This window comes from Haliotis rufescens, unplaced genomic scaffold, assembly GCF_023055435.1.
Source record: "Haliotis rufescens isolate VD_foot unplaced genomic scaffold, xgHalRufe1.0.p SCAF_72, whole genome shotgun sequence".
NCBI lineage: Eukaryota > Metazoa > Mollusca > Gastropoda > Lepetellida > Haliotidae > Haliotis > Haliotis rufescens.
This window is the reverse complement of record NW_025964364.1, coordinates 916,842-1,048,012: the sequence shown is the minus strand read 5'-3', so window position 1 is coordinate 1,048,012 and position 131,171 is coordinate 916,842. Positions and strand designations below refer to the sequence as shown.

Sequence of the window (131,171 nt, the reverse complement as noted above, 5' to 3'; positions counted from 1 at the left end):
CGGCGAGACGAGCGAAAGCTTTAACCACTAGGCTACCCGACCACCCCGCTTGACACGCAGTGATTAAACATACGGAGGGCAAAGGACACCTTGCATGTTGAAGCATTGTTTAACACATGTTGAATCTGAAAGAGAAACAATGATGTAACTGACACCAGTGAGTGAGTGAGTTTCAGGATGCTAACACCAATATTGGAGTTACATGACGGCATGTCAATTTGATGTGGTGGAAGGTGATACTGGGCTAAGGCGTTTACCACAGTGAGTGAAATTCAAAACGGCAAAGCCAGAGAATAACCTGTATTGAGTATCTCCAGAAACAGATTCCATAGGGCGTAAAAGACAAAACAGTCAAACAAATATCAATATAAAGATTACTGAACATTAGTGATGACACCAGGTGTTCGCAAAAATGGTACAGCAGCCACGACCGTATGGTGGCTGAGAGGGGACATCGCGTTTCTCGCCCTATCGCTTTCTCGCTCTATCGCTTTATCACTCTATTGCTTTCTCGCCCTATCGCTTTATCACTCTATTGCTTTCTCGATTTCTCACTCTTTCGCTTTATCACTTTCTCGCTTTATCGCTTTCTCGCTTAATCGCTTTATCGCCCTATCGCTTTCTCGCTCTCTCGCTTTATAGCTTTATCGCTTTCTTGCGGTTAAGCGATATCCCCTCTTGACCATTAGAGGGGGCGCATGTGATATCTGCTGCAATTGGGAGGGAATGTTGAACTTTTCTCACTATTTACTTAAAACATAATTTAACTGTTCAGACGTATGTGCTTTTAAAACAATCGAGTTTTGCGTAAAATGTACTTGATTGATTTGCGGTCCTATTCAGTTGTATGTGACCATCACGCCGAAAGCGCCTGGCAGATCATGGCAATACGCTCCAAATAAATCCGGTTAAAATCTAAATATATACTTTTCAAAAGAAGTTAAGAAGACTATGGTTTATTAGTCATGGCTGATTGTTTTACAAAAATACAATTTTATAATTGTGGGTGTTCTTTTACTTGTTTTCGGTAGCATATGATGTTACAGTGTGTCATACTGTTGTCCGTAAATATTCTTTTTGACATTTGATGTATGTTTAACTTGAATTGTGTCTCTTGTCTTGTGAAAATATGTGTATGTACTTGCATATAGTAATTTGATAATAATCGCTGTGAGTGACTGAGAATGGTTTCACGTCGCTTTTAACAATAATCCAGTAATATCACGGAGGGAACACCAGAAATGGGCTTCACACAGTGTACCCATGTTGCGAATCGAACTCAGTCTTCGGCTTGACGAGCAAACGCTTTAACCACTAGGCTCCCCACTGCCCCCATCGCTGTGGCGTTATCACAGTTGATATGTGAACTTGTGTAAATCACACATGTGGAGAGACATACTAATTAGTGTGGCCACAAAGTTAACGTTGATAACAATATGAAGTGCATTACTATGATTATCTATAACATATGTTAAATCAACTGTCATTGTTATATTTTATGTGTATCTTAAGTAAAGTTTTGTCAAAATTATGTATATGTGTGTGTGTTCGTGTGTGTGTGTGTGTGTGTGTTCGTGTGTGTGTGTGTGTGTGTGTGTGTGTGTGTGTGTGTGTGTGTGTGTGTGTGTGTGTGTGTGTGTGTGTGTGTGTGTGTGTGTGTGTGTGTGTGTGTGTGTGTGTGTGTGATTATGAACAAAATGAAAATATGAACAGTGACTATTCTGTTAAAGTCTGTGAATCTTGCTTATTTACTACACTACAAGAAAATAAACACGTGTGTAGAAACAAACTAAACGAGATAAAAATATGTATGTATTTGTAACATTTATCTACCACCAAATGTTAAAAAATGTAACTATAAAAGGCAAAATAGCGGCGAGAATTACGGGAATGGATCACTAAATATCAGACAAAAAAACATTTTAATGTACGGCATTATGGGAAATATCACTCTATCACTTTCTCGCTTTCTTGCTTTCTCGCTTTATCACTTTATCGCTTTAATACTTTATCGCTTTCTCGCTCTATCACTTTCTCTAATGACTAACCATATGCATAGTCATATGAAAGAATCGGGTGATTTTTAACTACTTTTGAATAGTATGTACTGTAAATCTTGAAATTAACGTTACAGTTAATTATAAATGCAAAAAAATGAGAGTAGACTCAGCTATCGATTTTCACATTACGGTTACTGAGAACAATATGTCATCCCAAACTAGAAATTACATAATGGACATCCGGTAGTATTTCCACTTGGATGACATCTAATCCGCAAACAGAATTAACATTGATATAACCTATTGTTTTTAGGAAGAAAACTATTGTTTTTTAGGAAGTACCTACTACTCAGCGCTAATGAGCGGTGTTATTTGCTGTTTGATTGATAACTTGGCCTGGGGGCGTTGGATCCATTAAAACTCTTAAAGAGGGCCATAAATCAATTAATTTTTTTTTTTAACGCAGAAATCCGTGGATTGTTATAAAAGCACCTACGTCTGTACTGTTAAATCATGTTTAAGTAGATAGTGCGAAAATTTCAACATTCCATCCATATGTATAATTTGAAATGTGACTGGAAAAATCTCAGCTCTCTTTTATGATTAATACCCACCTCAGCCTCCCCTCACTGAGGTCAGGTTTAACAATTCATTAATGTTGTTTTACGTATATACTTTTTATCGTATAGAAACACATAACACATGCGACCCATATCGTGGCCAAGAGGGAGTATTGCTACACCGCGAGATAGCGATAGAGCAAGAAAGTGACAAAGCGAGAAAGTGATAAAGCAATAAAGCAAGAAAGTGAGAAAGCGAGAAAGCGAGAAAGCGAGAAAGCGAGAAAGCATGTCCCTCCCAGATCAGGGCACAATCAGCCTGGTGGTCAGGCTTAGGCTCTGTGTATACCCTCTTCCACTAGAACAGCTCATTGTACTTTTAACATTTGTGACGTTTCACATGCAAATTGGTTAATAAAATGAAAATGAGTTTTTGCTGCTATTCAACTTCCGCTAGCCACTTCCGGAAACTTCACATGTCACGTGTACTTGAGCAGGACATGTAAACGTATGATCTTTGGACACCAATGGAAAAGATCCTCACTGAGGTTTACGGATTTTGAAAGTGAACATTTTGGTCATAATACGGATCTATAATGCATTGTATATGATTTTGTAATCTTCTAACAGTTTCATTTAGATCGGTGGGTGATACAAATAATCTTGACCTGGTGTTTGGTCCTTGGATTATGGATTGTTTGGTCTGACAGTTGTTTGGTCTGACTGTCTGACTTGAAGACAAATTGTTCGGTCATATAAATATCGCTTGGGGTAGTTTTATTGTCAAGGCGATCGTTACCATCGGCAATATAAAAATCCTTGTCATTCCGATTTAATGGGTTCTTTTCTAAATGTTCAATGTTTAAGGTCGGCGGATCCACAAAGCCATCAACACAAAGTAAAGCGAATGGAATACAAATATCGACCAAAAAGATGAAAAGATTATCAGATGTTCAGATTGGATTTGTTGTTTACTATAGATCACAGCTGTTAATATAGCTTTGGCCTCAGCCGTAAAGATATAAGTATTATCTGAAATTCTTGAGGAGACAGTTCTGGATCCAGTGACGGTGTCACATGCAACTTTGCCACCATCCTTGGACCCGACTATAAAAGTAGATCTGTGATAATTATTTTTTGTTCACAATTGGTTATATGCCCGTTGATAAACAATAGGATTTGTCTTTGAGCTGGGTGAGAAAGAGGTCTTCCTCTGGCTTCACCGTCTGTCAAGGAGGAGAAGACAGAAGTCGATCGGGTGATATAATATTTAGATGCAGTGATGTGTGGTTGAATTCTGATTCCAAGTGGTGGAACCAGATTTGACAAATTTACGAAACAGGTTTTCATTTTAAGGGTTGGAAACACAATTGTATGCTGGGTTTGACTGATTGGAATGCATTGTTCGAGGGAAGGTTCATCAACTTCCACAAACAAACTGTCTATGGTAGAGGTCCTTAAAGATACAAGACCTTGGTGGTGTATTATGTCCAATTTTTCTATATTGTTTTTGCAGGCTCCACCATAGACAATAGAACCATAATCTTGTTTTGGGCATATTAACGATCTGTACAAGTGAAGAAGGGTGGTCTGATCCTCTCCCCACTGGGAATTTGAAACGACTTTTAACAAGTCTCAGGCACTTTGCCTTAAGATATTTAATGTGTGGTAAGAATGAGATGAGGGTCAAATATGTGGCCCAGGAATTTGGCCTCCTCTTTTACTCTAGTACCAGGAGTAAAAATAAATTTGGATCCTTGTGAGGTTTATATTTATGACAAAAGTGAATACAGTTTGTTGTGGAATCTGAAAATTTGAAGCCATTTTCGTTGGTCCATTTTTTTATTTTTTTTAAGACAGAGCTATAGCTGTCTTCCTATTGTATACATATTCTTACTACGATAAGACATGTTGAAACCATCCACAAAAAGTGTACCATCAATACTAGTATTTAATACTTCAGTGAGGCTATTAATTTTGATGCTGAAAAGTGTGAAAAATAGGAAACTGCCTTGACGGACCTTCTTATCTTGATCGAAATGATCAGACAAGGTAGAGCCCACTCGTACTTGAAATTGTCTGTTGTTTCGAAATTGAGATATGAAAGATCGAACTCAGGTAATGTGCCCCTCAATACAGTATGTTTTATGCTGACAATGGAGTTTTTAATAAATAATTCTAAACGCACCAAATGGTCAATGGTACTTCTGTTTTTGCGGATTACAGTGAATGTCACGCAGGAGGTTATTGGTCTCCAAGTACCAGACTAATCAATTGTTGACCATGCACTCCATGGTTTTACAAACACAGTTTGTTAATGATATTGGACAGTAATTGGATGGATCTGCGTGATTCTATCCAGGCTTTGATGTAGGAATGATAATAGCATAGTAGCATAATAACGAAGGAGGGAAATTTCATCAAATATTTTAAGTAGAGTTTCGAAACATTGATCGGGCAAGTTTTTCAGGAGCTGATAATGAATGTTGTCGGCTCCTCTTGCAGTGTCATTAGCTTGCCCTGGGGCAGTATACAATTCAAGGAATGATAATGTTTCGTTGTCGCCCTCACTGTTATCAGAGCTAGAATTGACTTTTTCTTTCCTGATGTGTTTGTAACCTCTGAAATTGAGGGTTTTAGTTGGATGATGAGGAATGGTTTGCCAAATTTTCAGCAACTTTGTTGGCAATTTTAGATTTTGGAGATGGTGAATCCTTTGATTTTAAACCTTTGCCCTTAATCTTTTGAATCATGTTCCACATCTTTAAGACATGGATGTGCGGGAAATGAGTTTTGATATATAGTTTCTCCAGGATTGACCTTGATTTTAACATAACTCAAGTTGTGGACAGTGGGATGTCAGCGGAAATATTTCTCAGCTTTCTTCACATTTTTCCTAGTTTGTTAACAATCATTATCAAACCATGGTTTACGGATATGAGGGTTTGCAGATGACTACGGAATGCTTTCGTCTCCAATAGCATTTTATTGATCTGAAAATAGTTGAATAGGATCAGGAACATTCCTGAAAATGTCCGGAGTTAGTTTTTCTGTATATAATGTTTGCACCGTTGTTGAAGGTGATTCGTCAGGGTGATTGATAGATGTAAGTAGTGTTGGAAAATGGTCACTTCCACAAAGATCATCATGGACCAACCATTCGAATTCGTTTAAACAACATAAGCCTTAGTACCCTACTATTCGGCCCGGAACGGGCTTTCCGTTGACGGGGGTATGAAGCAGGGCGTGGAGTCATCCTTACCTAATCAACGTTGTTTGAGATAAAATCTTTAATGTTTGAAAGACTTTATGTTTTAAGTGTAAATGTTTGATACACTGTATGTTTAAAGTGTAGATGTTTCATGCACTGTTTGTTTAAAGTGTAACTGTTTAATGCATTGTTTGTTCAAAGTGAAAATGTTTCCTACAATGTACATTTACTGTGTAAATGTTTGATACAATGTATGTTTAAAGTGTAAATGTTTGATACCTTGTATGTTTAATGTTTAAATATTTCATGCACAATATGTTAAAAGTGAACATGTTTCCTACAATGTATATTTACTGTATGTGTGTATATAAATGTTTGATAAACCGTTTGTTTATAGTGTAAATGTTTCATGGACTGTATGTTTCAAGTGTAAATGTTTGATACACTGTATGTTTAATGTCTAAATGTGTCATGCACCGTATGTTTAAAGTGAAAAGGTTTCCTACAATGTATATTTACAGTGTAAATGTTTGATACACTGTATGTTTAATGTGAAAATGTTTGATACACTGTGTAAATGTACGGAGTAAACAGTGTCAATTCCTCTTCCAGTTCATTTCAATCAACAACGCTACCACTGCTAAGAACAATCCAACACACATTGAAACGAAAAGTGTCCTAAAGTGACTAATGTGAAATTTTGTTTGTCCTTGAGATTTGGGTGCGAAACAAACTTTTTTCCTTGGTGTCCATCGTTGGATTATTTGCTCCACGAGCCCGCTGTCAAAGAAGTTCAATAATCTGGAACGGAAAAAAACAGCTGATCAGTGACATGTGTTTGTCACATGTATGGTTTTATAATATGAGGTGAGGTCAGAATGTGGATTAACGTCACATCCAAGACGATTGCTTATATAGCGATGTGAATGCATGTGTGTGTGTGTGTGTGTGTGTGTGTGTGTGTGTGTGTGTTTGTGAGTGTGAGTGTGAGAGAGAGAGAGAGAGAGAGAGAGAGAGAGAGAGAGAGAGAGAGCTTTTACTTGTCCGATGTTATGGGGCTAGCTAACTGAGATACCATGCCGCAGTTTAACATGTATACCCTACTCATACACAATATACTGACTCCGGGCCGACCGGTCTTTGTTTTAGTCCCTTGAGGCCGTGCGCCAGACAGGGTAGGAACAAGTACCATCTTTTTAACGTCTTTTGGTATGACGCGGCTGGGGATCGTACCCCGAATCGTCCGATCTCCGCTTTTGATGTCTCTTATTACTGATCATAGTCTAAAAACATAGCGTCGTTGAGAAAGACTGAATGAAGTTCCGACGACAAAAAAATAATTCATACGAGGGAAATGTGCTTCAAAGTGATTTTTATAGTGTTACCTTAATTCTATAATGTCCTAGTTTTGCCTAACGACGGGCCAGCATCAATCGTGTTGCCAAGTGACGTCATATATTATTTGCTAAAGTAAAGAAACATAGTGGCTGGTGTGGCGAAATGACCATTACTCCAGTGTTGGCGGAATCGAAGGCCGGGGTCGAATGACGTCACAATTCTTGTGACGTAAGCAAGTGTTGATGACATATTTCTAGGTCAATGTCACTCTGGCTCTTTGTTCTAAGAGTTAATCAACATAAACTTGTGTGTGTCTTTATTTTGGGTTGTACTGTCCACTCAGTACAAATTCTAATGACCGATTTTTGCTAATCGACAGATGAAGCCATTTTAAGGGCATTATCATTTGTAGAAGCCCGAGGTATGTCATTGACTGCCCTGAAACATAGACTTAACCCGATCGTAATATATCTGTAGCTGACTCACGTTGAGCTTCCAGCCAACCAAATCCGACTGTTCTGAAAAAGTACTGCTAAATCCGTATATACTAACCTGTGGAACGCTAACGTGTTGTTTTCTGAACTTACTGTTCATTGAACACCTCAACCAAAGGAGACTGGCGAGGGAAGATCATTACGGCACTACTTGGCAGGAACTGTTCCTTCATCACAACCAGGTCGCAGAATTCCGCCTGCAGCATGCCCAGCGTCAGATGGTTTGTAATGAACACATAGTTCCCGCTCAGTAACCGGGTCCTGTGATAGGCAATGAAGTCTTTGTCTTCTGACGAGACCTGCTTAACGCTGGCCTCGATCTTACGGTGCAATGAGCGGTAGAGGGTGTTGTTCGAAGTCTATAACAAAGACATGAACTAGATAATAGGCACTGCCACTGGGATGTTGAAAGAGACATATGTTTTCAAACGATTGGGAAGGTCATGTGACAGTGTAAGGACGTGGAGGATCATATGACAGTGTAAAGCCTTGGATGATCATGTGACAGTGTAAAGCCTTGGATGATCATGTGACAGTGTAAAGATTTAGAGAATCATGTGACAGTGAAAGACGTGGAGGATCATGTGACAGTATAAAGACTTGGAGGATCATGTGACAGTGTAAAGATAAAGAGGATCATGTGACAGTGTAACGTGGAGAATCATGTGACAGTGAAAGACGTGGATGATCATGTGACAGGGTGAACACTTGGAGGATCATGTGACAGTATGAAGACTTCGAGGATCATGTGACAGTGTAAAGATAAAGAGGATCATGTGACAGTGTAAGACGTGGAGGATCATGTGACAGTGAAACGACTTGGAGGATCATTTGACAGTGTAAAGATACAGAGGATCATGTGACAGTGTAAAGACGTGGATGATCATGTGACAGTGTAAAGACTTGGATGATCATGTGACAGTGTAAGACGTGGAGGATCATGTGACAGTGTAAGGACGTGGAGGATCATATGACAGTGTAAAGCCTTGGATGATCATGTGACAGTGTAAAGCCTTGGATGATCATGTGACAGTGTAAAGATTTAGAGAATCACGTGACAGTGAAAGACGTGGAGGATCATGTGACAGTAGAAAGACGTGGATGATCATATGACAGTGTTAAGATTTAGAGGAAACGACATGTGACAGCGTAAGGACGTGGAGGATCATGTGACAGTGTAACGTGGAGGATCATGTGACAGTGTTAAGCCTTGGATGATCATGTGACAGTGTAAAGATTTAGAGGATCATGTGGCAGTGTAAAGATTTAGAGGATCATGTGACAGTGTAAGACGTGGAGGATCATGTGACAGTGTAAAGACTTGGAGGATCATGTGACAGTGTAAGACGTGGAGGATCATGTGACAGTGTAAAGACTTGGAGGATCATGTGACAGCGTAAAGACGTGGAGGATCATGTGACAGTGTAAGACGTGGAGGATCATGTGACAGTGAAACGACTTGGAAGATCATGTGACAGTGTAAAGACGTGGAGGATCATGTGACAATGTAAAGACGTGAGGATCATGTGACAGTGTAACGTGGAGGATCATGTGACAGTGTAAAGCCTTGGATGATCATGCGACAGTGTTAAGCCTTGGATGATCATGTGACAGTGTAAAGATTTAGAGGATCATGTGACAGTGTAAAGATTTAGAGGATCATGTGACAGTGTAAGACGTGGAGGATCATGTGACAGTGTAAAGACGTGGAAGATCATGTGACAGTGTAAGACGTGGATGATCATGTGACAGTGTAAAGACTTGGAGGATCATGTGGCAGTGTAAAGATTTAGAGGATCATGTGACAGTGTAAGACGTGGAGGATCATGTGACAGTGTAAGGACTTGGAGGATCATGTGACAGTGTAAGACGTGGATGATCATGTGACAGTGTAAAGCCTTGGATGATCATGTGACAGTGTAAAGATTTAGAGAATCATGTAACAGTGAAAGACGTGGAGGATCATGTGACAGTATAAAGACGTGGATGATCATATGACAGTGTTAAGATTTAGAGGAAACGACATGTGACAGCGTAAGGACGTGGAGGATCATGTGACAGTGTAACGTGGAGGATCATGTGACAGTGTTAAGCCTTGGATGATCATGTGACAGTGTAAAGATTTAGAGGATCATGTGACAGTGTAAAGATTTCGAGGATCATGTGACAGTGTAAGACGTGGAGGATCATGTGACAGTGTAAAGACTTGGAGGATCATGTGACAGTGTAAGACGTGGAGGATCATGTGACAGTGTAAAGACTTGGATGATCATGTGGCAGTGTAAAGATTTAGAGGATGATGTGACAGTGTAAGACGTGGAGGATCATGTGACAGTGTAAAGACTTGGAGGATCATGTGACAGTGTAAGACGTGGATGATCATGTGACAGTGTAAAGCCTTGGATGATCATGTGACAGTGTAAAGATTTAGAGAATCATGTGACAGTGAAAGACGTGGAGGATCATGTGACAGTATAAAGACGTGGATGATCATATGACAGTGTTAAGATTTAGAGGAAACGACATGTGACAGCGTAAGGACGTGGAGGATCATGTGACAGTGTAACGTGGAGGATCATGTGACAGTGTTAAGCCTTGGATGATCATGTGACAGTGTACAGATTTAGAGGATCATGTGGCAGTGTAAACATTTAGAGGATCATGTGACAGTGTAAGACGTGGAGGATCATGTGACAGTGTAAAGACTTGGAGGATCATGTGACAGTGTAAGACGTGGAGGATCATGTGACAGTGTAAAGACTTGGAGGATCATGTGACAGTGTAAAGACGTGGAGGATCATGTGACTGTGTAAGACGTGGAGGATCATGTGACAGTGAAACGACTTGGAAGATCATGTGACAGTGTAAAGACGTGGAGGATCATGTGACAGTGTAAAGACGTGAGGATCATGTGACAGTGTAACGTGGAGGATCATGTGACAGTGTAAAGACGTGGATGATCATGTGACATTGTAAAGATTTAGAGAATCATGTGACAGTGAAAGACGTGGAGGATCATGTGACAGTATAAAGACGTGGATGATCATGTGACAGTGTGAAGACTTTGAGGATCATATGACAGTGTGAAGATTTAGAGGATTATGTGGCAGTGTAAAGATTTAGAGGATCATGTGACAGTGTAAAGATTAAGAAGATCATGTGACAGTGTAAGACGTGGAGGATCATGTGACAGTGTAAAGACTTGGAGGATCCTGTGACAGTGTAAAGATAAAGAGGATCATGTGACAGTGTAAGACGTGGAGAATCATGTGACAGTGAAAGACGTGGAGGATCATGCGACAGGGTGAACACTTGGAGGATCATGTGACAGTATGAAGACGTGGATGATCATGTGACAGGGTGAACACTTGGAGGATCATGTGACAGTATGAAGACTTCGAGGATCATGTGACAGTGTAAAGATTTAGAGGATCATGTGACAGTGTAAAGATTTAGAGGATCATGTGACAGTGTAAAGATTTAGAGGATCATGTGACAGTGTAAGACTTGGAGGATCATGTGACAGTGTAAAGACTTGGAGGATCATATGACAGTGTAATGACTTGGAGGATCATGTGACAATGTAAAGACTTGGGGGATCATAATACTTGGCGTTAACATTTATATATCACAATCCCTTACTTTTTTGAGAGCACATACAATCAATCTGATATACACTTTGATTAATTAATATTATACCATATTGATGTTTTCATATTTTGTATCAGACGTGTTTACCAGGGGCGGTCGGGTAGCCTTGTAGTTAAAGCGTTCGCTCGTCACGCCGAAGACCCGGGTTCGAATACCGACATGGGTATAATGTGTGAAACCCATTTCTGGTGTCCCCGGGATCCGGACCCCCTTGACCCCTCCTCTGGATCCGCCTATGGCCCCTGTATGCAATGCTAGGTAGGGTGGCGTGGAGGGTGATGATGAGATATGAGGAAATGGGACGTGAGGCACGAATTCGCCTGTGTTGCCTTTGAGCACATAACACGCACATAAACATAATGTCCAACACACTCTTGCCTTGAACATGTTGTGGACATATTGACCGGCTTCAGTCCCGACATCATACATCCCCTGGTTCACCAGGTCCTGTAGTGTAGTGAAGGGGACATCTCGCGGCCCCACCGCGACAACGGATACGATGTTACCTGTGTAGAGGGCTGTCACTGTGAGGCAGAACAGGCTCCAGCTGTACAGCACGACCTGACAACTACACGACTCCGGCCGCCTGGGGAGATCTGTAACACGATGGTACTCTACAGGGGAGATCTGTAACACAGTGGTACTCTAAGGGGAGGATCTGTAACACAATGGTGTTCTACAGGGGAGGATCTGTAACACAATGGTGCTCTACAGGGGAGATCTGTAACACAGTGGTACTCTAAGGGGAGGATCTGTAACACAATGGTACTCTACAGGGGAGGATCTGTAACACAATGGTGCTCTACAGGGGAGATCTGTAACACAGTGGTGTTCTACAGGGGAGGATCTGTAACACAATGGTGTTCTACAGGGGAGGATCTGTAACACAGTGGTACTCTACAGGAGAACATATGTAACACAATGATACTCTACAGGGGAGAATCTGTAACATAATGATACTCTACAGGGGAGGATCTGTAACACAATGGTACTCTACAGGGGAGGATCTGTAACACAATGGTACTCTACAGGGGAGGATCTGTAACACAATGGTACTCCACAGGAGAGGATCTGTAACACAATGGTACTCTACAGGGGAGGATCTGTTACCCAATGGAACTCTACAGGGGAGGATCTGTAACACAATGGTACTCTACAGGGGAGGATCTGTAATACAATGGTACTCCACAGGGGAGGATCTGTTACCCAATGGAACTCTACAGGGGAGGATCTGTAACACAATGGTACTCTACAGGGGAGGATCTGTAACACAATGGTACTCTACAGGGGAGGATCTGTAACACAATGGTACCCTACAGGGGAGGATCTGTAACACAATGGTACTCTACAGGGGAGGATCTGTAACACAATGGTACTCTACAGGGGAGATCTGTAGCACAATGGAACTCTACAGGGTAAGATATGTAACACAAGGGAACTCTACAGGGGAGATCTGTAGCACAATGGTACTCTACAGGGTGAGATATGTAACACAATGGTACTCTACAGAGGAAGATCTGTAACACAATGACACTCTACAGGGGAGGATCTGTAACACAATGGTACTCTACAGGTGAACATATGTAACACAATGGTACTCTACAGGGGAACATCTGTAACACAATGGTGCTCTACAGGGGAACATATGTTACACAATGGTACTCCACAGGGGAGGATCTGTAACTCAATGGTACTCCACAGGGGAGGATCTGTAACACAATGGTACTCTACAGGGGAGGATCTGTAACACAATGGTACTCCACAGGGGAGGATCTGTAACACAATGGTACTCTACAGGGGAGGATCTGTTACCCAATGGAGCTCTACAGGGGAGGATCTGTAACACAATGGTCATCTACAGGGGAGGATCTGTAATACAATGGTACTCTACAGGGGAGGATCTGTTACCCAATGGCACTCTACAGTGGAGGATCTGTAACACAATGGTACTCTACAGGGGAGGATCTGTAACACAATGGTACTCCACAGGGGAGGATCTGTAACACAATGGTACCCTACAGGGGAGGATCTGTAACACAATGGTACTCCACAGGGGATGATCTGTAACACAATGGTACCCTACAGGGGAGGATCTGTAACACAATGGTACTCTACAGGGGAGGATCTGTAACACAATGGTACTCTACAGGGGAGATCTGTAGCACAATGGAACTCTACAGGGTAAGATATGTAACACAATGGTACTCTACAGGGGAGATCTGTAGCACAATGGTACTCTACAGGGTAAGATATGTAACACAATGGTACTCTACAGAGGAAGATCTGTAACACAATGGCACTCTACAGGGGAGGATCTGTAACACAATGGTACTCTACAGGGGAACATATGTAACACAATGGTACTCTACAGGGGAAGATCTCTAACACAATGGAACTCTACAGAGGAAGATCTGTAACACAATGGTGCTCTACAGAGGAAGATCTCTAACACAATGGTACTCTACAGGGGAGGATCTGTATCACAATGGCACTCTACATGGCAAGATCTGTAACACAATGGTACTCTACAGGGGATGATCTGTTAGACAATGGTGCTCCACAGAGGAAGATCTGTAACACAATGGAACTCTACAAGGGAGGATCTGTAACACAATGGTACTTTACAGGGCAAGATCTGTAACACAATGGTACTCTACATGGCAAGATCTGTAACACAATGGTACTCTATCGAGGGAGGTCTGTAACACAATGGTCCGTTACAGGCTAGACGAAGATGCGCAGCACAATAGAACTTGACATGCGTCGTTACTGAGGTATGGTGAAAAGAAATGTGAGATGACGGAGAGGGAAGGTGAGATGACGGAGAGGGAAGGTGAGATGACGGAGAGGGAAGGTGACGATGAGGGATGGGAAAGATGGGACAATGTCTACCTTGGCGTAGCGAGACTCGAGCTGTGAGAGCCCCACTGTGAGACCCCGTGGACAAGACGCCCCGCACCAGCTTCGTCCTTGCCAGCGTGAGCAGCAGAGACAGCCAGCAGCAGGCCGCCGTCAGCCCCAGGTACACCCGCCAGTCCCTTGACGGCAGCAATACCAGCCATTGTGCTGCCGTGGGGTGGGGCGAGGAAGGGACCATGTACACTGCCATATTGTACGTCGACAGGACATGCACTGAAAACTCCAGCACACTGGCCCTTTCAGGGGTCATAGAGTAGGGCACAGGGCAGAGATCGGCCTCCTGTAAGGAAGGTCCAATGTGGAAGTGTCCCCCACAATCAAACCATAAAACATTTTGGGCTTAAATGTGGTAAATAGAAGCTATTAAACAACTTTTGAGCAAGAGTCGTTTGACGCTCTTTGAAATCTTCGCAGAAAGTGCAAGTTCGATTGTATCTTAAACGTTGTGAAGTGACACCATAGGTTTGAGCTTTTGGAATACAGAACGGAGACAATCCACAGTGACACATTCCGTACAAGTGCACTGCCATTTATTACTGGGTCCGTTACTTATTCCTGTTGCTACTTCTTGAAACATTCTATTGCCTTGTTCGATTGTAAACCTAACACGTGTATTAATTTAAGTGGAATCTGACGCGATTTTCAATAATATGTGTTAATTATTCATTGATCTTGTCTGGGTTCAGATGTTTAGGTTAACCTCTGCGTTTCAATTCACCTCTTACCAATATCCATAAAGAACCCGCGTCATCTCTTTCCTATTTAGATCTGTACATTAAGATTCATAGTGACAACAACTTTCCGCAGGACTGTATGGCAGAGGGGGTGACTCTCCGCGAAGATTTCAAAGAGCATCATACGACTCTGCTTGAAGAGTTCTATTCACAACAGTCAAGGCCCTAAATGTTTTATGGTAGGGTTGTGGGGACATTTCTAAATTTGACGCATCAGAAACTAAAATGATGTTGTTTTAACATGCATATATGTTTCCGTGTTTATGAACAATCGACTTGCCTTTGCATGTGTGTGTGTGAATGGTACCATAGATGGGACAGGATACGCTCTGGTTTTCCCGAACGCGTGGTATCATCACTTTTTAATGATTATTCATAAACACATACTTATATTAAAGTGGGAATTGTACACAAGACTGTGCTTTCAACAGAGATATCTTCTGATTATCGAAAGGGTTTGTCCCTTCTTTTTTCTCCTCTCAGATTACATTCTCATGATTCATAAAGTCTAAATATCTAAAGTGGAAATTATTATTTATGGACACGTAATGCTGACAAATTTGTTTGATGCACGAAACAAGTAGATATTATTGACGCATAAAGGGCGCCATATATCTCTCAGGGAATACATATTACAAATCACTGTTATGCATATTTGCGTTGTGAGTGTGTCAGTGATTACATTAGGCTGCTTACTACAGAACCATTATCGCCTCGTATTACAGGCGCTTCACTGAACACATTAGCATCTGGCAAACTATTCTGAAACTTATGTGTACTTCACTGTTAGCTACTCGTACATGTAAACTTAGACACTGCCTTAGTGTGACACGCACCTGCCGCTGTAACATGCCTATAATCCCGGTCCAGGTAGAGTTAGATACTGCCCTAGTGTGACACGCACCTGCCTATAATCCCGGTCCAGGTAGAGTTAGATACTGCCCTAGTCTGACACGCACCTGCCGCTGTAACATGCCTATAATCCCGGTTCAGGTAGAGTTAGATACTGCCCTAGTGTGACACGCACCTGCCGCTGTAACATGCTTCTTATCCCGGTCCAGGTAGAGTTAGATACTGCCATAGTCTGACACGCACCTGCCGCTGTAACATGCCTATAATCCCGGTCCAGGTAGAGTTAGATACTGCCCTAGTGTGACACGCACCTGCCTATAATCCCGGTCCAGGTAGAGTTAGATACTGCCCTAGTCTGACACGCACCTGCCGCTGTAACATGCCTATAATCCCGGTCCAGGTAGAGTTAGATACTGCCCTAGTGTGACACGCACCTGCCTATAATCCCGGTCAAGGGGGAGTTAGATACTGCCCTAGTGTGACACGCACCTGCCGCTGTAACATGCTTCTTATCCCGGTCCAGGTAGAGTTAGATACTGCCATAGTCTGACACGCACCTGCCGCTGTAACATGCCTATAATCCCGGTCCAGGTAGAGTTAGATACTGCCCTAGTGTGACACGCACCTGCCTATAATCCCGGTCCAGGTAGAGTTAGATACTGCCCTAGTCTGACACGCACCTGCCGCTGTAACATGCCTATAATCCCGGTCCAGGTAGAGTTAGATACTGCCCTAGTGTGACACGCACCTGCCTATAATCCCGGTCCAGGTAGAGTTAGATACTGCCCTAGTGTGACACGCACCTGCCGCTGTAACATGTCTAAAACCCCGGTCCACGTAGAGTTAGATACTGCCATAGTGTGACACGCACCTGCCTATAATCCCGGTCCAGGTAGAGTTAAATACTGCCCTAGTGTGACACGCACCTGCCGCTGTAACATGCCTATAATCCCGGTCCAGGTAGAGTTAGATACTGCCCTAGTGTGACACGCACCTGCCGCTGTAACATGCCTCTTACCCCGGTCCACGTAGAGTTAGATACTGCCCTAGTGTGACACGCACCTGCCGCTGTAACATGCCTCTTACCCCGGTCCAGGTAGAGTTAGATACTGCCCTAGTGTGACACGCACCTGCCTATAATCCCGGTCCACGTAGAGTTAGATACTGCCCTAGTGTGACACGCACCTGCCGCTGTAACATGCCTCTTACCCCTGTCCAGGTAGAGTTAAATACTGCCCTAGTGTGACACGCACCTACCGCTGTAACATGCTTCTTAACCCGGTCCAAGTAGAGTTAAGAACCTGCCCTAGTGTGACACGCACCTGCCGCTGTAACATGCCTAAAATCCCGGTCCAGGTAGAGTTAGATACTGCCCTAGTGTGACACGCACCTGCCGCTGTAACATGCCTCTTACCCCGGTCCAGGTAGAGTTAGATACTGCCCTAGTGTGACACGCACCTGCCTATAATCCCGGTCCAGGTAGAGTTAGATACTGCCCTAGTGTGACACGCACCTGCCGCTGTAACATGCCTCTTACCCCGGTCCAGGTAGAGTTAGATACTGCCCTAGTGTGACACGCACCTGCCGCTGTAACATGCTTCTTAACCCGGTCCAAGTAGAGTTAAGAACCTGCCCTAGTGTGACACGCACCTGCCGCTGCAACATGCCTATAATCCCCGTCCAGGTAGAGTTGTTCTGCCGACTCCCCCACTCCTTGTCTGCAGGCTCCACACAGGTGTAGCTGGAACAACATTAGCTTTCAGTTTGATCATTATATGAAATGTTTTCGATTGAAACACCATGTTAACAACACATTGTAATAATATACAGTTCAGAAATATTTTATCAACACCAAACAATACCAAAAGCATGCTACTTGACGAGGGAACTTGCTGTGTTTATTTGCTTTTTGTTTGGTTTGGTTTGTTTTTTGGGGGAAGTTTTTGGGGTGTTATTACCTGAAGTTGAACACGGCAGCCAGAAGGTCAACTACATCGATGGCAGCGCCATCATAAGATATATTGTGGCCACTTGACGTCCGCCTTGATATGGGCATCCACTGGAAAAAGATATTCATCAGAATTGTAATCGTAGAGTGAGACTCTGTTTTGAACAGTATATCAGCGTGCCATCCGAAACGTTTTACATTTCCCATGTTGGTGAAATGAAGAAACACATCCCTGGTGCAAACAAACCAAGGATTGAAGAGGATCCATGGTGAGGCATCCTAAAGTACCCCACATTAAAGGGGGTCCATGGTGACACATCCTAAAGTACCCCACATTAAAGGGGGTCCATGGTGAGGCATCCTAAAGTACCCCACATTAAAGGGGGTCCACGGTGAGGCATCCTAAAGTACCCCACATTAAAGGAGGTCCATGGTGAGACATCCTAAAGTACCCCACATTAAAGGGGGTCCATGGTGAGGCATCCTAAAGTACCCCACATAAAGGGGGTCCACGGTGAGGCATCCTAAAGTACCCAACATTGACGGGGGCCCTCACCTGTAGCATCGCCAGTGTCAGCGTCCTGCCGTTGAGGCCCCTGAGACTGTTAGGGAACACCGTCCTCAGCACCTGCTCCTTGACCAGGCTACTCGTGTCCACCGCTGACCACCCCCTTCCCCCGGGAACCCACTGCAGGGTCCACAGCGCCGGACGGGGAAGCACCTGATGTGAAGAAGAGAAGCCTGGTCAGCGAAGAGCTTGAAGTTAGCGCTCGTCTTCATCTTGAATTTAATTTCATAAAAATATCATAAATCTTCATCTAATTCCATGAAAATGAGTGATATTAAGGCAAAAATAATTAATGCACACGAAGAATGAGATTCTCATTGTATTGCTTTCCTACCTGGTCCTTATGGTGACAGGTAATCATTGTCAAATGTCAATTCTAAATTTAAGTTTTGATGTCTTGAGATGTGGTACATTTGTATTTCACACACACACACACACACACACACACACACACACACACACACACACACACACACACACACACACACACACACACACATTCCCGACATTGTATAGTTTTCCTTCGACTAGCACGGTTACATGTTACCGATATTCCACATAGCTGAGACAGATTCCACGGGCTGTTGGTGGTGATGACGGCCACGTTGTCCAGCACGACAGTCGTTGTGTCCAGTCTGAGATCGGCGTCCCCCGTCACGATCAGCCAGCGGGAGAAGTGACGAAGTAAGGAACCCACCCCGAAGAGCTGGTCGGACGTCTCCGCCTGGCGAGGGGAAAATATAAATAAACCCTGTAGTATTTCTTTTGTGGTGAATCAGCTATCAAGCATGTACCCTGCGTTTTCTCGTCGAATTCAAGGAATGACCACATAAGAAATAAATAGATGAATAGACGGACTCTATTTCTTCCATTGCCAGTAAGAGAGTGAGTGAGTGAGATGGGTTTAACATGGCTTTTAACAGTATTCCAGTTATATCACGGCGTGTCAGCCTTCCTGAACTCGATTTCTTTGCGATTTTCACAAGTCCAACATCAATATAGTTTATTAATTATATATGATGTCAAAAAACGTTTTATCAGAAATTGAAGGAAATGTGAATACTACTGTGTGACAATGTACCAGTGTGATCACATTATGTACAGTCTGAGTTCCACCAAGAATGATGAAATTCAGATTATTCCCCAATCTTGACAGCGTCCTCTCGCCCAATGAGCGCGTCATGAGTTGAGGGAGGTGTGCAGGAAGCTCCGTGGCGCTGACCAGAACCAGCTTTGTCCTGCTTGAGACGCATCGGTCAGTTACGTCATAGGCGACGTGTTCTGGGAGAAAAAGTAAAGGAACTCATCGAGAGATACCAAAAGGCTGGAAGACCTGAAGTAACACGTGACCAACAATGACATTCCCTTTCTGCACATGACGCAAGGGTTACAAATACGAGTTTGGACTTTAAAAACCACGTGACGGAAACAGCTTGATGTCACGTGGGATAAGCTCGTGGCTACCTTATCAGTTGCGTTTCAACTGATAACATCAATGCTCTTAAGCGAAACACATACCAACAACCGTTTGTAATTGATATCATTGTGCTATTCACACATACTACTAGAGAGCATTTACTTTATAACATTTTTTAGGTTTTGATTCTTTTTGTCAGTGAGTGAGAGAGATGGGTTATATGACTGAAGTGAGTTAGTGAGTTGGTTTATAGGACTGGGGTGAGTGAGTGAGATGGGTTATATTATATGACTGGTGTGAGTTGAGTTATATGGCTGGAGTGAGTGAGTGAGGTGGGGTATATGACTGGCGTGAGTGAGTATGTGAGTGAGTGAGTGAGTGAGTGAGTGAGTGAGTGAGTGAGTGAGTGAGTGAGTGAGTTGGGTTATATGACTGGAGCGAGTGAGTGAGTCGGGTTATATGACTGGAGTGAGTAAGGGGGTTAGTTGGGTTATATGACTGGAGCGAGCGAGTGAGTGAGTGAGTGGGTTATATGACTGGAGTGGGTGAGTGAGTGAGTGAGTGAATGAATGAGTTGGGTTATATGACTGGCGTGAGTGAGTTGGGTTATATGACTGGAAGACCATAAAGTAAATACATGTCCAGAAGCACGCGAGGAAGTGTCAGGTGACCTCATTCGGTCAGTTACAGGATGTCCAACTGATTTTTAAAAATGAAGATAGGCCTCACCGTGCACGTCATCATACACGACTACCGCCGACGGCATGCTCCACAGCAGGGCTGCGACCACGGACTGGAAGCACGTCTCGTTCCGGCACTCCCCGCCCCTGCAGCCTAGAGAACGTGAACTGTACGTGGAGGGAGTGAGTGGGTGAGTTGGGTTATATGACTGGCGTTAGTGAGCGGGTGAGTTGGGTTATATGACTGGAGGGAGTGAGTGGGTGAGTTGGGTTATATGACTGGCGTTAGTGAGTGGGTGAGTTGGGTTATATGACTGGCGTTAGTGAGTGGGTGAGTTGGGTTATATGACTGGCGTTAGTGAGTGGGTGAGTTGGGTTATATGACTGGAGGGAGTGAGTGGGTGAGTTGGGTTATATGACTGGAGGGAGTGAGTGGGTGAGTTGGGTTATATGACTGGAGGGAGTGAGTGGGTGAGTTGGGTTATATGACTGGCGTTAGTGAGTGGGTGAGTTGGGTTATATGACTGGAGGGAGTGAGTGGGTGAGTTGGGTTATATGACTGGAGGGAGTGAGTGGGTGAGTTGGGTTATATGACTGGAGGGAGTGAGTGGGTGAGTTGGGTTATATGACTGGCGTTAGTGAGTGGGTGAGTTGGGTTATATGACTGGCGTTAGTGAGTGGGTGAGTTGGGTTGTATGACTGGCGTTAGTGGGGGGACATCGCATTACCACGGGCACTGAGAGGGAGAGGACTAAACTAACTACGACAATATACCACACACCTCATAATCCCTATATACATACTGTTTAATGCAATCCCTAAATAAGCAAATCCTAGACAAACTGACGGCTGTCAGTAACTGTACCATCGTTGTAAGTCACTCTAGTGACAAAAGAGAGATGCATGAAGTGAAATATAGTGAAAAGATCAAAATCTCAAAGAAAGCAGCATGTAAAATGACATTCATACAGCATCCTATATTGGCGCGACAGTTGTCCGAAATGAGGTTGGGTAGAAAAACAAGCTTTCCACGTGATGGACAAAGGGCATACAACTCTAAAATTGCTCAATATATCATGGAATACGTCTTCCTTCTGACTCACAGAGGGCCTGGGTCAGTTATTGTTGGTTAGCTGGAGGATGTTGTGGCTGTCGAACAGGATAGTCCAGGACACCCCTGAGGTGTTCTATGGGGGACATGTCTGGGGAGCGTACAGGCGACGGCAACACGTTGACGTTGTTTGCTGCGAGGACGTTCTGTACGAATCGGGCCGTTAGGGGGCTATAAAGGACACCACGTGGCAGCTGTTACAGAAATGGTGGGACAATCGACGAAGAATGTCATCCGTGAAACGCTGAGCTGTCAATATCCGGTAAACCAGTGGTGTTCTCTCCTGGCTACAAATTCCTCCCTTCACCATAACACCCCCTCCACCATACGGCACGACCTCCTGAACGCAACATGCCGCCGTTCGTTCTCCTCGTCGGCGGAAAATGCTATCTTCCATCAGCTCTGAACAGACAGGACCGGCTTTCGTCAGTGAAGACGACCCTCTGCCTGTCACGTACAGTCCGGACCCATCTCAATCTCTGTTACGCTGTCAATAACTGTCTTCTGTAATGGCGGTAAGCCCTAATTCCTTGATCCCTGAGTCGCCTGGTTACTGTCTGTCGACCAACAATATGCCCTAAGGCATACGTCGCTGATGAAATCACTGCCAGGAATCGATTCCAGAGACGCAAAATACACAAGTACCGGTCTCCATTAGGCGCAGTTACCCTGGGTATGCCTGTTCTTGGCCTGTCTGATGTCTTCCCGGTCTGTTTGTTACATTGCATCACGTTAGATACAGCAGCACGGGAGAAACCAAAAGTTCCAGCAATGTGGGCATGGGTGTTCCCATCTATAACATAACCAGGGCCCGCTCGCGTCTTGGTTTTTTTAATCAATGTGAGTGTCTGACATGCCGTCCGTATCATTAATATAGCCTTATTGCAGGTGTAGTTTCGGCTGCCCAAGCGGCACGTGTTTTTCACGTTTTCGCATTTTCTACAACTTAAACGTGCCGTGGACGTGTATCACTTTCTGCTCAGTCTGCATAGAGCATTGTTGTGTTTGAACGACGTGTTTTGCATTGATTTAATTATATTCCCCATCTATACTTTTAAAATGCATTCCTTGTCTATACTTTTAAAATGCATTCCTTGTCTATACTTTTTAAATGTATTCCTTATCTATACTAGTGAAATATTTTCCTTATCTATACCAGTGAAATATATTCCTTGTCTATACTTTTGAAACATGTTCCTTGTCTATACTTTTGAAATGCGTTCCTTGTCTATACTTTTTAAAAGCATTCCTTATCTATACTTTTGAAACATATTCCTTATCTATACTTTTGAAACTTATTCCTTGTCTATACTTTTGAAACATGTTCTTTGTCTATGCTTTTGAAATATATTCCTTGTCTATACTTTTAAAATGCATTCCTTGTCTATACTTTTTAAATGCATTCCTTATCTACACTTTTGAAATATATTCCTTGCCTATACGTTTGAAATATATTTCGTGTCTATGCTTTTGAAATATATTCCTTATCTATACATTTTAAATATATTTCTTGTCTATACTTTTGAAATATATTCCTTACCTATACATTTTAAATATATCCCTTGTCTATACTTTTGAGATATATTCCTTATCTTTACTTTTAAAATGCATTCCTTGTCTATACTTTTAAAATGCATTCCTTGTCTATACTTTTTAAATGTATTCCTTATCTATACCAGTGAAATATATTCCTTGTCTACACTTTTAAAATGAATTCCTGTCTATACTTTTGAAACATGTTCCTTGTCTATACTTTTGAAATGTATTCCTTATCTATACTTTTGAAACATATTCCTTGTCTATACTTTTGAAACATATTCCTTGTCTATACTTTTAAAATGCATTCCTTGTCTATACTTTTAAAATGTATTCCTTATCTATACTAGTGAAATATTTTCCTGATCTATACCAGTGAAATATATTCCTTGTCTATACTTTTGAAATGCATTCCTGTCTATACTTTTGAAACATGTTCCTTGTCTATACTTTTGAAATGTATTCCTTATCTATACTTTTAAAATGCATTCCTTGTCTATACTTTTGAAACATATTCCTTGTCTATACTTTTTAAAAGCATTCCTTATCTATACTTTTGAAACATATTCCTTGTCTATACTTTTGAAATATATTCCTTGTCTATGCTTTTGAAATATATTCCTTGTCTATACTTTTAAAATGCATTCCTTGTCTATACTTTTTACATGCATTCCTTATCTACACTTTTGAAATATATTCCTTGCCTATACGTTTGAAATATATTCCTTGTCTATACTTTTGAAATATATTCCTTACCTATACATTTTAAATATATCCCTTGTCTATACTTTTGAAATATATTCCTTATCTTTACTTTTAAAATGCATTCCTTGTCTATACTTTTAAAATGTATTCCTTGTCTATACTTTTAAAATGCATTCCTTGTCTATACTTTTTAAAAGCATTCCTTATATATACTTTTGAAACAAATTCCTTGTCTATACTTTTTAAAAGCATTCCTTATCTATACTTTTGAAACATATTTCTTGTCTATACTTTTAAAATGCATTCCTTGTCTATACTTTTAAAATGCATTCCTTATCTATACGTTTGAAATATATTCCTTGTCTATGCTTTTGAAATATATTCCTTACCTATACATTTTAAATATATCCCTTGTCTATACTTTTGAAATATATTCCTTATCTTTACTTTTAAAATGCATTCCTTGTCTATAATTTTTAAATGTATTCCTTATCTATACTTTTGAAATATATTCCTTGTCTATACTTTTAAAATGCATTCCGTGTCTATACTTTTTGAATGCATTCCTTGTCTATACTTTTTAAATGCATTCCTTATCTATACGTTTGAAATATATTCCTTGTCTATACTTTTAAAATGCATTCCTTGTCAATACGTTTGAGATATATTCCTTATCTAATATCTATACTTTTGACATATTTCGATACCTAAGAAATACATTCCTTGTCTATACTTTTGAAATATGTCGATGCTTAAATAATGTATTCCTTGTCTGTAGTTTGGTAATTCCCTATCTATGCTTAAGATGTAATCATCTGGGTGTCGACCTACCTGAGACGCTGGGGCTGGCCACGGCCTGTGACAGGTGACAGATAAACAACAGCAGGGCACACATCCTTCTGTCAGGCGAGACACGTGCAGGTGAGGCACACATCCTTCTGTCAGGCGAGACACGTGCAGGTGAGGCGCACATCCTTCTGTCAGGCGAGACACGTGCATGTAAGCCACAGTTCCTTCTGTCAGGCGAGACACGTGCAGGAGGGGCGCACATCCTTCTGTCAGGCGAGACACGTGCATGTGAGGCACACATCCTTCTGTCAGGCGAGACACGTTTATGTGAGGCACACATCCTTCTGTCAGGCGAGACACGTGCAGGTGAGGCGCACATCCTTCTGTCAGGCGAGACACGTGCAGGTGAGGCACACATCCTTCTGTCAGGCGAGACACGTGCAGGAGGGGCGCACATCCTTCTGTCAGGCGAGACACGTGCAGGTGAGGCACACATCCTTCTGTCAGGCGAGACACGTGCATGTAAGCCACAGTTCCTTCTGTCAGGCGAGACACGTGCAGGAGGGGCGCACATCCTTCTGTCAGGCGAGTCACGTGCAGGTGAGGCACACATCCTTCTGTCAGGCGAGACACGTTCATGTGAGGCACACATCCTTCTGTCAGGCGAGACACGTTCATGTGAGCCACACATCCTTCTGTCAGGCGAGACACGTGCACGTGACGCACACATCCTTCTGTCAGGCGAGACACGTGCAGGTGAGGCACACATCCTTCTGTCAGGCGAGACACGTTCATGTGAGGCGCACACCCTTCTGTCAGGCGAGACACGTTTATGTGAGGCACACCGCCTTCTGTCAGGCGAGACACGTGCAGGTGAGGCACACATCCTTCTGTCAGGCGAGACACGTGCAGGAGGGGCGCACATCCTTCTGTCAGGCGAGACACGTGCAGGTGAGGCACACATCCTTCTGTCAGGCGAGACACGTGCATGTAAGCCACAGTTCCTTCTGTCAGGCGAGACACGTGCAGGAGGGGCGCACATCCTTCTGTCAGGCGAGACACGTGCATGTGAGGCACACATCCTTCTGTCAGGCGAGACACGTGCATGTAAGCCACAGTTCCTTCTGTCAGGCGAGACACGTGCAGGAGGGGCGCACATCCTTCTGTCAGGCGAGACACGTGCAGGTGAGGCACACATCCTTCTGTCAGGCGAGACACGTGCATGTAAGCCACGGTTCCTTCTGTCAGGCGAGACACGTGCATGTGAGGCACACATCCTTCTGTCAGGCGAGACACGTGCATGTGAGGCACACATCCTTCTGTCAGGCGAGACACGTGCATGTGAGGCACACATCCTTCTTTCAGGCGAGACACGTTCATGTGAGGCGCACATCCTTCTGTCAGGCGAGACACGTTCATGTGAGGCGCACATCCTTCTGTCAGGCGAGACACGTTCATGTGAGGCGCACATCCTTCTCACTGACACACGTAGGTGGTGGGAGACGAAAAGTCGATCAAAGTTCTATTGTCGTATGACACCAGAACAAACCTCGCTGCTTCTATGGTCGACCCATATCTACAGCGTGTCGATATTGGCGATGGTGACTTGCATTATGTCACGGTAATGTTTCATTGGTGTTGATATTGCTGTCCATAGTTGGGTGATGATGGCGGTGACGGTATTGATAGTGATGGCGGTGGAAACTCTTTTCTCTTTATCACATATCTATAGTGTCTCATAAATCAATCAAACAACATGTTAGCGAGGTAATCCCCACATTAACTGAATCAACACACATCATGCTGTATAATAAATAATCTCATATTTATTTGTCAGCCCCGCAAGTTTGCATTATGCTTCCACTGGTTTCTTGACACATACTGGAAGTCCCCCCTCTGAAGTCCCCCTCCCCTCTGAAGTCCCCCCCCCCCTCTGAAGTCCCCCCCCTCTGAAGTCCCCCCTCTGAAGTCCCCCCTCTGAAAGTCCCCCCTCTGAAGTCCCCTCTGAAGTCCCCCCTCTGAAGTCCCCTCTGAAGTCCCCCCCCTGAAGTCCCCCCTCTGAAAGTCCCCCCTATGAAGTCCCCTCTGAAGTCCCCCGTCTGAAGTCCCCTCTGAAGTCCCCCCCCCGAAGTCCCCCCTCTGAAAGTCCCCCCTCTGAAGTCCCCCCTCTGAAAGTCCCCCCTCTGAAGTCCCCTCTGAAGTCCCCTCCCCCCTGAAGTCCCCCTCTGAAAGTCCCCCCTCTGAAAATCCCCCCTCTGAAGTCTCCCCTCTGAAGTCCCCGCTCTGAAAGTCCCCACTCTGAAGTCTCCCCTCTGAAGTCCCCCCTCTGAAGTCCCCCTCTGAAAGTCTCCCTCTGAAAGTCTCCCCTCTGAAGTCCCCCCTCTGAAAGTCCCCTTCTGAAGTCCCCTCTGAAGTCCCCCCCCCCTGAAGTCCCCCCTCTGAAAGTCTCCCTCTGAAAGTCTCCCCTCTGAAGTCCCCCTCTGAAAGTCTCCCTCTGAAAGTCTCCCCTCTGAAGTCCCCCCTCTGAAAGTCCCCCTCTGAAGTCCCCTCTGAAGTCCCCCCCCCCCCCCCTGAAGTCCCCCTCTGAAAGTCCCCCTCTGAAGTCCCCTCTGAAGTCCCCCCTCTGAAGCCCCCTCTGAAGTCCCCCCCCCTGAAGTCCCCCCTCTGAAAGTCCCCCCTCTGAAGTCCCCCCTCTGAAAGTCCCCCCTGTGAAGTCCCCTCTGACGTCCCCTCCCCCCTGAAGTCCCCCCTCTGAAAGTCCCCCCTCTGAAGTCCCCCCTCTGAAAGTCCCCCCTCTGAAGTCCCCCCTCTGAAAGTCCCCCCTCTGAAGTCCCCTCTGAAAGTCCCCCTCTGAAGTCCCCTCTGAAGTCCCCCCCCCCGAAGTCCCCCCCTGAAGTCCCCCCCCTGAAGTCCCCCCTCTGAAGTCTCCCCTCTGAAGTCCCCCCTCTGAAAGTCCCCCCTCTGAAGTCTTCCCTCTGAAGTCCCCCTCTGAAGTCCCCCTCTGAAAGTCTCCCTCTGAAAGTCTCCCCTCTGAAGTCCCCCCCCCCTGAAGTCCCCCCTCTGAAAGTCTCCCCTCTGAAGTCCCCCCTCTGAAGTCCCCCTCTGAAAGTCTCCCTCTGAAAGTCTCCCCTCTGAAGTCCCCCCTCTGAAAGTCTCCCCTCTGAAGTCCCCCCCCCCCCTGAAGTCCCCCCTCTGAAAGTCTCCCCTCTGAAGTCCCCCCTCTGAAGTCCCCCCTCTGAAGTCCCCTCTGAAAGTCTCCCCTCTGAAGTCCCCCCCCCCCCCCTCCCTGAAGTCCCCTCCTCTCTGAAGTCCCCCTCCTCTATGAAGTCCCCCTCCCCTCTGAAGTTCCCCCTCTGAAAGGTGAACAAGACCTGCCTGACATGTCGCGTGTGTAGCGGCCATACAATTCCACATTCCTGCGATGGGATTCGAACCACGAACCTTTTCGTAAATATCTGCAAACTGCCGACCTACCACATGAAGCGCCTTGTCTGTAAAGAACTGTAAGAGACCCACGTACCAGACCAGGAAAAGCCTTATGGGCGGCATGTGGTTCAGTTCAACTTCGACCCCGGCGGTCTTGGCTCAAGTCCCGACATTACTAGGTGCATCATCAACGGTAACACTGGTCAAGAGCCCCTCTCCACAAAAAAGTTTACATCTTCGCGAGGCAAGGGAGTTAACTGACTGTAAGTGTCCAGTTTCCACCCTTGCCGAACTAGGCTAGAATTCCAGGGCTCGATCGTAGCGCCACCAGTGGCTATTACGAGTTATGTCCCTACTATGTCCCTCCTATTGACCAATCAGATTCCACCTCTCATATGACTTGTATTTGCTTCAAATATAATGGCGTCGCCCAGTGAAGACGATCAAGATCTATATTGTAATACAACGGGTCTTAGTTCGCGGAGTGCAACAGATCACGTCAGCACCTTGTTTAAAAACAGGACAAGATTTGGAAAATATCTGTTGACGCTAAGTTGTCGGAATAGATGTTTTGCAAAACCTGCAATCGACCGAAATCTGCACGTCAGTTTACGAATCGGATGTCAATTTCGTCACTCGATTTTGATTACACTATGTACAGACTCGTTAGTCCAGCCAAAATATAACTTCATAATTCAAGTTCGGCAAAAGTTGAAAGTGGACTTATATACTCAGTTAACTCCCTTGTCTCGTTAAGATATACGTTTGGCGTAAGTCAGTATTAAAAAATGGCAATCACGTGTCTGCATACCAAGCACATGATTGGTCAGTTCGAATCAGTCCTGTATTCAGCTTTACATTACCGTTTAACCATCTCTCGACCACTTCAGCGTTACAGCGAGTCTGGATAACGCGGGTCGGTTGAACGTTAGACATCAGTATCTGCATCACCATTGATGCCAACACCTTAACTTCAGCTCGTCGACGGGGCGGTTTGGTAGCCTAGTGGTTAAAGCGTTCGACCCGGGTTCGATTCGACATGGGTACAATGTGTGAAGCCCATTTCTGGTGTCCCCCGACGTGATATTGATGGAATATGGCTAAAAGCGTCGTAAAACCATACTCACTCACTCATCTCGTCGACATGATGTGCCTACAGTTCTGCGCGATCTATCCGCCGGGCGTCCAGGCTAGCAAATAGACCTAGGTCCGCAACAACTTCTGCTTGTCTTAAGAGACGACGAAATGGATCGGGCGGTCAGGCTCACAGACTTGGTTGAATGCATGTCATCGTTTCCCAATTGCATGGATTGAAGCTCGTGATGTCAGTCACCCGTGAAGACCCGGGTTAGAATTGGTCTTCAGCAAACCATGCTCGTCGTAAGAGGCGACTAACGGGATCGGGTAGTCAGGCTCGCTAACTTTGTCGATGCGCGTCAACGTGTCCAAATTCTCTGTATCGATGCTCGTGATGTCAATCACTGGATTGTCTAGTCCAGACTAGATTATTTACAGACCACCATCATATAGCTGGAATATTGCTGGGTGCGGTCTAAACAACAAACGTGATGTCAGTCACTGGATTGTCTGGTCCAGACTCGATTCTTTAGAACGATAGCTGGAATATTGCCGAGTGTGGCGTTAAACGAGAAGCCAACAAACAAACAGTTCACGGATACATGTTAGCATCAGTCTTATTTGGACCAGTGACGCCAGGAGCACGTGCTGTGTTTATTCCTTGTTTACACTGCCTGGAGTCAGGCGGTAACGGGCCAGCGTTTATTCAGATAATATTGTTTTAGCGTAATGAGTTTATTAGATAGTCATTTACACTGGGTCCTATTACAGTCAGTTTGCGAACTCACATTTTCAAAAACAAGATCGCATGGTGATGGTGATGGTAGTAATTATCTTGTCATAATCAACCGTTTCTGAAAACAACAGCACGTGCGGCATCGTCGTTTGCCATATCATGATTATCGCCAATACCGCCGTCGCAAACAACAATTATCGCCGGCATAGGCATCTTCATCCTCAGCAACCTCATCGTCATCACTTCCTGTGGTTTCACGTGCTTACAGACGGACTCCCTCAACACGCTTGACCTTGGCCCCACAGAATTCTACTTGACGAGTACCAGGCGTTGTGCGTCTACTGAACAGTTTTCTAGAAACAATGTTACTTGGAAGAGCTTCTTTCTACGAAAGCCTTATGTTGCAATAATTTGTATATCGACATTTCTCGGTATTTCAATTACTGGTATTTGTTGATTTTTTCGATATTTAACAGTTTACTTCTGTGACCAGTGACAGTTTACTCCTGTGACCGAATGACAGTTTACTTCTATGGTAAGTAGTGTAGTGGCGCGTTCCATTCATCCATGTAAACCTGACGGTTCGGGGTACATAGGCTCACACAGAGGGTACATCACACCTGACGGCTCGGGGTACATAGACTCACACACAGGGTACATCACACCTGACGGCTCGGGGTACATAGACTCACACACAGGGTACATCACACCTGACGGCTCGGGGTACATAGGCTCACACACAGGGTACATCACAACTGACGGCTCGGGGTACTTAGACTCACACACAGGGTACATCACACCTGACGGCTCGGGGTACATAGGCTCACACACAGGGTACATCACACCTGACGGCTCGGGGTACATAGACTCACACACAGGGTACGTCACACCTGACGGCTCGGGGTACATAGGCTCACACACAGGGTACGTCACACCTGACGGCTCGGGGTACATAGGCTCACACACAGGGTACGTCACACCTGACGGCTCGGGGTTCATAGGCTCACACACAGGGTACGTCACACCTGACGGCTCGGGGTACATAGGCTCACGCACAGGATACATCACACCAGACGGCTCGGGGTACATAGGCCCCCACACAGGGTACATCACACCTGACGGCTCGGGGTACATAGGCTCACACACAGGGTACGTCACAAATGACGGCTCGGGGTTCATAGGCTCACACACAGGGTACGTCACACCTGACGGCTCGGGGTACATAGGCTCACACACAGGGTACGTCACACCTGACGGCTCGGGGTTCATAGGCTCACACACAGGGTACGTCACACCTGACGGCTCGGGGTACATAGGCTCACACACAGGGTACATCACACCACTCGAGATCGGTTGACAACTTATAATGTATGGACTCCTATGCAACCTGCTCTATGGGCACAGGAGACGTACCTGTCGGGAAATATGGTGTGCCGGGTGTCGAACGTTTACTGTCACATCTCTGTTTGAAACCATGCTCAGGTTGGTGATGTAATATCTTTAGAAAATGGTGGTTATGAAAGTTTTCGAATACAATAATATGTATCCTCTATACTTAAGCACCCAACACATTCTCTTCAGTTATCAGATTTAAGGTTATACCTCTTACTTGGAAATCTGTTCCGTGAAGATTCCGGGTTAGAGCAGGTCTCAATACAGCAACCCAACTGATTTACCATCTGAACTAGAAATAAAGGAGACTAGTGAGACCGCCTCATCCGTTTCATATTGTTGTAAGAGGCGACTTACGGGATAGAGTGGTCAGGCTCGCTGACTTGGTTGATGCATATCATCGTATCTAAATTGGTGATCGATGCGCATGATGTCAATCACTGGATTGTCTGGTCCAGACTCGATTATTAACAGCCCGCCGTCATAAAGCAGAAATATTGCTGAGGGGGGTGTTAAACAAACAATGAAAACTTGGAAATCTACTTGAGGTGCCACGTGACTACCAATGTTCTAAACGTCCCAATGGCCAGGATGGCGAGGTACAAAACAACCTACGACTGTCTTCAGCCTGTGTTGAGGTTTGGGGGCTATGTCGCCTGACTGCTTTGTTCAAGGGCGCCCGGCAGTTCATGATCCAAGGATTGACAAAATCTGCAGTACGGAGATGTCCCCGAAACTAAAACTTGTCTCACCACAGGGAGATCCCGGGTCTCAAATATACCCCGTACTTGTGGCCTGAGCCGAGTGGGGTGGTGATCGGGTGTCAGACATACCCCGTACTTGTGGCCTGAGCCGAGTGGGGTGGTGATCGGGTGTCAGACATACCCCATACTTGTGGCCTGAGCCGAGTGGGGGGGTGATCAGGTGTCCGTCATACCCGGTACTTGTGGTTGGAGCCGAGTAGGGTGGTGATCGGGTGTCAGACATACCCCATACTTGTGGCCTGAGCCGAGTGGGGTGGTGATCGGGTGTCAGACATACCCCATACTTGTGGCCTGAGCCGAGTAGGTTGGTGATCGGGTGTCAGACATACCCCATACTTGTGGCCTGAGCCGAGTAGGTTGGTGATCGGGTGTCAGACATATCCCATACTTGTGGCCTGAGCCGAGTAGGTTGGTGATCGGGTGTCAGACATACCCCATACTTGTGGCCTGAGCCGAGTGGGGTGGTGATCGGGTGTCAGACATACCCCATACTTGTGGTTGGAGCCGAGTGGGGTGGTGATCGGGTGTCAGACATACCCCGTACTTGTGGTTGGAGCCGAGTGGGGTGGTGATCGACGCCGGTACATCCCATTCTTGTGGTTCGACCCGACTAGGATGGTGATCGGGTTGCTGTGTGATTGTCTGTCATCCTGTCCCGATGGCGTGGTCATCCTCATGCTTGTAGTCACTGGATCATCTGGTCCAGATTCGACCTGTGCAGGCCGCGGTGATGTAGCCGCGATGTTGTTCACTCACTTACTCACCAAAAACTCTCCTATTTCTGCAAGTTGTCTTCAGGAGTGTGTGGTGTGGGTGGGGTATATTGTGCCACTTTGAACAACATTTCAGTTACATCACGTGATGTCAGGTCAAGGGTATACCGTTTGTTTGACACTTAGTGAAACCCACGAACACGGGTATGGTGGAGACAGTGTTCAACTTAAAACACGGAGGGGGACGATCTGGTGACAGGGCAGAGGCCTTGTCTAGTTCAAATACTGAGTGATTGTGTGAGCTTGAATTAACGCTGCTTTGAACAATAGTGAGGGACATCACCGCGCGCCAGCTCCCTATGAGAGAGTACAATGAAGCTCTGGGTTTGATGCCACCTACCAGCACGGGTATGGTGCAAACAAATCATGAAACCTATTCAGAGCGAATCGGGATTCGAACCCAAATCATAGGTTTCTGACACGCCCAAGTGAGGTCGCCATTATGTACAGCGAATTGCGGTGCCTGCGACGACTGGGCCCTCCATGCCCCACTACCACGACGTGCCAGCAACGAACACTGGGCTAACTTATACCGCGTGCAACTAAAAACAGAGGGGCCTTTGATATCAGGACTTAGAACAAATCTAAATCAAATAATGTCGAGTACTGTGATATCTGACGGCCTGAAATGTTTGTATGTGCAAACACAAGAGTTTGCAACAACCTAACACGGTGTGGCCGTACGATAATATCCTGTAGGATATTTACGACAATAGCTATGTTTAGTCTGGTGTTCAGTCTGGTGTTTGGCCCTCCGTAATGTAGAGTATAGACCCTCAGCACTTGAGCAGCTCTCCACGGTGGCTGTGGAACACGCCCTACTTGGCACCTCAGACTCGAGTGTCGTGTAAAACACGTCTCGTCAGCTCTCAGCACCTGTGGCCATGTTAGCAAAGACGTGTGTCTACATGGGCCATGTGGAGAATATATCAGTATATCGGTATATAGGTATATAGGTATATAGGCATATAGGTATATAGGTATATGAGTATATACGTATATCGGTATATAGGTATATCGTTATATAGGTACATCAGTATATGAGTATAAACGTATATCGGTATACAGGTATATCGGTTTATCGGTAGATACAATATAGGTATATATGTATATCGATATATGAGTATATCGGTATATCGGTATATAGGTATATAGGCATATAGGTATATAGGTATATGAGTATATACGTATATCGGTATATAGGTATATCGATATATAGGTACATCAGTATATGAGTATAAACGTATATCGGTATACAGGTATATCGGTTTATCGGTGGATACAATATAGGTATATATGTATATCGATATATGAGTATATCGGTATATAGGTATATAGGCATATAGGTATATAGGTATATAGGTATATGAGTATATACGTATATCGGTATATAGGTATATCGATATATAGGTACATCAGTATATGAGTATAAACGTATATCGGTATACAGGTATATCGGTTTATCGGTGGATACAATATAGGTATATATGTATATCGATATTTGAGTATATCGATATATAGGTATATGAGTATATCGGTATATAGGTATATGAGTATAAACGTATATCGGTATACAGGTATATCGGTATATTGGTATATAGAATATAGGTATTTAGGTATATAGGTATATAGGTATATCGATATATAGGTATGTGAGTATATCGGTATATAGGTATATAGGTATAGGTATATCGAATTATAGGGATGTGCATATATAGGTATATAGGTATATCGATATATAAGTATATGAGTATATACCTATATCGGTATATCCGTATATCAGGATATCGTTATTTCGGTATATCCGTACGAAAAACAGTTTCCCCATTTAACGCTCGGTCATCGGTATCCAATCGAGGAGACAAACTAGAAATACGTGTCCCTATTTTGTTATCGCCATAAGTCTTGTCTGTTGGGGTCACGTGTTACATCAGGCGGTGTAATTAGAGGTGTCAGGATCAGGTGGTGGTGGGTTCGAATCCCAGTGTCGCCCGGATGATGATACTTGGTTTGTCTGCACCATACCTTTGTCCGTGGGTTTCATCACAGTAAACGTCAGGGCATGTTTCACTGTCGGCTTTCCTACCACATCATGCGGCGTGATTAAGGCTTGTTCAAAGTGGCGATAAATCACCATCTCACTCACTTACTCATTAGAGACTTTGTTTCGTGATTGTTATTTAAGAATATACTTTAATATCTTTTGCGTTTATAACCGGTTGCAGGAGAATACGTTGACCTATTTTCATCGTGAACAGTCTACAATGAACGTTTACACATCACTTCACGTCTCAGAACCATTGAAAGCTCTCATTGCCGATCACTATTGATGGATACACCCAGCTATAAAGAAATTAACGAATGATTTGTGTTGTTTACAATGGAACTGAACAACAAACACAAGTACGCGTCAGTCTCATGAAGCTCATTTGAAAACGTTATAAACTATCAGGTACAATAGCAAAATAGTTGGCCGTCAAGTGTCACTGAGTGCTATATTTATATCGTTCCTGGTTCTTGGACTGATATCAGTTGTGTGCTTGGTGGAGGAGACGATCACTGCCATCGACAGGTAACACTCGCCGCTCCTCTCGGCTGAAGAGCTCTCATAGTAGATAGGTACTCGAAGCTCTCGTAAAAGTACCACTTGTTCGTCCTGTTGAACTGAGTTGGATAATACAGTTATTTGGATAAGCTACAACGGCTCTAAAAGTTCAAATCAAATGTGGTTTCAGTTTTGTTTTTGTTTGTTTGTTGTTTAAAGCCACACTCGGCAATATTCCAGCTATATATCATCAAGTCTGGACCAGGCAATCCAGTGGTTGATATCATGAGCATCGAATCACGCAATTGGGAAACGATGACATGCATCAACCAAGTCAGCGAGCCTGATAAACAAACTTCGTTCTTGTAGAACCCCTTATCAACTTGATAGTCTGATAATATTCCTCGACACAGCCCGACACATGTAGACTTGCTTTAACCATCACTGAGCAGCGTACAAATATAATACTCCCCGACACAGCCCGACACATGTAGACTTGCTTTAACCATCACTGAGCAGCTTACAAATATGATACTCCTCGACACAGCCCGACACATGTAGACTTGCTTTAACCATCACTGAGCAGCTTACAAATATGATACTCCTCGACACAGCCCGACACATGTAGACTTGCTTTAACCATCACTGAGCAGCTTACAAATATGATACTCCTCGACACAGCCCGACACATGTAGACTTGCTTAAACCATCACTGAGCAGCTTACAAATATGATACTCCTCGACACAGCCCGACACATGTAGACTTGCTTTAACCATCACTGAGCAGCTTACAAATATAATACTCCTCGACACAGCCCGACTCATGTAGACTTGCTTTAAACATCACTGAGCAGCTTACAAATATAATACTCCTCGACACAGCCCGACACATGAAGACTTGCTTTAACCATCACTGAGCAGCTTACAAATATAATACTCCTCGACACAGCCCGACATATTGTTTTACATAAGTTACATAACGTATGTGTTCTACATGGCGTATATGTTTACATGACATATGTGTTCTACATGACGTATATGTCTACATGACGTATGTGTTCTACATGACGTGTATGTCTACATGACGTATGTGTTCTACATGACGTATATGTCTACATGACGTATGTGTTCTACATGACGTGTGTGTTCTACATGACGTGTATGTCTACATGACGTATGTGTTCTACATGACGTATATGTCTACATGACGTATGTGTTCTACATGACGTATATGTCTACATGACGTATGTGTTCTACATGACGTACATTTACATGACGTCTTGCAGGCTTATACACCCTTATCATGCAGGCTTACACACCCTTATCATACAGGCTTATACACACTTATCATGTAGACTTATACACCCTTATCATGCAGGCTTATACACATCATCATGCAGGCTTATACACACTTATGTAGGCTTATACACCCTTATCGTGCAGGCTTATACAGCCTTATCAAGCAGGCTTATACACCCTTATCATGTAGGCTTATACACCCTTACCATGTAGGCTTATACACCCTTATCATGCAGGCTTATACAGCCTTATCAAGCAGGCTTTATACACCCTTATCATGTAGGCTTATACAGCCTTATCTTGCATGCTCGGCGCTGGGAGAATGGAGTGAGCAGGGAGCCTGGTGCACATACTTCTGTTATAGACTCCCTGGTCTGATGTTTGCACCCTTTATCACAGAAGGAACAAAGAAACAAAATGTACATAGAACTTTGCTCTTCAGAGTAACACTGCACTCTCCCTCGTCAATGTGCTGCAGGGAGGAGTCTGGAACAGCTTATAGATGACAAACCAGTCCGGGGGTGGGTATGGCTACATGTATACATGCTGCAGGGAGGAGTCTGGAACAGCTTATAGATGACAAACCAGTCCGGGGGAGGGTATGGCTACAGATCTGGAACATCTGGCGATAATCGCTAAAAACTCACAGATAGATACGTAAACGTGTGTATAAACGAGCGAGATATCAAAACTACGGGTGAAATTGAGAGCGTCGGGGCAAATCTTCATTTACATCTTACAGTTAATTTCCGCCTTTTCAGTCAACATTGTAATTGAGTTGGTTTCGGTGGCCATGCTTGAGGCGCCGCAATTCATCTATTGCTTTTCTTGTGTTAAATAATTTGAAATTTATTTAATATGGAAATAAATGAAAACTGATTATTCACTTATTATCAAATAATTGCTCTCTTAATATTAAGGGCAGGTGTTGGAAGTTTACAACGGCCCCACACAATAACATGAAATGGTGTCCTCCCATTAGTTAGACGTCCCAATAGTTAGACAGCTTATAACAACACTTTAAACGGTTGAGTGCACACTAATCCTTATGCTTGTTACCTCAGACTTTAAAATGGAATAGTCCAGATAAGATCTGACAAACAAAGCAAAGCAGCTTTAAATAGATACTTTAATAATATACTTAACATTTAACGACACTTTACATTTGATAAATTTAATACAGTTTGTAACAACACTTTGTGCAAGTTTTTGGTAATGTACACTTTACAATTAATAACTTTTACAGTTTATTTATCCCAGACGAAATATTGATAATGATTTCATTAACTTGAAATGTTTAAGAGCAAAACAAGTTATGTGGGACCTAAAAAAAAAGTAAATTCTAACCAAGTCAAAAATACGGGATGATATTTGATGGCATCGCTGGCATGTTGGCTTCATCTACTTGAGTGACTTGCTCCTCGTACAATGCCTGCATCTGTGTGGTTACTTCTCGCGCTCTTTTACGAAGATTGCTGACAAAGTTCACTCTGGTTTCATCTTCAGGCGGATGGTTATGTTCCGACTGATTGCAAAGAAAGTCACCGACAGTTGTACATTTCCCATTGCACGTCTTGACGACACATCTCCAATGTGTGTAGGTTTGCCTCTCGCGGTTTCTGTTGTAAATATATCCATCTAATATCAACTGCTCACTTCCACGCCGAGAGGTGAGGTACTCCACTTTCCTTAAACCAGCCAAATCGATACTGATAATGATACGTACCCCAAGATCATTTTTATTTGTTGGATGAGTAGATAATCTAAACTCAACTCCTTCAACTGATCATACAGTAAGACAATTAAGCTACTCCATAGTTTACATAGTTAATCTCATGCCTATTGAACCTGTGCTGAGAGTAAGGTAATTTAGGTTAATTAAACGAAATTATAACACATATACTCCCTAAACTGTGAGTCCCCTATCCCTACTCAGTACTTTAATCTAATTAGGACTGATCCATTACACCTGTAGGTATATTCCCTCTTTGCCTTATTACAAATGTCTAACAATTGGGACGTCTAACTAATGGGATATAACCCATGAAATATACACGCTCCGACTATATCTAGTTTCTGCCACAGATGATATGCGCTCATTTTGTATAATAAGCATTAATAATTATATAATGTAAGTGAGCCTTTGAATGCTTTGAATAAAGTCAGGCAAGACATTCTGAATATTCCTTCAGGATTTATACTTTTAACATAGCTAATATATTCTTCTACCTTACGAAACGTTCAAAACATAACTTTCTTGTATGTATATTTTTATGTTCTTTCGAATCAGATATAGGGAAAGGGGGTGGTCGGGTAGCCTAGTGCATGGTTAAAGCGTTCGCTCGTCACGCCGAAGACCCGGGTTCGAAACCCGACATGGGTACAATGTGTGAAGCCCATTTCTGGTGTCCCCCGCCGTGATATTGCTGGAATTTTGCTAAAAGCGGCTTAAAATCAAACTCACTCACTCACTATTATGGAAAGACAGTAGGGCTATGTGCGTGTTCTTTTTACAAGAGATTCTCATTTTTAATTTACGCATTTTTGTCCAGCCAAATAAAATAATTTATATAAAAATCAACTGATAAAAATAAGTTAAGGGCGCGTTATCAATTTATTCTTAATGTGCAAAAATCTCAACCCTCACACGACGAGAGAATGTATCATCTCGTTCAAATCTCGCGAGAACAGGCCAGCTGTTACCCGCTTCGATACAAAAACGAATGACAGCGAGGCATGACAGTCATTTGTCAAGCATTCGCGTTGTGTGGAGTACATGGAAAGCTGGCTGTCATTTATGCGGAGGAGCTAAACGGATAATTTACTGTTCAAAGGTTTGTTGTGTTTTCTTCGTTTTTTATTCAGTGGGCATTGACATATTCAGAGGTCTAGCAACTTGTCCTATCTCATGACTCAGACTGCCTCGGTGATTGAACAAGCAGAGCCACTTTGTCGTCTGTTCATTGCGACCCTAAGGGGCCGTTGATATCCCTGAAGACAGTTATAAGAGATCGGATCATTTATTAATCATTACTGGCGGCTACCGTACCTTCATAATTAATGGCCTATATCCAGAGTTTTAGCTATAGTGAACTGTCTCAATCACATAATTGGTTGTCACAGCTATCATTGTTCGATGTCGATCGCAGTGAACTGTGGAGTGATTTCAGAAATCTGTCAAGCCTAGGGCAATACTGCCTGCTTGGTCGTGTCGTGTTTGGAAATATTTCCTGCACAAACATTTTGTTTATCTAGATGTCATAGTGGATATGATAGTGTGGTGATAGACCTGACACAGTGCTTGTCCCGGCTTCTTCGACGGCCACACAGGTATGGCAATCGTTTGCCCAATTTCTTGTTACAGCCAAGACCTCCAGAGCTATGACAGATAATCAATCAGCTATTACTATATTTGATAAGCCATAAACTATTGTATTTGAAAGGCCCGCATTATGCTTTAGGGGCATTAGGACATTAAACATTGTTATCCTACAAAGTTCCACATATGGAAAAGATCTCTGAGACTTTATAACATGTCATGAATTAGGCCTACTGCTGTATAACTACTCGCTAGCGACCAGTTATCGCCGAGGACCAATTAACGCCAACTCCCCGTTATAGCACTCACGTGATCGCATCTCATTTTTCTTTTGCTCGTATTCATAAGAAGAAGGAAATATTTATTTGAAAAGATGACAATAATCATAATCACCTTGCTCAAATTCAACTTTAGAAAAGATGCATTGGCAGTGTCACATGACTAATTCACGCAAAACTATTAATCAAACAACACGATGATGCACTTTCAGTTGTGTCATTGCTTTCTATCTGTCTGTCATTTCTTCCCCAAAACATAATTCTGAAAGCTATTTGAGCTATATTTCCGAAAGTGCATAATCTGTATGTATTGCGAAATCCATAGTACATAGTGTTAAGGATAAGCATGTGTAGATCGAATTGGGGGAATATTGTCTTTTGTCAGTTTGCAGACAACAAATTGATAATAGCATTTCTTATTCATTTTGCTGAATTAAAAAAAATGAGTGCAATACCAGAGTTACTTAAAAATGTAATTTGTAAAGCGGTGCGCGTGGTCACATGGCTTGTGCTGTTAGGGCAATGGCGATAACTGGTACTGTAAGTAGACGAGAAAATTCTATTTTCGCTGTTTTATTCCCTACATAGCGTTATTGTAACAGAAATCAACTGAATCTTATTCCACGGACAGACATTTATAAGCGCATTTGCTCATAGTTTCACCAAAATAAAAGTTATTGGTACAGTCAAATTTGAACCGATAAACAAATGACATGAAAAAAAATGGCGATAACAGGTCTGTGACTGGTACATAACACAAACAAGGGCTGGGACAAGTCCAAATCTACTACCCGGGTACCCAACCCCCAATACCAAACCCTACCCGGGTATCCGTTGCAGGTCTCAAGAGATTGGTACAAAATGTCCTGTAGGGAATTGTTTCATCAGAGCCCTGGAGAAAGTATTCAGGTACACTATAAAATGATCTGGTCATGCATAACTGAAGTTGGCTGACGCTTTATCTTTTAAGTCAGAAGGAATGCGTGAATAGTCCGAAAGAAATGTGAACATTGGTGACCTGTACTAGCTGCAGTGTATTTACAGAGTTCTTGATAATTTTTGTCTTTAAACAATAGATCAAGTGAGCAACCACGGGTCCGGGTAGTCCCGTGGGAACCAAGGGCCTACTCAGTACCGATTCGAGTACCCAAGTTACCTGTCCCAGCCCTATCTCAAACACATGAGGCCTGTTACGGTGCAATTATTTTCTTAGCCAAATGATAAGGTAAGAATTGCCATGGCTTCGTAGGGAGTGTGACGGCTAGGTGGTAAGATGTTTTAAGTCAGAACCTAGGGTTTTTATAATTCCCGACTATTGGATCCACATTTGTGAATATCATTGTTTGTATACATCCTGCACTGCAATATTTCTAAAGCAGTTTAAAAGTTAGTAGTTGTCTACTCTATTATCTTTCTCTGATTCTTAAAAGTTTGTTTAATGAAATTTAGATTTATTCATTATTTAATTTGTACTCATTAGCACTGATTTAGAATACACCACAAAATCCATAGTTGTATTTCTGTAAGACGAACATATACTATACATCACGTTAATGCAAATATGACAAGTGTAATACGTGTAGACAAGAGTGCCATCATGGCCATTGTGCATTCTCTGAAGTATCAGTTCACACTTCACTGCACTCAGATTTTACGAGTCAATTATCACCTGGACTGATGAAAGCTGTGTGAGTCTGTGTGTTGCTGACAGCCCCAGGCACTCTGTACACTGATTGTCCTTTAATTGACCAGCTTTCACACCCTGAGTGATGACATAATGATGAAGTCTTGTAATTCCCTCAAATTTTGATCTCTTGATGTGTGTGGGAATGTAAAAGATTTCTTCCCAACTTATGTTACTCATATTCCAAGGTGGTGTTACAGAAGGACTACTTAACTCAGCTGATAGGTTCTCATAAAGTCCTTTTCAAGACTGTGTACTCCATTGTCCTTGACTTTGCTGTATAAAGTTGGTAAGGTTAAATATGATTAGTCTTTAGGATTTGCAGGGATTTATCTCAACGTGCTCAGAAGCCGATATTCGACCTCAAGTCTGCAGCAAATTAGATAAGAATTGTAACTAAAATTTCCCAATTTATGATAATAACAGATGCTGTGACTTAGAACAGGTGAATGGTATTTCACTGACCAATTTGAGCAAAATAATGATGTTTTCCCAAATTGACTGTCAAGAACACTTGGTTTGGAATCGTGAATAAATCACTGGATTTGCTGATTTTGTGATCTGTTTGTGAAGCCATGCTAACAAGTTCTGACTGAGTGGATCACAAAAGATTATTAACATGAGGGTGAGGTGTGATTAATTCCTTGTTGTGAATGCTGTGTGATCTTTAAAACTTTGTGATATTTGTAAGAATCGTAGTATAATGAGTATATGTATGATTTAAGGTTTATGCATGGATAGAATAGGGTCAAGGTCAGGGTAATGGGGGTTTGGTTATTATTCAATAATAATCATTACCATAATCGTCTAATGGACATGATTATGACCAACTTACGAGTGTAACTGTGAGTTACTGTTGTGATTCCAATTACATTCAGTTTTTAAGAGGGGAGCGGGTGGCCCAGCCATCTGTCAGAGTTGCGCCCCTTGGGCACGCCAGAATCCCCTGATCCTGGGTTCATATCACGGTTCTCCGGATTATGTTTCTAGGTTTGTCAGCACCATAGCCGTGCTCATGGGTTTTGTGAAAGTGGTAAACGTCTGAGACCTCCATCACATGGGGCTTTCCTCCCACATTAATATGACACGCCATGATACAACTGGAATAATGTGCAAGCAGCATTAAACCCACTCTATTTTTAAGTAGTGTAGGTGTGTAACAGTTAGACTTACATTTAGTCTCTGAAATGAACATATTTTACAGATAAAAACAGTTGTTAAATTATTGTTATGAAATACAATAAAAAGGAGCCCAGAGACTCTCTTGATACTGCAGTAATCTAGACTTGCCAAATATGCTAGACTTGCATGGGCTGTAGTGGAAATATTTGTTTCTAGGTCTGTATGACAGACTAAGTAACGGTTGGTTGGTTGGTTTGTTGTTTAACGCCGCACTCAGCAATATTCCAGCTATATGACAGCGGTCTGTAAATAATCGAGTCTGGACCAGACAATCCAGTGATTGATATCATGAGCATCAATCCACGCAATTGGGATCGATGACATGCAACAACCAAGTCAGCGAGCCTGACCACCCAGTCCCGTTAGTCGCCTTTTACGACAAGCATAGTCACCTTTTACGGCAAGCAACTGAGTGACTTTAGTCACTGGTCTGAAGCCCATGTCTACTAAAATTTGGGGAGCACGGGTGGCCCAGTCGTCTAAGGCGCTGCGATTCGCACGCCAGAAACCTTCGTTTGTAGGTTCGAATCCCGGTTTGCCGAGATAATGTTTCTGGGTTTGTCAGCACCATACCCGTGCTCGTGGGTTTCACCGAAGTGGTAAACTTTCCTCCCACATTAAGCTGACACGCCACGCGTTAAACCCAACTCACTCACTCACCCACTATTAAAATTTGTTTTGGCCTATAAACTTGAACTAATACTAGTCCAGATGATAGCACTATAGCCACCAACAGAAAATAATGTCGAGAGCCAGGTTCAGGCAAGTAGAATCAAATGTTTTTGGCACAGATTGAGTTAATGTTACATTATGCAGTGTTGGTAGTTTAACGATGAAACCAGTGGAGGTATATCGCATGGGTGTAAAGTTACCAGAGTCAAAAGCCTTCAGTTGCACCGTCATCCCCGTTACTTTTTAGCCTTTTAACAGCCCTTACTGGAAGTTTGATGCACTTTCAATTATCAGCGTTAGGAATTGGCACTAGTCCTTTAGTCCTTGCCAAACTGCCCAATAGTTTAGGTACCGGTATCATGACTAGTGGAAACTTGCCTTTTTTAAGGGTTTTGCTATTTGTTATCATTATAAGGACTAATGGACTAAAAATGTTATATATGTTTTTATACAAATATTACATAGATTACGGAACTGATAATTTGTTTCCTTTCCTGAAATATTACTTATTCTCACGAGTCTTCACAGTTCACTCGTCACTTTCACCAGTTATGTGCCAAGGGGCGGTCGGGCGTTCACTCGTCACGCCGAAGACCCGGGTACAATGTGTGAAGCCCATTTCTGGTGTCCCCCGCCGTGATATTGCTGGAATATTGCTAAAAGCAGCGTAAAACCATCCTCACTCACTTACTACTTAATGTCTCTATATGTGACTAACAGGATCAGGTGGTCAGACTCACTGACTTGGTTTATGCATGTCATCTTATCCCAGCTGCTGTATCACTGGATTGTCTGGTCCAGGCTGTGTTATTTGTACAGACTGCTGTCATTGAGCTGGAATATTGCTGAATGCGGCGTTACACAACAAACAACGTATGTCACAATTACGTTTTGAAGTGATCACTCCAAGCGTTAAGCCACATCTGCAGAGTATACCAGACAACCTCGGGCAAGTCATATCTGTAGGGTAATGTTAAACACAGCTGGAACTTTATCAGAGCATAAAACTGACTAAACTGCCAACTCAACATTACAAGTTGCAGTGTACCAGTAACTCTGATCCAGTGCTTGAATCCCTTATCGATGATGATAATGTGTAGGCCAGGTCCTGTCAAGTGCTTTTACCTACACTCTGTTTCGTTCATGTTGACATTCCATACAAAAGTAAATATTGGGGTTTGATTACACATCTCTCCATGGCAGTGTATTGAATCTCAGTAATAATCTGAACAAGTGATCGTGTCTCCCTTCTGCTACTCTCCAATAGTCAATGGGTGTTCTCTCTGGGTCTCCTTTGTGCTCACGCGTGCCTTGGAGTATTGCCGAACTCAACTTGACATGGTTCAGTAGTTAATCCAATATCACAACAGGACTGTGTGTGTTGGGCTCTGTAACCATTAGCTGACTCGTGACACGGTTATGTTCTCAACCTAACATAATTGATCATGTTTTAAGGCTTCGGCCTGTAGGATACTGTTGCCAGTAAAATGTCAATCCTTGTAAGTTATGAAATACTTCTTGAAATATTCATCACACAAATTGATGAAATGTTTACATATACATGACTTGGTGCTGCTTCACATCGAGTAGGTTGTATTCTGGGGGAACAAATATTGGTCTGATTCATATTTTGTAATTGATAATTTTCATTACTTTCCCTTTGTTGAAATATTAATTTGTAACAGCAGTTGTATACATGGCCTGCACGACTGACCCAGAGGCCTAGATCTGGTGACAGGTCTGTGGAGATGACAACATCAGGACCTGGTGGTCTGGCCCGTCTAATTAATCAGTAACAATGCATTCCCTTCAATTACCATGATTACAGGAAGAATGGACTTCCACCATGCAGGCTTCCACTTTGGCCACAGGTCTAGCCTGGGTGTTGTCAAATGTATTTTGTCTGGTGTGCTCAGCTGATAAAGTTCATATAACATTACAATCTTTTGGAAAGTGACAGGTTCTGGTTCAATAGAACAATAGAATGTCTGGGGCACAGGCTGCTCATGGTATTCATACGGACGTCTTAATCCAAATACATGGCGAGACACTGAACTGTCTGTCGACCAACAAATATTGTTATTGGAAGGACAACATTAATAATGCAAGAGTCTAGTGTGGACTAATGAGTTATGTACTCTGACCAACCAGGTGGTTTAGCAGGTTTAGTGAAATACAGCATTTTGGCTCACACCAGCTTTTGTACCGTGTGGCATTTGAAGAAATGACATCCTCCTATACACAATCTCAGAAGTTAAGTTGTTCTTTGTGGTTTAGCATTGTTTTTGACTTGTGTATTTTAATCAAAATATTTCATTTGAAATCAAGATGATGAAAGAATTCTTGACTATTGTCCCTAATGATTTCCAGCACTATATAGCAGCAGTCAGGATACACTGCATACTCGTCTTTTCTGTGCCATGTATCTTATCCTTGTCCTTGTCCAGACGTCTTGGAAAATGTCAAGGAATATGTTTGGTTTGCACATATACATGCATAAACTCCCATTGAATCTCACAATGCACCACTTATCTGATATATAGACGCCACATGAATGCTTTCAGATGGCCCCTACCCCCCCCCCCCCCCCCCTCCACCTCCCCTCCCCTCTAGGAGGTTGTGTATACCCACAGGCCTGACCCCTGTATAATACATTGCTTGTGGTATTTCCACTGGAGTGATGGAGAAGAAACATGCCTTCACAGATACAGGAGCCACTTAGATACCGTTCTGTTTTTAGGCAGGGCTACACGGAGGAATCATGGGTAAGAATCGGTAAGATATTGGCTGCGTATAGTTTTTGCATCCCTGGCAGTGTGTAGCTATAATGTGTGATTCACTCCATGTTGAGGTGTGGCGCTACGAGCACACGTCTCCACATCCACAGACGTTTATTATTGTATGCAGAGTTCCTGGAAGGAACTGCCAGGTTTTTCACATGTATCATAGTGCTTGAAGTTATTGATGTTTTTGAAGATATCACCTACTTATGGAAGAGTCAGACTGAACCTTTGTTTGTTAGTTGTGAAGACAGAGATCTTGTCCTTCAGTGTGTGTTCTTATGACCAGACTGTGTGTTGTCAGCAGGATGGGTGTGTCTAAGGTGACAGAAACTGGGGAGAAAACTATGGAAGTTTGGTACTTTTGCAGGTTTTCTCCACCCAAAGTGACATCTGAAAATTGTCCATCTTCATCTAATGGCGAGATGGATCCTCACGTTTCTACCGTAGAGGACGACGTAGAGGACGACGGAGGGGGAGAGGACCACAGCCTGGATACTATCAGTCTACTCTCGGAGCAGGAGGACGACAGAGCAACTCCTGTCAGCGTGGACATCGAGGGACATGCGGAGCAGGACGTCTTTGGTAGGTTACCTCCATGTCTTAATAACACCCCTAAAATACTTGAAATTAAATTTGAATGACTGGCGGCTAGCTACCTTTACATTTATAAATGAATTGACCTGGGCTAACAAGCTGATGCCAATTTCTATTCCTGAGACTATCTATCTGATTGCATATGTTTCTGTTTGATTTGATTTTGATTTGATTTTGATTTAAATATATTCCATTTTCAAATGTTGATATTTCTTACTCAGCATGTTCATAAGAATCAATTACTTATCCCAAGCCAGCAGGCTACAAGATTTGTGGCCTAGAAAACCTGGTTCTAATAACCATAGTTTAGTGTTTTGTTAGTTTTAAAAATTAGTTTACAATGTACGAGTTAATTAAGAATTATTTTTCTTACATATCTTGACAAGGTTAAATTAAATTATTGGAACCAACCTTTTTCTTTTACATTTTGACAGAGATTATCAAAGAATTTGTTGAAAATAGCCCGTTTATTGTGTTTATTCAGTTAAGATGTGTTGTATGCTTGCTATTCAGTTTGAAAATACAGAAGTTCAAATATAGGGGGAAATTCTCAAAATACAATTTCTTTTTTGTTATTTACATTATGTGGCTTAGCAAATTCTTAAGTGATGCTATCTTTTGATTCCTCCTCTGTAATCACCACATTTCCTAGATCAGACAGGGGTAAACACATTTTGTAAGCAAGGAAATGATTTGGGTTCCCATGTACCCTAAGTCCCAACTGCAGCCGAGCCTCAGGCCTGGTCCAGAGCCTCTCATCTAAGTCGTCAGTAAGGCGAGTCCTGCGCCCGTTCATGTTTGTAAATGTGTGAGGATAAACAACAAGTTGTGAAACTGTTAATCTGAGAATGGCATCTGTGTCAATGCCAGGGTTGTTGTCACTGAAGCCGGAACAAACCCCGGAAAACCTGCAAACATCAACTGCCTCATTCTACGTGCTGGTCCAGAGGCCAGGGGACAGGGTCTCTCCAGACAGACATGCTTTTATATATTTGATTTGCTGAATGAGAAATTATTTCATGGTGATCAATTTACTTAAGTTTCTTAAGGGGGGAGAAAATGAAGCCTTCGCTCGTTTGCCCAACACTTGTGCTGTTTCTGACAAATGATTCGACAAGTGGCCTCATTATGTTGGTTGTCATCGGGTAATTGTACATGAGTGTAAGAGATGAGTCACACACAACACAGCAGTAGGAAAGTCTCTTTCAGTTTCACTCCACTAATAAACTAAACTCTGACCCTGACACCCACAATGTCCCTGTCACTTCCTGCATAGTTGCTCCTAATTAATGTTTAATCTTTGACCTCGATAGTGACACAACCTACGTTTTCTCAGACCATCTTATCTCCCTACATGTGTCCGAACCTTGCCTTGGTTGGCTGCTTCCTGTGCAGGGTCAGGTTTTGGTTTAGACTTCAGATCAGGAGAGTTGGGGTCACAGGTATTGTTCTGTGGTGATTATGTGGGAGACAAATGACATCAGAACACTTTCATGATCTTGATAGCACATTCTTCTGTATCATTACAGTCTGCGTCATTTGCCTCCAGTCTTCAACCCCGATTATGTTTCTTGGTTTGTCAGCACCATACCCGTGCTCGTGGGTTTCACCGAAGTGGTAAACAACTGAGACCTGCATTACTTCGGGCTTTCCTCCCACATTAAGCTGACACGCTGCGATATAACTGTAAAATACTGTTAAAAGCGGCGGGCGTTAAACCCAACTCACTCACACTCACTCCAGTCTTCAAGGCCCGAGTCTAGTACAATTCTGTTCAGTCTGGTACTAAAGCTCAGCTAGTAATAATCTAGTAACATCAAAATTTACAGAACATTTTGCTTTGGGCCAGTAGATTTAAACCTTTTGGCACAAACTGTCAATGCTAAATTTTTGATAAAATATTTTGCATGAAAATCAGCCAGTGTCCTAGATAATGAACTGATCTGAAACGCTGACAATGTTGCCTTCAAGTTGGTTTAAAGAGTGTTCAGTTTTACGAATTCAATGTGGATTAGCCAGTAAGTGAGAGGAAGTAGTTTCCTGTCACAGTCGACACTGTACTATCTACATCATGGTGGCCTGTAAAGTCCGGACCAGACAAACCAGTGACAGAAAGCATGATCCCTATTTTAGTCAGCTCTTATGACAAGTATGTGGTACAAGGTCGTAGACAGCTGATGTTGTACTTGAAAACACAGTTGTAGGGTTGCAACGTTGCATCGATCAATTACCCCAGAAAATAAAGTAATATATTTAGTGTTCGACAGAATGAGTTTCAAGTCTTTGCCCATACAATTAAGCTTCAGAATTAGGGTGTGTATTGATTGAAATACCTTGGCAGGAAATCTCAACTATCCCAGGACCCACGGATGTTAGGTAGATAGTCACTGGGATATACTGGGACCGGCAGCTTGACACGGGAAGATGTCAGCTGTACATTGTGTAATATCAGCTTCAGTTGATGTGACAGTGGTGTGGTGTCGTGTTACGGATATGATGATGTGATGTGACTGGTGTGGTTTGGTGTTGTGTGGTGTGGTGTGATGCGATATGATGATGTGATGTGACTGTGGTGTGGTTTGGTGTTGTGTGGTGTGGTGTGGTGTGATGCGATATGATGATGTGATGTGACTGTGACTGTGGTGTGGTTTGGTTTGGTGTTGTGTGGTGTGATGTGATGCGATACGATGATGTGATGTGACTGTGGTGTGGTGTGGCGTGATGTAATGTGATGTCATGTCATTGATGTGGGTGTGGTGTGGTGTGATGCGATGTGATGATGCGAAGAGACGTGATGTGATGCAACGGTGATTCGATTTGATGCGACCCTGATGTGATGTGATGTGGTGTGGCGTGGCGTGGCATAGCGTGGCATAGCGTGGCATGGAGACAGTGACTATTGGACAAGATTATTTTATTTCAGCAGGGTTCAAAATGTCTCCTTAAATCATGTATATAAGTCTGAGTAAAATTCAGCAAGGATTTTTGATATCCTTTTTGAATCTGTAAACCATTTTAAAAAGTCTTGCCTTGAAACAGAACAAGTACACTAGTACAGTTTGGCTAGTACGACAGGAAGATAGGGAGGTTGACATAGTGCTACTTCGGGGTAAATGTGATTGATTATGGTTAAATGGATATCAATTATGAATCAAGTTGTGAAATATTAAACATGCTCATGTCCAAAGTTGAGCCATAACATATCACCTCTAGTTTATATCTTGTTTTGACATTGGTTTCGATTACATTTACAGATTACACTTAAGTAGTGAACACTGATAGTTGTCATTAGAGAGGATTACATTTACAGATTACACTTAAGTAGTGAACACTGATAGTTGTCATTAGAGAGGATTACATTTACAGATTACACTTAAGTAGTAAACACTGATAGTTGTCATTAGAGATGATTACATTTACAGATCACTCTTAAGTAGTAAACACTGATAGTTGTCATTAGAGAGGATTACATTTACAGATTACACTTAAGTAGTAAACACTGATAGTTGTCATTAGAGAGGACTACATTTACAGATTACACTTAAGTAGTAAACACTGATAGTTGTCATTAGAGAGGATTACATTTACAGATTACTCTTAAGTAGTAAACACTGATAGTTGTCATTAGAGAGGACTACATTTACAGATTACACTTAAGTAGTAAACACTGATAGTTGTCATTAGAGAGGATTACATTTACAGATTACACTTAAGTAGTAAACACTGGTAGTTGTCATTAGAGAGGATTACATTTACAGATTACACTTAAGTAGTAAACACTGATAGTTGTCATTAGAGAGGATTACATTTACAGATCACTCTTAAGTAGTAAACACTGATAGTTGTCATTAGAGAGGATTACATTTACAGATTACACTTAAGTAGTAAACACTGATAGTTGTCATTAGAGAGGATTACATTTACAGATTACACTTAAGTAGTAAACACTGATAGTTGTCATTAGAGAGGACTACATTTACAGATTACACTTAAGTAGTAAACACTGATAGTTGTCATTAGAGAGGATTACATTTACAGATTACACTTAAGTAGTAAACACTGATAGTTGTCATTAGAGAGGACTACATTTACAGATTACACTTAAGTAGTAAACACTGATAGTTGTCATTAGAGAGGATTACATTTACAGATTACACTTAAGTAGTAAACACTGGTAGTTGTCATTAGAGAGGATTACATTTACAGATTACACTTAAGTAGTAAACACTGATAGTTGTCATTAGAGAGGATTACATTTACAGATCACTCTTAAGTAGTAAACACTGATAGTTGTCATTAAAGAGGATTACATTTACAGATTACACTTAAGTAGTAAACACTGATAGTTGTCATTAGAGAGGATTACATTTACAGATTACACTTAAGTAGTAAACACTGATAGTTGTCATTAGAGAGGATTACATTTACAGATTACTCTTAAGTAGTAAACACTGATAGTTGTCATTAGAGAGGATTACATTTACAGATTACACTTAAGTAGTAAACACTGATAGTTGTCATTAGAGAGGATTACATTTACAGATTACACTTAAGTAGTAAACACTGATAGTTGTCATTAGAGAGGATTACATTTACAGATTACACTTAAGTAGTAAACACTGATAGTTGTCATTAGAGAGGACTACATTTACAGATTACACTTAAGTAGTAAACACTGATAGTTGTCAATAGAGTGGATTACATTTACAGATTACACTTAAGTAGTAAACACTGATAGTTGTCATTAGAGAGGATTACATTTACAGATTACACTTAAGTAGTAAACACTGATAGTTGTCATTAGAGAGGACTACATTTACAGATTACACTTAAGTAGTAAACACTGATAGTTGTCAATAGAGTGGATTACATTTACAGATTACACTTAAGTAGTAAACACTGATAGTTGTCATTAGAGAGGACTACATTTACAGATTACACTTAAGTAGTAAACACTGATAGTTGTCATTAGAGTGGATTACATTTACAGATTACACTTAAGTAGTAAGCACTGATAGTTGTCATTAGAGAGGACTTAGAGTAGAAACTTTGATATGAATCTTTTATCAAGAATATCCAATCTTCCTTGCAAAACTGAACAAAGGTTGAATTGTTTTCTGATTTGTGCATGTGATTTGACTATGGAGAGAAACAAACAAATCCATTCTCTTAATGGGAAGTTTATCAAAATATGAAATTGCCTATTCAGTTATATAAGTTTGTGTAGAAATTCCAATAGTTCTGTTTGTGATGATCAAAGTACAACATGGTGCAATAACAGCCCTGTGAACAGTTTGTGTATGTATTCAGGGTAACAGAGTTATTCTGCTTCACAATCCAAAAGAAAGTGAATTGACTAGAAACCTCCCACATGTAGCAGGGAGCAGGAACTTGAGGGCACTTAATTTTAAGTGTTGTAAACTTTCATCATCATGTCATTAGCATGAAGACCACAGTCCAGGAACTTAAGGGATGCAAGGCACGTATTTGTTCTCACTTCCTGCCAGGGTATAGTTTCCTTGATCGCTGAAGCCTCGTCTTGCCTGTCCATCATCCGCTCTGAATAACTAGTTTCCTTGATCGCTGAAGCCTCGTCTTGCCTGTCCATCATCCGCTCTGAATAACTAGTTTCCTTGATCGCTGAAGCCTCGTCTTGCCTGTGTCCATCATTTGCTCTGAATAACTAGTTTCCTTGATCGCTGAAGCCTCGTTTCGCCTGTCCATCATCCGCTCTGAATAACTAGTTTCCTTGATCGCTGAAGCCTCGTCTTGCCTGTCCATCATCCGCTCTGAATAACTAGTTTACTTGATCGCTGAAGCCTCGTCTTGCCTGTCCATCATCCGCTCTGAATAACTAGTTTACTTGATCGCTGAAGCCTCATCTTGCCTGTCCATCATCTGCTCTGAATGACTAGTTTCCTTGATCGCTGAAGCCTCATCTTGCCTGTCCATCATCCGCTCTGAATAACTAGTTTCCTTGATCGCTGGAGCCTCATCTTGCCTGTCCATCATCCGCTCTGAATAACTAGTTTACTTGATCGCTGAAGCCTCATGTTGCCTGTCCATCATCCGCTATGAATGACTAGTTTCCTTGATCGCTGAAGCCTCGTCTTGTCTGTGTCCATCATCCGCTCTGAATAACTAGTTTCCTTGATCGCTGAAGCCTCATCTTGCCTGTCCATCATCCACTCTGAATAACTAGTTTCCTTGATCGCTGGAGCCTCATCTTGCCTGTCCATCATCCGCTCTGAATAACTAGTTTCCTTGATCGCTGGAGCCTCATCTTGCCTGTCCATCATCCGCTCTGAATAACTCGTTTCCTTGATCGCTGAAGCCTCATCTTGCCTGTCCATCATCTGCTCCGAATGACTAGTTTCCTTGATCGCTGAAGCCTCGTCTTGCCTGTCCATCATCCGCTCTGAATAACTAGTTTCCTTGATCGCTGAAGCCTCATCTTGCCTGTCCATCATCCGCTCCGAATGACTCGTTTCCTTGATCGCTGAAGCCTCATCTTGCCTGTCCATCATCCGCCCTGAATGACTGTGTGCTGAGTGTAGAGAGACAGGATAATCAGCTGACCGCCTGCCCACCTGCCCACCTGCCCACCTGCCCGCACACCTGCATACTGAACTGCTTACACTGGTCAACACTGCTCTACATTTACTTTGATCAAAACAATCTACACTATACAAACAGACAAGTGTAGCTAGCTGTAGGAAATCTGCATCAGAAAAACACAAAGAAAAATGTATTTCGTAGAGTTTTGGTAAGTCGAGCATTTTGTTAAAAATATAGTAAACTACATTTATTACGAACATGTTTATACCGAACACGCTTATAATGAACTGATGGATATAACAAACTGTTTTTTGGTCCTGTCCATTTGCATACAACGAACTACGTTTATAACGAACTAAAATTAGTGGTCCATTTGAGTTTGTTATAACTGTAGTTTACTGTAGCTATTATCTTCTGCCTATATCTCAGTGTTCATCAGTTTAGTTGTGTGCGGGGCAAACACGTTTCATGAATGGCAACTTCCTATTTGTATTGCTCAACATTCCGGTATGGATTCTGCAAGAAGTGTGTTGACGTAAGAATCTACACCGAGACAATCGCCATGATGAGAAGTAGTACTCCACTGCTTGTCTGTCCCAATCTCCCGCCAACGTCTAAATGCCGACCAAACAACTTGTTTTCTTGTAATTGAATATTTGTGTCTTGGGTTACTGACAAGGAATTTTTGTTTGTATTTTGTTTAGGTAGAAATGAAACAAAATAATATAAGTTTGTTTGTTAGAGGGTATGATGACACAGCAGTGACACTGACAGAGAACGACTCCCATGGTTACCAGGACGCCCATGGTGGCCAGACGTAATCTGCTCCAGCTGCGCGTCAATGTTTGTTGCTAGAAATTAATATCAGCGTTAGAAATTGGCACTAGTCCAGTAGTCCTTACCAAACTGCCCAATAGTAAAGGTATCCTAAGGATGAGTAGAAATTGGCCCATTTTAAAGGTTTTGCTACATGTTATCATTATAAGGACTAGTGGACAAAAACTGTTAGTTTCTAACCCTGTAGAATGATTGTAATGGTACAACGTGACTGTGAACCTTGCATGTCACAACATCAGCGCGAATGTATGCTGCAAAGTGTTGAATGTCTGAGACCTGCATCATTTCGGTCTTTCCTCCACATTAAGCTGACACGCCGATATAACTGGAAAACTGTTAAAAGCAGCGTGAAACCCAACCCACTCACTCACTATTAACTGAAAAACTGTCGACAGTGGCATAAAACTCACCTCACTCCACTGTGTTACTTAGCAACACACACTGGTTCATACAATTCAAGGTGATGAAATAACAATAAGACTAATAACAAATCAATCATTTAAGTCTTTTTGTCTCGTGATGATGGTCAGTCATGGTTGTGGCACTAGTTCCCTGCGCAGTTCGTCAGCGGCCTGTACACCTCCCACGGGAGGACTTCTATATCATTTACCACTTATCGTGTTGATGTAAATATGATTGGTCGCAGTAGCCTGTTTGTCCAAGATCATATGAAGCCCATGTTGTTGATCAGCATTAGGACTCTCATGCTAAGTCAGGTAGGATCTGTCAATGCAATAATTATGAGCTTAAAGGATTTCCATGTGATACTCCCCGCCACTGTGTGTGTGAGGCTTGACTCGGGCTCAGTGTCATGGTCTAGGGTAAAACGGTTGAGGGAAAAGTGTCATGTTGAGTCTGTGACTGTCAATCTGCCCTCCACCATGAGAGTCACTGAATCTAATCTTGTCATAGAATATACGACCTTAAACACTGGGTATTAAAATCCATACTACTTGCACCAGGTTTACCACAGACTATAGGCCTGTAAGTAGGTTAAGTCACTGGCAGCCGGCCAGTGGAGGGGCACCAGGAGCCTCACACAGACTATTCTGGTGTCTGTACAGACAAGCTCAGTACCACCAGGTCTGCCCCCTCCACTACACACAGTATATGACAGTGTTAATGTACTAGTTGTAGTTCATCAACATTAATTTGTCTCTTAGAGTCACAAGTGATGAGCTTTGCTGTATCTGTAGGAGATACTTGGCGTAACATACATTCGGAAACCACTGGTTTGAAGCTTTGGTCTAGTGACATATGTTTGGCTCCAGTAAGGTTTGCTAATAATAGTCCATCTGTACCAAATGTACCAATGTACTAATGTACCAAAATGATTTCCCTGATGATATTGGTGTTAGAAGACTAGAAACTGTTCGGTGCAGACTGGACCAAATTCATAAGGGAAAGGTCACTGCAGATCGACAATGACAACTGGAGAATGATCGTGTGTTATTGCGGTGAAATAAAGGGCTATCGACACCAGTACCGACACTAACTAGAATGAAGCTGTGAACAGATCAACTCTTGCTCCGATTTACTTGATGGTGTGAATGAAAATGAATTATGACTAGGGGCATGTTGTTCCAGCGTAACTCTATATGTTGACCAAACATTATTGCCATGTTACATTGACAGCCTGAAAGGACCTAATCATGTAATGTTAGATATGTGCCGTGCTGGCTTGTGCCGATCAGCGGTATGACTGCACCATCTTCTTGACTGGTTTCTCAGAAACAATGAATTCCACCATTGTTGTTGCTTGTTCATTTTTACCGAGGTGGCCCAGTCGTCTATGGCGCTACAATTTGCTGTTAAGAGTTGTGTCCCTTAGGCTTCTTAGAACCTATTCGTGGGATCAAATCCCAAATTCACACTGATATGTTTCTAGGTTTGTCAGTACAGTACTGCTGCTGGTGGGTTAAAGTCTAAGACCTGCATCACTTTGAGCTTTCCTCTGCCATATTGAGCAGACATGCCCATATGACTGAAATACTGTTCAAAGCAGCATTAAACACCTCACTCACTCACTCACTCACTCACTAACTCTCTCACTCACTCACTCACTCACTCACTCACTCACAGTAAACAGGCCGTTCTCAGAGACAACATGAGCAAACAAATGAGCAAACATAGCATGACGGTGACGCATGAGATATACCCTGTATACACTCTGGGCAACTGTCCCGGGACTTGTACATGCCCAGTGAACAGTGTGATAAGCCCTGGCTTTGTTCCTAGGTATAAGTATTAACCCGCTTGACTCGTCAGATGGGAACACAACTCTTCCCATACTGAAATCGAAGCCTTCACATGAAAGGAGGTAGTGGGCTGGTATACTTGGCCTGTAATTACTCCTCCTCAATACAACAAAGTGGGCTGTCATCGCCAGTCATCTGTGTGACTTCAGAATGTAGACAGTGATCATTGAAACCAGGAATGGGAAACACTATTTCATTTTGGGGAATACCGGTAATAGGCATCAGATAAAATATTCTTCTGACCTATTTTAGGATTGGTCACAGCCATTTGTCAAAGATTTGGAGGCCTATTTGTTTTCTACATATCTCTGTTATGTAGAAAATGTGAATGGTGAATATTTGTATTTGACTGGATGGGATGTTGTTGTCAAACTGCTGGAGTAACACAGACCGAGCTAAAGCTTAGCAGCGGTAGAAACTAACACTTTTAGTCTACTAGTCCTTATAATGATAACATACAGCAAAACCCTTACAAATACTAGTCCTTATGATACCTAACTATTGGGCAGTTTGGCAAGGATTATAGGACTAGTGCCTATTTCTAATGCTGCTTAGTTCAGGTGTTCCCGACGCTTTAAAGTCACTTCAAATACATGTCTGCCAGACAGCCATCTTGCATTTTCTGAATTAAATTGATTAGAGAATTATTTCCCAAGCTGGCTGGGGGAGATTTTGGTTTGAGATTAGCATTTTTATTATGTTTAGGAGCTCAATTATTTTCAAGGATTTTGACTCTTTGTGAAATAGTGAAAATAGAGGGGCTTGCTGGTATGCAGTATGTTTGCTGGTATGAAGTATGCTTGCTGGTATGCAGTATGAATTTCAAAGATTCACTGACATAAAATAGCACCATGCTAAAAGTCCTCCAATATGTTTCAATAATATTGTCTGGGACATGTGTATATTCCTAAATATATGTATTTAATTGATGACCATACAGCATGTGTATCTTGACATAAGCAGACTGGCTGGTGGACCACAGGCAGGGATGGCAGGTGCTTGTTTATAGCAGGTATTCATTGTGTAAACCATAAGTTTTAAACACAGACAAGACATGGTACAAACAATGTTAATGCAGGCAATGGGAGAAGACACACCAGATTAGCCAAGGAAGCCCTCCGGTTGATGCATGAGGCGTGTCATGTGCGAGGAAAGCATGTTAATATCGGGTGTATCGGTGCTTGTGTTCTGCCCAAGGCTGTAAGTGCACTGAGGCTCTAGTGATTTATGCCCTGAACAGTCTTCCAAAGTGTTGAGATTAGCTGTACAGAGTTGCAGCCCTTAGGCATGACAGGATCCTATGATTGGGGTTCAATTCCCAGAGTAGACCTGATTAATGTTCTTGATTTGTCGGCACCAGACCCAAAATTGTTGGTTTCTCCATCGTGCTGATTATCCTGCATCACTTTCCTCCGACATTAAACTGACATATAGACTGATAGTGATATATAGACTGACATATAGACTGACATATAGACTGACATATAGACTGACATATAGACTGACATATAGACTGATATTTAGTCCCAGAAATAAATTTATTTTATTTAAAAATATATATCTCTACAAAATGAAAAATATAAAAATCCAAATGGAGAATAGAACAATCCTAGACTTGCCAAATAATTCTCGACTTGAGTTGGACTTCTTTTTAAATCCAATGCAGACCGACTAGCTGACAGACTACAATATGACGTACATACTGTTCAAAGGGGCCTAAACCTGCTTACTTTTCTTCATATGACAGTACAGAGTAGAAGGGACAATGGTGATGATTATGATAAGAATCTAACGTTCACCATTATTATTTTAAGTGTCCAAAATCGATTTACCTGTTACAGATGCAAAATTTTATTACAAGAATCCATAATCGATTTATGTGTTATAGGTTATTAAGAGTGAGTGAGTGAGTTAAAATTTAACGTCGCATCGGTATTATCTCATCCATATACTTAGCGATGGTTATTAAGACATTCATTTGATCTTTAAGTTATGGAGCATTAACACATGTATCACCGATACGCAGCCATTGATAAGTTCATTCATGGAAGTTAGACTCTTTAAGTTTTAAATATTCTTTTACCATGCGCTTTCAGTAGAAGTGATGGACAACCAGTTATGACCGATGATAGATCAGTTGAAACAAACTGAAATAGGAGCAGTGATCCATGGTATTAAAGTCACAAACGATTTCAAGAACTGTGAATAATTTGTATGTGTGATTTTCTTCGCAATAGATGTACCTGCATTCTCAATCGTCCAGTGTATTTTATGTCTCCATTCTGAGATGATAAATACGCAATTGCTACAATGGCTGCCTTTAGGACGTGATCAGCCTCCATAGCTCTTATTCTCAGGGAGCCTCGATTTATATATATTTAATGGTTATAAGGATTAAATTCAAGAGTGAACGTAAAGAATTTGCGCTGTGAGTAGGAAAAAGATCCTGAAAGCCCATTTAATGCCGCGTTATAAGCTTGCATGTTGATGTGACTGTCCGTGTCCAACTTCCTTTATTCAGTCAAAATGGTCGTGTCCTATCAAATAGAATGCAGATATGAGAGTGTTTCGTGTGAAACTAAGAATTAAGTACAAACACTGAGAAATACTGTCAGCGGTAGAAACTAACATTTTAGTCCACTAGTCCTTATAGTGAGTGAATATGGTTTTACGCCGCTTTTAGCAATATTCCAGCAATATCACGGCGGGGGACACCAGAAATGGGCTTCACACATTGTACCCATGTCGGGAATCGAACCCGGGTCTTCGGCGTGACGAGCGAACGCTTTAACCACTAGGCTACCCGACCGCCCCCCTAGTCCTTATAATGATAACATATAGCAAAACCCTTAAAAATGGCAAGTTTCTACTAGTCCTTGATAACTTAATTATTGGGCAGTTTGGCAAGGACTACATACTAGTGCCAATTTCTAATGTTGCTGTTGTCACGGTTATGGCTGCTTTGTGTAAGGACTCCGGGGTTGAACTGGTCCCCAGTCAGTCTTGCTGATGCGGGGTGATTACGTCAATCACTGGTTTGACTGGTTCAGAATTAATTATCTAATTATATGCAGTCATATAGCTGGAATATTGCTGAGTTGGTGTAAAACAACAAACAAATAATGAAAGGGCTCTTCATTTTACATCCTAGACAACTTTGAGGATTAATGTCTAACTTGCTGGCTCTTATTCTTAAACTTGATAAACCAAATACCCAGACTCTGCTCCTGTAACCTTGCTGTAATCAGATAGTAATAGATCGGGTAGGACTGGTGTGTGCAATGTGTGGCGACCCGTGAAGATCCGGGGTAGATTAGCTCTTCAGCAACCCATGCTTGTCATAAGAGGCAACTGACAGGATCGGGTGGTCAGGCTCGCTGACTTGTTTGATGCATGTCATTGTATCCCATTTGCGTGGATCGATGCTCATGATGTCAATCACTGGATTGTCTGGTCCAGACTCAATTATTTACAGACCGCTTCATATAGGTGTAATATTGCTGACTGCGGCGTTAAACGACAAACAAACAATGTGTGGCAATTTGCCATGTTTTATGTGCTCAAAACTGTTTTCATTTAAATCCCTTCTTCCCGGTTTACCCTGACAAGTCACGGCATGTTATCATGTAGAGAGACAATCTATTGTGAGGACAATAGAAGGCATTGATCGGAACACAAAGATGAGCACGACACCCGAACAGTCTCGTAGGTTCAAGTGTGAAAAAACTTACTTCTTTCCCCCTCAAACGCCAGGGATGTACCAGAATGAATATGTGCAAAAGACTGTGAAAAGGTTTGACCATCTCATCACAAGAGGTAACCATAGTTTGACCATATTGTTTTGTGTAATGAGTTATCAGCAGGTAAGTTCAGGTACATCGAAGCATCCATCATCATCTATGCTGGACATCCCAGCAGTGACAAGACAGCCACAACTTGTCCTGTAACCTACATGCTAATTGTCAGTGTGAATCACGTACATTGAACTGTAAACTGGTAGTAGAGAAGGAAATTGAACTTTGCTAGTGGCTTCTCTTGTCCGTCAGTCAGCTGTGTCAGTGATAATGTCTGTATAATGGATGTAGTGTCTGCTAAATAGGTGTTTCCTTATCAGCTACGACATCCGATCCAAACAAGATCTTGTCTTTACTTGTCTCCATGCACACAGGTTTAGTGTAATGAGATTTAATTTGATATTAGCTATAGATATTGGCAGAGGAGGAGGGGGGTCAATATTTGTGTTGTCTAGTAGAGTTGAGGCTAGGTGGGGGGACTTGGAATGTATTGATTCATCGTCAAGCTGGCGGACATCTCTCTCTGTCACAACATGCTGCGGTCTGCTGGATGCTCTTGATTATATTTCGTGGATGGGTCTTTGTTCTGACAGCACTCTGTGTTGACAAAGGGTAGTGATGAATTTAGTGCATGGCTTCAAACACGTCTGAAAATATTAAGACATGGTTCGTTGGTTAGTCAGGCTCAACTGCAAATCAGTTACACTATGACTTTAATGACTGTTTAAAAAATGTGAAAAATCATGCTCATTGTGCTGTTCTTTGTTATGACTTGTAATTTGGTGAATTAACAATGTATGAATCATGGACATGATACAGTGTAACCCTTATAGATAAGCAGCCCTCGTCTGATAAACATTTATTGTGAGTCGGCTATAAGGACAGAAACATGCTGCAAAGAGAATCTTACGGAAAATAGTTAGCAGTGCAGAAATGACACACACATTGTTAAGATGAAAGACCTTTTTGTGAAGAACACGTTTTGAGGTCGGACATTGTTCAATTTGTTGTTTGGCCACTACCAAACTTTCCATTCTCGTGTCAATAATTCCATCCCTGTGAAAATTTTGGCAAGCAGGCTGTGAACTATTTCACTCATTTGCTCAAGTCAGCCATGTTTTGTCACTGATTGTGTGACTCTCCCCTCCCTTTGTCTGAGCCGGATAATTGAGACTGGAACTACGTGAGCCGTCGCGGTCATGGATTCCACCCAGTGCCATCGCACCCATCTGCCTGGCACACACACAAAGGAATCAACTCCAGTATGTGGAGACCTTAGTCTGACAATTACCTGCTCATTTGGTTTTCACCATGTTGACAGATAATAACATATAGGAGGCAATGTTGTAGAAGTATGTTATAAAGGTGCTTGTGAACGCTGTGTATTGAATGAGAGGGGTGATTGCGAGGTATTTAAGTTTAGTACATAGCTTGTGCCAGGCAACAATGGCTAGTGGATGGTGAAATGTTTCAGCAGTAGAAACTAACATTTTTAATCCACTAAGTGACCTTATAATGATAACAGAAAAGCAACACCCTGAAAAAGGGCAAATTTCTACTAGTCCTTATGATACCTTTACTATTGGTCAGTTTGGCAAGGACTACAGGACTAGTGCCAACTTCTCACGCAGTGTTTGACTGATGCTGTACTTTTAAACTAAGGGTCAGTCCTGGGTCCTTGATGTCTGCTGTTAAAGTATTGAATTTCGCAATGCCTTAAATCTTCATTTCTCAAGTAAGGTTGTACAAGGACCCCTTGACTTCCACTGTGTTGAGATGTGTCTCTACAGCAGGATTTCCTAACTGCAGCCCGGGTGTTATCTCACACATGGCTGTATCTGTAATAAATGCTTAATCTGAGGTTAATCCTTGCTCTGACAACATTACAACGTCCCCATAGCAAGCTGGGATATAACTGCAGTTATCTCATATCTACACGATATAATACCCGGTCTGCACCATGTATATTACATGTGCCAATGTGTACTTATCCTTTCAGGTGGTGGGATGGACAGCAGCAGCAGGGATGTGTCTGGGGGAGACAGCGGCGGCAAGGGCGTGGCCGGGGGAGGGGGAGACAGCAATGTGGAGGAGCAGCTGGTTATGGTAAGTAGGCAGCCGTTCCTCCGTGTTCTATCTATCAGTTATTGTGTCGGTGTTTGTGTGAATGTTAGGGAATCCACAGTACCCAGTGCTTGCCTCCAACATTGTAGAGCAAATTAGGTCTCCAGTATCCCAATTCTTGACCTGGATCCAACAACCTGTCATAAAAGCCATCTTAAATGAGGATCCGGTGGCCACAATGGGAGGTCTGATTGTGTGTCACTGTACCGAGTGTACCCCGACATGTGGGAGTTTATCCTACATATTGCAGGTTGACATGATAGACTAAGGCATAAAAACACAATCACTTTCAGATACTCACTCACTTATCAACTCTTGTTCATTCACACATTGAGATATCCATGTATTATTTCTATAACAGAGACCATGACTAACCTTTATGACCTTTGACTCAGTTGTTGAATACAAAGGAGACACTCATCTGACTTTCAGCTGATCACTTGACCAACTTTATAGTTTTTAACCCATCACATTGGTAAAACAGTTGAAAAGTTTGATGGGTGTAACTTTGGATTTAACAGCAACATCAATTGAGGTGAGGAAAGGTCCTCCCTCTCGGAGTCTCCAAGCCCCCCTACTCTCTCTCCACAAGCATAATTAATACTCGGTTTCCCTAATTTAGTAATTAGCTTGACAGATTCTCTATGCTATGTATGATGACATTTGTGTCAGGCCAACAGATCTGATGTTCACACAGTGCTTTTGTTCTGAGGTTATTCCATCAGATACTAGCTGGGTGAATGAGGAAACTGACTCCTGTTTGGTTGATTTCCATCAATCATTTGTCTATGTTGCTCCACTCAAAGGGTGATGACCTGCAATAACTGTCATATTGCAGGATCAGAGGTTGGATATATAGCTCATTATTCCCCCTTCATCAGTGCTGATGATGTATGGATTGGATGCAGAGTATGTCAACTGAAATGTATCATAGTAGATAGTATCAACCCACCCCACCCCCGGCATATAATGTGTGGGAGGGGGGAATATGGTTGTCATCAGGTCTGTCTGTCCGTCCGCCCGCCTGTTCATCCATATTTTGTTCCAGAGCTTGATTCGAAAACCATGAACGATGTTTCATCCAAACTTGGTACATGTGTTAGCCAGGGTCTGAAGTTGTGTCTTTTTCTATTGTGGGGGCCGGGGTATTTGTCATCTTCTAATGACTCTTGTTTTAGTAAGGCTAAAAGAAATAATAGTCTTGGTTCTCAGGCACCGCCCGCATCATTATAAAGTTCGCCGCACGTTTTGTTTTTATTTCCATTTTTAAATCTTTTTAAAAAAATCCTTAAATTTTCCAGGTCCAACGGTCATCAAATGCTGTATTCACGTATTTTACTCATCAAGGAATACATTTATCTAGGGAGGCCTGTTCCCAGGTCAATTGTACAAAATTGTTTATTTGATTACACAACTGATAATCAAAACAAAAAAGAAGATACCACCTGCCCACACTATATTTTCAAAACCATTGCCTGAGAACGAATCTTTTTATTTTTTAAGCCTAAAGAATTAGTATTTTCAGGATTATTCAAGGTTTATTGATTTGTTAAATATCATCTTTTCCTTCCCTTTTAAGACAGTGAAAAATCTTTCCTAGAGCTTCAAATTGAAGTTAGAAATTTATCTAAGCATTCTTGGCCTAATGTCTGCATCAATTGTTCCACCAAATTCCCAGATTGGTATTAAAGACATTCAGTTCAGGTTATACTGGTCTACTAACTCTGTTCTAAGTGACTGAGTGACTGAGAGGGAAATTATTGCATTTGCAGTGTTCCCGTTTACCGGTAAATTTAGGGTGGACTGGTAATTTTTACAGTTGCCAGTCCACGTGGACTGGCAGTTTCAAAAGCTAGTGGGAACACTGGGATGGCAAGGTTAGAGGACCTGAATGTAAAAACAATTGTTGACCCCAAAAACATTTTCCCAATTTGCTGCCAAAGACTCATAGTTTAAGATCCGAGCAAGCTCCCTGGATGTAAATACTGGGCTCCATGACCAAGTGACGAGGAACATGACGTCCAGGTGTTTAGCAGTGGGACATGTACACCCATACTGGTCACATAGGGAGGGTCACGATAATGTTTCTTCAGTCCGTGTTCCTGCTTCCATGCACCTTTGTTTGGCTGGCTGTTGTGAACTAGGTTTCTACCATGACAATAAACATACAGGATCACATGTCCAGTGGCAGGCAGGCACCTGTAGTGTTTACAAACGCAAGGAAAATTTACTTGACTTCAGATTTGTGTTACTGACACGAACTGGACAGGGATTGTTGGACTCTTGGTGTGACAAACATTTCACGAAGGCCCGTAGACTGATACATGCTGTTGTATCTGTCACCTGTCATCTTCCCGAGGCTAGGGAGTTAACTTTCTATAAGTGTCCAGTTTCAACCCTTGCCAAAGTTCCTTGCTGGAATTCCGGAATTACATTTTGGCTGGACTAATGAGTCTATGCATAGTCCAATCAAAATTGCGTAACAAACTAGGCATCTGGATCTTAAACAACATGGATTTCAACATGCTGATTTCTGTCAACTGAAGGATTTGCAAAGCATATGTACCGCCAACTGGGCGTTGACAGATATTTTGCAAATCTTTTCATGTTTTTAATCAGTGCTCAAGTGATTCTATGCACTTCGCAAGGTAGGGCCCATTTTATTACAATATAGATCCTGACTATCAATCAGATGGTTTTGACTGGGCGCTGCCATTTCTTTTTAAGCAATTGGAAGTGATAGAAGAGATGAATCTGATTGGTCAATAGGAGGGACATAGAAGTGACATAGCTCGTAATAGCCACTGCTGGCGCTACGATTGAGCCCAGAAATACCAACGCAGGTCGGCAAAGGTGGTAACTTGACTTTCTTAGTCAGTTAACTCCCCTGCCTCGTGAAGATGGTCCCCTGTAGGACTGCAGAGACAGGTCAGGGTCTTACCTTGACTTACACTAATTCATTTTAAGGGTCCTTGCAGGCAATATGAGGAAGTCATGAAATGGTATAGTGTACTGTAAGTTTTGATAATATCTTTAGAGCCTGCAAAGAATCAGTGATCATATGGACAGTAGGCATGATTGATGAATGAAATGACAGAAGCCCATAACTGCTCTTGATGCACTGTACGTAGGTGCAATGAATATTATAGTGTGTCCCTGGGACGCAGTGAATATATTTTCTACGTCCAATTGCAACATTTGTGAGTACTGGATGCGTAAAGCTTGTACTTGTACACTTGTACATGTGTTAGACTGCTGTGGTGTCTGTCACCAGTTGGACAGTAGAGGGCCTGGTTACAACGACTGGGTCCCGCTGGGAACAGTTGACAGCTGCTAAAGCAAACTCCAGCCTTGATCCCGATTCACATATCCAGAGCTTCAGATCTATTATCTGGAGCTCTGTATATATCCAACTACATTTGACAGATTGTTTAATCAAATAGATTTTCTGTCGCGTGGTGTTGCTTATGCCCCAGCTACCGGAAGCTGACAACATCTGCAGCAGAATGATAGCACTCGATGTAGGGTATAGGTAAAAGGTAGAAGAGGACAACACTTACCTGGACAATCTGTGAGCCTTACACAACACACAACACACAACACACAACACACAACAAATGTGTTGATCAACTTACCCCAGAAATCCCCTGCCTCCATCACACACTAAACCAGCACTTTATACCCTCTACAAAATACTGTAAATCATGAAATTAATGGGTTACCAAATTAATGTGAGTTTCGACCCCTGGCCTAAAGGGGGTCATGATATTTACGGAAGGAGCCATGCCTTTGAACTATAAAAACTAATCAGCAGACACTGACGCCAAGACTGCAGACTTAGAATTCCATGATATAGTATGGGGTGATAGCAGTTTGATTGAATGTTGATCTTCACAAATTAAACTTCAACTGCTTGACATGAAATCAATAGGAGGAGATTCCACATATTCAAATGAAACTGGTTGGGTCAGTGTTGAAGATTGTACAGGTTCCAAGTGTTGTAACATGAGTGTGTATTCCCCACAACTGCTTTTACTGTACCGGACATGGTCACTCCGTAGTTGTGCAGTGTTACGTATTCCCCACAACTGCTTTTACTGTACCGGACATGGTCACTACGTAGTTGTGCAGTGTTACGTATTCCCCACAACTGCTTTTACTGTACCGGACATGGTCACTACGTAGTTGTGCAGTGTTAGGTATTCCCCACAACTGCTTTTACTGTATCTGACATGGTCACTACGTAGTTGTGCAGTGTTACGTATTCCCCACAACTGCTTTTACTGTACCTGACATGGTCACTACGTAGTTGTGCAGTGTTACGTATTCCCCACATCAGCTTTTACTGTACCTGACATGGTCACTATGTAGGTGAGCAGTGTTACGTATTCCCCACAACTACTTTTACTGTACCTGACATGGTCACTACATAGTTGTGCAGTGTTACGTATTCCCCACAACTGCTTTTACTGTACCGGACATGGTCACTACGTAGTTGTGCAGTGTTACGTATTCCCCACAACTGCTTTTACTGTACCTGACATGGTCACTATGTAGGTGAGCAGTGTTACGTATTCCCCACAACTGCTTTTACTGTACCTGACATGGTCACTACGTAGTTGTGCAGTGTTACGTATTCCCCACATCAGCTTTTACTGTACCTGACATGGTCACTATGTAGGTGAGCAGTGTTACGTATTCCCCACAACTACTTTTACTGTACCTGACATGGTCACTACATAGTTGTGCAGTGTTACGTATTCCCCACAACTGCTTTTACTGTACCGGACATGGTCACTACGTAGTTGTGCAGTGTTACGTATTCCCCGCAACTGCTTTTACTGTACCTGACATGGTCACTACGTAGGTGAGCAGTGTTACGTATTCCCCACAACTGCTTTTACTGTACCTGACATGGTCACTACATAGTTGTGCAGTGTTACGTATACCCCACAACTGTTTTTACTGTACCGGACATGGTCACTCCGTAGTTGTGCAGTGTTACGTATTCCCCACAACTGCTTTTACTGTACCTGACATGGTCACTATGTAGGTGAGCAGTGTTACGTATTCCCCCCTATTGCTTTTACTGTACCGGACATGGTCACTACGTAGTTGTGCAGTGTTACGTATTCCCCACAACTGCTTTTACTGTACCGGACATGGTCACTACGTAGTTGTGCAGTGTTACGTATTCCCCACAACTGCTTTTACTGTACCTGACATGGTCACTACGTAGGTGAGCAGTGTTACGTATTCCCCACAACTGCTTTTACTGTACCTGACATGGTCACTACATAGTTGTGCAGTGTTACATATTCCCCACAACTGCTTTTACTGTACCGGACATGGTCACTCCGTAGTTGTGCAGTGTTACGTATTCCCCACAACTGCTTTTACTGTACCTGACATGGTCACTATGTAGGTTAGCAGTGTTACGTATTCCCCCCTATTGCTTTTACTGTACCGGACATGGTCACTACGTAGTTGTGCAGTGTTACGTATTCCCCACAACTGCTTTTACTGTACCGGACATGGTCACTACATAGTTGTGCAGTGTTACGTATTCCCCACAACTGCTTTTACTGTACCTGACATGGTCACTACATAGTTGTGCAGTGTTACGTATTCCCCACAACTGCTTTTACTGTACCGGACATGGTCACTCCGTAGTTGTGCAGTGTTACGTATTCCCCACAACTGCTTTTACTGTACCTGACATGGTCACTACATAGTTGTGCAGTGTTACGTATTCCCCACAACTGCTTTTACTCTACCGGACATGGTCACTACGTAGTTGTGCAGTGTTACGTATTCCCCACAACTGCTTTTACTGTACCTGACATGGTCACTCCGTAGTTGTGCAGTGTTACGTATTCCCCACAACTGCTTTTACTGTACCTGACATGGTCACTCCGTAGTTGTGCAGTGTTACGTATTCCCCACAACTGCTTTTACTGTACCTGACATGGTCACTATGTAGGTGAGCAGTGTTACGTATTCCCCACAACTGCTTTTACTCTACCGGACATGGTCACTCCGTAGTTGTGCAGTGTTACGTATTCCCCACAACTGCTTTTACTGTACCTGACATGGTCACTATGTAGGTGAGCAGTGTTACGTATTCCCCACAACTGCTTTTACTGTACCTGACATGGTCACTCCGTAGTTGTGCAGTGTTACGTATTCCCCACAACTGCTTTTACTGTACCTGACATGGTCACTACATAGTTGTGCAGTGTTACGTATTCCCCACAACTGCTTTTACTGTACCGGACATGGTCACTCCGTAGTTGTGCAGTGTTACGTATTCCCCACAACTGCTTTTACTGTACCTGACATGGTCACTATGTAGGTGAGCAGTGTTACGTATTCCCCACAACTGCTTTTACTGTACCTGACATGGTCACTCCGTAGTTGTGCAGTGTTACGTATTCCCCACAACTGCTTTTACTGTACCTGACATGGTCACTACGTAGTTGTGCAGTGTTACGTATTCCCCACAACTGCTTTTACTGTACCGGACATGGTCACTCCGTAGTTGTGCAGTGTTACGTATTCCCCACAACTGCTTTTACTGTACCTGACATGGTCACTATGTAGGTGAGCAGTGTTACGTATTCCCCACAACTGCTTTTACTGTACCGGACATGGTCACTACATAGTTGTGCAGTGTTACGTATTCCCCACAACTGCTTTTGTACCTGACATGGTCACTACATAGTTGTGCAGTGTTACGTATTCCCCACAACTGCTTTTACTGTACCGGACATGGTCACTCCGTAGTTGTGCAGTGTTACGTATTCCCCACAACTGCTTTTACTGTACCTGACATGGTAGCTACGTAGGTGAGCAGTGTTACGTATTCCCCACAACTGCTTTTACTGTACCGGACATGGTCACTCCGTAGTTGTGCAGTGTTACGTATTCCCCACAACTGCTTTTACTGTACCTGACATGGTCACTACATAGTTGTGCAGTGTTACGTATTCCCCACAACTGCTTTTACTGTACCGGACATGGTCACTCCGTAGTTGTGCAGTGTTACGTATTCCCCACAACTGCTTTAACTGTACCTGACATGGTCACTACGTAGGTGAGCAGTGTTACGTATTCCCCCCTATTGCTTTTACTGTACCTGACATGGTCACTACGTAGTTCCGCAGTGTTACGTATTCCCCACAACTTCTTTTACTGTACCTGACATGGTCACTACGTAGTTGTGCAGTGTTACGTATTCCCCACAACTGCTTTTACTGTACCTGACATGGTCACTACGTAGTTGTGCAGTGTTACGTATTCCCCACAACTGCTTTTACTGTACCGGACATGGTCACTACGTAGTTGTGCAGTGTTACGTATTCCCCACAACTTCTTTTACTGTACCTGACATGGTCACTACGTAGTTGTGCAGTGTTACGTATTCCCCACAACTTCTTTTACTGTACCTGACATGGTCACTACGTAGTTGTGCAGTGTTACGTATTCCCCACAACTGCTTTTACTGTACCGGACATGGTCACTACGTAGTTGTGCAGTGTTACGTATTCCCCACAACTGCTTTTACTGTACCTGACATGGTCACTACGTAGTTGTGCAGTGTTACGTATTCCCCATAACTGCTCTTACTGTACCTGACATGGTCACTATGTAGGTGAGCAGTGTTACGTATTCCCCCCTATTGCTTTTACTGTACCTGACATGGTCACTACGTAGTTGTGCAGTGTTACGTATTCCCCACAACTGCTTTTACTGTACCTGACATGGTCACTACATAGTTGTGCGGTGTTACGTATTCCCCACAACTGCTTTTACTGTACCTGACATGGTCACTACGTAGTTGTGCAGTGTTACGTATTCCCCACAACTGCTTTAACTGTACCTGACATGGTCACTAGGTAGTTGTGCAGTGTTACATATTCCCCACAATTTACTTTTACTGTACCGGACATGGTCACTACATAGGTGAGCAGTGTTACGTATTCCCCACTATTGCTTTTACTGTACCTGACAAAGTCACTACGTAGTTGTGCAGTGTTACCGATTCCCCACAACTACTTTTACTGTACCTGACATGGTCACTACGTAGTTGTGCAGTGTTACGTATTCCCCACAACTGCTTTTACTGTACCGGACATGGTCACTACATAGTTGTGCAGTGTGACGTATTCCCCACAACTACTTTTACTGTACCGGACATGGTCACTACGTAGTTGTGCAGTGTTACGTATTCCCCACAACTACTTTTACTGTACCGGACATGGTCACTACGTAGGTGAGCAGTGTTTTGCTTGTAATTATAATATAAGTCATCTGTTAAATTTAATTGTTTTGTCTTAGGTTTGTTACATACTGTATGTCATTCTTTCTGGCCATGTGCAATGAACCTGACACGACAATAATACTCCAATGCAATGCAGGCTCAAAGTTGCTTCTAAACTCGTGAATGTGACCTAAATTTCAATTTGTCTACCATAAAAAATTCAGAGATCACTTATTCAACCTTGAAAAATATGTTGTTGCAACTGAATTTTATTTCTCCACATTAGTAGACACAGAAATAAAGCGTTGTTGCAATGGAACTCAGAAAACCGCACTCATTGTCTGTGTCCATGAACATTTTGATAGCTCCATGCAGGGCTGTGAGGATTCAGTTATGCTAAATCATATGACTGTGGGCAGTGCATCGAGTTTACGAACTTCTGACATGTGCAGACCATTCTGTTTTATTTCGCATTCAATTTCTCTCTTCACAGAGCAATATTCCCATCACTATGGAAAGATGCTCTTATCATTCCTATTCATAAGTAAAATAGCATGAATGAAAGTACAAATTACCGACCAGTCACCCTCAGAGGTTGTTTAGCACAGACATTTGAAAAATGTATGTTCAAACATGTGTAATAATAATGTGCCTTCTAACCTACAATCTGGATTCACAAAGGCTTCAGTTGAAGGTAACGAAGTTAGAGCTGTAATTGTTGTGACATAAGTAAAGTTTTTGGCACAAAGGATTAATTTATAAACTACAACATTACGGTATCTGTGGAAAGTTATTAAAATGGTAACTAAAAAACTTGATATCAAAAGGTGGTTAATATTTTATATATAATGGCTATAGCTCAGATCTAAAAGCTGTTTTGGCAAGTGTACCACAGAGCTCGGTCCTGGGACCATTATCGTTTATTATTTATATCAATGACATTGTTGAAGGAATAAATAGTAATATAAGACTTTCTGCTTTTGTGTGTGCTCATATATGGCTGCTAGTAATAACAATAATGACTGGGACAGAATTTCAGAATGGACTGCTAGATGGCAAATTAAATTTAGTCCTGATTAAAATGAATCTATTCAATTTACCCCAAAGTAAACTAGAGTTGCAAACCTAACTTTGTATGAATGGTACAGAAATCAAAGATGTACAAAGTCATAAGCACCTAGGTATTACATTACAAAGTAGCTGTACATGGAACCTACACATTGAGGATATTGCAAGGAAATGTTGTCCTCTGGTTAATTGTTTAAGAAGTTTGACTGTCCTGAACTGACTTAGAAATGATGTACAATTCATTTATGTCACCAATTTTTTATTTGTGTTGTCCTAGTTGAAATAGCTTGATGAACAAGCTAATTTATTGGGAAAATCAAACTTAGCTGCTCTTAGAACCATGTGGCGCTGTCCGGGGTATGAGGCATCAGAGAATTTACAATGAAACAAATTGTAAGTCATTAAAAGACAGAAGATACAATTCAAAATTGGTAATGTTTTACGAAATGAATAATCATCTCTAAAATATATTTGTAGGCTTATTCCTAATACAGTTTTGGAAAGAACAAATTGCACTTTATGGAGAAAGCTCATCTTCAAACAGTGAAGTGTAAGTGAAGTTTATGCTGATTTATTTACACCAACTTTAGAATTTTGAACAGAGACCATTACACAATTAAAGAACTTGCTACATGGTAGGGAAGGTAATGGTAGACACTGGGATTTAAGTTATGGATACAGGTTATGTCAAACTATTCACAGTCACCTCAGGCTTGGCTGCATTGATCTTAGCGCAGATCAGTATGACAGACATATTTTGGATGCTGAAATTTATTCCTGTAGATGTCACACTGAATATGCTTTACATTTCATTTTTGTGTGTACACATTACTATGTTCTTCGAAATGAAATGTAACTTTTCCAATATTGCTACGCTTTACAGTGCTATACGGAAGTTCGTATTTGAGTATGAGGAAGTTCAAATCCAAATATTAGATTCTATTCAAAACTTCACATTAAACACTGGCAGATCTTCAGTTTAGTAAATGAACTGATTAATATTAACTGCAAACACATGTATTAGATATTCTCATCTAGCTTGGCATGTATTATAAAGTCATTTGTTACATTTAACCTTCACTGATGTATTGATTGTATCATGTATTGTGTGTAATGAAGCAGTATTAACATGAGCGCTTCGCTTGTTTACCAGTCCATTTTAATATTTTTGTGAAAATAAATATGTTTAATCATTATCTCACAGAAAAGATAACATCCTATACCAAGAGTAAACATGATGATGACAGTATCGGTGGAGCTAATAATAGGGATGGTGGACACGATTCTGGTGCTGGTGACAATAGAAATGAAATCAAAATTGGTTGCCGTGAATTTACCAAAGAATAGCTAACGGAGTATGCGTGGTGATTCCAAGACTAATGCTTATTATGCCTGGTACATGCTATACCGGTAATAGAAATTTGATTTAAATACTTTTAAAAGATAGTTTCAAATGTTTTTAGTTACCTACAATATTGGCTTGACTTCTTGAAGCTTCCAGTAGCTACTTGGAAAAAAGTATTTGTAGCCATATCATGGATACTTGATAAAAAAATAACTTTTGAGGCCTGAAATGTGTCCAGAGAAAAATGTGTGACTATATTCATGCAAGTAAGGGACTTTCCCATTTTTCACATATTTTCATTATTTACAGACCTATTTGTTTATAGATAGTAGATACTGAGGACACCAATACTGCTAGAAAGGGAGTCCCTCTAAAAGCAGGGTTCAAAATCCAACAGGCGTTATTGTCATTGCCTAATGTTAAGAGTTAAGGATTTTGACGTCCCATGTTTCAAATACTATAGGAGGTGTCCTCAAGGACCACAGGACCCCCCTAATTTCCAAACAGCATTAGAAATTGCCACTAGTCCTTAGATAGTCCTTGCCAAAGTGCCCAATAGGACCCCCATCCAACACTGTGAAGGGCTCATACTGCATAATATTGAAAGTTGGACAAATTTAATGTCCAGCTCCTTGAAGTCCCTATAAATCCCTGGCTGTGAGCTGTGAGATTTTCTCTTGAAACCCCCACACAGGAACATTTCTGATCCTTTGATGGGAACTGATCTAGCTTACATCAAATGTAGTCCTCATGAAGGCAGTTTGACAGCTTGGCCCAGAAATAAACCATTGTGATTAAACATTGTCATAAACTGATTACTTATCATCATGTTGTGACAAATATACCTGCCATATTGCAGGGTGATTAGCTTGGTAACTGGGATACAAATATACCTGCCATTTTGCAGTGTGATTAGCTTGGTAACTGGGATACAAATTCACCTGTGAATTATTGCAGTGTGATTAGCTTGGAAGCTGGAATTCAAATGTACCTGTCATATTGCAGTGTGATTAGCTTGGTAACTGGGATACAAATATACCTGCCATATTGCAGGGTGATTAGCTTGGTAACTGGGATACAAATATACCTGCCATTTTGCAGTGTGATTAGCTTGGTAACTGGGATACAAATTCACCTGTGAATTATTGCAGTGTGATTAGCTTGGAAGCTGGAATTCAAATGTACCTGTCATATTGCAGTGTGATTAGCTTGGTAAAGCTAGAATAGAAACATGAACTTACGTGTAAAGTAAATTTTATCTGGAGGTTTAACATTTGTTGTGTATTGTATAAATTATTTGTGTAATGTACATGTATATTAATCTTCATTTTCATCCTGAAGCACATGTTTCATGGGGTGTGACGATTTTCTGCTTGGTTCACTGTGCAACAATCCTCCTGTATTGATCAGGAAACATCAGGAGGACAATGTACTGTGAGGACCACATTCCTCACATTCTCCCACACAAATACATTATTGACATCACTGGTAGCTGTGATTTACACAAGAGATTTTGTTGAGCTTACATTTTAAGGCTCAAAATTCTTTTAGTATGTAATGTTGGATTTCTGAAAGTCACTGAGGCCTTTAAGACTTTGTCATGTGGCCATTATTATAGAGAGGAGTGGTTCTTAATCATTTTGTCAATTCTTTATCATTGGCTCAGATGGAGTTGGGCTGCATTCTTTCATGGATATTTGGTTTACTTGCTCCAGGCCTGGCCAGTGTTCCCAGGATACCATAGCGATAGTAACCATCATTTACTTATTCGCAGAATTTTTCTTTAATATTCAGAAAACAGAGCATCACTTTAAAATTTGGCTGACATCAGCGAAAACGCCCAAGAATGTGTGGTCATCCATTACACAGACAAATCAGTTTGCACAAATATAACCTTATCCAAGTATTCATCATGTGTGTACCTTCTATAATACTAATTAACCTGAAATTGGAAACCAAAGAAGGAAACTTATTCGGTTTATCACAAGGCAGCTGAAGACTTGTTGTACCTCCAGCGCGAGGGAGGCTGGCTGGTGATGGCCGTGTAGATATGTCAGACGGTGGATCAGGTCTCCCTGCCATAAGCTAGCACCAGCTGATCATCACAAAGACAATGTCATGAACACTTCACCACTGTCTTGATCTGTTCTTCTCAAAATGGACAGTGCCGATTTTGCCTCACTCTCACATCGGTGGCTGCACGAAGGTCAGTTCTTGTTACGTTGCTTGGCATGATTACAGGAGAGTGTGTTTAGGGTATGTACTTGCCACCTGATCCGGCCTGCCCAGGATAGCGTACGCCTGGCTGATAATGGTAACTGCCGAACAACTTGTTTTTGCCTGTAATTCCATCAAAATGTCAATCAGGGTTAACAAATATATATATACATATAATATATATATAGACGTCTGCAGCTAGCTATGATGAATGCATTGCGGAGAGGTCAAGAATGCCACATTCCTCCAGAATGTCAAATTGACATTTAGACTTGAAGAAATTCTTCTTTTGGAATATTGAGGCAGATAAACACTGTCAATCACAGCCTGCCTGTGGTGGTAGTCTTTTGATGGCAGTCATTAGTTTGATAAAGGTACAGAAATATAGGAGAACCTGAGAACTTTTTGGGAAATTACTACTGGGATAAGCACTGCTCTTGCTGTCACTGGCGGGAATATTGGTTTACCTGGTCTGGGAGACGGCTAATCGGTTTCAACTCCTGACGTCAGTTGGCGCCGACAGTGTTCCATATAGGAAACAAGGAATGTATCAGAAACACACATTTCTTGTGTCTACGAGTGTTCAGTTCCTTGTCTCAGTGTGGCACTGGCATTCACATTACACTCTCTCAACACCTCATTCGATCACCCTGCTCATATGTAAACCTTGTCAAAGAGCCACCAATCGCAGCTCTTCGAATATCAGTCACTCACCCTACTCATATATAAATCTTGTCAAATAGCCTCAAATCTCAGCACTTCCAGCACCGGCACATTAGTTATTTTCTGAGTGATTCCATCAGGAAGCATCTTGTATAGAACTCAATATATGTGGGCAGATCGGTTCAAGTTGATCTGTATGGATTAGCCACCTGGTACTGGATGCCTGGCAGAGATTTAGTAGTAGATCCCTTTACATTCCTTCAGGCAGGAGGAGCAGGAGGGTGGGGGCAGAGAGGAGGAACAGGTCAGGAGGGAGTGAGGGGAGGGGATGTGGTATGAGGAGGAGGGGGATGAGGGTGTGTCAGATTGCGCTGAGTCTGAGTCTGATAATGGGAGAAAGCATCCCTATGGAATCTAACTAAATATGAGTAGAGGATCAACAGGTCCATGACACTTAACATGATCACACAGTGGTTGTGTGATAGGTTTCAGATTGGTTCATTATGTAGGACACTGACAGATTTCCATCCAAAATGTGATGAACATTCTTTTCACATTGATACTGAGATAGAAGTGGCTTGTCGAAGACAGAGCACAAACAACCGAATACCTCATGCATCAATGATCACAGGAGTATGCCTCATGTTGTAATATTAAGTGTGTTTGCCTATGTTTAATTAATCATAAATTTGATGGATGGTTAAACATTTGTTAGAATGAAACACAGGTAAATGTTTTCCCGTATGATCAGTTATTGACCTTTACAGTCGATCATTTGTATTGTTAGAGGGTAACCAATCAATTGTCAATTATGATCGATCATTGAAGCATCAATAGAGGGCTAAACATGGCAACTTGCGCAGGATAAGTTTCATTGTCAGAAATTATCAGAGCAGCTTGATCCAAGAGGAAGATGCATTTTAGGGCATGCTGGGGAGCCCCCCCCTCCCCGGTGAACAGCTCCAGAACCATTTTGCTTGACATGCCAGATAACCCCTCCTTACTATTCCTGGCTAAAGCAGTGGGTGGAAGTGGGGGAATACTCTTAGACACAGGCACAGGGCAGTCGCTGTCTGCTGGATGGGCTGATGAGTTGACTCGCACCACTTTCGGTGAGATATTCTGTGTTATCACATACCACAATTATTATACCTGCCTCATAAAGGGAGGGAGATATGAGATATGATTGCTATCAGTCTCTTCCCATTACGGGCAGTTAAATGGATTTACTTTGGAATCATTAGGAAAAGGAAATGACTTGTATTTCTATTAGATCCACATTTACTGCCTAATAATCAGAAACAGTTGCTGTTAGACGTGTTATAAGTACCTTGCTTGATTGGTATGTTCTGGTGAATCTTGTCATTGGCAGATTTCCAGCTATCATACATTTGTGTTGTATTATATATGCATTTGTATGTCTTACTGTTGAGATGGGGAACAGAACTTACTGTTGAGATGGGGAACAGAACTTACTGTTGAGATGGGGAACAGTACTTACTGTTGTGATGGGGAACAGTACTTACTGTTGAGATGGGGAACAGTACTTACTGTTGAGATGGGGAACAGTACTTACTGTTGTGATGGGGAACAGTACTTACTGTTGAGATGGGGAACAGTACTTACTGTTGTGATGGGGAACAGTACTTACTGTTGAGATGGGGAACAGTACTTACTGTTGTGATGGGGAACAGTACTTACTGTTGAGATGGGAAACAGTACTTACTGTTGTAATGGGGAACAGTACTTACTGTTGAGATGGGGAACAGTACTTACTGTTGAGATGGGGAACAGTACTTACTGTTGTGATGGGGAACAGTACTTACTGTTGAGATGGGGAACAGTACTTACTGTTTAGATGGGGAACAGTACTTACTGTTGAGATGGGGAACAGTACTTACTGTTGAGATGGGGAACAGTACTTACTGATGAGATGGGGAACAGTACTTACTGTTGAGATGGGGAACAGTACTTGCTGTTGAGATGGGGAACAATACTTGCTGTTGAGATGGGGAACAGTACTTGCTGTTGAGATGGGGAACAGTACTTGCTGTTGAGATGGGGAACAGTACTTGCTGTTGAGATGGGGAACAGTCCTTGCTGTTGTGATGGGGAACAGTACTTACTGTTGTGATGGGGAACAGTACTTGCTGTTGAAATTGGGAACAGTACTTACTGAAAGACAAGGGAGTACTAAAAGACAAGGGAAATTTATCCCCTATTCATACTGTTCTTTGAGGGGGCAATTGGGTGGCCTGTTTGTCTAAGGTGCTGGAATTCCCTCTGCAGAATCATGAGTTTAATTGCAAATTTAACTGATTCAGTCATGACTCACTGATTCAAGGGCAGGACCTTGTATCTATGTCCTTTAGTCACTAAGAGTGACCAAGTAGTGTACAATGACATAGCGGCACACAGTCGATGGGTATGCATTCTTCGGGCAACATCATTCGATACATATCAGTGTGTCACTGAAGACCCACATCTTCATAAGGGTGACGGTTGTCTGGTAGTAAATGTGTTGGCTCGTCACGCCGAGGACTCGGGTTCAATTCCCCACATGAACCTGAATTCTGGTGTCCCACGACGTGATATTGCTGGAATATTGCTAAAAGCAGCAAAAAAACACTCACTCACTCACTCACTCACTCACTCACTCACTCACTCACTCACTTTATTGATGTGCCTTTAGAATGTACAGAATTTGATGTGTTGCTGGATGTTGGGTCGCCGTGTCCTATTCCTCGCTGCTGGGCGAGGCCCTCCATACCTGTGTGTGTAGTACCAGCAGGAAGTGTAAACATTGGCAGGTGATGGCAGAATGTCAGGCGGAGCCCCCTGTACAGAGATGGTAACATGGGGAGGATTCAACCCGGATAGCTCACAATGCACATGTTGCAGGTTCATGTCCCAATGAGTCAGTGTGCATATTTCTCTGACTGGAATTCTGAATAACACTGAGGAATTCTTCTCACTTGTCAATCTCGCTAATCCTGCAACAGCTGTCAGAGCTGAACAGAGTTGAGATAGTTTCTTGTCAAAACATTGATGAAGCTTAAAAGTAATGGTTTAATGTAGTTTGTGCAATGGGTTATGAGGCCTGCTTCTCTGTTTCATTAGCTTTCATTTACGGTCAGGTGCTTCTTGAGACAAAGTGATCCTTCGGTATGACTATCCAAGTTAGTTATCAAGAGGTCATGTGCTTCTTGAGACAAAGTGATCCTTCGGTATGACTATCCAAGTTAGTTATCGAGAGGTCATGTGCTTCTTGAGACAAAGTGATCATTGGTATGACTATCCAAGTTAGTTATCGAGAGGTCATGTGCTTCTTGAGACAAAGTGATCCTTCAGTATGACTATCCAAGTGAGTTATCGAGAGGTCATGTGCTTCTTGAGCCAAAGTGATCCTTCGGTATGACTATCCAAGTTGGTTATTGAGAGGTCATGTGCTTCTTGAGACAAAGTGATTCTTCGGTATGACTATCCACATTAGTTATGGAGAGGTCATGTGCTTCTTGAGACAAAGTGATCCTTCGATATGACTATCCAAGTAAGTTATCAAGAGGTCATGTGCTTCTGGAGACAAAGTGATCCTTTCGGTATGACTATCCAAGTTAGTTATCGAGAGGTCATGTAGTTCTTGAGACAAAGTGATCCTTCAGTATGACCAACCAAGTTTGACTTTATTATATCGAGAGGCACTCCAGTCGGGGCTGGTAATAAGGTCATGTCCTGTCTTCCTGCCGTTTCACAGAAACCCCCCCCGAAGAAACTGAAATTCCACGATCTGTACAAGCTTCTACAGTTTCAATAAATAATACATTCATGACTCTGGTATCACTTCACGACAACAAACAGACAATGCAGCTTAAGTTCAAGTCCTGGATTTGCAGTCTCCAAAACAGCCTTGGTTTAATGTGGGAAATGCTATGAATTATGCATGTTGGGCTATCAAATGTCACCCAGCTTGCAGCCCTGCTGTACCCAGGGCACAGCCCAGCGCAGGTCATGTGTCTGACTGGCACTGTTGTCATTCCACTGTAATGACACACCCCCTGACATTTAAAACACACGACATAGACACCAACCAATAGTTTCAAATAAGCAAGGTGAAGGTCAGGTTTGAATCATTTCCTCCCTGTTGTTCAAGCTTGAAATGTGCATCTGGTGAAGGGCATGTAGGAAATCATCGCCTCATTCATCTATACACTGACTCATGTATAAAAAACTGCACTGATTGTTTTCGAATAATTATGTGTTCCTTTGTGAGTTGTGCTGCACAGTCTGCGCTGCACATACAGGGCTTCTTGTGTGCTGCACTGCACATACAGGGCTTCTTGTGTGCTGCACTGCACATACAGGGCTTCTTGTGTGCTGCACTTGAAGTGTTTGTACTTGGACAATCTGATCAGGGAAATAGATCCAGCAATTGATACAGCTGGATAAGGAGGAGGTTGCTTTCAGTTTCCACGGAACCGGGGAATTATCCAGGTTTCTATACTAAGTGTCCTTGCCTGGCAAATTAAAATAAAATCATTATGCAGGGCAAACTTGGGATTGCATTCACTACTATATTATGCCTCTTCCTGACCTGTAAAGATCCAGGGTAGAATAGGTCTTCAGCAATCCATTCTTGCTGTAAAAAACTATGCTTGTCATAAGAGGTGACTAACAGGCTCGCTGACTTGGTTGATGCATGTCATCGTATCCCAATTGAGTGAATTGAAGCTCATGATGTCAGTCACTGGATTGTCTGGTCCAGATTTGATTATTTACAGACCGCTGTCATATAGCTGGTATATTGTTGAGTGTGGCGTTACACAACAAACAAACAACCATTATGGCTCTTCCTCTCTATTGGTCTTGTTATTAATATTAGTGAATTACAAGTTGCCTCCAGGAAGCCAGGACATAAGAACTATATCAGCTGTGCCACACTTCTGTCAAACTGTCTGGGCAGGCTGTAAGTGGTGACTGCTGTGTGATAAGCAAGGGGGGAAATGTCAGTCTGTGCCAAGCACTTGAGTCTACTAGCCCCAACCTTTTTTTTCAGTAGGCTACTTCAAATATTATTTCTTCCTTACAAACGGTTGACTGACAAAGCCTACTAAGCTTATCATGCTTATTGGACCAAAATAAATTAGGCTTCGGGCTAGTGGTAAAAGTCACAGATGACATTTTGTGTAGGACGCTTGTGGCACAGAACCCCCAGACACACTTGTGACCCTACAGGTGGAGCAGCTCGACCAGATGGGTGGATTTAGTAATCATAAGCCTGACTAATGACGGAGTGTTGAAGCCTGGGTGGACTTGGTAATCATAAGCCTGACTCATTACTGGGTGTTGAAGGAGAAACTGTTGTTGGTACACAGGGCCTGTGTGTGAAGCAGCTTGTGTTGAGCTGCTTTCCTTCTCCAAGACTAATATCCTAGACTTGCACAAGTCTCTAAGACAATAATTATTAGTTCAAATCATAATTTCTTGATTATATAAAAAATAAGAACAAGTTGACCCTGTAAGAGACTGGAGTCCATGTACTGCCAACATATCTAGACTTGTCTATTATGAGGATAGAATTACTACACACCCATGGATTTATCATTCCTTACAGCCTTGGAGCAAGGCTAAGCCTGGCCTGTTCTGCTATAAACCAGACCGGTTGTACAAATGTTATTGCTTTCATATATCAAACCAGCCTGGGTTCAGACCATAATTAGGCTAAGATGACTTGATCAGTTTGGGAATGCTCTTCATGTGTACAGTGTGTTTCGGGGATATATATCTGATGTGAAAGTAAGCCCTTGTTGAACTGTGTGTACTTGATGAAAAATCAAGCAAAATTCAAATGGCAACTGTGTAAACTTAATAGATAGCCTTTATGTTATTAAACAATATATATTTATAAGGTATTGTGTGGTTTCAGCAAATCTTAACACTATCACCCGGCAGATATTGTCTGGGATTCAAAACTTATTCTACTGCCTGCTGATAGAAAACTTCAGTTAATAGTGTCCTCTAGTTAATCAATGTTTTGTCAGTAAACATGGTAAACCTGAGTCAGTCTGATTCCCTTACAAACATTTTCTAGATCTTTCTTTAACTGACAACACAGTTAGGAAATTGTTCTGCACATTGATGTCACACTGTCCTATTAGCGTCATGATGTATGACAAGATGGCAAGAACAACAACTGTCATTTTCAATTAATCAGTCTTTTATAGATCATCGCTTGTTTTCGTCATAGAGTCTGCGTTAGTTTTATTTAGAAACATGCATGTGTTATCCCCCCAAAAAAAATTTATAAAAAAGAGAGAGTGAGTATGGTTTTATGCCGCTTTTAGCAATATTCCAGCAATATCACAACGGGGACACCAGAAATTGTACCCTTGTCAGGAATCGAACCCGAGTCTTCGGCTTGACGAGCAAACTCTTTAACCACTAGGCTACCTGACCCCCCAATTTATAAAAAAGGTGCTGTTTGTCAATATTTTGATGAACATATTTTTTTTAAGAAACTTGAAAATTATCAATGTTGTTTTAAAACTGTCATTCACCTTTCAAAATTTCCCAGTATTTTGTGTATTTAAAGTAGGGCTGCAACGATACAGGAAGGTCACGATACGATACGATACGCATCTCGATATTCTGGTCACGATACGATACGTATCTCGATACGCAATGATAAAAAAAACAAGACTTAAAGCATGTCAAGATTGAACCTTTCATGATTTTGGAACAGTCAATTTTATTTTATAATAATAAGACTACTGAAGTTGTTCAACTTTCCTTCAAAACAATTCAAAGTTCAAACACCAGAAAATAATAAATGTACTCCACCAGTGATACAACTTCAAAGAATTTTGATGCAATGGTTGAAGAAATTGTATCTGAAATTATTGTTTTATCAGGAATAATTTATTCCAATATCGTGTTACCTTAGTTGCAGCTTTTACTATATAATTATATATTTATAATTATAAGAACCACAAGTGTAGCATTTTGGTACTGGTGATTGCTGTTGCAGGATATTTTTATGTATGGAACAATTTGACCAGTCACCCTAGGGACTTCCCGTGCTACATGTATTTCGATTGCGATAACGTTATGTTGACATATATTAGCCAAATTGCCACAAATATGACTTTTAACGAGTCAAAGTATGGCATTTTTAATGTATGTATCCATTCTCTAGCAACTAAAGTTCGTTTCAATGCGTCAAAAGCGGTAATCTGACCGTGGTTGCTGTATCTCTTCACACACGATTTCACATGACTTAATGAAAACAATATTAAATGAAATTTTGAATAAAATTGATAAAATATATTACGAACACAAGTTCGGATATACAATGAACACGTTTTAATAACAAGATAGTATAATAATGGTACTGAATTACGTACTTCAGTTCGGATTTGCTGACTGGTATTTTCGGTGTAACGTCCTTGCAGTGATCAGCTGATAATGTTTTATGAGATGGGGAAAAACATCTGTCGGTGTAAAACCTGAGCTTATTGAAAATGTAAGTATGTTTTTGGGAGCCATGCGTTAGCGCGCGCTATAACCAAGTTAGCGGTTGATTGAAAGGCACAATACCGAGGAAACGCTGTACTTGAGATTTGCGCTCCGTATCGTGGCGTATCGATAAATGGGCCCACGTTCATCGTATATCGTATCGTGGGTCAAGTATCGCGATGCATTGGAATATCGGTGTATCGTTTCACCCTTAATTTAAAGCCATTAACATGTTATCAAGATCTGAAGGTGTAAAAGACATGGTAAACTTTCACTTGGACTACCAGGAGTGGATAGTATTGAGTAGATAGTATTGCCACAAGTGGATAGTATTGCTTGGATAGTATTGCCACAAGTGGATAGTATTCAGAGTAGATAGTACTGCCAGGTGTGGAAAGTATTAAGTAGATAGTATGTCAGAAGTGGATAGTATTGAGTGGATCGTATTGCCAGGAGAGGATAGTATTGCCAGGAGTGGATAGTGTTGCCAGGAGTGGATAGTATTGAGTGCATAGTATTGCCAGGAGAGGATAGTATTGCCAGAAATTGATAGTATTGCCAGAAGTGGATAGTATTGAGTGGATCGTATTGCCAGGAGTGGATAGTGTTGCCAGGAGTGGATGGTATTGAGTGGATAGTATTGTGTGGATAGTATTGTGTGGGTCCAGGTTCCTTTGTGGCCTGAGATGGTACTGAAGCGCATCAGTTGTGAAGAAGTTACCAACACCCGTGAAGATCCGGGGCAGAATAGGTCTTCAGCAACCCATGCTTGCTGAAAAAGCAACTGTGCTTGTTGTAAGAGGCGACTAATGGGATTGGGTGGTCAGGCTCGCTAACTTGTTGGATGCACGTCATCGTGTCCCAATTGCGTGGATAGATACTCATGATATCAATCCAGACTAGATTATTTACCGACCGCCATCATATAGCTGGAATATTGCTGAGTGCGGCGTTAAACAACAAACAAACAAACACAACAAACCCACCCCCACTGAACTACTGGACTGACAGACTGAGTGTATGATATTTATGTCACTGCGAGACCCTGACTCGTCCTGCTCGTCCAACATCTAGTGTCTTCAGCTACAGGACATTCCCCTCAGTCTCCACTCAGGCAGATCCCTGGACTGTTGTCAATAGCCTCCATGTCTTTGTAGCCTGTGAATTAGCACCATTCCCTGATTGTGTGCCAACCCAGTTCACCCGTCTATGCCTGTATGGAGATTGGACGTGGAGACTGTATGTTGTGACAGTACGTTGTGACAGTTCAGGGTGACAGCACATGTTTTGCCTGTCAGGGGCCAGGTTACAGTGGGAGGTATGGAGATTGTGCGTGGTGACTGTACGTTGTGACAGTTCAGGGTGACAGTTCAGGGTGACAGTACACGTTCAGCCTGTCAGGGGCCAGGTTACAGGGGGAGGTATGGTGATTGTGCGTGGTGACAGTACGTTGTGACAGTTCAGGGTGACAGTTCAGGGTGACAGTACACGTTCAGCCTGTCAGGGGCCAGGTTACAGGGGGAGGTAGGCAGGCCATGCAGTGACGGGGGGGCGGAGTGCACACATGTACATAGACAGGCGCTGCCTGCTTGTACGGATCCCACCCGGTGTTCTGCCCTGTCAGCAGTATCTGGTATTGATTACTTCATTGACTGGTTCAGTTATTGATTTATTCATGTATTGATTGCCTGAAGGACTGAATCTGCAAGAATATTGAAATATAAAAGTTGGCCATGCAAATGGGGTATGTTTGGTGTAGTCTTTGGTGTAACTACTTAAAAAGTAAATCTTTGAAGTTTTAGTAATTTATTTCCTTCTATTAGACATTTCCTTAAACAGAAAGAGCTGCTTTCCTCTATTTGGAACCGTTGGTATGTGAATCAATTCATTGATGTTTATTGATTCATACCCTTTTAGAGAAAACTTTGAATTATGATGTCATGGAACAAAATTGAAACCAAAGTCTTGTTGAATCATTGGCTAATTGCCCAATTTGTGTACCTGATAATTGATCAGTCATGTTCAGCTTGCCTGGCATTGTTCACTGAGGGTGCTGACATGGCGACACCTGGGTGATAACAGGCAGGACGAGGGCAGGGAATATATGGTGCTGACATGGCGACACCTGGGTGATAACAGGCAGGACGAGGGCAGGGAATATATGGTTCTGACATGGCGACACCTGGGTGATAACAGGCAGGACGAGGGCAGGGAATATATGGTGCTGACATGGCGACACCTGGGTGATAACAGGCAGGACGAGGGCAGGGAATGTGTGGTGCTGACATGGCGACACCTGGGTGATAACAGGCAGGACGAGGGCAGGGAATGTGTGGTGCTGACATGGCGACACCTGGGTGATAACAGGCAGGACGAGGGCAGGGAATGTGTGGTGCTGACATGGCGACACCTGGGTGATAACAGGCAGGACGAGGGCAGGGAATGTGTGGTGCTGACATGGCGACACCTGGGTGATAACAGGCAGGACGAGGGCAGGGAATATATGGTGCTGACATGGCGACACCTGGGTGATAACAGGCAGGACGAGGGCAGGGAATATATGGTGCTGACATGGCGACACCTGGGTGATAACAGGCAGGACGAGGGCAGGGAATATATGGTGCTGACATGGCGACACCTGGGTGATAACAGGCAGGACGAGGGCAGGGAATGTGTGGTGCTGACATGGCGACACCTGGGTGATAACAGGCAGGACGAGGGCAGGGAATATATGGTTCTGACATGGCGACACCTGGGTGATAACAGGCAGGACGAGGGCAGGGAATATATGGTGCTGACATGGCGACACCTGGGTGATAACAGGCAGGACGAGGGCAGGGAATATATGGTGCTGACATTGCGACACCTGGGTGATAACAGGCAGGACGAGGGCAGGGAATATATGGTTCTGACATGGCGACACCTGGGTGATAACAGGCAGGACGAGGAAAGGGAATATATGGTGCTGACATGGCGACACCTGGGTGATAACAGGCAGGACGAGGGCAGGGAATGTGTGGTGCTGACATGGCGACACCTGGGTGATAACAGGCAGGACGAGGGCAGGGAATGTGTGGTGCTGACATGGCGACACCTGGGTGATAACAGGCAGGACGAGGGCAGGGAATGTGTGGTGCTGACATGGCGACACCTGGGTGATAACAGGCAGGACGAGGACAGGGAGAGTCTGGTGCTGACATGGCGACGAGGGATTTACTAGGGTACATCCAGGGTACTTTGGTACATCCATTGTAGAACCAGGGTAGATCCAGGGTCATACTGGGGTGCATCCATGGTAGAGCCAGGGTCGTATTGGGATACATCCATGGTAGAGCCAGGGTCATACTGGGATACATCCATGGTAGAGCCAGGGTCATACTGGGATACATCCATGGTAGAGCCAGGGTCGTACGGGGATACATCCATGGTAGAGCCAGGGTCGTACTGGGGTACATCCATGGTAGAGCCAGGGTCGTACGGGGATACATCCATGGTAGAGCCAGGGTCATACTGGGGTACATTCATGGTAGAGCCAGGGTCGTACCGGGGTACATCCATAGTAGAGCCAGGGTCGTTACGGGGTACATCCATAGTAGAGCCAGGGTCGTACTGGGGTACATCCAGGGTAGAGCCAGGGTCGTACTGGGGTACATCCAGGGTAGAGCCAGGGTCTTACTTGGGTACATCCATGGTTGAGCAATTGTCGTACCAGGGTACATCCATGGTTGAGCCAGGGTTGTACCGGAGTACATCCATGGTAGAGCCAGGGTCGTACCGGGGTACATCCATGGTAGAGCCAGGGTCGTACCGGGTACATCCATGGTAGAGCCAGGGTCGTACCGGGTACATCCATGGTAGAGCCAGGGTCATACCGGGGTGCATTCAGGGTAGAGCCAGGGTCGTACTGGGGAACATCCATGGTTGAGCCAGGGTAGAGTCGGGGTTGTACTTGGGTACATCCAAGGTAGAGCCAGGGTCGTACTGGGGTACATCCATGGTAGAGTCTGGGTCGTACTTGGGTCGATCCAGGGTAGTACTGGGGTTCATCCACGGTAGATCCAGGGTCGTCCTTGGGTACATCTTGGGTAGAACCCGGGTATAGCTGGGTAGCACTGAGTTTGTTCCTTAACATCACACTTAGAAATATTCCATCATCCTGTAAATAATCCGATGATTGATACTGTGGCCAGAGATCCTTGCTGTATGGGTACAGTGACATGCTATCACCTATGTCAGTGAGCCCAAATACCCGATCCATTAAGTTGCCCCTTATGACCAGTGTAGGTTGCTCGGGACCTACTCTTACCCAGAACCTCCACGGGGTTAAGTACAGGGTAGAACTGGGGTTCAACCAAGGATATGTAGCTTCAGCTTTGCCCCAATGACACGGGATGGTAGTATTGCTGTGGGTTGGTATGTCTTCTTTCGGGCTGATTTTGACATACAGTCATTGACTGCTGGTCCAAGACTGGGACTGGCTAAATCCAGGGTAATTTGCCCTTTTTAAGGGTTTTGCAATGTTATGAATGTATTAAGCACTAGTGGACTAGACCTGTGAATATTCGGGGAGAATAGGTTTTCAGCAACCCATGCTTGCCATAAACGGTGACTATGCTTGTCATAAGATTGACTGGTCCAGACTCGATTAATTGCAGACCGCCGTCATTTTGATGGAATATTGTTGAGTGTGGCGTCAAACACCAAACAAACATAACAAAACTAGTGTACTAACACTGTAAGTTCCTAATGCTGCTCTTGTCCAGAATGTTTTGTGTACTGGATCCAACACGTGATAAACCTGGGAAACCTCTTCCGTTCATGCTTTTCACATCTAGAACACACTTGTGACTCACTATTTTGGTAATGTATATGTTCAGTGTCATTTCATGGTAGACAACAATCCTCACAGCCAAAACAAACACACTGAAGAGGAAAGGGCCATTCAGGTACAACACATCCCAGTCATCAACCCATATTGGAGTAATAACATACCATGTTGTATATTAATGTATGAGAATCCCACCTGGGTGTATGGTGGCAATACATCATCCAGTAGTGCTGAGCATTGCCAAGACGAGCACCCAATGAACACTCGGCCCTCGTTATTATGGAAGGAACACATTTCCTGTGTGGTGTTACTGTAATCACTACTGGCGTGGGTGTAACACTTGTTGATCAGATGATGAACACAGTAACCCCTTTGCCACCACTGTCTCGTGTTCCCCCTGGGAGTATCCACTTCCCCATGTGATACCCTTGTGCTGTAACCTACTCCCTCCAGTCTGGCTCGGGGAAACAATCGTTGTTTATTCCAATCTTGGCAGTGTCCGACATTGTTGTTTTTTACACACAATAGTGAAACAATGAGTAACTACAAGACACCTGCAGCGTAGCAGCCCTCTGCCTCCACATTGTAAGGTGGCTTTGAGCTGGTGTTGACTGTGGTAGAAGTTTCGGGCTATGCTGTTTAAGAGGAAGCATATATATATCGTTATGTCCCATAGATAGAGTCCAGGTATATGGGGACAGATTACCTTTGGGTCTGTGTTGAGTGACAGTTTCATGGCCCAGCTGAGCACTTGGGTGGAAGCATGTGTTAGCAGTAGCAGTACAGACAGTTACTCTGACCAGGACCAGATGTAGCGCAATTAGCACACTGCTGTGTCAGGGGAAATACTTTACTCTCACTGGTTGGTGATAAACGTCCCCTGCAGGTCTCCTGGGCGGTATCTCATGTTCTCTTTACAAATAATGACGCTGAGGCATTCCATGAAATGCATCTCACTGTTGATATCATGTCCACTTTTACTGATGGGTATATTGTGATGTAAGTGATGGATAATTGTGTTAACATCCTCATCCATGTCTTGTTCTAACTGACTGTACATACATCTATGTAGTGTTGGTCAGTACTAGTGAGATGTGTCTTGTTCTAACTGACTGTACATACATCTATGTAGTGTTGGTCAGTACTAGTGAGATGTGTCTTGTTCTAACTGACTGTACATACATCTATGTAGTGTTGGTCAGTACTAGTGAGATGTGTCTTGTTCTAACTGACTGTACATACATCTATGTAGTGTTGGTCAGTACTAGTGAGATGTGTCTTGTTCTAACTGACTGTACATACATCTATGTAGTGTTGGTCAGTACTAGTGAGATGTGTCTTGTTCTAACTGACTGTACATACATCTATGTAGTGTTGGTCAGTACTAGTGAGATGTGTCTTGTTCTAACTGACTGTACATACATCTATGTAGTGTTGGTCAGTACTAGTGAGATGTGTCTTGTTCTAACTGACTGTACATACATCTATGTAGTGTTGGTCAGTACTAGTGAGATGTGTCTTGTTCTAACTGACTGTACATACATCTATGTAGTGTTGGTCAGTACTAGTGAGATGTGTCTTGTTCTAACTGACTGTACATACATCTATGTAGTGTTGGTCAGTACTAGTGAGATGTGTCTTGTTCTAACTGACTGTACATACATCTATGTAGTGTTGGTCAGTACTAGTGAGATGTGTCTTGTTCTAACTGACTGTACATACATCTATGTAGTGTTGGTCAGTACTAGTGAGATGTGTCTTGTTCTAACTGACTGTACATACATCTATGTAGTGTTGGTCAGTACTAGTGAGATGTGTCTTGTTCTAACTGACTGTACATACATCTATGTAGTGTTGGTCAGTACTAGTGAGATGTGTCTTGTTCTAACTGACTGTACATACATCTATGTAGTGTTGGTCAGTACTAGTGAGATGTGTCTTGTTCTAACTGACTGTACATACATCTATGTAGTGTTGGTCAGTACTAGTGAGATGTGTCTTGTTCTAACTGACTGTACATACATCTATGTAGTGTTGGTCAGTACTAGTGAGATGTGTCTTGTTCTAACTGACTGTACATCCGCCTATGTGCTCAGGTTCAGTGATGCAAAATGTGTTGCAACAAGGATGGCAGAGTTGTCTCCCCTGCATATCCATATGACCATTGCAGTGCTGACACTCTTTCGTTCAGTATATTTGAAAACATAATATAAACAAGACACAAATATCATCATTAGATGTTGTTTCATATTGAACAGCACCAAGGTTGACCTGGCTGAATGCAGACAGTACATGTGCATGATATGGTACACATATGGATGACCATGATCGTTTCAGGTGATCCTTTACAACTATACACAACTTTAACCTCCATGACAGATAGGGCTTACACAAGGTTTTCTGGTAGTCAGGAATAGGATCAATCTAACAGTTAGTACGTGAACTTGTCTCTGGGGTCTGGGTCTGGACCCGCATGGTACAGTGAGTGGCGGATCCCCTGCTGTGATACATCTTCAGTATGAGGTGTGGTATACAGGCCGCAAAGTTGCAACTAATTTGGTCGCCATGGCGACCAATATTTTTTTAGCAGTCACCTCTTGGCCACTTCAAATAATCAAGCTGGCTACCTGATATTACTATCTGCATAATAATAATAGAGACAAATACAATACATTGATAAATACTGATCGACTGAACTAAAATTGTGAGGTAAAAATTAATCGATGACCGTGTGAAGTATTTACAGGTTTAAAGGGGCACTGATCTAACGCAATTCCCCGGGACTGGTTGTTGCCTTTGTTATTGTTTTTTCCCAGTGAGTACCCGGATGTATAGCAGAAATCTAGACTAGTTCGCGACCTCTGCTGCGCCATTCGTAAGCGCATTAGTCACTTGTATGGGTAGTAATAAGGGCGTATGGTCACATTGATCAACAAAATGAAATACAGTTTTCGAGATAATAAGGAAATGTAGGTATCTTTGTGGGTAGCATCGGTAATGGTGACGAAGTTTTGATAAAACACTTGCTTGGTAATTTTGCGATTTTCGTTTACACTATTTTGACTTGCAATACAAAGTAAATATTTCGCCTGAGCATTGCTTTTATATAGTGTGTATATTTGTTTACTGTCAAAATGTGTAACATTTTCAAATTTATTAAACGCCTAAATATTCAGTTATTTTACAAAGTGACTGAAAAACATTTCCATCTGTATTATTATGATAACGAATTCCAAACATTTTGATGTTTAATGTCATCACCAAGAGACTGAAAATGTTACGTTGAAAAGTACATTTCTATGTTGTTTGGCTTCTAATCCTACATAATAATCAGTTGTGATGTTTGTAGGCCCTTTTGATCGTCTTAATCAATCTGGACAGATTTTTTAGTCAAAATGACTGAAATATTTACACATTTTATAAATTGCCTGAGAGAATCACATTTTACAAATTGAAGGTAATATATACACGCTTACAAAGGAAAAGGCCTGTGAAAACAACGTCTATCGCGCATTGAAGAATTTCCCAACCAAGACGTAGAGGAACAAGGACGAATCGGTTCAATGCTACAGCAAATGAAGGAAAACAAAATGCAAATACCATAATTACAACCTACCAAATTTATGTGTATAAATTTTAGGCAGCTTCCTTGTTCGAGGAATGTATCCATGAATATCCACACAAAGGAACAATATCCCACTCGTCTGCAGCCGTACAAAGAAACTTATTCGTTGTCACGTGTCTCTGTAACAATCACATATTTTAAAAGCTATATATCGTTTTGGGATATTTTAACCCGTGTTTGTTTCTCAACTGATCACTTGGATTGTTTCAGGTGTTTGACATAGGTGTCAAGTCTCAAGGGTCAGCTGAGAAAGCCCACGTGACAACTATTTTCATAACGTCCACAGTTCCTAAAAAATCCATTGAGTGATAGATAACAATGATCAATCAATCAACGTATAATCAGTTAACCCTTTGAACAAAGTATGTTGTTTTTACATCGGCACTTCACGCCATGATATGAGTGTATTCCCTTTGTTTTAGTAAACCTAGACATGTAAACACTCACTTTTGACATATCCACTGTGCAAGATAACAGTGATTAATCAATCAACGTATTTTCTGTTAATCCTTTGATGACTAGGAACGATCCGTTGATTTACAAAAAAAGGAAATCAACTGATCATTCACCTCTTGCTGGTCTGCAACGTGCATATTACATAACACACATTTCACCTCACTTCAAACCTGGATTTAGATTGAATAATTACCCCAGACACAATAAATGCCAAATGGGAACCTTTGTCAGGTAATCTAAGTGGTTCTACCACTAATTGTACCTGTAATAAATTCATTAACTGAGCATCAAGTGAATGACGACAAATACACAAGTGTAGGGTTATACGAGAAAACGTGGATGACAACAAGGGAGTAGATATCGTATTATCGACGCAATCCGAAAATGCTTTCACTGCATGGATACTTTTTTTAGTATTAAACTATGACCATCTGGGGTATTTCCAAATGACGACATCCGATGAGCTCCGCCGTTCTTTTTGTCTGTTTGTTTAGGTTGAAGAAATTAATTAACATGCGCCCTTTGTCGAAATCTTTATAGATCACGGTTAACCAATCAGTGTTTATGCAAAAATGCGTAAAACAAATATTGCCTCCAGCCTCCAAGTTTATTTAGCTGTCCTTGCAGACGGTAGCCCAGTCTCTGGTCACGCTCAGTTGCGTTGCGTATCATCCGGGTACTCACGGGGAAAAAAACAATAACAAAGGCAACAACCAGTCCGGGGAATTCCGTTAGATCAGTGCCCCTTTAAAAACAATTTAGGAGCCAATAGCTCCCAAGAATAAAAATGAACTTTGAGGTCTGGTATATAAATTTTCATTCATCATCCAAAACTGGTTCCCATAAGAGATATCGATTGGGTGATATCAAGCGATATCTACATTGTAGATATTGCTGCAATGAAATTTCATCACAATGCTTTGCAGACCATTGTGACATCATTGGTTACGAAGCCTCTGAGTTTTTCCACTTTTATCAAGACGTGTTGATATATTTGATATCAAAAGACACTCGGGTGAGATTCTGTATACATCCTCCCTGTCTTTCTGTTCGTGGGGTGATTCCTCCTGTTACTCATGTTTCTCTGTGTTTCAGATCGAGGAGATGGTTCACGAGATGAAGCAAGGGTTTGTGATCGCCATGGAGGAGCTGACAAAGATCCAGGAAGGAGACAACCACCTCCAGTGCCGTATGCAGGACCACAGAGACAGCGTGGACAGGGCCATCTCATCATTTAGGGTAAGTAGAACACCGTACAGTGACTGTCCTGCACTCCAGGTTGAACCTGAGTCAGTATTACTAGCAGGGCTTTATTCAGTGTAAGATGACTCCTGATCGCTCTTGTAGTCCCAGCCTTCAGTGTAAGATGACTCCTTATCATCTTGTAGTCCCAGCCTTCAGTGTAAGATGACTCCTCATCACTCTTGTAGTCCCAGCCTTCAGTGTAAGATGACTCCTTATCGTCTTGTAGTCCCAGCCTTCAGTGTAAGATGACTCCTTATCGCTCTTGTAGTCCCAGCCTTCAGTGTAAGATGACTCCTTATCGTCTTGTAGTCCCAGCCTTCAGTGTAAGATGACTCCTGATCACTCTTGTAGTCCCAGCCTTCAGTGTAAGATGACTCCTGATCACTCTTGTAGTCCCAGCCTTCAGTGTAAGATGACTCCTGATCACTCTTGTAGTCCCAGCCTTCAGTGTAAGATGACTCCTTATCACTCTTGTAGTCCCAGCCTTCAGTGTAAGATGACTCCTTATCGTCTTGTAGTCCCAGCCTTCAGTGTAAGATGACTCCTTATCACTCTTGTAGTCCCAGCCTTCAGTGTAAGATGACTCCTCATCACTCTTGTAGTCCCAGCCTTCAGTGTAAGATGACTCCTTATCACTCTTGTAGTCCCAGCCTTCAGTGTAAGATGACTCCTGATCGTTCTTGTAGTCCCAGCCTTCAGTGTAAGATGACTCCTGATCACTCTTGTAGTCCCAGCCTTCAGTGTAAGATGACTCCTGATCGTTCTTGTAGTCCCAGCCTTCAGTGTAAGATGACTCCTGATCACTCTTGTAGTCCCAGCCTTCAGTGTAAGATGACTCCTGATCACTCTTGTAGTCCCAGCCTTCAGTGTAAGATGACTCCTTATCACTCTTGTAGTCCCAGCCTTCAGTGTAAGATGACTCCTGATCACTCTTGTAGTCCCAGCCTTCAGTGTAAGATGACTCCTGATCACTCTTGTAGTCCCAGCCTTCAGTGTAAGATGACTCCTTATCGCTCTTGTAGTCCCAGCCTTCAGTGTAAGATGACTCCTGATCACTCTTGTAGTCCCAGCCTTCAGTGTAAGATGACTCCTTATCACTCTTGTAGTCCCAGCCTTCAGTGTAAGATGACTCCTGATCGTTCTTGTAGTCCCAGCCTTCAGTGTAAGATGACTCCTGATCACTCTTGTAGTCCCAGCCTTCAGTGTAAGATGACTCCTGATCGTTCTTGTAGTCCCAGCCTTCAGTGTAAGATGACTCCTGATCGCTCTTGTAGCTCAGCCTTCAGTGTAAGATGACTCCTTATCGCTCTTGTAGTCCCAGCCTTCAGTGTAAGATGACTCCTGATCACTCTTGTAGTCCCAGCCTTCAGTGTAAGATGACTCCTTATCACTCTTGTAGTCCCAGCCTTCAGTGTAAGATGACTCCTGATCACTCTTGTAGTCCCAGCCTTCAGTTTAAGATGACTCCTGATCACTCTTGTAGTCCCAGCCTTCAGTGTAAGATGACTCCTGATCACTCTTGTAGTCCCAGCCTTCAGTGTAAGATGACTCCTGATCACTCTTGTAGTCCCAGCCTTCAGTGTAAGATGACTCCTGATCACTCTTGTAGTCCCAGCCTTCAGTGTAAGATGACTCCTGATCGTTCTTGTAGTCCCAGCCTTCAGTGTAAGATGACTCCTTATCACTCTTGTAGTCCCAGCCTTCAGTGTAAGATGACTCCTTATCGTCTTGTAGTCCCAGCCTTCAGTGTAAGATGACTCCTGATCGCTCTTGTAGTCCCAGCCTTCAGTGTAAGATGACTCCTGATCGTTCTTTTAGTCCCAGCCTTCAGTGTAAGATGACTCCTTATCGTCTTGTAGTCCCAGCCTTCAGTGTAAGATGACTCCTTATCACTCTTGTAGTCCCAGCCTTCAGTGTAAGATGACTCCTGATCACTCTTGTAGTCCCAGCCTTCAGTGTAAGATGACTCCTTATCACTCTTGTAGTCCCAGCCTTCAGTGTAAGATGACTCCTGATCACTCTTGTAGTCCCAGCCTTCAGTGTAAGATGACTCCTGATCACTCTTGTAGTCCCAGCCTTCAGTGTAAGATGACTCCTGATCACTCTTGTAGTCCCAGCCTTCAGTGTAAGATAACTCCTGATCACTCTTGTAGTCCCAGCCTTCAGTGTAAGATGACTCCTGATCACTCTTGTAGTCCCAGCCTTCAGTGTAAGATGACTCCTGATCGTTCTTGTAGTCCCAGCCTTCAGTGTAAGATGACTCCTTATCACTCTTGTAGTCCCAGCCTTCAGTGTAAGATAACTCCTGATCACTCTTGTAGTCCCAGCCTTCAGTGTAAGATGACTCCTGATCACTCTTGTAGTCCCAGCCTTCAGTGTAAGATGACTCCTTATCACTCTTGTAGTCCCAGCCTTCAGTGTAAGATGACTCCTGATCACTCTTGTAGTCCCAGCCTTCAGTGTAAGATAACTCCTGATCACTCTTGTAGTCCCAGCCTTCAGTGTAAGATGACTCCTGATCACTCTTGTAGTCCCAGCCTTCAGTGTAAGATGACTCCTGATCGTTCTTGTAGTCCCAGCCTTCAGTGTAAGATAACTCCTGATCACTCTTGTAGTCCCAGCCTTCAGTGTAAGATGACTCCTGATCACTCTTGTAGTCCCAGCCTTTAGCCCTTAATGTGGCAGGGATGTCAGTAGTGCACAGAATTTCACATAAAGCTGCCAAGTTTAGATGTGAATTCAAGAATGTTTAACGTTTAATTGATATAGGTGGAAACAAAGCATCATTTATCACAACTTTATTTTTGTATGTTATTTTACCCATGTACTTGGTTGTAGAGAAAGACACTTGTGACATGATTTGAAAACATTTGAAAGATTTGTTTTTAATAACTTGCCCTGTGTCTTATGTAGTTATAGGTTTTTCTTAGCTATTCAATGTATTTGTACTCACTTGGGTCAAGTCTATTGGGTTTTTATAAACCAGTAATAACAATTTCTAACATAGTTTTGCATAAATGTTCTTTCATGTGACAATCAGTTCATTCTTCTCTGCTGCAGAATTCATGTATGTTTGATCAGCTAATAAAGATCTGCAATGGAATATACCGGTAGACACACAAAATGAATAGTATACTAGAAGATATTTATATGCAAGAAACTCAAGCCTAATTGAGTAATGGCGATTTATTTTTTGTGTATTTGCAAGACTTGAGCTCTGTTTATATTTTTACACAGACCTAACGTAGCACCACACTTACAAGCATAATGAAGTCATTATACCCTGATTTTGATGATGCACCAGTGTACAAGGGATACTGTGTTATTAATAATCAGGGGGCACGGGTGGCCCAGTCGTCTTAGGCGCCGTCGCAAGTTGCTGTGTAGAGTTGCATCCCTTGGACAAGCCAGAAACCTATGATTGTGGGTTCAAATCCCGGTTCGCCCTGATTATGTTTCTAGGTTTGTCAGCACCATAACCGTGCTCGTGGGTTTCACCGAAGTGGTAAACGTCTGAGACCTGCATCATCAGGCTTTCCTCCCACATTAAGCTGACACGCCACGATATAACTGGAATAGTATTATGCTGTTAAAAGCGACGTTAAACCCAACTCACACACACACACACACACACACACACACACACACACATATATAAATAATCAAAATGCTAATTGAAGAGGTGTACAACTTTATTTATAACAACTTCTGTTTATTGTTTATGGCTATAGGAATACTGTATTATAAGTATTCATCATGCTCATTGCTACCATGCCTCTGTACTAGGAGCAGCAGACTAACCACAAGTCTGAGCTGATAGCAGACATCCGTCGGGAGATTCAGGAGGACCGAGAACGTCATCAGCAGAACTTCACCGACATGATCACCACACTGAAGGTGGGCCAGGGACAGCAGGGTTTAAACCACGTGACCCTGTCACCTGGCAAACTGAATTATGCTTTCAAGCAAATTTGGGAATTTTTTATAACATTTAAGCAATAGAAACTGACTCTTAAAAAAGACAAATATCTGCTAGTCCTTATGATACCTTGACTATTGGGCAGTTTGACAAGGACTATGGGACTAGTGCCAATTTCTAACACCGCTTCTGATGTAAACTAGAAAGAACACCCAGATAGATGCTGCATGGGGAGCACCCGTCTGAGGGAAACACGAATGGAGACTGAATTTGACTATGTTGTGAAGACTTGTAAAGTTTTGTTGATATTTCTTGGGTTAGCGGCATTAAACAACAAACAAACAAATATCTTGGGCTACCTGTCAACCATGACAAAGACCATGTACCTGATGTGTTCCGTCCTACCCTCCTCCCTTCCTATAAGTGTAGCATCGTGACATTAGTGTATGTCAGTGGGTAACTTGTCAGGAAAACATTTACAACACAAACAGTCTACATAACCTCTATTGTGGCAGTTTTCAGGATAAATGAGAGGGTCTGTGCAGATGAATAGTCTGGACAGGGATAAAAAAAATTAGACAAATAAAAATGTATTCAGGTTTAAATTAAAACACTGAAGAAATTAATTGCTTATTAACTTTATCGGTTCCTGTTGCAAACATGTTCTCAGAATGACATAAACACGGTCTCTGGCCACCTACGGGAAGTTCTTGACCTTCAGAAGGGGCTGCAGAACAAGGTCAGCACCCTGCAGTCAGAGAGGGACATCCTCCTGGGGGAGCTGGTCAAGAATGGCGCCTTATCGGAGAAAGTCAGGTGAGGAAGTGAATGGGTTTGATCAGCTTCCTGTGTAATGATTGATGTTCCATGGCGGAAAAGCAATACTTTGGTGGCATGTTAAACTTGTTGATATTGATACACATTCTGTTTTGCGTAACTTGTGATTCCATATTTAATCATAATTAATAAGTGCAGGTTGTTGATGTCTTTATAAAACATGAGTCAGTTGAGCTCAGAAATTATAAATCAAGCCTTGTATTCCTGATGATTCTTGACATTAAACAAATATAAACATGCATCTGGAAGACTCCACCCAACGATAAGTAATATTCACTGCTAGTTTTAAAGCTGAAAGAGTATCTATGTTTTGTTGTAAGAACAGTGCACTTGTTTCACCAGATATCAGCTTGTACAGCGCGAGGAGTCACTGACCAGACAGGGACTCCAGAAGTCAGCCAGGGTCGTCAAAGATGGTGAGTCCTCCGAACGCATGACAGCTTGTCGGGGAGCGAGTGCTGCTTGTGCTGGCTGCAGTGTTTCACCAATGTCACTCTGTGCTCTTACATCAAGGCTCACAAGTTGTCCGTAATAGCCATGGATTCTCACTGGAATGCTTTGACCTGACCACGGTGCTGCCAGCGTTAAACACTTCTCCAGCATGACAATGCAGTCAGTAGTGGATATTATATGTTCCTCAGTGAAGAGTTTAATGATGGTGGAAACATGACTTAACTGAAGAGCTGGTTCTGTTACACCATGTTGCAGATTGCGATGCAGGGGCAGCTGTTGAGGACGACGTGACGGCGTCAGCCTGCAAGTGTCTGAGTCTGCTGCAGGCCCTGGAGGAGCGGTGCATCCTACCCGACTTGTCCGACTCAAGTGACGATGACGACGTCCACACCACAACACAGCAGTGGCAGCAGGTACGACTCTTCATCAGCCTGAACACAGCAATAACAACTCAACCCCACCATTCTCCATCACTTGTCTCTACACCCCTCCATCCTCGATCACTTGTCTCTACACCCCTCCATTCTCCATCACTTGTCTACACCCCTCCATCCTCCATCACCTGTCTCTCAACCCCTCCATCCTCCATCACCTGTCTCTCAACCCCTCCATCCTCCATCACCTGTCTCTCAACCCCTCCATCCTCCATCACTTGTCTCTCAACCCCTCCATCCTCCATCACTTGTCTCTCAACCCCTCAATCCTCAATCACTTGTCTCTCAACCCCTCCATTCTCCATCACTTGTCTCTCAACCCCTCAATCCTCCATCACTTGTCTCTCAACCCCTCCATCCTCAATCACTTGTCTCTCAACCTCTCCATCCTCCATCACTTGTCTCTCAACCTCTCCATCCTCCATCACCTGTCTCTCAACCCCTCCATTCTCCATCACTTGTCTCTCAACCCCTCCACTCTCCATCACCTGTCTCTCAACCCCTCCATCCTCCATCACTTGTCTCTCAACCCCTCCATTCTCCATCACCTGTCTCTCAACCCCTCCATTCTCCATCACCTGTCTCTCAACCCTTTCATTCTCCATCACTTGTCTCTCAACCCCTCAATCCTCCATCACTTGTCTCTCAACCCCTCCATCCTCAATCACTTGTCTCTCAACCCCTCCATCCTCAATCACTTGTCTCTCAACCTCTCCATCCTCCATCACTTGTCTCTCAACCTCTCCATCCTCCATCACCTGTCTCTCAACCCCTCCATTCTCCATCACTTGTCTCTCAACCCCTCCATTCTCCATCACTTGTCTCTCAACCCCTCCACTCTCCATCACCTGTCTCTCAACCCCTCCATCCTCCATCACTTGTCTCTCAACCCCTCCATTCTCCATCACCTGTCTCTCAACCCCTCCATCACCTGTCTCTCAACCCCTCCATCCTCCATCAATTGCCTCTTAACCCCTCCATTCTCCATCACTTGTCTCTCAACCCCTCCATCCTCCATCACCTGTCTCTCAACCCCTCCGTCCTCCATCACTTGTCTCTCAACCCCTCCATCCTCCATCACTTGTCTCTCAACCCCTCCATCCTCCATCACTTGTCTCTCAACCCCTCCATTCTCCATCACTTGTCTCCAAACCCCTCCATCCTCAATCACTTGTCTCTCAACCTCTCCATCCTCCATCACTTGTCTCTCAACCCCTCCATTCTCCATCACTTGTCTCTCAACCCCTCCATCCTCCATCACTTGCCTCTCAACCCCTCCATTCTCCATCACTTGTCTTTCAACCCCTCCATCCTCCATCACCTGTCTCTCAACCCCTCCATCCTCCATCACTTGTCTCTCAACCCCTCCATTCTCAATCACTTGTCTCTCAACCTCTCCATCCTCCATCACCTGTCTCTCAACCCCTCCATTCTCCATCACCTGTCTCTCAACCCCTCCATTCTCTATCACTTGTCTCTCAACCCCTCCATTCTCCATCACTTGTCTCTCAACCCCTCCATTCTCCATCACCTGTCTCTCAACCCCTCCATCCTCCATCACTTGTCTCTCAACCCCTCCATTCTCCATCACTTGTCTCTCAACCCCTCCATCCTCCATCACTTGTCTCTCAACCCCTCCATTCTCAATCACTTGTCTCTCAACCTCTCCATCCTCCATCACCTGTCTCTCAACCCCTCCATTCTCCATCACTTGTCTCTCAACCCCTCCATTCTCCATCACTTGTCTCTCAACCCCTCCATTCTCCATCACCTGTCTCTCAACCCCTCCATCCTCCATCACTTGTCTCTCAACCCCTCCATTCTCCATCACTTGTCTCTCAACCCCTCCATCCTCAATCACTTGTCTCTCAACCTCTCCATCCTCCATCACTTGTCTCTCAACCCCTCCATTCTCCATCACTTGTCTCTCAACCCCTCCATTCTCCATCACCTGTCTCTCAACCCCTCCATCCTCCATCACTTGTCTCTCAACCCCTCAATCCTCAATCACTTGTCTCTCAACCTCTCCATCCTCCATCACTTGTCTCTCAACCCCTCCATTCTCCATCACCTGTCTCTCAACCCCTCCATCCTCCATCACTTGCCTCTCAACCCCTCTATCCTCCATCAACTGTCTCTCAACCCCTCCATCCTCCATCACCTGTCTCTCAACCCCTCCATCCTCCATCACCTGTCTCTCAACCCCTCCATCCTCCATCACTTGTCTCTCAACCTCTCCATCCTCCATCACCTGTCTCTCAACCCCTCCATCCTCCATCACTTGTCTCTCAACATTTTAATGTGCATTCACTTGTCCATTGCAGAATTCAGGTGAAAAGTCCAGTCATCAGATGTCTGCTCCTGAGGCCTATACAGACTACCAAACTAGAGACACAGGTAGGTGCAATTCCACATCAGGCATCAGATGGGACCCCTTCATTTGTGTCAATATAGGACAGTATTATCTTCCTGAGCTGGCCATTATTTATGCAGGCCAATGAATACAGCATTAGTACACTACAAGTCTATAAACATGGCTTTGAGTAGATGACATTAGTTTTGTGGATTGATATTTGTTTCTGTTTGAGTTCCTTGCATCACATTGCCACATTGATCTGAGGATCAGATGAAGGAGCAAAGAGCAGTGTAGCTTAACCTTAGAATGCAGTTGTCATCCATATCAGTGTGGTGTATTCCTTGTGAATAAAAGCAACAAAACCCTTTCCATATTCATAAGAGATCTCTGCCAAAAGCAGAATTGATTGTACAAGGGGAGAGCATTAGTGCCCATGGGGATGCCTACTTCTTGCCTGACTGTCTTACCCCAAATGTTTACCTAGATGTTATCAATGTGGAAGTCAAGCAATTCACGTATTGTTTTCTCAGTAAACTACAGATGGCATTTGCTTTCATTTTGATAAATAGACCTGATAAATATGTAACTATATCTCTGGTCACCACATTTGGTAACAAAAGCCCCATGGATCAAGGAATGTAGTTGTGTTTTACTTTATGTTTGTCATGTGGGATAGTGGTGTACAAAGTTGAAAAAACAAATGCCAAGTATTCAGCATCTAATTTGTAGAATTGTATCCATGGATCTGAAATAGCTCATTTAGCCAAACACATGTTTTGATTACTAAGCTCTTCTCTCCTTGAACGTTGGATTTTGGGAATAATTGCTTCAGCTAGCAGCTATATGTTTGCAGCTAATTGTTTGTTAATGTTAATGACTAGTGGCCTTTTCATAAGAATTACTCTTAATCTGCCTGTAATGACACCTGTGTATAAATCTGCCTGTAATGACACCTGTGTATAAATCCCCCTGTAAAGACACCTGTGTATAAATCAGGGGTCGGGAAACCGTCATATGCGCCGGACATGTCCGATTGGGAATCTCAAATGTCCGTTTTAAAATATTGCTTACCGGACATTTTAAAAAGTATTGTCCGGACATTCTTAAATTTTGACCGGACATGATCAACAGTTAGGACTGAGCAGTTTCTGTCTGCAGTTGCAACACAATGACGATTAACTTCACTGACAAGCTTTGTTTGTTTTGATTGCTGTAAATACATCGTACCTACATGATAGTCCAATCGGTCAATCACTGTAATAGGCAATAAACTGAGTTGACACTGATTAATCGAGGATTAATTACTGAGAACATCTTGTTAATTTGAGTGAGTTTACAACTGTACATTAACACCTTGCATCATCGATGTACCTCATTATCCTCACAATGCTACGATACGTAACCTCAGACAAGAAGCGAAAGCGTGACGACAGCCAGTCGACCGATGCAGATCAGTCGAGCAGATCTGCCAAACCCTCAAAGTCTGGACGATCATTTTGTAAGTCGTGGTTAACAACTTTCACTTGGTTGACATACAATGAGGATTTGCAGATTCAGTAGCTAGTCGTATATTGAATCTTGATTGACCGCCATTTTGCTTTCTCGGACGATCGATATCCAATTTTTTTATGGTCAATAATTAAGTACAGATGAAAAACGTATTCAAATAACTATTGCTATCAACGATATTTTAGTATGTGTGATTAAATTATCTGTCTTGTTTTTAAAAAAATCTTGTTTAAAAAAAACCTTTTCCCGTGAGGTCACGTGATAACCAAATATGGGATAATAGTCTCGATCCAAATGTTACAACGTGTACACTTGAGCAGACTCATGAATATAACTCATGAATATTAATTAGACCGTTCACTACGTTAACAGATCGTTATTATAACAGAAACAAACGTATGTTTTCCATGTAAATCTAAAATGATATTATTTGTTATTAATTGTCCGGTGAATTAAACAATTTAAATTGAAATAATTCATAATTCATCATATTATGAATACGTGACTTGTAATGTGTGTGAAAAGTCGTACTAAAATACGCTATTTGAAGGGGGCGTGGCCTAAATGCAAATGTCCAATTGGGATTTTAAATTTACCGGACCCCTGGTATAAATCCCCCTGTAAAGACACCTGTAATGACACCTGTGTATAAATCCACCTGTAATGACACCTGTGTATAAATCCCCCTGTAATGACACCTGTGTATTAATCCACTTGTAAAGACACCTTTGTATTAATCCCCCTGTAATGACACCTGTGTATAAATCCACCTGTAATGACACCTGTGTGTAAAACTGTAAATCCCCCTGTAATGACACCTGTGTATTAATCCCCCTGTAATGACACATGTGTATTAATCCCCCTGTAATGACACCTGTGTATAAATCCACTTGTAATGACACCTGTGTAGAAATCTGCCTGTAATGACACCTGTGTATTAATCCCCCTGTAATGACACCTGTGTATAAATCCCCCTGTAATGACACCTGTGTGTAAATCCCCCTGTAATGACACCTGTGTATAAATCCCCCTGTAATGACACCTTTGTATAAATCCCCCTGTAATGACACCTGTGTATAAATCCCCCTGTAAAGACACCTGTGTATAAATCCATCTGTAATGACACCTGTGTATAAATCCACCTGTAATGACACCTGTGTATTAATCCACTTGTAAAGACACCTTTGTATTAATCCCCCTGTAATGACACCTGTGTATAAATCCTGTAATGACACCTCTGTATAAATCCACCTGTAATGACACCTGTGTATAAATCTGCCTGTAATGACACCTGTGTAGAAATCTGCCTGTAATGACACCTGTTTAGAAATCTGCCTTTAATGACACATGTGTATAAATCTGCCTGTAATGACACCTGTGTATAAATCTGCCTGTAATGACACCTGTGAATAAATCTGCCTGTAATGACACCTGTGTATAAATCTGCCTGTAATGACACCTGTGTATAAATCTGCCTATAATGACACCTGTGTATAAATCCGCCTTTAATGACACCTGTGTATAAATCTGCCTGTAATGACACCTGTGTATAAATCCCCCTGTAATGACACCTGTGTGTAAATCCCCCTGTAATGACACCTGTGTATAAATCTGCCTGTAATGACACCTGTGTATAAATCCGCCTGTAATGACACCTGCGTTGATGACCACTGAGTGATGACCCAGTACTGACTCTCCCTTCAGCAGAGAGACAGCAGTCAGTGCAGGACATCGTCGACTCTGAGCGTGAGTACTGCAGCCAGCTGTGGGCGCTGCTAGACGGCTATCTCACCCCGCTGCAGGAGGGGCTGTACGTGAGCACACGGGAGCTTAACCTGCTGTTGCCGCCGTCGCTGCAGCAGCTGTACGAGGAGCACTGCCACATCCTGCATGTCCTGGAGGACCGGCTACAGCGCTGGAGCTGGGGTGGCATGGTCGGTGACGTCTTTGCTAAGATGACAGACAGCCAGACTGTGAGTAGCTTGTGGCGCCGGCTGTTATAAGAGATCCACTCCACAATGTCATCTTTGGGTTACAAGTCTTTTACATATCGCCAAGACTTTTACTTTGTCCTGTTTGGCTTAGAATAGGCCCTCAGTACCCATGCCTTTAAAAAGATCTGGTGGATCCGTTCCAAAAGCAAATTCTAGTCCTGTTTTTAGTAGATCATCACTGAATAAACTTACTGGACCAGAATAAAATTAACAAGGCTCAGGGTTCGGAAGAGTAACTTCAGTCTCAGTCAGACTGAGGTGATAATGTATTGTGTATTGTCTTGTGACGACTTCTTCATCCCAGCATTATGTAATACCCACTGACTTACCATTCAAGATTTAGAGCTGTGACTGCAGATTTGTATTACTTAGTCCCTCTTATTTGTTCGTCGCCAGGGCAACCTGATGTCGCTGTACAAGGAGTACCTGTCTGACTTCCCCGCCGCCGTCAACTGTCTGCGCAGACAGGTCACCCAGTCCAGGAAGTTCCGGGACTTCATTAAGGTGGGCACAGGTGTTCTAGTGCTGTTGTCATGAAGCCATGTGTTTAAGATGAATAAAGATGAATCAGTGTCATTTGGTTATGAGTCTTGGTTAACAAGTAAAGTTCAGACTGCATGAGTTTATAAATGATGTTTTATTCCAGAGGGAAGACCGGCCCAACTCTGGAGACATCGTCTCTCTGCTGACAGCTCCCATACGGAGGATACCCCAGTACTCGCTGCTCCTGCAGGTACACACAGCGCACACAGTAGACACTCACTAGACACTCAGTAGATACACAGTAGACACACAGTAGACACACAGTAGACACTCAGTAGACACTCAGTAGACACTCAGTAGACACACAGTAGACACACAGTAGACACTCAGTAGACACACAGTAGACACACAGTAGACACTCAGTAGACACTCAGTAGACACACTGTAGACACTCAGTAGACACACAGTAGACACTCAGTAGACACACAGTAGACACACAGTAGACACTCAGTAGACACACAGTAGACACACAGTAGACACACAGTAGACAACCAGTAGACACACAGTAGACACACAGTAGACACACAGTAAACTACATTCACTAACATTTTTGCTATAATGTAAGTACAGTGGTCCCTCGCTACAACGCTACCAATGGGGTCCAAATAATTGGTGGACGTTATAGACGATGAGCCGTTTAACCGAGGCCGAGGCGGGGGAGCGCGCTCGGCAAATCTCAAATCATCAATATGTGTTTATCTCACGTCACGTCAAAATAGTATATTTTTATGGACCTAGATCTACCTGTAATATCATTCATTTATTAAATCTGTCACATTTCACAATGTCTGAAATACGTATTCCATTTCAATTTATCATTTTTTATCGATAAATTAAAAAATTATTCACTATTTCCCACGATGTTATTGAAAATAAAATTCTCGGACACACATTTCGACAACGGGTCCGCATCGAACATATCAAAGAGCAAAATAAAGATGTTTTAAGCAAATCTTTAAATATATTATACAGAGTGATAAATAAAATCAACAAAAATATATCTAAAAGTAATCAAACTTACATCTAAGTTATTATTTCCATAGTTTCGTGCGATCGCGTGTAATGTAAGTCAAATGACATCTCGGCTTTCGTCGCCTTGAATTCTCGGCTCGGACACGTTTAATGCAAAAATATATGCATGAAAAATCTTTGTCACAGCTCGTACCCTAGCACGATACATTCATGAAGTTCCGTATTTTTAATATATATCGTGATTTCCTGCTTAAAACGTTCAGAATAATACGATTTAACAAAAAATCTTTCGCCAACTTCTGAAATTTATCAAACACGAGCTTGGTATCAGCTATAATTTGATTGGCTGCCTGAGGTCCCGTGCCCAAAATTGACCAATCACGAAACTTGTAGCAGATTTCGGCAAGAAAGCGTCATTAGAAACAAATTTTAATCCAATGAAATCGCTTGTTATAACTACGGAAAAAAACAGGCGATGTTACGAAAGCGCGATTACGAAATGAATGACCGCCGTGTTGTGACAGCAACTACATGTGTGTGACAGTGTCGCCTCAAATTGGATTGCCCACTAATTAAGAATATAAACTTCGCTTGTGGTTCTCTTTTATTGCATGCATGCGCTTCTAAGATCAAAGGATGTATAGTGTGAAAAGTTAACTAGTTGAACAATCGTATTTCCGGGACTTGCCGCGGATGTTTTCAAACAGATTATTAGAACTCCATTCAGCGATAAACGGTTGATTATGCAATTAGAAGCGTTATGTGCAAATGAACAACGAACAACAATACAATTATGTCTGTGTAAAACTCTCAGTATTAAAAGTGTACATAAATTTTGGGAGCCATGCGTTACCGCGCGTAGTAACCAAGGTAGCGCTTTATCGAAGAACACAATAGCGAGGGATCACTGTATGATTCATACACCTGAAACTAGCTTATGCCAATTCCCAGTGAGAAGATATTCAGGGTGCTCCTCTGCTGGTCAATGCACTGTTCCTGTCTGTAGCCCTGCCTTCCCAACATACCACTCTGTCATGGTTACAGCAACTGTTGAAGAACACAGCAGTGTCGCACCCGGACCAGTATACCCTGCAGTGCACCCTGACTAGACTCCGCAGCTTCGTCGACCAGTTCAGTGATGAGATCACTCACACCGTCAGTCAAGACAAGGACACAATCAGGTGAGTTCAGTGATGAGATCACGCACACCGTCAGCCACGACAAGGACACAATCAGGTGAGTTCAGTGATAAGATCACGCACACCGTCAGCCACGACAAGGACACAATCAGGTGAGTTCAGTGATAAGATCATGCACACCGTCAGCCACGACAAGGACACAATCAGGTGAGTTCAGTGATGAGATCACGCACACCGTCAGCCACGACAAGGACACAATCAGGTGAGTTCAGTGATGAGATCACGCACACCGTCAGCCACGACAAGGACACAATCAGGTGAGATCAGTGATATGATCACTTTGAAAATAACACGTCAGCAAGAGATATTGAGTCCATTGGTGCAATTTCTCAAGCGATCTAACGTTTGCCTGAATAAGGTTTCAGATAGCACCAGTAAATTTACTTTGATTTGTTCCTTTTATCGATCATGTTGGTTAAACTAAATACCTGTTGAAAAGGTGTGGCAAATGTTGGACACGCACTGTGTGTTTATGTGGGGAAGAAACCAGAACCGTTTGCTTTGATACGACTTACAGGATCAAGTGGCCACAATGAGTAGGCTGAACAGCAGACATTGGCTGAGACCAATTCTTACTTCGCTGATCTGAAGTTGAAGGTGACTATTGTATTGTGGTTGTGATTATAGGATGGTTGTATTGTGGTTATGTTTGTAGGATGGTTGCTCCTTCGGTGCGGTCAAGTCCTAGCGGCAGCAGCTGCGACACCGGTCAACCAGCCAGCGCCAGGGACAGTGGCATCCACTCCAACGGGGAGGAGCAGCACCCTCAGCAGGGCTACAACAGGTACAGTCAGCACTGGGGGGTGATGTGAGGTTGTGGGATGAGTGGGGGGAGAGCATGACCATCAGCAGGGCTACAACATGTACAGTCAGCACTGGGGGGTGGTGTGAGGTTGTGGGGGGGAGGAGCAGCACCCTCAGCAGGGCTACAACAGGTACAGTCAGCACGGAGGGGGTGGTGTGAGGTTGTGGGATGAGGTGGGGGGAGAGCAGGACCCTCAGCAGGGCGACAACATGTACTGTCAGCACTGGGGGGTGATGTGAGGTTGTGGGATGAGTGGGGGGGAGAGCAGGACCCTCAGCAGGGTGACAACATGTACCGTCAGCACTGGGGGGTGATGTGAGGTTGTGGGATGAGTGGGGGGGAGAGCAGGACCCTCAGCAGGGTGACAACATGTACTGTCAGCACTGGGGGGTGATGTGAGGTTGTGGGATGAGTGGGGGGGAGAGCAGGACCCTCAGCAGGGTGACAACATGTACTGTCAGCACTGGGGGGTGATGTGAGGTTGTGGGATGAGTGGGGGGGAGAGCAGGACCCTCAGCAGGGTGACAACATGTACTGTCAGCACTGGGGGGTGATGTGAGGTTGTGGGATGAGTGGGGGGGAGAGTAGGACCCTCAGCAGGGTGACAACATGTACTGTCAGCACTGGGGGGTGATGTGAGGTTGTGGGATGAGTGGGGGGGAGAGCAGGACCCTCAGCAGGGCGACAACAGGTACAGTCAGCACTGGGGGGTGATGTGAGGTTGTGGGATGAGTGGGGGGGAGAGCAGGACCCTCAGCAGGGCGACAACAGGTACAGTCAGCACTGGGGGGTGATGTGAGGTTGTGGGATGAGTGGGGGGGAGAGTAGGACCCTCAGCAGGGCTACAAAGGGTACAGTCAGCACTGTGGTGGGATGGGGTGGGGGAGGCTTCTTATTTTATACAGACTTGTGACCTTTTTTGCAGGACTAGCAGAAACAAAATCCCACTAGCCCTCTAGGCTTGTTTAGTTTTTGACTTGGTTTCCATCCCTGTCAGTACAAGACAAATTCCTCTGTAATAGTCATTATGTCCTGGGGCATGGGTGGCCCAGTCGTCTAAGGCGCCGCGATTCGCTGTGCGGACTTGGGTCCCTTGCGCTCGACAGAAACCTATGATTGTGGGTTCAAATCCCGGTTCGCCCCGATTATGTTTCGATTATGTGCTCGTTGGTTTCACCCAAGTGGTAAACATCTGAGAACGTCCTGCTTTCCTCCAACATTAAGCTGACACACCGTGATATACCTGGAATACCGTATTTTGTTGAGTATAGTGCCACCCATGTATAATGCACACACCCCTCTGGCGGCTTCAATATTTTGGAAAAAAAAGAAATTTGAATATTATGCGCGGAAAAAAATTACACCGTACCCCTTCAGTGAAGTCCGGCAAACGAACGGGTGATAAGAAACTTCATCAGTACAAATTCGAAATTTGAGATAAAATATCACCAGACCTGTTGATTTACCGTTTAATTGTATTTTTTGTTCAGCTAGGCATTGTTTTCTATCCAGTCTGACCAGTCACCGTCAAGGCTCCCGTGCACGTGATTGTGTGATCGTGAGAATTATGTGTTGACATAGAATCGTCCAACAAAAACAAATATGACTTTTTACAAATCAAAGTATGGCATTTATGATATATGTATCCATTCTCTGTCAACTAAAGTTCGTTTCAAGGCGTCAATAGCGGTAATCTGACCGTGGTTGATGTTAATAACGGTGAGTTGTGCGATCTTCCGATCGCTTCACACACGATTTCGCCGAAATTAATTAAAACAATATTAAAAGGAATTTTGAATAAAATTAATGAAATAAGTTACAAACATAAGTCCAGATATACAAAGAACACTTTTTATAGCCAGACAGTGTAATTACATGAATAATTTGCGAACTTCAGTATGGATTTGTTGACATGGTATTTCCGGTGTTACGTGCTCACGGTAATGTCTTTCCATGGGAGAAAAAACATCAAAACTCATTAATTCATGTATAATGCGCACCCCCTTCTACACAGCTGTGGTTTTTTTTAAAAAGTGCGCACTATACTCGAGAAAATATGGTACGGTTAAATGCAATTACTGTTAAACCCAACTCACTCACTCACTCATTATGTCCTCCAGTTGAAAGAAAATTGTTGCAGTTACCATTGATATGTATGTATTCTTCCTACACCACTGACTGAACTGGCTCTACTTCCAGAAGCTACACCCCTGACTGGGTGGAGATGACTAGCAACTACCGTGAGGGTCGCGGAGCTCAGCCACGGCTGTCAGCACAGAGTCAGCCAGACCTGACCTTTGGCCGGCATTCCACTGGTCAACTGCCACAGGGGTATCAAGGAGATGGCTCATTCACAGTGCGACCTTCGACATCAGACAAGATGAGTCACCACAAGCGATACAAGCTCAAGAAAAAGGGGGATCGTCAGGGGGGTTACTATCAGACCGGGAGTCAGACCAACTTGCCCCCTGACTATGCCACCACCTACAGCCTCCCACACCACAAACATCGTCCCGCATCAGCCATCGACTTCATCTCGCGCCATGAATCATCCCAGCTCCGTCATAGCCATGAACACCTCCACAGTCGACCCCAGTCAGCCATGGGCTTGCCCGGTGTGCCCAACAACCGTAGTCGCCCCAGTCATCATCAAGTCATCAGTCGCCGTCATCAGGACGGTGTGATGAACAGATCCATGCCTGGTACTATAAACACTTCTCATTCATCGTCAACGATTCATTCTTCACATCTCAATAACTCCTTCCCAGCCCAGAGGTCTTTCTCCCCCTTCCCACATGACTCCCCCCGAATCCGAGTGAACGGACAGAGGCGGGAGAGTTACCCTGACAGCTTCCATGGAATTCCGGGTAGTAATTATGGTGTGTATGGTGACGAGGAACACGGTATTACTAGTGCTCATAACTTAAAATACAGCGACCCGAACCGGCATTACATTGACAGTAGTCAGTCCGACCCACGCTACACGGACGACCTTGACCTAGCTGTGTCTTTAGCTGATAGTCTGAGTGACCAGGCCAATGTTGCACTCCAGGACGGGATCACACAGAGGACCATGTCGCAAGGCTTCGACACTCAGATCACTTCTCCAGGCTCTGAGGACCAGGGGCCTGGGATAGAGTCGGCCTCCAGCCACAACAAGAGTGATCGCAGCATGCATACATCAGACCTCCAGCTCAACCTGGAGTCTGTGCAGGACGCTCGGAGTGACACGGGGGAAGCTCACATACAGCAGCCAGTCTTGTGCTCCGATTCCTCCGACCAACCAAACTCCTCCTTTGATGAGTCTGTGAGGTCCGAGTCTCGGAACAGTGAACTTAAGATGGAGGAGAGCTCGGACATCCTTCCCACCAGTCAGTCACAGTCCCCCTCACATTCCTCCGACACAGAGTTGAGGAGAGTTCCTCCAGCGGCCGTCCCTATCCTCACCCCAACTCACAACTCTGTGTCGGACACCAACGGTAACACCTCCCACCCTGGCTTCTCCTCACACTCCAGGAACTCAAGGCTTGACATAAACCCCTTTGAGAACTCTGTGCTTTCGTTTGATGAGAGGTTGCTGTCAAATCACAAACCCCTGAACAAACCAGCTGATGTCGAGAGGCAAAAGTCCGACAGATTTAACTCGAGGACACGAAACACAAACAGGTTGTCCTCTCCCTTCCCCCAGCCACGCCCGGCTGACTTCGCCCCAGACCTGCACACGTCCCCCGAGGAAACTGATGGTCTTCAGGCCAAGAAAGATATCAAGAAAAAGAAGGAAAAAACAAAACGATATAATTCCATGGAGAACCTTTCCAAATCCTCAGAGGATGTCAGTTCCAAGAAAACTTTCAAGTCGTCACTGAAGCACTTCTTTGGGAAGAAGAAGTAGGTATTTCTTCAGTCTGTTCCAACAATGAATGAATAATTAACAGTCAGCTAGTTCATGATGCTGTGGTACTTAGATGCATGTACGGTCTGCATCTTGTGCAATTCTCAGTGTATAAATTGCATGTCAGCTAATTGGGATTTCAAAAGTTTCATGGGATTCTGTGATTAATACAGTGTGGTATATTAACAAAGTAACACTGTCAAGGATGATCAGCTGTCATTGCATGTTGAATGTGTTGGGGAAAGTCATCCATCATATGTAACATCTGTTATTCTAAACCCCATGTAGCCAGAGGCGTACTCTGTGGTTATTGTGTTTTATCTATTGCTTATTGTATGAGGGACAAAATGGGAGTCTGTTCTCCCTAATGTCTGCCTTCCTGGCATTGTTAGTGTCTCATCGTACCCCACTGTGTGGATGGACATGTCACATCGCTGGCACGCAGATCCACGACCACCATATGGCTCAAAACTGCTGACTAAGGTCTAAAGCCTTTTCACTCATCAATGAACATTTCTATTTGAATTTCTGTAAGTCACATGTAAAGACTTGAGAGCCAGTTCAGCATGTAGTCTCATACTTTGTACTAATGGGTGAATTTTGTCCACATTTTGTCTTGTCTGTAGGTAGGACAGGGTATCACTGACATAGTGTACGTATTGGAGTTGTGAGCTGTGTAGCTGTTGTTGGACGTTGTTGAAGTGCACGGATCTGTCACGGGGAAAGGGAGACAACTAGAGTTAGGCACTGGGGTTCATTACCAGGGTTTGGCTGTTTATTTGTTTATTCAGTGTTCTAGCAATAGGAAAGGGGAACTAAAAAGTTTGTATCAATCACAAAACAAATGGTACCTCAACATTTTCCAGTTAATGTTGAATCTTTGACTTATAATCATCATGATAATCCATGCACTTCAAATCAATTCTGTTACTGACTTCATCTTCTGTAATTGTATTGTAGAATCTATCTCTCTGTCATTGTTCCACCTGTTGTGTTGCTGGCATGCCGTGTCTTCATGTGCACATCAGGTTATTAATATCCCTCCACCTGTCCACCTGTCTCTACCTGTCTCCACCTGTCTCTACCCTCTCGCCCTGTCTCTACCCTCTCGTCCTGTCTGCACCTTCATCTAGACATCTGTTACAGTCAGGGAGTAAAACATTGTCTTGTTTCTGATGCACACATGTACTTTGATGTAAATTATGAACATGGACAAACAACCGCTGTGGCGCTGAACAAGGGCAGGTAGACACTGGTGACATTTCCAGTGTGTGGTCCTTTGATGACTGGAAGTATGGAAACACAGAAAGCCTGTGTAGGTGCGGAGACGATACATGTCCTCTCCCTGGGTAGCTACAATCCTCCAATAACAACCTGCAATTGCCCAATTTCTATACAGATGTTTATTTACTGATTGAGTGCAGACATCTCACATACATGAACTGAATAATATTCATAAAACACTCTATGTGTATGTCTTGCTTATTGTTACGTATGTATATCGCTCTGTGTGTTGATGTTGCTCATTCGGAGCAGCACACGGCCAACATGTCTACTCATTGGTGTGAAAATGCCAAACAGACTGGACCAAAGGGAGTAAAAATCATTGCCCAATGAGAATGACAACAGGTGACTAAATACTCCATGACCAATGACATTATCTGGAGATATTGATGGGCCTAACAGCCTGTTTCAGTCTCAGGTTGTTAGGTTTCACCACATGTCAACTGGGTTGACCCTGTGAGATTCTTGGTCAGAACAGATTCCTGAGAATTACCTCATTGGGTGGTTATAATAACAGAAATATTGCTGAGGCATTAAACAACATTCACTCACTAATTTGATTCTATTTCTTTCATGTATCTCCTCTGTTGTGCCTGTTTGTTGTTGACTAACCTGTTTGGTGTTTGCATGCAGTGGGCTGCTTCCCAGCCTCCCCAGGGTCAAGCCGTCGCCCCACCCACAGCCAGGGTGAGTCAGCCTTTGGCAGCAGCAGTTGTCTCCCTTTGTGGTGGTGGTAGTGGCCTGCACAGAGCGCTGACCTTGAACGTCACTTGCACTCTGGGATGATCTGATGATCTATAGATGCAGTGTTGGAAATTAAGCTTGGAGGTCCAGGGGCCCTTGTCATAACACTGGTGTTGAATGTTTGTTGGTTCCCAAGATTAAAATAATGTAGGTGCAAACCTCAAGGACCCCAGGGCCTCCTACATTCCGAACACTTTAGATGGCAGTAAATTCCTATTAATCACATCAATGTGGAATGAAAAGCTAAATGCCTAATATCTGTCTGTATTCTGCCCTTGATGCTTTGTCTTTTTCTAGCATCTCTTGTCTGCTTTGTTGTAGTATCATATGTACATAAGCAGAAAAGAAGTCTTCGTTCTCAGGGACTGTCATCTTCAATAGTTCACAGATTTTGATACACTACGTTCTGCCATCCCCTGTGTATACATACAGCCACTATGCAGTGTAGTTGCTATTTTAACTGATGGATCAAACCTCAATCAGCTATCAGACAACATTGGCCATATGTCTCGTGCAACGTATCCATGTGACAATCTGCACACTGCTTCATGTCCGGCACTTGTAGAGCTGGCACCAAGTCCATGCATGGAGTAGAGTTTCCCTCAGTTACACACGGCCTCACTTCATGACCCCTCAAACCAGACCCACATCCCTACTGCAACACACACAGGTTGCATGTCCGGGACTTGTAGAGCTGGCACCAAGTCCATGCATGGAGCAGAGTTTCCCTCAGTTACACACGGCCTCACTTCATGACCCCTCAAACCAGACCCACATCCCTACTGCAACACACACAGGTTGCATGTCCGGGACTTGTAGAGCTGGCACCAAGTCCATGCATGGAGTAGAGTTTCCCTCATTTACACACAGCCTCACTTCATGACCCCTCAAACCAGACCCACATCCCTACTGCAACACACACAGGTTGCATGTATCCATAGGTGATGAAGGAACGTGGTGTATGAAGACCTGTGAAGTACTGACGATGAGGTACTCTGCATCTGAAGAATAACATCATGGCCAAGATGTTAGAGATGGAACGTCCCAAGTTGTTCAAAAGTCATTGACTGAGAACCTTTTTGCTTGTATGATTATTATTCATATATTTGATTACCTATCTGTATATCAGCTAACAAAACTATCAACATCATTGCTTGACTTCATCAAATAACTGGATATGGGTAAGCATGAGTTCCAGGACTGATGGAGGATGTTGTCCTTTCGTTTATGTTGTACCTGCTTCCATGATGCTGACTTCCTATCTATACTACTCAACAGACGTTCATGAAAACCCAATCATGGCATGACACACGGTAGTCATATGAAAACATCGGGTGTTCTTTAACTTCTTTTGAGTCATATATATTGCTTGGTATTAACTTTTAACCCTCACGTGATAAGATTGGCCTTGCTTTTGCATTCTACAGTGTTTTGGTTGTAAGTTTTTTGTCAGTAACGGGTCAGTTTAAATTTTGACAATATCATGCATATTATGTACATGTGTTTTCATCAGGAATTTTGTATATCATCTTCACGAAAAGTACTTTGGCTTGTCAACAATAATTAACATTTAATGTCATTCAGTAATATACTAATTACTATCAGAGTCAGGCAAATAATCCTAGATTTATCAAAATAGTTCATTACCTGTTCACATTCATGTCAAATTGAGTTTGGACATAATTAGAAGATAATTATTTCCTGATGTTTCCAGAGGTTCGGTGCGAATGGACAAACTAGAGGCCCAGTTTGCCAGGGAGCATGGCATCCACTACATTCCTCCAGGACCTACCGACAAGGGAGGTAACTCCGCTCTCAACAACAACAATGACACTAAGATACCACTAGTGAAACTTGTTGAGCAACAGAAGTCGTGTAGTACTGCATAGGATCAGTAGGTCTCCGACAGTTTCCTCGCTTGCTCGTGTTAGGAAAGATGGCATCCGACTAGAAGTTGTATCATTGAGCCCTTGGAGCGAGGACAGGATAGTGGGAATCCATGCTGGTATTACATGTTGACAGGTGTTGCCATGGACAGAGGGTGTTAAATAGATGTGTGGCTGAGTGGCACCTGATGGACAGGACAGTGTCTCAAAGTTGTCAAAAGTCATCTTCCTGAGGCAAGACAGCTAACTGACTATAAAAGTCCAGATTCCACCCCTGCCGAACTAGGCTGGTATAATGGAGTTACATTTTGGCTGGACAAACGAGTCTATGCATAGTCAAATAAAATTTGTGCAACAAGATCAAAATCCGGTTCATAAACTGTCGTGCAGATTTCGGTCGATTGCGTGATTTGCAAAGCATGCGCACTCCAAAATTTGTCAACAGATGTTTTGCAAGCCTTTTCTTGTTTTTGATCAAGATGCTCACATGATTTGATGCACTCCACTATGAAAGACCTGTTTTATCACAATGAAGATCTTGATGAACAATCAGATTGTCTTGACTGGGCTATGCCATTTTGTTTGAAACAAATGCAAGTTATACGAGAGGTGGAATCTGATATGTTCCTTCTAAACCTCTCCTATGGAAGAAACTTGTAGTAACCACTGGTGGCGCTAGGATTGAGCCCAGGAATTCCAGCCTAGTTCGGAAAGGGTGGAAACTGGACTTTTAAAGTCATTTAACTCCCTTGCCTCGAGAAGATGTCAAAAGTGGGACAAGTTTTGGACTAAGTTAAATGCAGTGTGCTTCTTTGACTTTTGCAATGTGTACATTGTTGGGAAAGATGTGTTGCAACATGTACAATGTTGGGATAGACATGTTGCAATATGTATAATGTTGGAATGGACTTGTTACAGAGTGTACAATGTTGGGTGGAAATATTGTTGCAATGTGTACAATGTTAGGATAGACATGTTGCAATATGTTCAATGTTGGAATGGACTTCTTGTTGCTATATGTACAATGTAGGGTGGACATTGTTGCAATGTGTACAATGTTGGGATAGACATGTAATATGTACAATGTTGGGATAGACATGGTGTAATATGTACAATGTAGGATGGACATTGTTGCAATGTCTCCAATGTTGGGATAGACATGTAATATGTACAATGTTGGGATAGACATGGTGTAATATGTACAATGTTGGATGGACATATTGTTGCAATGTGTACAATGTTGGATGGACATATTGTTGCAATGTGTACAATGTTGGATGGACATATTGTTGCAATGTGTACAATGTTGGATGGACATATTGTTGCAATGTGTACAATGTTGGATGGAAATATTGTTGCAATGTGTACATTGTAGACATGTCTTTGAGGATGAATTCTGTGGACCAAGCAACAATAGTCTGTGAGGACAGAGGTCCTGTGATTACACAGCACTGGTGTTACTTGTACAACACTCCTGGGCTCCATTGTATCTGTAGCAACAGATGGTTATATTTAAATGTGTAAGCTGTTCCAATGGACAACTTTGTGCTGCTGCATGTATTGTCAATAGTTGAAGCACGATAGCTCAAGAGTTGCAACATATTTAATTACATGACTTTGGATCCAATAGACGACCGACCGATAAATATCAGTGTCCTCTGCATGAGAGTTGTCAGAAGCAATTGTGTTCCGTAATGGTTAACACTAAGATTACCTTGAGATCACTGCATACCCGACTGTACTGATAGTGATATACACACGAAACATGCTTCAAGTGTAAGTGCCGTCTAACACGACTGAGACATCTATTACATTTACCAGTTGAAGTTTTGGATTCAGCACATGAGCACTTCTGAAGTCTCTGGGAATGTAACCACGAGCTGTGGGTGTTTACTTGTATGTTGTCAGGATATAGTTCTGTGTTACAAGGACTGCAGCAGGATTCGTAATACAGTGACTATTTCTGATTTATGCAAAGTGTTTTCTTATGACAATGTGTGATGATACAGCCGGGGTAGATGTTGCCTGGTTCTGGCAGCTGCAGTGATCTGTCCCGTGCTATGTCTGATGAGATGTTTGTTATCCAGAGGACCACATAGCAATGTACAGACAATATTGCATACCTTTGTCTGGCATTAACAGTCAGGGTGGCATAATGCATACCTTTGTCTGGTATATACAGTCAGTGTGGTATTATGCATGCCTTTGTCGGGTATTAACAGTCAGTGTGGTACATGTTACCAGTCAACGACAATTCAGTCTTCTCATCAAGTTTTAAATTATGCAATCTTAACAGATACATGTGCCTTCCAACTTGGAATATTTTTGACATGTTGCATTATCAACAGTATAATTTGTAAATTGTAAATACCATAGGATATTTATATTTCACCAAATCATGCATTACTCATACCAGCATCATTGCATAGAAAACTAGAAATAATGTGCCAGTAAGAGTGACACGGTGAGTGAGGTAGTAGGGTTGTCAGGGTTGTCAGGGAGTGATAGACTCACCACTTTGGTTTGGTCCATGGACCTGGGTACGTGCAAACAATGGAAGTTTCAAAATCTGATCTAAGGATCCTTGATCATCTAAGGGACACAACTGAACCACCCTGCACCTATTTATGAAAGGACTTCAGCCTCTACTACAAAGACAACTTTAGCAATCTCTCTAGTGTGATCTGCAAGCATTTGTTCACTATGCAGTATCTTAAACAAGATTGTGTGTCAAATTTTGAGCATATCCTAAGTAGAATTGTGTTGCTGGCATGAAGTTGTACCAAAGATGAACTGTATGTTAGTCACAGGCTAGTATTTATAGTACGATTTTAAAACAGTTAAATAGTCCAGACTGGTTCAGTTGAGACACTACTAGTGCCCCAGGCATGGAGTTGTGTGTGAGGAAGACTGTGTAGTATTCACTCGTTCAGTTACGTTTTGTGTGTATGATTATATCACTTGATTCCTTTCATGACATGTTATTATATTATTTCATTGCCACATCTTTATGTTATTCTCATTTCCCTTGACAAGCCTGGTGTTTATTTGGTTGGCCAGTAGCCAGACTGATATTACATATTAATAGTCACACCAGGGGAAACAGTGGGAGGTGTAAGTCACAATAAAACCTGTGATGCCTTGAATAAATGTGCTTTCTGTTTAAGTGCTAGATGTAAAAATTGTACATATAGATTCTTTTTGTAAGTTTGTATTGTGAATACTTTTTGAAAGCTCTGATCACTATTGGAAAATATTCATAATCATATTTTTTCTTAGGAAACTGATTAAATGTTCAAAACAGCAATTGCCATTTCTAAAATAGTCATGTAGTTCCTTGTAATGAGGAAAACATACAACTTTATGGACAGCATCTTCTGGTCTATTGCCTATAGCGTCATTTCGATGTAGATTCTTACACCAATATCAGTGTTGATAACAGTAATAATCTACATGCAAACGTTTTTCTCACCAACTTCTAGAATGCTAACAAACAGTCCATGTACCGGTAATTACCAATTCAGAGTACACAAAACCATTTGCCACATCAATCAACTTTACAATCAAATATTTTATGAATATTTTTTACTGTTACATTTTGGTTTTTAAGGTAATAAAACATCATACTTTTTATTGTCTAGTTTTAAGGGATATAAGAGCAAACTTTTGTAACTGTATATCTGGTCACACATAGTACATACAAGGAGAAGCATTGGGCACAGACCCTATGTATTATATGTGAATGAAGAGTACATTTACAATGTAATAATGATGTGCCATGTTTGATAGATTTGTAATTTGTATTTAATACAGAAGGTATGAGAATAAGTGTACTTCCTGTTCCATGTTCAGAGTCATGGGTTTGTTTTACAAATCATTCATTGTATTCAAATCAAATTTCACTTGAAATAAACAATATGCATTTATATTAAGTGTTATATTGTTACTTCCTGGAAATCTGTCCATACAGGAACTTTTGAATTACTTGTCAATAACATGATTTCACCACTAATAGTCAGTTGGCCAGGGGTGAAAAACAAGATTTTCGTTCCCACATTTTCCTGCATACCTTAAACCTTTTCTATTGCATTAAGGAGGTATCTGTACACAATTTTTATTGGGTAGTAAGCTTGCAAGTGTGTGCAGGAATTTTCAGGGGGTCAACATTGCGTAAATTGAAGGAAAAATGCATAATTTGACAAAATTGGCTTTAACATTTTTATTAAGTCATTAAACTATCCAAATTATGTCTTTGATATAAGGTAATATGTTCGGTTATCTGAATTTGGCACACATTTTCCTTCATTTAACTGTTATTCTAATTCTCAGTGGAAACATTGGTAAAAGTCATGTTTTTTTACTTCATTTTCAAATCTTGTGAGTAGTTAAAACACTAATTCCATTGAATTGTGACAATAAAACCACTATAACTGGGCATTAAAATTTGCCTTAACCATTGTACTATCCTATACAAAAAACAAAATGAAATATATTACATAGGGGTTGAGATATTGTATACAAGATGTTTCAAGTTTTTGTGTGAGCATTTATGGTGGCCATCTTGAATTTCAAGATGGCCACCATTTTTTACCTGTTTTCAAAATCAAGATCTTATATAGTTCTTCAACATGATCATGTAATATATCATATGAAAGCCTTTTACATTGTATTTTCAATGATGTACATTATTCACTGACTCCTGTGGTAAATTGACACCCAACAATGAAAAAAGGAAATATTGAAATCTAATTTCTCTCGCGACTTCAACCCATACCCAAATTTAGATTTATATTAAAATTTCACTCAAAATTGTAGATATACTGCACTTTAGTTCTTCAACATGGTCTTGTAATATATCATATGAAGGCTTTTTTACATTGTCTTTTCAATGATGTACCTTATTCACTGACTTCTGTGGTAATCTTATCCCCCAATAATACAACAAATGATATATCGAAAGCTAATTTCTCTAGCAACACCGACCAACCTCCAAAGTCGTATTTTAATAAAATGGACATCGTTTCACTCAAAATTGTAGATATACTGCACTTTTGTCTGAACATTTCACTAGTTTATAATTTGACTGAAAAAACAGACATTAGAATACTTGTAGTATTATGAAGTATTAAAAATAAAATGTGAAATAATGTCATCTCTAGTCACTGTCAGAGACTGTCTCATCTGGAGAGGTAGGTAAGTTGTTTCTGTTTAGGCATGACATACCACAATTGCATCCAAGGGAACATCCCATGATGTTCTTGGCGTAGCTACACCTGGATGAGGAGCATCTGCCTGTTGTGCATTTACAGGTGAGCAATTCAAGACACAGTGCTGGCATTCATTCCTGGGTCATTGGGATTGGTTCTATGACATCCTCAGTAGACGACCACCTATACTCTTCTGGTGGTGGAATGTCAGCCTTTCCTTTGTGTGCAGACCACCACGTGATGCACTGGTGCTGACATCTGAGTAGAGGTTGTGTGGTGGGAGTTCCTCTAGGTCTCGTTTTGAGTGAGACGATGTCCATTTTATTAAAATACGACTTTGGAGGTTGGTCGGTGTTGCTAGAGAAATTAGCTTTCAATATATCATTTGCTGTATTATTGGGGGATAAGATTACCACAGAAGTCAGTGAATAAGGTACATCATTGAAAAGACAATGTAAAAAAGCGTTCATATGATATATTACATGACCATGTTGAAGAACTATATAAGATCTTGATTTTGAAAACAGGTAAAACTGGCGGCCATCTTGAAATTCAAGATGGCCACCATAAATGCTCACAGAAAAACTTGAAACATCTTTTTTTCTTTATGAGTTTACTATTTTGGTGTTTTTAAGCATTGTTGCAACTATCCCACTCATCCATTACAGCAACATCATCTACCACCATATCTCAATAAGCCATTTTCGTCAAAATTGGTTTTTGGGGGGTGGGGTAACATTGTATACAATATCTCAACCCCTATGTAATATGTTTTCATTTTGTTTTTTGTATAGGATAGTACAATGGTTAAGGCAGATTTAAATGCCCATTAATGCATTTGTCCTTCAATTTATGCAATTTTGACCCCCTGAAAATTCCTGGCAATTCCACTTGCAAGCTTACTACCCAATGAAAACTGTGTACAGATATCTCCTTAATGCAATAGAAAAGGTTAAGGGTATACAGGAAAATGTGTGAACGAAAATCAAAACTAAGCCTTTTTTCCGCTGGTGGCCAACAGACTATAATGATATATACTCAACAACAAAAGTTCCTGTGACACCAATATTTTAGTGTATTTTTCAAACAAGTATAGTTTGGTTTTCAATATTGTAGTACATGAATGGAATCAACTCACAAAAACGCAACTGCAACAGAAAAGCATGCATTCCATGCAAATGTTGACTTTTATGCAAACCCCATGCATTTCACTACCCAAGAATGTGTATAAAAACGTGCGTTAACAGGATTCCATAAGCATTGTTTAGCATCGTGCTGACAACAACCACGCGATACAACTCCAAGAACAACGAAGAACGAAGCGTAGTTTATTTCACAATAAGACATTATTCTAGCATGTCATTTCTGGAGATTCGAACATGCGCTCGCAACTTGAAGAGGTCGTAAATTGGACGATCATATTTTTCATAGGGAAGTGTCTTGTGACTTAGTAGACACAAGTTATGGCTAACAACTTCTTTAATACTGTATAGGCGACGTTTCGCTATGGATCCTTATACCGCTGTCAAGCAAGACAGTCTTGTTTGTCAAGGTATAAGGATGTATACCGTCATCCGACAACTTCTAAATAATGTCTCAAATAATTCGTCAAAGATGTATCTGGGCAACGTAAATAAATACAATCACCAAACGATCGCTTCTAAAAGTGGGAGAGATAAGTAAATTGGTCATGACTGTAAAGCGAAAAAACCGGTAGATTTTAAGCACAGTGTAAACTTAACGACAAACATTAATTCATCATTTTTAAAATGATTTTCTGAATGTTTGGGGTTAAATGACAGCATGTCGTATTTTCAGTACTGTTCTCTGTGCTCTAGATATCACACATGAGTCGGAGGCCCGGGTGGCACAGTCGTCTAAGGCGCGCGATTTGCTGTGCAGAGTTGCAACCCTTGGGCCCGGGCTCGTGGGTTTCACCAAGTAGTGAACGTCTTGGATAGCATCTCTTTGCGCTTTCCTCCCACATTCAGCTGACACGCTGTGATGTAACTGGAATACCATACAGCTTAACACTCCGGCGTTACACCCAACTCACTCACCCACCACACATGAGTCGAATCAGAAGCAGAGTACGGGATTCACTTTTAAACTTATTTATTATGAATCTCCAACAAATCTTCATTCTGAAATGACAGTATATTGTTAAAGATCCACATATGCAGTATGAAATATATTAAAGAGAATTCTTCTCATCTGCAGAAATAAGATGAAGCTAGAGTAAGTACAACCAGGATCCTGATATTTGATGAAAGTCATTCTTTATCACGCGTAAACCAATACAGTGTGTTAAACAATATGAAGGATCACTTATGTTTGAGAATGGCTGACATGATCTAGCAGTACAGCAGGACATGGACACCTGGTTCATCTCTGAATTTTCGTGGGGCGGTCGGGTAGCCTTGTGGTTAAAGCGTTGGCTCGTCACGCCGAAGACCCGGGTTCGATTCCCGACATGGGTACAATGTGTGAAGCCCATTTCTGGTGTCCCCCGCCGTGATATTGCTGGAATATTGCTAAAAGCGGCGTAAAACCATACTCACTCACTCACTCACTCTGAATTTATTTCAGCAGATAAGCGAGGCTGATTGTCCGGCATTGACAGGCCATACGAAAATGGAAGTCACATGGTAATGATATATTTGAAACATCATTCATAATTGGAACACAATTACATTTAGAAAGTTAGGTGAAGTAGTATTCACTTCCAGTCAATATCCTGTTTTGTATGTGTGTCCATTCTTCACTTTCTTCGTCTGGAATGTTTTTCAGATGGAATATGTTATCTTCACTCACTACACTGAGCAGGAAATCAGGGAGGAGAGCCTCGTTGATCCTGCCGATCAACAAGAGAATAACCCTGCTTGGATTCGTGCTAGTTACAGCACTGGCTGCTATCTGCATTGTGAAATAGGACCAGTCATCGTCCAGGAAGTTCTCTGTGACAACCAGCACCGTCTTCCAGCTGTCATTAACACTGTCCACTACATGCTTTATGACCACATGTCCAGGAAGACAGTCATGACTGAGGATTAATCTCAACATGTATCTCTGCTTGAGAACCATTCCAATGCCATTACATGCTAAACTATTGTCCTGTTCACAGTGAGCAATGTAGGCATCTTTCTGAAAGTCGTCCCTGGTGACTATTTGGGCACCTCTGCCCAGCAGAAGCAGAAAGTGATGGTGGAAATACGTCATGTTCCTCAAAACCAACAGTGTGGACACAACCGCCATTATAAGAAGGCACATGAGAATGGCAGTAAACAACAGCCAGAAAACTCCTCTACATCTTCTCCAGTGCCAGTTGAAGTTTGCGTTGACTGCGCTTGTTGAGGTGATGACACCCTCTTCATCCACACAAGTGTAGTTACCTCCCTTATCTAGAGCAACATGTGTTGTAGAGAGCCATGTAACAAATGGGAGAGCCTGGCAGGAACACGATATGGGGTTACCTGCAAGCTTCAGCGTCAGCCTATTTCTGTACGAAATCGTGTCAAGAGTGTTCATTTCTTTGTCACTCATGTGTGTGAGCGAGTTCGTGGACAGGTCAAGGATGGTCAGATCTTTCGGTATGAAAGGCAGATCAAAAGGCATCTTCACAAAACTATTGTCAGCCAGATTAACATAGGATATATTTGTAAGTGGGTGTAAAAAATCACCTGGCAAGAACTGGATCTTATTTCCTGACATCTCTACCCTTGTGAGATGCACCAAACTACGAATACCGTTGTACAGTGGGCCATCAAGTAACAGTGCTCCTTGAGATAAAGCCTTGTTATTGAGGAACAATTGTGTGGCACAACTGAATGATTTAAGAAATTGTTCTGTCATTCTAAATTCCGTGTTCCCTGAGAAGTCCATACTCTGGATATGCTCGAGACCTCGCACGTGCTGTGGGGACCCCTTAATTCCGTTGTTTGCCAAATCAACCGTTGTCAAATGTTGACCACCTTTAATTTCTGACGAAAACAATTTTCCCATATTAGCAGAAAGTGATCTCAGCTTTAAGATTCGAAGGCTAGGTGGGAAATAAAACACAGCATTTGGAGCGTGGAGGTTTTTGTTCATAACTGCTGTGTTGGATCTAGTATCTTGTTCCTCTACGCCCTTTTGCAACACACCATCTATATCATTTTTTTTAAAGTTTATTTGAAATGATATATCTACATATTGTAGTTTCCTAAAAAAGGACAAAAGGAAAATGGTTCCGATATGTCCCACAATATAGTTATGAGAAAGATCGAGATACGTCAAACATTTACAGAATGTAAATACAAACGAGGTATCGATATAAAGTATTCTGTTGTGGGAGAAGTCAAGATGGCCTATGCAAATGTTCTTAAGAAGAGAGGTCGTTTCTTTACTAATCATTTGGTTTCTGAGTTGTTCTAAAGATGTTCCATGTGGATAAAAGCAATATGGACATATCATTTGTGAAATGTTCCTACCATTGAATCCAAACATGGCCCGAATCACAGGATCAATGCCCAAATATTTTACTGTATCCATGGAAACTGTGGTGATATGTGACAAGGGCAAAAACGTTCCAACCTCAATTAGATACAAGTCACAATATTGCAGGTCAAGCTGTGACAGTTTTGATTTTTCAAAAACTGAAAAAGTGTTATTATGCAATCTCATGATAGCACAATAAGGCTGGTCTGTCCAAAAGCTGCCCAGAGACAAACCTGTAAGTTTTTTCAATTGTGATAATCCGTTCCCAAAAGATTCATCCTGGAAAGTATCGATTGTGAGACTTTCTAAAGTCAGTAGGGTAACAAATATCTCATCGGGTATTTCCCCCGTCGTCCTTGGATCATTTCCGCCCAGATTCAAAACCTGTAAGCTTGTTAGTGGGAGGAAGATGTCTGAACTGTAGGTGTCTTTGTCCAGGACTAGATTGTTGTGGTCCATTCGCAATATCTGTAGGCGGCCCAATCCATGGAATGCTCGAGGTTCTAGACTGGACAGGTTGCAGTATGCCAGGTACAGCTGCACTAATTCAGGGACGTGATTAAAGGAGTAGTTCCTCAGCTGGTACAGGTTGTTATGTTGGAGTTGAAGTATAACAGTGTCTGCTGGCAGGGCCTTTGGGATGTTGGTCAGGCTCCGATTCTGGCAGTCAACTGATGTTCCGTTGAGCACGTCATTGTGGGTTATAGAACAATGGTGCCTTGGGTTGACCGAAGCTACAATGGATGGTGGGGATGATACTGATGAAGTGGCGGCTAGGCTTGTCCAGACGGTTGTCATCAGATTCAGAAGGTTCAACAAAGTGGTCATTATTCTTGAGCTGAAAGAAATGGACAAAACAGGGAGTGAGAATTTACTCTGAAAACAGAATGAACTGATGAAACTTTGTAGTCAGTATTAGTCCGTCTTTAGTCATTGTCAATGAGAACATTAGCAAATCAGTTATGTCATGTCCCTAGAAGAATAACAACTATGCATGGAAGTCATGTTTGTTTGTTTGTTGTTTAACACCGCACTCAGCAATATTCCAGCTATATGACGGCGGTTTGTACATAATGAAATCTGGACCAGGCAATCCAGTGATTGACATATCATCGATCCACGCAATTGGGATATGATAACATGCATCATGCGGGCTTGACCACCGATCCCGTTAGTCGCCTCTCACGGCAAGCATGGGTTGCTGAAGGCCTATTCTACCACGGAGAAGTATCCCTTGTACCACGTGTGGAGTATATCTTGTACCACGTGTGGAGTGCGCATGCTTGCTTCAGTTCCTGTTTCCGGTGTTCCACGGACGTTTCCGGTGTCCGTGTCATGGTTAGGATTCTGCGACCATGCCTGAACAGGGTACGCTGGATTCTGTTTCAATGGTTAACTCGATTACTCAACAAAAGCAACAAACCATTTCCATAGCAACAAGATATTTCTGCTAAAAGGAGGTCCCAGGCCTATAGTACATGTGACAGATATGTTGCACACAATTTTAACTATTATTTACAAATTTGGTTTTATATAACAGTGGTTGGAATATATACATGGCTAACTTTTGCATTATTAATTTCTCTAGACTGTTTAACAATTGTCGGAAATTAACAATATTTGTATTATTAAAGTAGTGTACAGGTACATATTTTTTCTCACAGTGGAGTACAATGGACATACAGGTACAAAGTGATATTCATCCTCTATATCCTGGTTATTACACATTTTACATAATCGTTCTGACCTTGGAGTTTTTGTGTATCTCCCACTCTGGCTCGGCTCGGCTCGGCTCGGGGCGGGGCGGGGCGGGGCGGGGCGGGGCAGGGCAGGGCAGGGCAGGGCAGGGCAGGGCAGGGCATGCTTATTCTTTTCGCGAACACCTGGTGCCATCAGTGATGTTCAGTGATCCATTCCTATATTTTCACAGCTATTTTGCCCGGTACGCTAATAGAGTCTGTTTCAGCGGATAATCTACACTTGCTATGCGTATGCATTGACAATTTATTTTAAAGTAACTTAAATCTAAAGGTGTATTAAAACATTCTGTAACGCAAAAAAATCTACAATGAGATGGCAGAACTGTAGTTTTGTCGATAACGCAACATGTAGTTACTATAGGTGAACCTATCCGCAGTTCAATCAACAGGATAGCATTAACGTATTACATTGTTACAAATGTTGTATCAAACTACAGTAAAACCTGTGTATAATGCCACCTTTTCATATTGGATAAGATGGCATTATAACCGTGATGGCGTTATAACCAGTTGGGTGGTAGGCTTACTGATCAAGATCAATGTTCTTAAGAGAGGTATTGTTCTCTAAACGATGAACGATAATGATACATATTGGTGAACATTACCCTCTAAACTTGACTTTACAGATTTTGACGTCATCTGTTGACATGTTCTGCAACGTATATATAATTCGTTATTGCTACTCGCTTGCTGTAAAATTGCGGCACAAACTAAGCGGGGTCACGGGTGGCCCAGTCGTCTGAGGCGCCGTGATTCGTTATATAGAGTTGCGTCCCTTAGGCACGCCAGAAACCTATGATTGTGGGTTCGAATCCCTGTTCGCCCCGATTATGTTTCTAGGTATGTCAGCACCATACCCGTGCTCGTGGGTTTCACCGAAGTGGTAAACGTCTGAGACCTGCGTCACTTCAGGTTTTCCTCCCACATTGAGCTGACACGCCGCAATATAACTGTAATACTGTTAAAAGCGTCGTTAAACCCAACTCACTCACTCACAAACAAAGCTAAACAAACAAAACAAAGAGTTCAGGAAGACATGACCGTTGCTCATGTGACCCCGACCTGTCTTCCTGAGTGAAAGTACAACCGGAGTCTCTGTAACTGTGGCGTATGGACAAAGCAGTGGTACACATAATGTTGTTGTGGAAGCAATATTTTCCATGTACATTGCTCTGTCCCTTCAAGTAAACCCTTCTTCTTTAAAGAGCAAATCTACCAATGCTCTGTTACAATGACACATATAACGATACACAATCCATCCTACTCATTCTCCTATTCACATTATTTCACATACTATCCAAGCAGGACCCTCTCCCACACATATTACCAGACACACAATCTAAACTAGTCATCCTCCTGTAAATATGACTTACAACCCAACCAACACCCTCTCCTACACATATTAGCAGATACACAATCCAAACTAGTCATCCTCCTGTAAATATGACTTACAACCCAACCAGGACCCTCTCCAACATATATTACCAGACACACAATCTAAACTAGTCATCCTCCTGTAAATATGACTTACAACCCAACCAACACCCTCTCCTACACATATTAGCAGACACATAATCCAAACTAGTCATCCTCCTGTAAATATGACTTACAACCCAACCAGGACCCTCTCCTACACATATTAGCAGACACATAATCCAAACTAGTTATCCTCCTGTAATTATGGCTTACAACCCAAACAGGACCCTCTCCTACACATATTACCAGACACATAATCCAAACTAGTTATCCTCCTGGAAATATGGCTTACAACCCAAACAGAACCCTCTCCTACACATATTACCAGATACATAATCCAAACTAGTTATCCTCCTGTAAATATGACTTACAACCCAACCAACACCCTCTCCTACACATATTACCAGATACATAATCCAAACTAGTTATCCTCCTGTAAACATGACTTACAACCCAACCAGAACCCTCTCCCACATATATTACCAGATACATAATCCAAACTAGTCATCCTCCTGTAAATATGACTTACAACCCAACCAGGACCCTCTCCAACATATATTACCAGACACACAATCCAAACTAGTCATCCTCCTGTAAATATGACTTACAACCCAACCAGGACCCTCTCCAACATATATTACCAGATACACAATCCAAACTAGTCATCCTTCTGTAAATATGACTTACAACCCAACCAGGACCCTCTCCTACACATATTACCAGACACACAATCCAAACTAGTCATCCTCCTGTAAATATGACTTACAACCCAACCAGGACCCTCTCCAACATATATTACCAGATACACAATCCAAACTAGTCATCCTTCTGTAAATATGACTTACAACCCAACCAGGACCCTCTGCTACACATATTACCAGATACATAATCCAAACTAGTTATCCTCCTGTAAACATGACTTACAACCCAACCAGAACCCTCTCCCATATATATTACCAGATACATAATCCAAACTAGTCATCCTCCTGTAAATATGACTTACAACCCAACCAACACCCTCTCCTACACATATTACCAGACACACAATCCAAACTAGTTATCCTCCTGTAAACATGACTTACAACCCAACCAGAACCCTCTCCCACATATATTACCAGATACATAATCCAAACTAGTCATCCTCCTGTAAATATGACTTACAACCCAACCAGGACCCTCTCCTACACATATTACCAGACACACAATCCAAACTAGTCATCCTCCTGTAAATATGACTTACAACCCAACCAGGACCCTCTCCAACATATATCACCAGATACACAATCCAAACTAGTCATCCTTCTGTAAATATGACTTACAACCCAACCAGGACCCTCTCCTACACATATTACCAGACACACAATCCAAACTAGTCATCCTCCTGTAAATATGACTTACAACCCAACCAGGACCCTCTCCAACATATATTACCAGATACACAATCCAAACTAGTCATCCTTCTGTAAATATGACTTACAACCCAACCAGGACCCTCTGCTACACATATTACCAGATACATAATCCAAACTAGTTATCCTCCTGTAAACATGACTTACAACCCAACCAGAACCCTCTCCCACATATATTACCAGATA

The 131,171-nt window shown here is 42.5% G+C and overlaps 3 protein-coding genes across 4 annotated transcripts in view; 1 reads left to right on the top strand and 2 right to left on the bottom strand.

Annotated features, from left to right (window-relative positions):
* Positions 1-26,346: 26,346 nt before the first annotated feature.
* LOC125376737 (glycine-rich cell wall structural protein 1.8-like) lies at positions 26,347-27,927 on the bottom strand. The gene has a single exon (XM_048388487.1). It carries the CDS (start codon positions 27,925-27,927, stop codon positions 26,347-26,349), a length of 1,581 nt encoding a protein of 526 aa, XP_048244444.1.
* An 18,367-nt stretch (positions 27,928-46,294) lies between these two features.
* LOC124124631 lies at positions 46,295-117,264 on the top strand. The gene is made up of 17 exons (XM_048388471.1): positions 46,295-46,425; positions 46,811-47,025; positions 62,484-62,590; positions 93,681-93,824; positions 97,617-97,727; positions 98,420-98,565; positions 98,929-99,002; positions 99,295-99,452; positions 101,798-101,870; positions 105,043-105,311; positions 105,729-105,836; positions 105,979-106,065; positions 107,892-108,028; positions 108,702-108,830; positions 111,051-112,739; positions 114,661-114,714; positions 116,486-117,264. Exons 2-17 carry the CDS (start codon positions 46,866-46,868, stop codon positions 116,658-116,660), a joined length of 3,621 nt encoding a protein of 1,206 aa, XP_048244428.1. The 5' UTR covers positions 46,295-46,425; positions 46,811-46,865; the 3' UTR covers positions 116,661-117,264.
* A 6,698-nt stretch (positions 117,265-123,962) lies between these two features.
* Positions 123,963-131,171, bottom strand: part of LOC124124626 (toll-like receptor 4) — a 12,746-nt gene continuing 5,537 nt past the window's right edge. For both annotated transcript variants that reach the window (XM_046487842.2, XM_046487843.2), the window contains exon 2: positions 123,963-127,178. In XM_046487842.2, coding sequence (XP_046343798.2) covers positions 124,568-127,168 — 2,601 coding nt within the window. In that variant the 5' untranslated portion in view covers positions 127,169-127,178 and the 3' untranslated portion in view covers positions 123,963-124,567. The remainder of the gene's footprint in view (positions 127,179-131,171) is intronic.

Bases quoted from the DNA above. Each gene is read 5' to 3' on its own strand.
- LOC125376737 (XM_048388487.1), bottom strand. From the start codon at position 27,927: ATGTGGAATTGTATGGCCGCTACACACGCGACATGTCAGGCAGGTCTT.
- LOC124124631 (XM_048388471.1), top strand. From the start codon at position 46,866: ATGGATCCTCACGTTTCTACCGTAGAGGACGACGTAGAGGACGACGGA. The intron at 93,825-97,616 runs GTAAGTAGAACA...CCTCTGTACTAG, and splicing joins GGGCCATCTCATCATTTAGG to GAGCAGCAGACTAACCACAA. The intron at 106,066-107,891 runs GTACACACAGCG...TCATGGTTACAG, and splicing joins AGTACTCGCTGCTCCTGCAG to CAACTGTTGAAGAACACAGC.